The sequence below is a fragment of the Onychomys torridus genome, chromosome 4 (assembly GCF_903995425.1).
Source record: "Onychomys torridus chromosome 4, mOncTor1.1, whole genome shotgun sequence".
Lineage (NCBI taxonomy): Eukaryota > Metazoa > Chordata > Mammalia > Rodentia > Cricetidae > Onychomys > Onychomys torridus.
The window spans coordinates 125,232,355-125,335,726 of NC_050446.1; the positions used below are offsets into that span (position 1 = coordinate 125,232,355).

General features: G+C 43.3%; 2 protein-coding genes and 1 pseudogene across 6 annotated transcripts; 1 reads left to right on the top strand and 2 right to left on the bottom strand.

The window, feature by feature from the left end:
• Window positions 1-273: 273 nt before the first annotated feature.
• Window positions 274-45,432, top strand: Cse1l (chromosome segregation 1 like). 3 transcript variants are annotated; one of them, XM_036184639.1, is made up of 25 exons: window positions 274-417; window positions 7,477-7,571; window positions 13,885-14,027; window positions 17,655-17,756; window positions 17,841-17,986; window positions 18,260-18,350; window positions 20,615-20,722; window positions 23,526-23,618; window positions 26,000-26,167; window positions 26,268-26,397; window positions 27,317-27,382; window positions 28,551-28,753; window positions 29,438-29,522; window positions 30,801-30,862; window positions 33,076-33,212; window positions 34,235-34,338; window positions 35,746-35,843; window positions 38,225-38,375; window positions 38,494-38,702; window positions 39,223-39,320; window positions 39,417-39,502; window positions 40,229-40,310; window positions 41,882-42,028; window positions 43,402-43,633; window positions 44,835-45,432. In XM_036184639.1, the coding sequence occupies exons 2-25, from the start codon at window positions 7,487-7,489 to the stop codon at window positions 44,922-44,924; spliced, it is 2,916 nt and encodes a 971-aa protein (XP_036040532.1). In that variant the 5' UTR covers window positions 274-417; window positions 7,477-7,486; the 3' UTR covers window positions 44,925-45,432. The 3 variants fall into 3 exon arrangements, with proteins under 3 accessions (XP_036040532.1, XP_036040533.1, XP_036040531.1); XM_036184640.1 differs by lacking the exon at window positions 274-417 and adding an exon at window positions 472-699; XM_036184638.1 differs by lacking the exon at window positions 274-417 and adding an exon at window positions 785-921.
• On the bottom strand, window positions 29,990-30,301 carry LOC118582101 (annotated as a pseudogene).
• A 3,494-nt stretch (window positions 45,433-48,926) lies between the features above and the next one.
• Stau1 (staufen double-stranded RNA binding protein 1) lies at window positions 48,927-91,334 on the bottom strand. Of its 3 annotated transcripts, none has more exons than XM_036185096.1 (12): window positions 91,031-91,334; window positions 67,327-67,465; window positions 65,792-65,957; window positions 62,306-62,404; window positions 57,181-57,393; window positions 54,786-54,929; window positions 53,800-53,946; window positions 52,730-52,805; window positions 52,232-52,551; window positions 51,642-51,764; window positions 50,902-50,987; window positions 48,927-50,247 (listed from the first exon to the last, which is right to left on the bottom strand). In XM_036185096.1, exons 2-12 carry the CDS (start codon window positions 67,404-67,406, stop codon window positions 50,232-50,234), a joined length of 1,470 nt encoding a protein of 489 aa, XP_036040989.1. In that variant the 5' UTR covers window positions 67,407-67,465; window positions 91,031-91,334; the 3' UTR covers window positions 48,927-50,231. The 3 variants fall into 3 exon arrangements, with proteins under 3 accessions (XP_036040989.1, XP_036040990.1, XP_036040991.1); XM_036185097.1 differs by having other exon boundaries at window positions 57,181-57,411; window positions 91,031-91,233; XM_036185098.1 differs by having other exon boundaries at window positions 57,181-57,411; window positions 91,007-91,170.
• Between the last annotated feature and the right edge of the window lie 12,038 nt (window positions 91,335-103,372).

A 103,372-nucleotide genomic window follows, 5' to 3' on the forward strand; every position in this document is an offset into this window, starting at 1 on the left:
CTGCTTGAAATTCTTACTCATTCGGTTATTCTGCTTGTCCTAGAATGGACGGTCTCTCCCTTCTCTGGCGGGAACGAGCACAGTCCTTCCAACAGTTAAAAGCCACTTGCAACCACCTGCCACGGTCTGCGCAAAGAAATCCAAACCAGCAACCTGCGTCAAAGGGCATGGCCTCTTGTGACGTCACCGCCGCACAGAGCGGGGTTCCGATTGGCTCTCCAAGCCAGGGTGGGACCAAAAGCATCCCTGGCCCCGCCCCGTGTCTGGGCATCGCTTGCACATGCGCTGTGGCCGCCACCTTCGCCGCCGCGCCATTTTGCCGGGGTTTGAATGTGAGGCGGAGCAGCGGCAGGAGTGGGTACCGTCGGCTGCAGCTCTCGCCTAGGGTTCCCTTCTCGGTCTCGGTGTCCCCACGAGGTGAGGCATGGAGTGAGCGGAGTGACTGTGGGGACGCGACTGAGGGAGGGCCCGAGCGCCGGGAAGTGGGTCCGGGCCTCCCCGCACGCCGCCTCAGGGCTGGGCCTGACCGCTCCCGGGAAGCCAGGGCAGCCGGAGTCTCGGCCTCACGCGAGCTTCCCCAGCTCCCGCCCCTTCCCTTCCAGCGCCTCGCTGATTGGTCGCGCCGCCGCCCTTCGCCCCTTAGGCGGCCGCTGATTGGTCGCGCCCGCGTGTCCGTTCTCGGCGCGCCGGGGTCCGCAGGTGAGCCGTGTTCGGCGCCGAGGCCTGAGTTGGCCAAGCTGGTCTGGTCCCTGGTTTGGAAGGAGGCCAGAGATCACCACTTCGGTTTCGCGGGGCCTCGGCCTCTATCACCGTGGACCTGGGCCTCGGGGTCCCACCTGGCTGAGTCGTTCGTGCCCCTAGGACCTAACGAACGTACAGTCCAATGGGGTTACCCCTTCCTGGGGCGCAGTGGCGAGCTGGATAATCTGGTCTCTACTTAGCCTCGCCTAGACGTGTAGTTCAGAGCCAGTCGTTGCCTCGCTCCGGAAATGCTAATGTTTTAATAATGTGATGCTGGGGGTGGGTCCATGTTCTCGCACGTGTTGAGCAGTCTCTTCCGCTGAAATGGCATTTTTACCCTCACCTCAATCAAACTTAGGATTCTTCGCTTGCACACTTGGTTAAGTGCTTTAAGGCTCCACTGATTGTTGGCTGTGCTTCCCAGAGGTCTCACCTGAGCTGCCGTCCACCTCCCATCCTCTCTCAAAGGCACTGTAGCCATGCTGACCTGCTCTTCCTGAGTATTCCCAGTCTCGTCCTGCCGTGGAGTCCCCGCCTTTTGTGATCTTAGAAGCAGCTAGCCTTGGATCTTGGCGAGGCTACCCCCTTAGGCGTCAGTTTTCATTCCTCGGTTCACATCATCCAGTTTTATTTGTTCCATAGCATTGACCGTATAGGTAGTTCTTACTATTGTTTCTCATATGCTCTGATGTAAGCTCTTGGAGGGTAACCTTTCTTGTTTGTTGCTGTGTCTCATGTACGCGGGCCACAGGATGGATGCACCTGTGGTTATTCCGTGAAGACACAGAAGGCCTTATTTTATTTTTTCTCTTTCTAAGTTCTGCAAGTGTAGATTACCGCACTCAACTTTTTTTTTTTTTTTAATCTTCTTTCCATTTGCAGACAGGAATTTTTTTCTCCTCTCTGACTTGATTTCTAGTTGGGATTTGGGAAACCATTCTCTACCCGGGATTGGGTGGGTGAGAGCAGTGCTCTAATTGTGGAATTGATTTGTCGCTTTATTTAATAACTTCATTCTATTTAGTCCTTGGGAATATAGTGAAGGGGCAAAAATGGACAAGGTTTCTCTCTTTGGGGACCTTATAATCTAGTTGGGAGAACACGAATTAGATTATTTCAGATAGTGACAAGTGACAGAAAAGTGACAGGTGAAGACAGTTTCTCTGACTAGGTGGCATTTGAGTAGAGACCATCCAGGGAAACAAGAGTGTTGCACGAATCCTAAATGTTGAAAGATCAGAGAAACAAAGGAACAAGCCACAGCCACTTCTCACCTCACCAACTTCACAAATCCTCTGACTGAATGCCTGAGTCCTCAGCTGAAAGGCCTTTGTCCTTAGCCAAAAAGCTTCCTCGGCCAAAAGGGCTTCTAGTTCCTATATCCTCAAGCCTTATATACCTTTCTCCACTCAGCCTTATCACTTCCTTTCTAGTGCTGGGATTAAAGGCTTGTGTACTTCCCAAATACTGGTAGCAAAGGCATGAGATCTCAAGTGCTGGGATTAAAGGTGTGTGCCTCCACTGCCTGGCTCTGTTTCTCTCCTAGACTGAATCTCAGGTAGTCTAGGGTGGCTTTGAACTCACAGAGATCCAGGTGGATCTCTGCCTCTCCAGTGCTAGGATTAAAGGTGTGCCACCACTGCCTGGCCTCTATGTTTAATCTACTGGCTGGCTCTGTTCTCTTATTCTCAGGCAAGCTTTATTTAATACACAATATATCACCACAAGTGAAGGAACAGTATTTCAGGCAGAGGGAATAGAATGCAAAATTTCAAAGACAGAAACTAACTTGGAATGTTGGGATATTTTAGGAAAATCCAGTTAAGTTGTGTGAAGAAGAGAGATTGTATGGGGCTTTGTAGGTAGTGAAATGAGCTTGGATTTGATGCAGAGTGGTAGATTACTGTGATTAGAAGCAGAGAAAGGCAGTAGGTACTCAAATTACTGCCCAGTCTACTGTTCTCTTGAAGTGTACTTCATAACTGTTCTTTTAAAAAAGCTAAGGATAGGTAGGGTAGGCAAGATGGATCAATGGTAAGTAATCCTTACCTAGCCTGACAACCTGGGTTTGTTCCCTGGGACCCATGTGGTGGAAGGAGAAAACTGACTTCTGCACATTGTCTTCTAACTTCCACACGTATGCTGTGGCACACATGCACACAATAAATGCATGTGGTAAAATTTTGGGGGACGGAAGAGATGGCTAAGCAGTCAAAAACACGTACTGCCCTTGAGGAGGACCCAAGATAGGTTTCTAATACCCACAGGGGGCTCACTCACTATTGCCTCTACTTCTAGCTCTAGGGAATCTGATGGCCTCTGGCTTCCTTGGGCATCCTCAGGTCTATATACATTAAGGCAGAAACATACAGAGGGATACACACATACACATAAATCTGTACAAAAGTTTAAGGCAGGGGTGGGTGTTAAGGTATGCTTTTCATATGTATTATGGGCTTTCATTTGTTGGGTTTCTTTCCCTCTCCTCAGATGTAAGGAAGGTCTCAGAAATGCTTCTCTTAGTAGAGTAGACAATATCTAAGAAAAAGGCAAACATCTTGGGTCATTTTTTCATGGATGTTTGTGAGATTACCTTGGGAAACAGTGTTTATTCCCAAAATCTTCATTTTTTTGTAACTTCATTTTGTAACTGAGGGCCTGTAGGAAGAGGCAAGACTTTCAGCTACTCGTTCAAGATTTTTTAAAAAGATACATTTATTTTTTGTGTGTATGATTGTTTGTCTTTGTGCACCATGTGTGTGCCTGATGGCCGAGGAAACCAGAAGAGGGTGTGAGATTCCCTGGAGCTGGAGTTTCAAAGGATTGGGAACTGTAGTGTGGGCATGGGCACAAGCCAAGTCCTCCTTTTACAGCAGTTCTTTGACTAAGCAGAAGTCATCTGGGAATAGGGAGCCTTAGTTGATGAAATGTGTTCATCAGGTTTCCTGAGGCAAGTCTCTGGATTATTATAATTAATCTTTTTGATTAGTGATTAATATAGGATTTGTTTGTTTATTTGTTTTTGTTTTCGAGACAGCTCTGACAGTAAAACAGCTGTCCTGGAACTCACTCTGTAGACCAGGCTGGCCTCGAACTCACAGAGATCCTCCTGCCTCTGCCTCCGAGTGCTGGGATTACAGGCGTGCGTCACCACTGCTGCCTGGCAAGCTGTGGTTTTCTTTGTCAGCCATATTTATGTCAGCCTAATTTAGCTTTGTAAAGTGAGGGCTGGGAATGTAGTTCAGTGGGATATATGTGTGTTTTGTTTATTTCTAGCACAGGAAAAAATAATGAGAATTAAACATTTTTTTTCCCCTCAGTCTGGCTGTGGTGGCCTTTAATCCCATCACTCTGGAGGCAGACACAGGTGGATCTCTGAGTTTGAGGCCAGGCTGGTCTACAGAGTGAGTTCCAGGACAGCCAGGGCTACACAGAGATCCCGTCTCAAAAAAAATTTTTTTTTTCTCTGTGTGCACATCCACGCATGTGCCCCATGGCATTTGTGTGGAAATCAGGACAAAGTTGGGGGACTTGGTTCTCCTCTTGTACCATGTTGGTTCTGGTCATTAAAATTCAGGTTATCAGTCAGGCTTAGTAGAAAGTATCTTAACTCACGGAGCTATTTCACTGGTCCATAAATATTTTTTTGTGGGGGGTGTCACATGCTTTGACACATGTGGGTGTCAAAGGATAATTTTGTGGGGTTTTTTCCCCATTCACCCTTACGTGAGTTCCAGGGATCAAACCTAGATCCTCCAAACCCTCTTGCTGGCCTGTATATTTGTTTCTTGTAATTCATTTTATGTTTGATTAATAAAATGTGTCTGTGTATGTCAGAAGAAATCAGATCCATTGGACCTGGAATTAACAGGTGGTTGTGAGCTGCCTGATGTGGGTGATGAAACTGAACTCAGATCTTCTGCAGAAGTAGTGTATGAGCACTCTTAACCTGCTGAGCTATCTGTCTAGCCCCTATTTTTAATTTTTACAGCATATTGTTGACGGGTGTGTGTGTGTGTGTGTGTGTGTGTGTGTGTGTGTGTGTGTGTAGGGTCCTTTATTTGGTTATTATTGTTCCAGGCAAGATTAGTTTCGGTTTAAGCTTTAAGAAAAAGACATGGTGGCACAGGCCTTTTATTCCACCACTTGGGAGGCAGAAGCAGGTGGATCTCTGAGTTGAAGGACAGCCAGGTCTACAAAGAGAATTTCAGGACAGCTAGGGCTATACAGAGAAACCTTCTCTAGAGAAACCCCAAAAAGAAAGGGGTGGGGAGAGAGAATGGTTTTTCAGACCAGTTGCCCAGAATTACTTCCTTAAATGCCAATTTTGAGCATGTAGTTTATAGTGAATACTTACCACTGTGTGTTTTGCATTAAGGAATTCTACTTTAATCTCAAGAGTTTTTGTTGTTTTTCCTTGATGGGGTCTCGTGTAGCCTAGGCTGGCCCAGAAATCTTTATGTATCTAAGGATGACCCTGAATTCCTGATCTTGCCTCTTCCTCAGTGCTGGGATTACAGGTATCTACCTCTTGGTCAGGTTTTTGCTTTTTTTGTTTTTCCTTGAGACAGGGTTTCTCTGTGTAGCTTTGGAGCCTATCCTGGAACTTGCTCTGTAGGCCAGACTGGCCTTGAATTCAGAGATCCACTTGCCTCTGCCTCCTGAGTGCTGGGATTAAAGGCATATGCCCTGTTCTTGGTCAATTTTTAATATCAGAATCTTAATGGGATTTTATTTACTGCTAAATGTGACAGTGCATCAATTTGTCTGGTGTTTTGTTTGTTTAGCTTTTTATTTATTTTCTTTTTTGGTTTTTCGAGATAGAGTGTCTCTGTGTAGCTTTGTGCCTTTTTCCTTGGTAGCCCAGGCTGGCCTTGAACTCAGAGATCTGCCTGCCACTGCCTCCCGAGTGCTGGGATTAAAGGCGTGTGTCACTACCGACCAGCGTTTGCTTTGTTTTTTCTAAATGGGTTCTCTGTGTAACCCTGGCCATCCTGGAACTCATTTTGTAAAAAGACCAGCCTTGATCCGCCTGCTTCTGCCTCTTTAGTGCTGGACTTAAAGACCTGCACCACCACTGCCCAACTTTTTTATTTTGTTTTAATGTTTTTTAAAAAAATTTTAATTATATGAATGTATACGTTTGTAGGTATGTGTATGTACCCTTAGAGGCATTGTATCCTCCTTGAGCTGGACTTACAGGGGTCTTTGAGCTGCCTGACATGGATGCTAGGAACCAAACTCAGGTCTTCTGTAAAAGTAGTATTTTCTCTTAACCATTGAGCCATCTTTCCCATTCCCAGTGCTGGACTAATAAAATGTCTCAGGGTAATATTTTTCACCTTTTATTTGGCTTATAAAAATGTTTTTGTTTTTTGAGACAGGATTTCACTGTGTAACTAGCTGTCCTGGAACTTAACTGTGTAGATCATGCTAGTCTCACACTCAGAGATCCTCTTATATTAGGCTCTTTAAAAATAGCATTTAACAGTTTAAAATTTTCATTGTGTGTGTATGATGCAGGGGATGCATACGCCATACTACATGTGTGGAGACAGGACTCCTCCACCTTTGCAAGTGTAGGTTCTGGGAATCAAACTCTCAAGTCACTAGGCTTGTGCAGCAAGTGCCTTTACCTGCTGAGCTATCTCAGTAGCCTTGTGTTTTTGTTTTTACATTTTAGTTTAGTTTTTTTTTGTTTTTTTTTTTTTTTTTTTTTTTTTTGGTTTCTCTGTATAACAGCCCTAGCTGTCCTGGAACTCGATCTGTAGACCAGGCTGGCCTTGAACTCACAGAGATTCACCTGACTTTGCCTCCCAATTGCTGGGATTTGAGGTGTGTGCCACCACCTCCTGGCTTATGTTTTACTTCTATGTCTTCATGGTGGCATGGGTAGAAAGCATATGAGTGTCGTTTCATGTGGAAGTCAGACAACAACTTGCAGGAATCCTCTCCTTCCATTATATATGTCCTGCACACACATACATACAGGCAAAACACCCTATATACAAATAACAACTTTTTTCAAGACGATTTCTCTGTAGCAGTGTTGACTGTCCTGAAACTTTCTTTGTAGACCAGGCTGGCCCTAACTCACAGACATCCTCCTGCCTCTGCCTCCCAAGTGCTGGGATTAAAGACATGCACCACCATGCCTGGCTCCAAAATAATAATATTTTTAGAAAGGTTGGGGTCCTCATCAGCTAAATACCTAGTTCAGAGTTAGACTGAGCTATATGGAACCCTGTCTCAAAAAGATCCTGCCTTCACCATCTCAAAAAAAAACAACAAAAGCCGGGCCATGGTGGCATACACCTTTAATCTCAGCACTTGGGAGGCAGAGCCAGGTGGATCTCTGTGAGTTCGAGGCTAGCCTGGTCTACAGAGCGAGATCCAGGACAGGTACCAAAACTACACAGAGAAACCCTGTCTCTAAGGGGGTGGGGGGAACCACTTACATTGCAACTGTGTTTTAGAAAAAGGGTTGTAATACAAAAGTCTTCATAGCTGGATGTGCTGATGCATGCTTGTAATCTCAGTACTTTAGAGATGACAGAAGCAGGATTATGGCACAAGTTCAAGGCCACCCTGTCTAATGAGTTTTGGGCTGGCCAGCTGACAGTGAGACACCCTCCCCCCAAAAGCAAAATAGAAAAAAACAGTAACAAAAAGATTCATTTATGCTATTTACTTTCTCAAGTGATCACTTATTAAGACTCTGTTTTTTAATTTTAGATTCAGACCAATGGAGCTCAGCGATGCAAATTTGCAGACACTAACAGAGTATTTGAAGAAAACCCTGGATCCTGATCCTGCCATAAGACGTCCAGGTAAAGATGTCTTTGTTCTTTGGTTGATTCATTCATTGAGACATATGGCAGAAATCCTTTTGTGCAATTGCCTGGTTGTAAATTAAAAAGTGTGTGTGTGTGTGTGTGTGTGTGTGTGTGTGTGTGTGTGTGTGTTTGCGTTTGCTTATTTTCTTAGGCCAAGTTTATGTGATATGGTTGGTTGCTTACAGTAGCTAAAACACTGGTGGAATTTTTTTTTTCCCTTTTTGGTGGAATATTTGTTGTTGAGTAAAGTAGCTTTTATTTGATGTCTTCTGGGGTAAAAAATACTAGTATGTTTAGAAAGCTTTGTCTCATGAACTTTCTGAAAATCTCATTTAAATTTGTCAACTTTAGGAGCATAACAATCTAAGGCATCAAGATAGGAGGAATTCTCAAAAGGTGATTAAATGAATGAAATCAAGTAATAAGATTCTTTTCTTCCCCTGGTAGTTTGACTTAATTAATGTTGTCAAAGACCTAGAGTTGCCTATATAAACTTGGAATTTCAACCTTAGATGCTCATAAGAGTCAGAAACGAAAGTAAATGAAGGGATTCTAGCTAGGTAGGAACTAGTGGTATGTAAAGATGTGTCCTTGTTGAGGGCAGGTAATTGTTTGCAATATTTTTTTGTTTTTGTTTTTTGAGACAGACTTTCTGTATACATATACATACAGCCCTGGCTGTCCTGGAACTTGTTCTGTAAACTAGGCTGGCCTCAGGCTCAGAAGTCCACCTGCCTCTACCTCCCAAGTGCTGGGATTAAAGGCATGTACCACTACTGCCTGCCTTGTTTGGAGTATGTTAACACTAAGGATGATGCAAGCCAGTTTCATATGGTCAGATTTGCAAATTTGTTTGGAAAATAAGGATACCAATATAAAGTACCCTATTTTTGAATGATGATAAGCAACTTTAAAAGATTGGAAATATGGGATCAGAAAAGTCTTATGAGCAGACAGTTGGTTATCCTTAATACCACTGTCTGTGTGAACCAGAAATGCCCCTAACCTTTAGAACATAATAATGTCATACTCGTGGAGAAGATTTGTCTTCAGAGGATCTAAAGACACAAATGTTAGAGTCATGAGTGGAGGGAAAGATTATATAAAATGAATAGAATGGTTTGTGTCTGTGCCATGTTCCCCCACCCCCCCATCTCTCTGTTTGCTGGGTAAGAAGAAGGCCAGTGCCAAGAACTACCTCTGAGTTACATCCCTCGCCTCACCCTATTCTAGAGAAGTCTGCATGACTTCTTCTAGCTATTACACAGGATATCAAAGCCTTTTCAAGCCATACCCCCCCCAATATCTGACTACCCTCCTCTTTATCACCCCCATCCTCTGTGATATCTGTGTGTGTGTGTGTATGCGTGTATGCATATATGCATGCATGCACATACAGAAGCCAGAGGTAAATGTTGGCTATCTTCCTCTTTTTTTCTTTTTTGTTTTTGTTTTGTTTTGTTTTGTTTTGTTCAAAACAGAAAAGACTATAACAGAAGTCTTAACCCACCTATAGCAGGTAGGCTAAAGGCAGCTGAGCCATTCCCTTCCTTAACGAGCCTTACTGCAAATTGGAGTCCTTGTAAGATCGTATCCCAAAAGCAAATGGAACTTGAGTTTGTAAATTTATAACTTTAAAAGCCATTTGAAATGTATATAACTATTGATTTAAATTTGTCATGCCCAACAGAATGAAAGATTAACTATGGTAGCTACTTTTGCTGCCAGGGTCTCCACTGTGCCAGCTGTAGTAACCAATTATGAAATGGCAATCCCAGAAACAGTAGTAGCGGTGGTCACCGCTGTTATAGCAGCAACAATGGCAGCAGTGATGTCAAATTCTCTTCTGGAGCATGTGGGTATCCATTGGCATGGACACAACTCCAGGAACACGAACTGCCGAGGCCCATTATTCTTGATCCCAGCATGACTTAAGCTGGCAGCTCTGCAAAAGAACAACTAAGAACCATAAAGAAAAAACAGGCAGCTCACAAGGAGCAGAACTAATGGTCTCATATGGCTACATTCAGGCTCACAAATTTTAAGGTATCTTCAAAGGGGGCTAAATGAATTTCAGGAGGCCAAAAAATGTTTTACAGAGCCACTCCTGAGAAGCAGGTACTACTCCAGCTTGAATAGGATTGTGAGAATGAAAATGCTTAGCTGGCATGCTACTGTTAATAAATGGAGGTCAGTGATCTTCAGTGTTATCCTTAATCTCCTAGGTGTCTGGGTGACACATTCTCAAACGTACTTGAAAAAGCAGTTACCATACATTACCTTCTGGAGAATCCAACCTCATGACTGCAGTTCCTGCCTGCCAAAGCTGGCCATATTGGGGTCTCAATCCCCATTGGCATCGGAAGGGGAGAATTTTTCATGAAGGCCCAATAGGTCTCTGCCATGTTGGGCTTCAGCTGCAGCCATAGGGCGCACACAATGAGGAATCTCATTGTCCTGAGGAAAGACATAAGCAGAACCATGGGCCCACACCAACACTGGATCGGGTCCCCTCCAAGTGTCAGTAGAAAGATCCTTTTGTCGCACCAGAGGGTGATTTGCAACAGGAGCCCTCCAGTGCTTATCTGCAGTGGATACTCCAGCGGAATCCACTGATAAAGAATCTAAAATATATAAAACAAGGGAAAGAATAGAATGTGGAGAGGAATGATGAGCCCCTAGTTTCCCCTTTTTGCTTTAGCAAAATGTTTTAATAGTTCAAATTTTTCTCTTTTTTATTTTTTTTAAATTAATTTATTTTTCTATTATCAGCTTGATACAGTATAAATTCTGATCTTAATACTGTAATGTTTCATTGAGGGTTGCTCAGTAATTGAGTAAAACCAAATCTTATTATAAGCAACAGTCTTCCTAGGGTCCCCCATGCCATATATATAGCCTCCATGGTTCTGTGGGTTGCAGTCTGATTGTTCTTTGTTTTATATGTAGAATCCTCTTATGAGTGAGTACATACCATGTTTGTCCTTCTGGGTTTGGGTTACCTCACTCAGGATGATATTTTCTAGTTCCATCCATTTGCCTGCAAATTTCATGCTATCATTGTTTTTCTTTCTGAGTAGTACTCGATTGTGTATATGTACCACATTTTCTTAATCCATTCTTTAGTTGATGGGCATCTAGGTTGTTTCCAGGTTCTGGCTATTACAAACAATGCTGCTATGAACATAGTTGAGCATGTATGTTCATGGTATGATTGAGCATTCCTTGGGTATATGCCCAAGAGTGGTATAACTGGGTCTTGAGGTAGTTCGATTCCCAGTTTTCTGAGGAACCACCATACTGACTTCCACAGTGGTTGTACAAGTTTGCATTCCTACCAACAGAGTGTTCGCAAGTGCCCTTCTTAATTGCTCTGCCAGCTCTCTGACCCCTCTCCGTGATATTTTTTCAAACAGGGTCCATGAACTAGGTACTCACTGATTTGTTTAGACTGAATGGCCAGCAAGCCCCAGGGATCCACCTGTTCTTCCTTGAATAGCCCTGGGGTTACAGTTATGTTCTCTTTTACCTGGTTTTATTTATTTATTTATTTGATTTTTATGTATACAGTGTTCTGTCTGCATGTATGCCTGCAGGCCAGAAGAGGGCGCCAGATCCCCTTATAGATGGTTGTGAACCACCATGTGGTTGCTGGGAATTGAACTCAGGACCTCTGGAAGAGCAGTCGGGGCTCTTAACCTCTGAGCCATCTCTCCAGCCCCTTTACCTGGTTTTAATGTAGGTACTGAGGGTGGATCTCTGCTCCACATGCTTGAGCCACAAACACTTATCCTGGCCCAGTATTTTTCAGAGAGGTCACACTGCTGTCCTGTTGTGTTCCTGGATAAAGGAAAATTAATTGCTCTAATCTTCTTAGAGTTTCCCAGAAAGCCTATGCCAACACTTATTAACATTTTTTTCTGTAATATGTCCTTAAAATGCCGAGGGTGCTAAACCTTTATGACTCCCAGACAGAGTACCAAAATAAACTGCTGTTTCTGGGAAGCAAATTTTTCAAAGCTTGATGAAAGTCCTGTACACAGAATCAGTCTGTGTGTATCTGATTGGACCTACCACCACCCTGTGTCAGTGCTAAGGATGGAACCCAAGAACCCACATTTGCTAGACTGTCTACATCTTTATGATGTGATAGAGACAAATTTTGTGCTGGATCCCAGCTTTGATAGAGATACAGCAGTTGTATGGATGTGTATAGATAATTGGAAGACTGTGTGGACGTGAAGGCCAGAGGTTAGCATCATGTTTCTCCCGCCATCACTCCACCCTTTTTTGTTGTTTGTTTGTATTTTTAGACAGGGTTTTTCTGTGTAGCCTTGGCTGTCCTGGAACTTGCTCTGTAGACCAGGCTGACCTCAAACCCAGAGATCCACCTGCCTCTGCCTCCCTAGTGGGATTAAAGGCATGTGCCACCACCTATTTTTTGAGATGGATATCTTACCGAACCTAGCTCACCCATTGACTAGATTTGCTCTTCAGTGAGCCCCACAGATCCTGTGTCCCTGCCTTTCAAATCTAGGATTATAGGAGGAGCTCTTGTCCTCACCTTGCTTACTGCTATACTGACAGAACCATCTCCCCAGCCTGGAATTGGAAGACTTTTGAGGTTCCTCAATTATGAAGATACATGTCAGCATGGAAAATTTTAATTAATTAATTTAGAATGGGAGCAGATAAGATAATGTGTCACTGTGTATTTGTGGCAGAGGACAACTTTGTAGATAGAATTGGTTCTCTCTTCCTACCTTTGCCTGTTTCCCAGGGATAGCACTTGGGTTGTTAGGTTTGTACAGACATGTATGGTAAGTGCCTTTATAGGCTAAACTGTCTTATTGTCCATAGGAATATTGTATAGGCAAAAGTAAACACAAAAATATTAATATTAAACTTTTGAGAGGAATGCTTGAGGGCTGGAGATATAGGTAGAACCTGGAAATTCAGTCATTGGCACAGCATAATTTGAGCTTGGTAGCCCATGCCTGTAATTCCAGCTTTTGGAAGGGGAACACAGCATGATCAGATACTCAGTTTCATCCTTGGCTACATAGTGAATTTGAGGCTGCTAAGGCTGCATGAGACTATGAATGAATGTGGGCAGATGAAATGGCTTAGTGTAAGGTGCTTGCTGCCAAGGTGGAGGACTTGAGTTTGTTCTCTGGAACTAACATGGTGAAAGAGAATAGCATCACACATGTTGGACAGATAGCACACGGTTTAAAAATAAGTAAATAAATATAGAACAAATTTTAAGAAATCACCCAAGTACCCCAAACAACGAAACCAACATAATATCTTTTCCTGAAAATATTTTTCGATTTAGCAGTCTGAATTCTTTATGAAGGACACAGTAGATGCAAAACAAGGTTTGGAGAAGCCAGTATGGTAACTACATTCACATGTACATATATGCAGGCAAAATACTCATACATGTTAAATAAAAATAAATCTTTTTTATATCTAGTTTTCCCCCATTGTTTGTTTTTTTTATTTTGTTTGTTTGTTTGTTTGATACAGGATCTCAGTATGTAGATCAGGTTGGCCTTAAAGAGAATTACCTGCCTCTGCCTTATCTTAGTTTGTGAACTTAGATGAGATAATAGTGGCAGGCTTTATGTATGATAGTGATAGTTTAGCTCACAGATAATAGCTGTTGACATAAATTAGTTGGTACTCCTAATAATCTTTGTGGAAAGAGGCAGGGTGTGTAACTTACAGTAACATCTAGTACTTTCCTGGGTAGCTGCAGCTTTTGTTGGGAATCATCTCAGTAGGCCATCCACAGATGTGGGAGAATTGAGTGAGGTCATTTGAAAGCTGGAGCTTTTGTATACATTTTATGTAACATTAATGTGTAAACTATTTGATGGATAAGACAAATTTTTCCTGTAGGAAAAATGTTCTAATCTTTGCATTGGTTGTTAGGTTGGTTTCTATCTATGTATCTGGGTTGTTTGTTTGTAAGGCAGAATCTCACTGTGTAGCTACCGTTGACCTCAAGTTCAGTTCGTAGCTTGAGTTGGGCTAGACCCTCTCCCAGGTGCTCAGATTAAATCTTTTTTTTTTTTTTTTTTTTTTTGAGCTTATGCTCGAACCCAGGACCTTGTGCTTGCTAGGCAAGCGCTCTACCACTGAGCTAAATCCCCAACCCCAGATTAAATCTTGAACCATCACTTGTCATCTAATTTCCTTTTGTTCTATTTCTATTTTTTAAATATAGACATAGTTCATTATAAGTATGGAGTATAAATGTTTTTATTATAACAAGTCTGACATGAAAATTCTTTCACAGCTGAGAAATTTCTCGAATCCGTAGAAGGAAATCAGAATTACCCACTGTTGCTTTTAACGTTACTGGAAAAGTCACAGGATAATGTCATTAAAGTATGTGCTTCAGTAACCTTCAAGAACTACATTAAAAGGAACTGGAGAGTTGTAAGTATTTGGGGAATACATAATTAAATACTCGGTATATTTATACAGTTTATATAAACTCCTAGTGTATTCAGATGTGGTTTAATGATAAACAGGTTCTTTCTCCAAAACTCCTGTTATTTCATTTAAATTCCACATAACTTTCTTAAACTTTATAACTCAGGTTGTTAAGAGAGTTAAGAGACCTAGGATAGGAAGGCAGTCTAAATGGATAATTAAAGGAGTTTAAGATGGAGTTATGTGTTGTGTTTCTGTAATTCCAGCTTCTTAGGCTAAAACAGAAAGATACTGAGGTCTTGACAGCCAGCAGCACAGTGAAATCTCACCTCGAAAAAAAGTAAAATTTAAAGTAATTAAAATTTCCTTATTCATTCGTTTATTATTTCACAATAGGGTCTTACTATGTAGGTAGCCCTGGCTGGTCTGGAACTCACTATATCACTATATATCTCTATCTATATATCTATCTGTATATATATCTATATATAGATTGTATGTGTTTTAAAAGTCAAATACATATTTACATTCTTTTTTTGTTGATGACGTAAGAGTTTATAAAACAGGTCTGTAGAAATGGCCCAGCAGTTTAAGTATACTACTACTCTTATAGAGAATCCAGGTTTGGGTATCAGTACCTGCCTGGCTCACAGCTCCCTGAAATTCCAGTTTCAGGGTATCTGATGCCCTTTTCTGGCCTCAAGGAGCTCCTGCATGCAGATGGTGCACATATACTCATATAGGCAAAACACATAAGCATAAATAAATAAAACTTAAAGAAAAGGTTTATAAAACAGTAAGCATTATCTTAAAACATATATATAGGCAGATAAAAATTTTCTCTTGGCCTGCCAGCTCACAATTAACAACGTGGAGACTTACTAATTGTGAGAGCTTGGCCTATAGCTTAGGCTTGTTTCTAACTAGCTCTTAAATTAACATATCTGTATTAATCTGTGTTACCTCATCTCTCTGTACTGCCCATCTGCTTCCACTGTGTTTGGTTGGTGACTCCACTTTTCTTCTTCCCAGAGTTCTCTCTGTCCCAGGAAATCCCATCATAACTCTTCCTGCCTAGCTATATTGGCCATAATTTAACCAGTCAGAAGACACCTTGCTTGGCAAAGATACATCTTCACTTTGTACACAAATATTCTGAAACATTTGCCCCCTTTAGTCTAAATAAAAAGGAAAGGTTTTAACTCTAATACATTAAAATTACATACAATAAGAACAGTTATCAAGAAAGAAATACATTTACAATGTTTAGTCCATTAGTATTTGACAAATTTAAAGAAAATACTACATTATCTATTGGTGGAGTCCATTAGCTGTTATCTATTTAGTGGGTCCAAAGTTTTGTACCTAATTTATTTTCTATCAAAACTATAGAAAACTGTAACTATAAACATCTAATCTTCAACCCCATCAGAGACTAGAAAAGGGTATATATTATTACCTGATCAAACAGGAAGTACAAACAAAACAAACAACTTCTAATATAGAAATGGCAGAGACAGCAGGCCGCTGGACAGTCACCCAAGGTTTCTCTGCAGTGTTGGGACATCCATCTTTGGCTTCAGGCCTAGAATGTCTTACAGACTTTGCCATGAAGCAGGAATTTTGAAGGACTGTCCTTACTTGTCTTGGAAAAGTTCAGCAGTCGCCTTTTGTGTGCTGCTTGTCCAGTTTGGACAGCATATGTCAACAGTTGAGGCAAGGGCAGTTTCCTGTCTAGTGAGTGGCTAACTTTGACACAACCAAAGCAAACTTCATGTGGAAGTTCTTTAGTGCTCATTCTCCTATTTTTGAAGTAAATTGATGCTTCCAGGAGCAGACGTGTCTCACTGTCATGAAAAGCCTTAGGTTGCCATATTCTGTAGATCTCTGAAGTGTTTGAAGATTGTATGTATACCTATCTAAAATGTGTATCTGTTTAACCTTGAAAAGATACCTAACATAACTACAAGTGTTTGTGTGTTTATAACTTTTCTTTTTTTGAGCTTTCTCAGGTCCTATGTGGAAATACATGCCCCCACTTTGGATGCAATTGAAGTTTATTTTATTTATTAAATACTGTTCTGTGTGGTAAAGAAATAATTTAGAAAGTCCATCCTGTTTGCAGGCATGCCCTTTTCTGTAGGACAGGAGGGATGGAAGGGCTTTTTGAGGCAGTCCTCAAACTCATGAGCAATCCTCTTGCCTCAGCATCTTGAGTGTTTAGCTCTATCTTTATGATATATAAAACCAGGTGTGGGGGGCTGGAGAGATGGCTCAGTGGTTAAGAGTACCAGCTGCTCTTCCAGAGGTCCTGAGCAACCAGATTCCCAGCAACCATGTGGCTCACAACGATCTCTAGTAGAGTCTGATGCCCTCTTCTGGCATAAAGTCAGTACATGTAGACAGAGCACTCATATACATAAAATAAATAAATAAATCTTAAAAAAAAAACAGTCTATAGTCTCTTTCAGAGGTGTACCTCTCTCTGAGTGTACTCTTAACTAGTAATAGAAAAAAAGTTTTCATAGGACAGATCTTTAATGTGAGCATCAAGTTAAAGCTTTTAAAGATGACTGATTGGCGAAGCATGATGTCATGTGCCTTTTATTTTATCCCTGGAAGGCAGAGGCAAGTGAAACTCTTGAGTTCAAGGCCAGCCAGAGCTACATAGAGAGATTTTAACCACATGTTGATTAGTTTACATAGAGAACTGAAATCAACCTACCTTCCTTCTTTTCTCCTTTTTGTTTTTACTAGGGACCAAACCTAAGTTTATGCATCCTAGCCAAGTGTTTTCCAGAGAATACATGCACCCCAGACCTCAAATTCTTTTCTAGTTGTTTCTTTTGGTTTTGGTTTTGTTTGTTTGTTCGTTTGTTTTTTGAGACAGGGTTTCTCTGTGTAGTCCTGGCTGTCCTAGAACTCACCCTGTAGACCAGGCTGGCCTCAAATTCAGAGCCTTCTGCCTCTGTCTCCCAAGTGCTGGGATTAAAGGTGTGTACCACCTTACCATGGTTTATGCCTGGCAGGAACCAAATTCTTAATTGGCTCAGGGAATCGGAATCCCAGTGGTTTTTACATCAGATATTACGTTTAGAAAGGAATATACGTTTCTTTCCCCTTTTTTTGAAGCAGAGTTTTTTCTAATATATTTTAAGACAATTGGTAGCGGTGCATGCCATTAATTCCAGCACTCAGGAGGCAGAGGCAGGTGCATCTCTGAGTTCAAGGCCAGCTGGATCTACAGAGTGAGATCCAGGACACTCAGGGCTGTATGCAGAGAAACCCTGTTTCAAAAAACCAAAACCAAACAAAACAAAAAGATATGTTAATGTAGAATTTAAACATGAAGTTTAAGAGAAAGAGAGGTACTTGGAAAGAAAGAAAGATAGACCCCGAGCATCGACTTCTCTGGTGCCACCAAATATGCAGTTCTCTCAGGAAAGAGTTCATGCTTTTCCAGATTACTCCAGTCTGTTGTTATTCCTATAGGAGGAGACTGAGGAATGGCCACATCCCTCCATTTTCCTTGGTAACCTGCGATAGTAAAATTGGTTGTATTTTATCTGTGAACCCGGACGGATGTGAAAGTGGATCGATCCCACTTGCTCATTGATGTTTCTCTTTTAGGTTGAAGATGAACCAAACAAAATTTGTGAAGCTGATCGAGTGGCTATTAAAGCCAATATAGTGCATCTGATGCTGAGCAGTCTGGAGCAGATTCAGAAGCAGGTAATGTTCCTACTTGTGGGCTAGGCTAGGGAGGTGTGTGCTCCTTTATGAGGCTCTCTGCTAATCCAGCTTTCCCTTCTTTAGCTGAGTGATGCTATTAGCATCATAGGCAGAGAAGATTTCCCTCAGAAATGGCCTGACTTATTGACAGAAATGGTGAATCGCTTTCAGAGTGGAGATTTCCATGTTATTAATGGAGTCCTTCGTACAGCGCATTCACTTTTTAAAAGGTATTAATACACATGTTTATTCTTTTAGTATGCTTTTTCTGTTATGTTAGTGTAACTTTCTGCTATGTAACTTACTCCTTTGTCTATCCTTGAGTGACAGATCGTTATTGGGTTTGCTTAACGCTCATCTCACACTGCCCTATTTTCTGTGGGGTAATTAGAATATTTGTCTTTGAATTCAGAAGGCTATCTGAAGTGTCTAGGCAGCTGTCCTTGGTCATCTATCTTGAGTTAACAGGAAGTTGTACTCCTGTACTTCTCTCCATTTTCTAGATACCGTCATGAGTTTAAGTCAAACGAGCTATGGACCGAGATTAAACTTGTTTTGGATGCCTTTGCTTTGCCTTTGACTAATCTGTTTAAGGTATGGTATGTCTTGAAAATTATCTAGTATTTTAAATTGCTTCAATATGCGTATACATGAGAGTTTTTTTTAACTTGTTTGATAGTGCAGCCTTTCTTTTAGAAGAATTACAACCCTGTACAGAAATGGACGTGGTGAGGAGTGAGCTTTCATGTTGTACAAGTATTAAGTTACTGACACTTTGTTAGTCTGCTCCCCTAGTTTTGGAGGGATATTTCAAAACAAAACCCAAGCATCCTATCATTCACCCAAGTAAGTAAATGTGTATCTCTAAAGACAGATTCATACTTTTGACGTTAGGTGGAATTTAATTAATTACACCATTTTACAGAAAACAGGCTATTTTCTTTAGAATGTTCTTGGTATTTATAAGAATTCTATAAAATTGAAAAAAGATTAACTCATTTTTTTTCCAGAAAAAAAAAATCACACAAATACAGTTAGTAAAATGAGAGTTGGACTTAAGTCTGGCTTCCTTTGATGGCAGAAATGTTTTTTCTTTTTCTTTTTTTTTTTTTTTTTGAGCTGAGGACCAAACCCAGGGCCTTGCACTTGCTAGGCAAGCGCTCTACCACTGAGCTAAATCCCAAACCCAGCAGAAATGTTTTTCATTTCTTACCTTCACAGAGGATGGTTGCATAGTAGTCAGTATTCAGATACAGAGCTTATACAGAGGTTTTTAGCGTTAGGATAAATTTTTTCAAAAATTAAGACAAATGTAATCAATTTTTCAACTTTGGATTGGCAGAGATTTTTGTTTTCTAACAATGGAAAAAGTTTTAGTTAGGGTCTGGGCATAGTTCACATGTCTGTAATCTCAGCACATGGGAAGCAGAGGCAGGTATATTAGAAATTTGAGGCCATCTGGGCTATCTGAGCAAGTCAGTTTGGTTTCTGTGGTGAGACTGTTTAGAGAAAAGCTTTATCCAAATTATAGTGAGTGAAATTTTACATAGTAAATGTGTGCAAAGTACAGGAGTTTTTAGCCTATAAAAATCCTGTCGTTTGCTACCTACACTCTACACATTAGGCATTCTTTTAGTATTTTGAGACAAGGTGTCTCTTTTTTAGATTTATTTATTTTGTTTTATGTATATGAATGTTTTGCTTGCATGCATGTATATGCACCATGTGAAAGCCTGTTGGATTCCCTGGAACTGAAGGTTCTTATCCACTGTAGTACTTTTAACCACTGAGTCTTCTCTCTTTTTGACTTTTGATAGCTCTGGCTAGCCTGAAACTCACTCTGTATAGACCAAGCTGGCCTCAAACAAAAGAGATCCACCAGCCTTTGAGTCTAGGAATTAGAAGTTAGATGCCACTACATTTTTCCTCCCAGGATCTCACTATGTAGCCCTGGCAGGCCTAGAACCTAGCATGTAGACCAAATTGGCCTTGAGTTTAGTGACTCACCTGTACTCTTTGAGTGCTGACATTAAAGGTGTGAGGTGTACTACACTTGGCTCCTGTTTAAGATAGTCTCTTATCTTCAGGCTATCCTTGAACTTATTATGTAATGATGACCTTGAACTTCTGGCAATCCTGTCTTTACCCTCCAAGTAGCTAGGTTACATGCATGAACTACCCGCAACAAGGTTTTTATGTGGTGCTGACGATCAAGCCCTTGGCTTCGTGCATGTCTTTGTTCTACCTCCATCTTATGTGCGCCCCCCCCCCCCCCCAGTATTTTTGTGACTAGGTCTTATGTAGCTCATATGTCCCTTGAACCTTGGAATTCTTCTGCTTGTACTTGGATCACAGGCTTGCTTGACCATACCCAGCTGTAACTCACTACTAGAGTAATATTCCTTATGAGCAATGGAGTCTGGGTTCTATGCAGATATCTGGCCTTCCAACCCCATTACTGTGCTGCTGCTTTGTATTAATGTAGGATCACATACTCAAAAGTAGAGACATGCAGACTATTGTGTACAGAAACGCATTGCTGCAGTTAGGATAATGTTCAGTTGGAAATACCAAAGGGTAGAAGAATTTCTTAATGAGTGCATGTGTACATAGGAAATGGAAAGATGCTCAGAGTGTTCAAATTTGGATTCTTCAGTAGTGCTTGTTGTTATAGTCAAATTAAAAATACACACTTTAAACTTATTTTTCAGAATCTCTTTAAGTGAATAAATGCTACTATTTAAAGGCCTCATTTGGAGAAGAAATTTGAGTAGTCTCAGCATAGTACTATGTCACTAAAGCTCAGCATGCTGGCTTTTATGATACACTAAAACTATGTTCCTAAATTCCTTTCCAAGGCTACCATTGAATTGTGCAGTACCCATGCAAATGATGCCTCTGCCCTGAGGATTCTTTTTTCTTCTTTGATCTTGATCTCAAAATTGTTCTATAGTTTAAACTTTCAGGTAAGTTTCATTTGGTTTCTTGTTTTTGGTTCTCTCTCTCTTAACTTTAAATACACATTCCACCTGGCAAGACAGCTTTTCCGAAGCTTTTTTCATGTTTTGTTTTATAGGGTTTTTCCTCTCTATTCTCTAAACATCCACAGGGTTGTGTTAACTAGTGGGAGGTGGTGGTAATGGGGAAGGCCTTGTTTGGTGTATCCAGTGACCTGCTGTCAGAGCCTTTCCCTCTCATGGGTCTACAGTGAACAAACATACTGTGAGCAGACTAGGAAGATGATCCTAAGAGACTATTCATGTAAATAGGAAGACCTCCAAAAATCATGAGATAGGGGGCTGGAGAGAAGGTCCAGTGGTTAAGAGCACTGGCTGTTCAAGAGGGCCTGGGTTCAATTCCCAGCACCCACATGGCAGCTCAGAAATGTCCTCTTCCAGGGGATACCCCCCAAAAAAATTGCCGGGCAGTGGTGGCACATGGGAAGCAGAGCCAGGCGGATCTCTGTGATAATCATAATATCATTTTAAAATTGGGGGTTGGAGAGATAGCTTGACATCAGAACTAAAATTTTAGAGAATTATGAGTTGCTTTTTTTTTTTGGTTTTTCAAGACAGAATTTCTCTGTGTAGCTTTGCGCTGTTCCTGGATCTTGCTCTATAGGCCAGGCTGGCCTCTAACTCACAAAGATCCACCTGCCTGTCTCCCAATGCTGTTTGTTTGTTTTTGTGTTTGTTTTTTTTTTTAAGATTTATTATTTATTATGTATACATTATGCCAGAAGAGGGCATCAGATCTCATTACAGGTGATTGTAAGCCACCATGTGGTTGTTGGGAATTGAACTGAGGACCTAGAAGAGCAGTCAGTGCTCTTAACCACTGAGCCATCTCTCCAGCTCTTGAGTAGCTTTATAGGTACTGGGAACCAAAAAGCACTTAGCCATCTCTTCAGCGTCTCCCCCCACCCTTCCTGCCCCAACTTTTGTGAAATCATTACAGAATTAGATTTCCGAACACCAGTAAGATAGCTCAACATGTGAAGGTACTTTGAATTTGACCCTCCAGGATGGATACACATGGTGGAAGGAGAAGGCCAACTCCTGAACATCTTCTAACTTCTGTGTGTCTGCTGTGGCCTATGTATGAACATGTGTGCACACAGAGAAAAAAAATACATAAATGTGATTTTTAATTTTTTGGGGGAGGGGGGTTTTCGAGACAGGGTTTCTCTATAGCTTTGGAACTCCCTTTGGAGACCAGGCTGGCCTTGAACTCACAGAGGTCCACCTGCCTCTGCCTCCCGAGTGCTGGGTGCACCACCACCATCCGGCTGAGTTTTAATTTTTAAAAGATTTTTTTTTTTTATTTATGTGTATGTGTGAATGTATGACAAGTGTGTATGAGTGCCTGTGGAGGCCAATAGTTGAGAGTCACCATGTGATTGCTAGGGCATAGGTATTCTGAAAGAGCAGCAGGTGCTCTTAACCAGTGGGCCATCTCATTGTAGGCTTGTGAGATAGGGAAACTCTGACAGGGATAAAAACCAAAGGCATGTCAGAGAGGAAATGCTGGGGACCACTGCATTACAGCATTACAGATGAAGACACCATCTCTAGTTACTGTTTACACTCTTAGAAAAATATTATCTGTTTATTATTTTTATTGTGTGTCTGAGGATGTGCCACATGTGTGGATGCCTGTGCAGGTCAGAAAAGGGCTTTGTTTGGATCCCCTAGAACTGGAGTTTCAGGTATTTGGGACTCACCACGTGGATGTTGGGACCCAAACTCTGACCTTTCTAAGAACAGCACATGCTCTTAATCTCTGAGTTTATTCAAGTTTCTTTTTCTGTGTGTGCACACATATTCCGTGTGTCCTGTTCTTGATTCAAAGGTCTTTTGAATCAGCTTCAGGACAAGGAGAGGTATTAACTAATGCACGTACATGTGCCAGAATAGAGGAACCAACCGGGTTTGGTCTTTACTCTGCATTCTGTGCCTATTCTTTTTTTTTTTTTAAGATTTATTTATTTATTATGTATACAGAAGAGGGCGCCAGATCTCATTACAGATGGTTGTGAGCCACCATGTGGTTGCTGGGAATTGAACTCAGGACCTCTGGAAGAGCAGCCAGTGCTCTTAACCTCTGAGCCATCTCTCCAGCCCCTGTGGTTGCTGGGAATTGAACTCAGGACCTCTGGAAGAGCAGCCAGTGCTCTTAACCTCTGAGCCATCTCTCCAGCCCCTCTGTGTCTATTCTTACACTCCGAATATGACAGTATTTGCAGTTGAGGTGGGGCCTTCACCAAAGGAAATTGCATTTTTATTAGGTAAAGGTGACAAATGTCTCCAAATAATAAATAGACCCTTTGTATGTGTTCAACTTGATAGCAAAATCCTTAAGTGAGTACTACTGGGTTTTTGTTACCATTTTGTTTTGTTTGTTTTTATTTGAAAAATCTGGAAAAATCAGCTTGAGATGTCACCGCTGGGAAGCCCAGTGCTTCGGAAAACTGTATTGTACTAAGCTAGAAAAAATCAGCAACTGTACAGGAGGTCAGAGTCTGGACTGCTGGTCAGTTCACAAGAAGCACAGTAGCTGGAAGGGAATTGGGGGGAGGTGTTGATAATGAGTGATTTTTGAAGGCCTATCAATGTAGGGCAGACATCACACTATCAAACTGATTATACAGCTGCCACAGTCACAGAAGAAGCAGAATCACTTGAGCCTACAGACATGAGCAAACGTTTGTCTTAGTGGGAAATTGATTAATCTATTCATTTTAATCAAAAGTCCATGGTTGTCCCTCAGGATCTCCCTGAATTCTTTGAAGATAATATGGAAACTTGGATGAACAATTTTCATACCCTCTTGACATTGGATAATAAGCTCCTACAGACTGATGTAAGTATTTAAAATATTGTCAAAGTCTTTTTCCTTCATTAAGAATTATTTCGGTGTATAGATAAAATGCAATGTTGCAATGTTTGCTTAGCATGAGTGGGCCCTGGGTTCAAAACAGCACCAAAAATTAGTCTGAAGACTTACTTACTGTTAGAATGTTAATAGATAAAATTCCACAATTGTAAGAAATATTTGACTGTGTGATATGTAGGAAATTTTTTACTGTTACGGGCCTAACTTCCTATAATCCTAGCACTGTCAGAAGATTGGGAGTACTGTGTCAGAGTTCAGTGTCATTCTCAGGTTTGAGGCCACCCTGGATTATGAAACTCTGTCTCATGGAAAAAAGGGGGCGGGGGATGAGAGAGCTTGCAAGATAGCTCAGCAGATAATAGCACATGCTGCCATGCTTGATGCTTTTTCTCCTCCCTTTGAGGCAGAGTTTCTCTGTGTAGCCTGGTTATCCTGGAACTCAATTGTAGACCTGGCTAGCCTTGAAATCACAGAGATCCAACTGCCTCTGCCTCCCGAGTGCTGGGATTAAAGGCCTGTGCCACACTGGCTGGCGTTAATTTATTTTCTAACATGATTTTGTACACTTCATAAGGGCTGAGAAATGTCCAACTCATATACTGTGGAGGAAGTAGTTAATCAGAAATGTCCCCAGAGTCACCCAGGTTTGGACTCAAATCATGAGGGGCACAACAAGGAGAGACTGTACTAGTCAGTTTCAATGCAGTTAGTTGGTGAACTCAACTTAATGTTATATTAATCAAAATATTTTATGTGTGTTAGTGTTTGCCTTGCATTAAGTATATGCACCTCATTCATGTAGTGCTTGTAGAGGCCAGAAGAGGATGTTAGATCCCCTGGAACTGGAGTTGCCAGTGGTTATGAAGTTCTGTGTGAATACTGGGAACTGAACCCAGGGCTGCAAGAGAAGCAAGTGTCTCTAGCTTTTTATCCTGTTTCCCCTGCTGTTTTATATATATATATCCCCCGCCCCCTCCCATATCTGAGGACCGAACCCAGGGCCTTGTGCTTGCTAGGCAAGCGCTCTACCACTGAGCTAAATCCCGAATCCCTAATATTTTATAACAGTATTATTCACACAAATCTTAGTGTTAATTTGTTTGGAGATGGGGCATTACACATTTTAGTATACTATTAATAAAATGATAATCCTTTGTGAGGCAGCAGCATAATATTAAAATTGTGATTGCTTAATGGTTAAGAGCTCTTACAGAGAACCTATGTTTAGTTCCCAGTACCCACATGCTGGTTTACAACCATCTGTTACTCCACTACCAGGGGAATCCAATGCTCTCTTCTGGTCTCTGCTGGTACCAGGCACGAATGTGATACACAGGCATACATACAGGCAAAATACCTATGTACATAAAATTTGAAAATAATAAGATAGTTTTTAAAAGCGCTTATTACAGAAAGTATTACATATTATTATTGTTCAAGCTTCTATAGGATTATTTTTCTGTTTTAGGTTTTTAAATTTTGTTTTATGTGTGTGAATGTTTTGCTTACACATACAAATGTTTATCATATACATCCTGGAAGTGAGGTTATAGATGGTTGTGAATTGCCATGTGGCTGCTAGGAATTGATCTGGGTCCTCAGCAGGAATGGGAAGTGATTTGTTTGTTTTGGGGGGGACGTTTTTTTTGAGACAGGGTTTCTCAGCTTTGGAGCCTGTCTTGGAACTCACTCTGTAGACCAGGCTGGCCTTGAACTCACAGAGATCCGCCTGACTCTGCCTCCCGAGTGCTGGGATTAAAGGCGTGCACCACTAACACCTGGCGATATTTTTCAATCTTATATTTGAAATGCTTCGTTATCAGAAATAAGGAGAAAAGGCTTTACTCAACTCAAAAATTTGTGAAAATCTATCTAGGTGTTACCATGCTTGCCTATAATTCAAGTACTTGGGATGTTAAGGTCAAAGGATCATTAGTTTGAAGCTCGCCTAGGACATGTTGAAAGACTTTATTTTTAAAAGGGTATTTTTAAAAGAGGAGCAGGCGGTCTTGGCACATGCCTTTAGGAGTCAGGTGCAGGCAGATCTCTGAATTTGAGGACTTCCTGGTCTACAGAGCTAGTTCCAGGTCAGCCAGGGCTACATGGAGAAACTTTGTCTTGAAAAACTAAAAGTTGGAGAGTGTTGAGAGTTACTGTCAGTGATTAATAAATACAAATAATGTTTTTATCACTTGTTTATTTGAAAACCTTGTATAGATTGACGGCAGTACAAATGCAGTGCAATAATTGGTTTGAATTTAAATTTTAAGATGCCTATGCCTGAATTTTAGCTTTTCTCCTTCCTTTAAAAGCTATATGTTTGAGTTTTGTCTTTTCTTTCATGTGAGGATGAAGAGGAAGCAGGCTTATTGGAGCTTTTAAAATCTCAGATTTGTGATAATGCTGCTCTCTATGCACAAAAGTATGACGAAGAATTTCAGCGGTACCTGCCTCGTTTTGTCACGGCCATCTGGAATTTACTAGTTACAACAGGTCAAGAGGTTAAATATGATTTGGTAAGATGATTTGGAAGGATATGTTCCTTCCATGTTTATTTCATACAAAAAAAATTAGTTTTGCTTTTAAATGTATTCTTATTTTTGTGTTTTGTTTCAGTTGGTAAGTAATGCAATTCAATTTCTGGCTTCAGTTTGCGAAAGACCTCATTATAAGAATCTGTTTGAGGACCAGAACACGCTGACAAGTATCTGTGAAAAGGTTATTGTGCCTAACATGGAATTTAGAGGTAATTATGGCAAAATGGAAAGGGCTTTCAGGGGAGTAAAAGCTATTCTTCAAAGTGTACAAACTGGGGAGCTAGGCATGAGATACCCACCTTTCCTCCTGTTGTTTTAAGGGTGTTTGACATCAGTTTATTAAAATGTCTTCTTCTAATTGTAAGATTTAATTTTTTTAAACTGCTAGATATTTATTACCTGGTTTTTAAACCAAGGTAGAAAATGTAACAGCTGTGAAATGATTGTTGCTATGATTATGTGTGTGGTGGTGGTGGCGGTGTTTCTTTTATTTAAAAGAAAAAAAAACTAAGAAATAATCTCAAATTCATGAAATTGTTTAATTTTAGAATTGTGACTACTTTTAATGTTTCACTAAGGTAAATAAGGAGTTTTGAAAACAGTTGACTTGAAGATAGATGCCTGCCTTGTCTGTTTAAAGTTTAGCCTGTGTTTCTCCTTTCTGTTAGGAAGGTGGGGGTTTGTGTTATGTGTTACCCAGGCACCCAGTCCTGCTCAGGGGTCAGCTATAACAGCAGAGAAGCTAAGGAGGACTTTGTTTCATTTGGGAAATTTCCAGCCACATCTGAAGGACAGATATTTATTCTGATAATGTCTGCTCTACTTGTGTTTATCAATGAAATGTTTTATCAAATAATAGTGAATACCGTTATGTTTTGTTTTAATGTACTTACTGGCAAAATAGAAGGTATTCTTCGAATGATGCTTAAACTTTTGAACGTTGGAGGTGAAAGTGGAGCTTAGGAATCCTACTCTTTATTACAAACAAGATTTAACCAATACTGCAGTGTTTGTTGCCAAAATGCTAGTGAAAGAACACTTGTGAAACAGCAGATCTGATGCTCAGATGTAGAGTATGATGATGTGTGTTCTCTAGAGGCTATCTTAAATAATCAACTTTCTCTGTAGCTGCTGATGAAGAAGCGTTTGAAGATAATTCTGAGGAGTACATAAGAAGGGATTTGGAAGGCTCTGGTATGTATTTGGGTTTTTTAGTTACTAGTCACCTAGCAAGCCATTTTTAAGGCTTTTTTCTAATAGATGTGGGAAGTGGCTAATAATATAATTTTAGCTTTTTTTTTTTTTTAGCTGAGGATCGAACCCAGGGCCTTGAGCTTGCTAGGCAAGCACTCTACCACTGAGCTAAATCCCCAACCCGACCCAATTTTAGCTTTTATTAAGAATGTTTTTCTGGGCCTGGAGAGATGGCTCAGAGGTTAAGAGCACTGACTGCTCTTCCAGAGGTCCTGAGTTCAATTCCCAGCAACCACATGGCAGCTCACAACTGTCTGTAGTGAGATCTGGCACCCTCTTCTGGCCTGCAGGGACACATGCAGACAGAACATTGTATACATAATAAATAAATAAATCTTTAAAAAAAAGTTTTTCTTCTCTAACACCAACCCTTGTGTCTGTCTCCTTCCTCTCTCTCACTCCCTCTTCCTCTTTCATACTTGTATACACACAAATAATTTTTAAAACGTATAAAGTGATCAAGGAAGACACTCAATGTTGACTTCTAGCCTATACATACTAAAAATACTTGTGTGTGCACAGGAACTCATACATAAGCTCCAAAGCTACACAGAGAAACCCTGTCTCAACCCCCCCCCCAAAATAAGAAAAGAAAAGAAAAAGTTTGAGGTGATCCTCATCTACACAGCAAGTTTGAAGCCATCCTGTGCTATATGTAACCCTATATCAAAAAATAAATCCATATACCCCCCCCCCCCCAGCTGAGGACCGAACCCAGGGCCTTGCACTTGCTAGGCAAGCACTCTACCACTGAGCTAAATCCCCAAACCCTACATTTCTTAGTAGAGCCCTTACATTGGTGCATTGTTTACCTGGGTTCAGTCCTTATCAAAAAGCACAAAGAAGGTTGAGGATTTAGCTCAGTGGTAGAGCGCTTGCTAGGGCAAGGACCTGGGTTCAATCCTCAGCTCCGGGGGTAAAAAAGTTTTAAACCTTTTTTTTTTTTTTTTTAATGTTCTTTATAGGCTTTATGATATTATAACCACTTAGGTACATTCTCATTTAGTGGGTTCAGTGGATTCTTATTGTTGTGCTGCTGCTGACAGTTTCTTGGAAACTGGACTGGTTGCTTCTTTTTCCCAAGATACATTTTCTTTCAATTTTATAGATATTGATACTAGACGCAGGGCTGCTTGTGATCTTGTACGAGGATTATGCAAATTTTTTGAAGGTCCTGTGACAGGAATCTTCTCTGGTTATGTTAATTCTATGCTCCAGGAATATGCAAAAAATCCATCTGTCAACTGGAAACACAAAGATGCAGCAATTTACCTTGTCACATCTTTGGCATCAAAAGCCCAAACACAGAAGGTAAATCTTTTCTTGTTGGTTTCATTTCTGGAATATCTTGGCAACCACAGGACTTAGAAAGAAATGATGTATTTCTGCTAATGCAGACTGTTGCTTTTAATATACTCTTCCACAAAGCTTCATGTGGATGAACTGAATGCTAACTTCTTGATCCATGCTGCCTCATTACCTTAGCAGAGACTGTGTATGAAACATGATTAGCATTTACTGTCTTAAGACAGTTTTATCTATCTAAGAACTTGGGTATTGAAGGGTTCAATTCATTCTGGGCTGAAGAGATATCAACACTCCAGACTAGAGAATTGTGAGCTCAAGACCATCAGAGCTACATAGTGAGACCCTGGCTCAAAAACAAAAAAGAAAAACACAATGGAGAGATGGCTTTGTGGTGAAGTGCACTGGCTATTTTTCCAGAGGACCTGGGTTCAAATTCTAGTACCTGCACCTACATGGTTCATGGCCATTTGTACCTCCGGTTGCATGGGACCAAATACCCTCTTCAGGGCTCCTCAGGCACCTGACATGCATGTGGGGCACAGACATACATGAAGTCAACATTCATACTCAAAAACAGAGGATTTTTTTTTTTAAAGTGTTCATCTCCATGTTTGATGTTGCTTTCTAAAATTGCTTAAATTTCTGATCCTATATGCAGATATTTTGTGTTCTTTTACTTTCTTTCAGCATGGAATTACACAAGCCAATGAACTCGTAAACCTAACTGAATTTTTTGTGAATCACATACTTCCTGATTTAAAGTCCAATAATGGTGAGTTTTGTGAAATTGTTCCTTTTCTGTGACTTACAATGTTATACCTTCAGTTTTTGCTGCAGTATTATGGCAGAAGTCAAGGACTTTGTGTGTGTGTTACTTCAATTTTCAAAGAGGCAGTAATGATCCGGTTTCCTCATCTCCTGTCTATGAAAAACTAACCTGACAATACTTTTTTTTTTTTTTCTTTAGAAGAAGAAACTAGTAGTAAGGAGATAGACTGAAACTCAGCTTTGTTATCCTGGAATATTCTTATTTTTATGCTTTTTCATATAAGGCAAAAAAGAAAGTAAAATAAAAGTAAATTAAAGTAAAAGTTCTAAGGTCGGTGTGGTGGTGATCATCTTTAAACCCAGCACATATAAATGCAGGAAAAGCAAACAATAAATAAAAATTTTAGCCAGTCATGGTGGCACGTGCCTTTAATCTCAACACCCATGAGGCACCATGGGGTGTGGGAGTCATCAGTCCTTCTTGGCTGCTGCCTTCCTCATGCCCAACAGCACATTGGTCAGCCCTTCTTGCTTCCTCTTGGCAAAAATGTGCATGCCCACCCTCTTCTTGACACTTGATCACGAGCTTGGCCTTGGAAACCTTGAGCGACTTTGTGGTGCACCACTCGGTGCTAAGCCACATAACTCCCAGATCATGTCCTGCAGGAACTTGGTGTGCTTGGTGAGGTCCCTGAGACACTGGCTGTGTCTTGGCTTGCTGACATTCTTCATCACCCTGTAGTCTTTGCTGAGGCTCACGGCCATGGGGTAGTGCAGGGCCATCCATGGCTGCTGCTCTCCTATGGCAGCCGTGACAGGAAGAACAATGTGACACAGAAACCCTGGGATATCTCTGGCTCACGCCTTTAATTCTAGTACCCAGAGGCAGAGGAGGCAAATTTCTGTGAGTTTGTGGCCAGCCTAGTCTATATGTATATCAAGTTGCAGGCTAGGCAGAGCTACACAGTGTAAGTGTTTATACACACAGGGTCGGCAATAGTCTGATAAGCTAGCTTGTATTCGGCCATTGTCCTGCTGGTTTTATGATTATTGACAGCTGGCCGGTATTTTATCATCACCAATTTGTTTTTCTTTCACTAGAGGAATTGAAAGCAAATCCCAACTGATGTGAGTTCAGAACAGCTTAATTGTTGGGACACTGACATACATTGTGCAGCAACCAAACTCCAGTCACTTGACCAGTAGTAGCTCCATTATGTAAGCTCTGATGTCACTGATTTGTGAGTAATCTTATGTAATTGTGTTTTTGTTTTTTTAATAGTGAATGAGTTTCCTGTTCTTAAAGCTGATGGTATCAAATATATTATGATTTTTAGGAATCAAGTAAGTAGTGCTTTTTCCCCACCTGGCATTTAATAGTTTCATGCAGCAGCTTCTCCAGTCTACTGTGTAATCAGTATTTAACATCTGCATCTAACTGAAAAATCCTCTTTAGTAACCTGTTATTCCAGATGATGCTTAATTTCCCTTAAATGTCTTGTCTTTCTCCGCTTCTTACCCTGAGAATTGAACCCATGGACTCATGCTAAGCAAGTGTTTTCATGTGGTGATCTCTATAGCAGTAGTATCTTGTCCTGTGGTCTCTGTATTTCTGTTTTGAAGGAATAGGTTCGTCTGGGGTAGACGGGCGTGCGACAGCACAGAGGTCAGAGGTCAGAGGACGACTGGCCAGAGCAGCCCCTCCTGCTGCCGTGTGTGTGGACTATCAGGCCTGGCTGCAAGCTCCTCTGCCCAAAAGTTGATCTGTATTTTGACCTTGTTGATGCTAGGGGCTGGACTGAATGTAATATCCTAAAAGAGGAGAAATACATTCTAAGTAATATTTTGTTTCATTCCATCAGATACAATGAGAGCTGTCCACTTTTAGAAATAGCATTCATTTTTTAATAGCATTTTAGTCTTTTGAGATACATTTGGAATAATCTTTTACTCTTTCAAAACATATACCCTCATGATTTTTATTGTATTTTAACATCACCATTATTGCATCACTGGATAATATAATTATCAGCCTCTATAGAAAACATCACTTGGCAGGGTAGTGGTGGCGCATGCCTTTAATCCCCATACTCGGGAGGCAGAGCCAGGCAAATCTCTGTGAGTTCAAGGCCAGCCTAGTCTACAGAGCAAGATCCAGGAAAGGCACCAAAACTACATTGAGAAACCCTCTCTCCAAAACAAACCAATAAATAAATAAAAACAAACGAATGAATAGAACATTCTCTTGTAGGGTTACACATGCAGGCTTTAGGGTGTTTTAGCTGTCTATTTTTGGCCAACCAGCCTCTTCCATCTAGGTTTCCTTGTCTTCTTGACATAGACTCTCTAGCCTTTGAAAGTTTTTCTCAAATGACAAGATGTTTCAGGTTCATCTTGTACATTTCCTGGCTAGACCTGATTAGCCTCTCTCAAAGGTTGAAATTTTACTTAGAGACGCTGTCTGAAGCCAGGAATGATTGGCTGTATCTGTAATCTGAGGACTCAGGAGCCTGAGAGGCTAAAGCGGATGGGTCTCCATGAGTAAGGCCTATACCAGCCAAGGCCCATTAAGATATTCTTTCTCAAACAAACAGAAGCTTAAAAAGACTGCCAAGTGGTTCCAGGGATATTGCTAGTGAATTGACATGTGTCTAGGCTTTTTCATAGGGAGGATTGGAAAGGGAATAAATTCACCTTAAGATATATTTTTTTTCCCCTTGTTTTGGGTTTTTTTGTTGTGTTTTGTCTTCACAACAGTGTCCTGATATTTGCCCAGACTGGCCTGGGACTTAATGAGACCACACTGGCCTTACTTTCCGATACTCCTTCCAGAAATTATAAATATGCACCATTATACTCAGCTTTTTATGTAACTTCAATGGTATTCTATTTATACTTCTTTAATTTACCCTAAGATGTAAGTATATGACTTCAAAATAACTGCCAGTGTTCTGTAAAGTAAGACAACTGAATGCAGTTTATTAGTGGTCTTGAAGAAAATGTTAGATTTCTTTTACTATTTTATGTGTATGAGTGTTTTGCCTACAGTGTATTTGTAGACCACATATATGCCTGGTACCCTTGGTGGTCAGAAGTGGGGCATCACATTCTTTGGTATTGATATAACAGATGGTTGTGAGCCACCATGTGGGTGCTAGAAATTACCCAGGTCTTAACTGCTCTTAACTGCTGAGCCATATTTCTAGCCCTTATCTGTGGTGTTTATACCCATAGCAGATTATTAGATACTTCAAGCAGAAAGGCACCTCTGGCCAAGCCAGGCAACCTGAGTTCAATTCTGAAAACCCATATAAAAACTGTCTCCTGCAGGCTGTGCTGTCACCTCCACAGGCCATCCCAAGCACACACAAAAGTTTTTAAAGGCTTTTTAAAAATTAGTGGGAATTGAACCATTCAAGTCCCACTTTCCTAACAATATATCCTTTTACAGCACAACAGAGCAGGGGTGGTGGTGGGGTGCTATTTTAATGTCAGTACACCCCTTGCCTTTCATTAAGTAATGTTGGATTTAGAAGATGTGTTGATGTGTTTTTCAGGTACCTAAAGAGCATCTTTTAGTCTCTATTCCTCTCTTGATTAGTCATCTGCAGGCTGAGAGTATTGTTGTCCATACTTATGCTGCACATGCTCTCGAAAGGCTGTTTACTATGAGAGGACCAAACAACGCCACTCTGTAAGTATTTGGTTTCTGATTCATCCCTGTACTTTTTAGCTTAGGGCAGAGAGTATACCTTACTGGTTTGAGATGTCTCTGCATATTTTCATAATCTCATTAATATTTATAAAAACTTACATGTGTAATTTTTACTCTTTTACCTTCTCACATTCCAAAAGGATATAAGGCAGCTTATCAAATAGACTCATTGTGATAATGAATTAGAGCAAAGGAGAATAACAGTAGTAAGGTTATTCAAAACTGGTATATCAGGGCCTTGTATATTGAGGAGGCTACAGGTTTTATTTGGAGTCTTCTAGCAGCCAAAGGAGAGAGGGGAACATAGAGACTGAGTATTCAGTGTCTGTGAGATTGAGAATAAAGCAGAGGGCAGCTCAGTGTGTGTAACAGTCTGTCTCTGCAGTGTCTCCTGACCACTTCTTTCTTGATCCAGCTCATACATATGGTTCCATTGAGTGAGTCATTCTTTAGGTGCCAAGAAAGTAGCTCTTGTGGCCTGATGAGGATGAATGCATAGGAGGGGTCTGTGTGTTTCAGGCCATTTTTCAGTGTTATTTCTTGAAACCAAGCTCTAGTTAAGACATGGAACACAGTCTTAGGCTCTGTTCTTCACCCAGCCTTGAGCACAGATGCTCTCAGTGGTCACTCAGGATGAAAGTGTCCTATGGGCCATCTTCAGGCCCAGATGTGAATGTAGAGCACGTGCCGTACTTCCCGGAAAAGAAGGTGTCTGAAACCTTCCTGATTGTGGGTGCTGTTTTCCATGGTGGTAGATAGGAGCCAAGAAGACTACAGGTTCAGATGATACTGAGTTCACTTGGTGTTGGTATGCTTGACCTTGTGTGCCTAATTAGGAATTTAACATGAGCACATGTCAGCGGTTACCAGTGTGGCCACCAGTTCTCAGTGGTGAGAGAGGCTGGTTTTATGCCAAGAAGTATGCTACAGTAGGTGCCCAGGGCTCCCCAGTGAAAAGCTCCCCAGTTGGCAGTGACTGAAAGCTGTTTTTTCATCCGTAGTTTTACAGCTGCAGAAATCGCACCGTTTGTTGAGATTCTGCTAACAAACCTTTTCAAAGCTCTCACACTTCCTGGCTCTTCAGAAAATGAATATATTATGAAAGGTAGGCCGTTTCCTTGGTGTCCAGACCATAACTAAGTATCAACCCTTTATAAGGTAAACACTCTGTAGTTCTACATCAGCTGCCATACTTGAAGACCCAGAAACTGTTTGTCAAAAAAAAAAAAAAAAAGGTTTGGGGTTTTTTTTTGTTTTGTTTTGTTTTTGTACAATATATATTAATTACTTTGTTAACTAACAATTTTTCAAAAGTGTTTTACTTTAGGTTGTTGAAATGCCACTCCTTGTAGTAAAAATTTGTAGCAAAATTTAATTTTTCTTTTCCTAGAGTTACTTTCAGAGTGCAAGGATCAGCTCAGGTAATAGTCTCTGTAGGTGTGTTCTGCTGAGTGTAAAGCCTAGGTCCTGCTTCATGCCTCCTCCTAGGGACACTGGTACCAATAGTGGTCTGCCATGTGCTGCCATAGGAGAGTGCCTTTCTCACTGTCACATTTCAAAGGTCTCATTGTTCTCTGGATTAAGACTTGTGTTTACCAAAGGAACTCCCTGATCTTCTAGGTTCCATCAGGACTTTTGGGGGTGTATATGTGTGTCTTTACATCAAGCTGTGTATTTGTGGGTTTCAACACCATGAGGACAGCTAAGTGATCTATGGTCTTTGTTACTGTGTTCCTAGTACACGGTACATTACCTTCTCAATAAATATTGTCACATCCTCTGCCTTAACTCAGGCTGTGTTGAGATGAGTCTTTGTTCAGGTAGTGGAAACACCTTGCCCACATCTTGGAGTCAAGAGTCAAGAGGTTCTGTTGCTTGGAACTAGCATTTGGTAGCAGGCCTTTTTATTAAACACTGACTCTGGAAATGAATCTACATAATGGTGATAATCTTTTATTTAGCTTACCAATTCGTGCCTCTCCTGTGCCACATGCTTTTAGGCACCTGTTGACGTGCAAAGTTTTTACAGTATGGACTCTATACATTTAGCTTTTTAATGTCTTTGAGGAGATCCGTAGCTGACGTTTTCTCTTATTTCCTGTGAGCTGAGCTGAGACTGTGTTTATTCTAGATCTTGTCTAAAAGTTCTGCCAGTGTTTTCTAGTTGAAAACATGAGCTAGAGGTCTGTCTGTTCTCCGAATGCTCTGGTTCGCTGCCCTCGCCACCCCACTGCTCCTCCTTCCTCCCTTGTCTTCTCCTTTACTATGTTGTCCCTCCTTGAATTCTTTGAGCCTTGGTCTTATAAAGTGCGTTAGTATTCTTCCCCACCTGAATGTTGCCAGGCTTTTTAGCCTGATATAAAAGGAAGGGAAACATTGTTAAGTGGAGAAAGGTATATAGGGGATATTTAAGCCTCTGAGATTTTTATTTGATGAATTAGTGGCCTTTCCCTCTAATCACTTTTATTTTAATGATTAACTAAACTGTTTGTGCTGTTTTTATATTTTACAGCTATCATGAGAAGTTTCTCCCTCCTGCAAGAAGCCATAATCCCCTATATCCCTACTCTGATCACTCAGCTCACACAGAAGCTGTTAGCTGTTAGTAAGGTAACAGCCAGTTAAGAATGAGGTTGCATTTTTAAAAACTTCACTGTGTGTGTATGTGGGTGTACTCTCACTACGACGTGTGTGTGGAGGTGAGAGGACAACGTACATCATGTTGGTTCCAGGGATTGAACTCATATTGTCAGGCTTATCAGCAAGTCCCTTTGCCCTGCTGAGCCTTCTCACCAGCCCATGGGATTGCTTTTTAACTTCCTGTGAACTGTTGGAGGTCTGTGCAAGTCTTCTGGCCTCATGTTGGCATGCTTTTATGGAAGTATGGGGACATGCATTAGATTGGAAATGTACCACCACATTTTAAGTGTAGGCTCAGAAGCCAATATCTGTTTTTGTTCTCATAACAAAATTGACATACCCATTGTGAAATTAAGGAAGTGCATGATCCTGCTTTTATTTTAAGTGGAGTAAGAGAGGCTTTGCACTTAATGGACATGAAAGATTCTGGGATTAGAAAATGACAGGCTTATGTGTCTTTTCTTCCTTACTCTTATTTCCATTAAATAAAGTTCTTTGACCTTTCAAAAAGCTTATATTTATATATAAACATGGATTTTTTTTTTTTTTTTTATTTTTTGTGGGTTTTTTGCTTTTGTTTTTTGTTTTTTCCGAGACATGGTTTCTCTGTAGCTTTAGAGCCTGTCCCGGACTAGCTCTGTAGACCAGGCTGGCCTCGAACACACAGAGATCCTCCTGGCTCTGCCTCCCGAGTGCTAGGATTAAAGGCGTGTGCCACCACCGCCCAGCAGGATACTATATTTTTTAAAATAAAGAGTTTAAGGGTGACAGAATTTTTCTTTTCTTTTTTTGATGTAAGTTTTTGCTATATAGAGCATGCTTATCTCAAACTCAGAGATTACCAGCCTGCCGTCATGGTACTAGGACTAAAGGCATGTGTACCACACCTGGTAAGATTTCTTTATACATGCATGATCTTAATTATGCTCTGAAAATTATTTGAATTCATAAGTAGTGGAGTCGGTGGGGTATAATGAATGGCTCATGCCTTTAATGCCAGCACTCAAGAGACACAGGCAGGTTGGTCTCTTAAGTTTCAGGCCAGCCAGGATTACAGAGTGAGACCCATTCTCTTAAAAATTGAGCAAGTATTAGAGTTGGATGGCAGACTGATTATTTTCTACCTGCATTCTTGGTGCAGAACTGCTTTGGGAGTTAAGGAAAAGAGGGAGAACAAAGCAAGATTGTATGACATCTCTCTCTCTCTCTCTCTCTCTCTCTCTCTCTCTCACACACACGCACACACGCACACACGCACACATGCACACACGCACCCCACGCTCCTTCCCTCCCTTCTGCTCTAGCCAGCTCATGGTGGCTTTCCAAGAGCTTTTGAGAAAATAGGAAGATTGCTATTGTTGAGAGTCAGCAGCCTGTGCACACAGGTGTCAAGGTCTGGCAGAGCCAGAATGTGCTTTTCCCCCTGCCTACAGTGTGGCTCTCCTAGGACACATGGGCCTAAGACAACTCCAACTCCAACCTGGGGGGCTGCAGCTTGCATAATCCAGATGGAACTGTAAAGGACCTAGCTAGCTAAGTGGTAGAACACATCCCTAGAATCTGTGAAGCCCTGGGTTTTATTCCCAGTACTACCGCTCCCAAATAAATAAACAAAAATCAAATAAGCACTGGTTTAGTTCTATTTTTTTTTTTCTTTCTTAATGGTGATTTACCTGTTTTTATGTGTATGAGTGTTTGCATGTCTATGTGTCTGCACTGGTACCCATCAAAGTCAAAGGAGGAGGGTTTCAAATCTCCCAGAACTGAAGTTTCCACATGGATGTGAGCCACCACATGAGTGCTGGGAATACAGCTAGGTCCTCTATTTGAACAGCCAGTGTTCTTAACCACTGAGCCATAGCTCCAGCCTCCCCACTTTTTAATTTTATTTTATTAAGATAGGGTCTCGGCCGGGAGGTGGTGGCACACGCCTGTAATCCCAGCACTTGGGGCCAGAGGCAGGTGGATCTCTGTTAGTTCAAGGCAAGCCTGGTTTACAGAGTGAGTTCCAGTACAGGCTCCAAAGCTACAGAGAAACCCTGTCTCGAAAAGCCAAAAAAAAAAAAAAAAAAAAAAAATAGGGTCTCAATATATAGCCCTGGCTCACCTGGAACTAGCTGTGTAGACCAGGTTGGTCCAGAGCTCATAGAGTTCTGCCTCTCTCAGCCTCCCTAGTCCTAGTATTAGTATTAAAGGTGTATTCCATCATGCCTAACATTGATGCTATTTTAAAAGGAGCGAATATCTCTTTTACCTCTTTTTTACGAGGTTCTGGTGTGTTCTGCTCCAGTTGATATATATGTAGTCACTTGGATTATTGAGATGGTATTTTGTTGGATTTATTGTTTCAGAATCCCAGCAAACCTCATTTTAATCACTACATGTTTGAAGCAATATGCTTGTCTATAAGAATAACCTGCAAAGCTAACCCTGCTGCTGTTGTGAATTTTGAGGAGGCTCTATTCCTAGTGTTCACTGAAATCTTACAGAATGATGTGCAAGGTAAGCTGGCCGAAGTCTGTCCTAATGTGATGAGACTGTGGGTGGTTATAAAATGCTGCCCTACACGCCAAAGCCCTGAATGCTGCCAATAACAGCTCCGTTTTGATTTCATCTACAGAATTTATCCCCTATGTCTTTCAAGTGATGTCTTTGCTTCTGGAAACACACAAAAACGATATCCCGTCTTCATATATGGCCTTATTTCCGCACCTCCTTCAGCCAGTGCTCTGGGAAAGGACAGGAAACATCCCTGCTCTAGTGAGGCTGCTCCAGGCGTTCTTAGAGCGCGGCTCGAGTACAATAGCAAGTGCCGCAGCGGACAAAATCGTGAGTCAGGGTCATTTTTAAAGGGCTTGAATTCTGGAGGATCATTTTCAGAAACAAGGGGTGGCAGGTTTTTAACTTTTTTCCTTAAAATCATTAAATTCAATAAAAAGAGATGTGATGTATAGGAATGGTAATGTATTCTTTATTGATATCAGATATTATTTAGTTATTATGTCTGTAGTGAAAAAATAAAGAGCCAATAATTTGATTTCAAAGAATTTACTTCAATGGCTTATTATGGTAAGAGGTCTGTACCCCTTTTACAGTTCAAAAATAAGAGCTAGAAAAGACTGGGCATGGTTACACACAGATGTAATCCCAGCTTTGAGGAGATGGGGACAGGGGGGATTAAAATTTCAAAGTCATCCTTGGCTCCTTGTAGCCTATGCTACATGATTCTCAGTCCACCAGTAAGAACCAGAGAGTAAGGCTGGTTACGTGGTTCAGTAGTGGCCACTTTACTGGATAGCAGCAGCCTGTGGAAGCTGCACAGCTCATTGTTTGATCTGCTTTGTTGCAGCCTGGGTTACTTGGTGTCTTCCAGAAGCTAATTGCATCCAAAGCAAACGATCACCAAGGCTTCTATCTTCTTAACAGCATAATAGAGCACATGCCTCCGTGAGTCACATTAACCCTCTGTGCTTTGAAGCAAAGATTATGTTATATGCTCATAAAAGACTGAGTTGATATGTGTGCTTCTCTTTGGTTCTTTAGTGAGTCAGTTGACCAGTACAGAAAGCAGATCTTTATTCTACTGTTCCAGAGACTGCAGAACTCCAAGACCACCAAGTTTATTAAGAGTAAGCACATCATTTGGAAATGCTTTGAGACTAAGTATTTTGAGACTCTGATGGTGGGGCAATTCTTGGATCAGTCAAAAATGTTTGAAGTAAGATAGCTGAAAAAAATGTGTGTACCCCACACACTAACATAGTTTGAAATGTGTGTACCCCATACACTAACATAGTTTGAAATGTGTGTACCCCATACACTAGCATAGTTTGAAATGTGTGTACCCCACACACTAACATAGTTTGAAATGTGTGTACCCCACACATTGACAGTTTGAAATGTGTGTACCCCACACACTAACATAGTTTGAAATGTGTGTACCCCACACACTGACATAGTTTGAAATGTGTGTACCCCACACACTGACATAGTTTGAAATGTGTGTACCCCACACACTGACATAGTTTGAAATGTGTGTACCCCACACACTGACATAGTTTGAAATGTGTGTACCCCACACACTGACATAGTTTGAAATGTGTGTACCCCACACACTAACATAGTTTGAAATGCATTATGTTCCAAAGTTTAGTTTGTGTAAGTTTAGGGAGAGAAACACTTTTCAGTAGAAATATTAATGTGGAAATGAGTAAAACTGTGATACAGATAAGGAGACCACTCTGTCTGGGGTGTCTAGAGAGGCAAGTGATACATAGATTCCCCTGGCGGATTTTAAGAGAAATTCTTCGAATTTCAATCAAGTCCACTATTAATGCTCTGTGTTCTTTCTACAGGTTTCTTAGTGTTTATTAATTTATATTGCATTAAGTATGGGGCGTTAGCATTACAAGAGATATTTGATGGCATACAACCAAAGTAAGTTGTGGCTTTGTAATAAGAAAACTATGTGGCCTCTTTAGTATAAACCAGTGTGTGTGTGTGTGTGTGTGTGTGTGTGTGTGTGTGTGTGTGTGTGTCTGTCTGTCTGTCTGTCTGTCTTTTGGCATTCTGTCTGTCTGTCTTTTGGCATTCTGTCTGTCTGTCTGTCTTTTGGCATTCTCCATGAAGCTCAAGTGTCTACAAAAAGACTCTCAGAAAAAAAATAGCTCAGCTTTAATTCCAGAACTTGGGAGGAAGAAATAGGTGGACATCTATGAGTTCAAGGCCAGAAAGAGTTCCAGGATAGACTCCAAAGCTTGTCTTGAGAAACAAAAAAAAAAAAAAGAAAAAAACAAAGAGGAGCTGGTTGGCTGCACTGTGCAAGGGCGGCGGCAGCAGCCTGATGTAGTGACAGAAGCTTGGTTCTGACTTCCATAGTAATTGTGCAAAGAATGTGCGTAGTAGTGGGACCTTTTGGGCAAGGGGAGGTCAACAGAGAAGAGATAAGAGGACAGCTGGTAAGGGAAATCATGTGAGAAAATATCCCAGAACAGTACAGATTGACTTAAAAGTCGATTGTCTTGGAAAATGGTACAAGAAAAAACAATTTCTAGTAGTAGGGATTGTGGGGTTATCTGAAGCTTATGTGCTGATGCCCCTTATCACCCTCTTCAGTGAGGAAAACCTGTCTTCTTGGTGCAGGGCAGTAAAGTCCCACTTTTCATCTAATTTCTGTACTTAGTATTTGAGACATAAAGAATAAGGATTTTGTATCATTTAGAATGTGAGAAGTTTTTTTGTTGTTGTGCCTTTCCTGGAACTCACTCTGTAGCCCAGGCTGGCCTCAAACTCACAGAGATCCACCTGGCTCTGCCTCCCGAGTGCTGGGATTAAAGGTGTGTGCCACCACTGCCTGGCTAGAATGTGAGAAGTTTTACTTCCAGGGTGTTGTCAATAATTCATCTTTAAGGACTATCAGATGCACTGTTAGGATTTAAGTGCTTCAGATGTTCAGTCAAATAATCTAATACAGAAATAGCACACTGATCCTTGCCAGTGCTCAGTGCTCTGGTTTTTGTATCTTAAGTATGTTTTTAATTTTTCAAAAATTTATTGAGCAACTTTTTCAAAAAAATTTTTGACTTTTTTTTTTGTTGTTTGTTTTTTTGTTTTTCGAGACAGGGTTTCTCCGTGTAGCTTTGCGCCTTTCCTGGAACTCGCTTTGGAGACCAGGCTGGCCTCGAACTCACAGAGATCCGCCTTGGCTCTGCCTCCTGAGTGCTGGGATTAAAGGCATGCGCCACCACTGCCCAACAACAATTTTTGAGTAACATTTTAAGCATATAATTCTTCACACCTACCTTTCCCCATAAAAGCTGCAAAGGTTTTGCTTAAGAGAAGGCTGATAATAACATAGCAGTGTCTAATCAAGATATAGTCAGTTGAGACCATAGTACTTTATTTCATTCATACAGAATAACCGAGTAGAAATAATATCTAATTATTTCACTAAATATAATGCTCGTCTGATACTGAGTCGATTTGTTTTGTTTTGCTTTTATTAATAGGATGTTTGGAATGGTTTTGGAAAAAATCATTATTCCAGAGATTCAGAAGGTATCTGGAAATGTGGAGAAAAAAATCTGTGCAGTTGGTATAACCAAATTACTCACCGAATGTCCGCCAATGATGGACACTGAGTATACCAAGCTATGGTGAGTACTCCCTTCTGAGTGTGGGGAAGTGTTTCCTCCTCTGTGGCTGCAGAATTGACTAGCTTACTCTTGGAGGATTGGGCAGACAGGACAATTGTGCTCTGATATTGGATGTTCCACTAGCACTGGTCAGTTTTAGCATGACGTGTAGACCTTTCTGAGTTCATTGATCAGTTTCCATTAGGTTCTCATACTGCAGTCCAAGCAATGCTCCTACCTCCGACTACTTAGTGCTAGTGGTAGATCTGGTTTTGATTATTATTTTTTTTCATTAAGATGTATTTATTTTATGTACATGAGTGCTCTATCTGCATGTACAACTTTATGCCAGGAGAGGGTATCACATTTGGCTATAGGTGGTTGTGAGCCACCATGTGGTTGCTGGGAATTGAACTCAGGACCTCTGGTCAAGCACCCAGTGCTCTTAACCACTGAGCCATCTCTCCACTCTGGTTTTGATTCTTATTTTGTTTTATTTGTTTTTGGGACAGGGCTGCCTGACCTGGAACTCACTATATTTACCAGGCTGGCTTTGAAGGTACACCACCACCTCCTGGCTCCAGCCTTGATTCTTTTTCTGTGATTTATTTAATTATGTATATGAGTGCTGTATATGTGGCTGCATGGCAGAAGAGCACAGCATATCCATTACAGATGGTTGAGAGCCACTATGTGGGTGCTAGGAATTGAATTCAGGACCTCTGGAAGAGCAGCTGGTGCTCTTAACCTCTGAGCCATCTCTCCAACCCTAGCCAGCAGCCTTGATTTTTAATTTGAGGGAGAAGATTTTTATAGACCCAAGGAGAGTCTAATCTAGAGGATCTCCGAGTCTGTGATACAGATTTCTGATACTCCCTGCCTCTTCCTTCAGGGTGATCCAGTTGCGATTATAGGCTTGCACCGCTGTATGTAGTTTATGTTTCTTAGGAGTTTTCTGTTTGGTTTTGTCTTTGTGTATATGCATGTTCACGTGTGTATGAACATATACCTATCTGGGTTCTTTTGCACAACATCCAGAGTTACCCTCTGGGGTCTTCCTAAGTCACACTTTATTTCTTGAGGCTTGGTTTCTTGCTGAACCTGAGAAGCTTGCTGATACCATCAAGGCTGCCATGCCAACCTGTCTTTTGTAAGAATTCCAGCAATCGACTCCAGTTTTCAACCTTGTGTATCAAGCACTCTACAATAATGTATCTCCCTGGCCATTGCATTTTGGGACAGATTGTTACTATGTAGCATGGGCTGGTCTAGAAACCACAGCAGTCTTCATGCCTCAATTTCCTGAATTTCTGGTTTTCGGGAGTAGGCAACCAACCGAGCCCTGTTGGACTCTTAAAAATAAGTTCCTGTGTTTCTCTCCTTTTCCAATCCAGGACTCCTTTGTTGCAATCTCTCATTGGTCTTTTTGAGTTACCTGAAGATGACACCATTCCTGATGAAGAACATTTTATTGACATAGAAGATACACCAGGATACCAGACTGCCTTCTCACAGCTAGCATTTGCTGGTAAAAAAGAACATGACCCCGTAGGTCAGATGGTGAACAACCCCAAAATCCATCTGGCACAGTCACTTCACAAACTGTCTACTGCCTGTCCAGGAAGGGTGAGTGTCTGCTGTCACGCGCTCTGATTCATGGGAGACTGGAGATCAGCAGCTGTTACACCTGTTTTCATGAGATTCTAGGGAAAGCTAAAGAATGAACTTTAAACACTGGAACATGCTGTGTGGTAGCTCACATCCTTAGTTCCAGCACTCGGGAGGCAGAGGCAGGTGGATCTCTTGAGTTTGAAGCCAGCCTGGTCTACAGAGCTAGTTCCAGGACAGAAAACCTTGTCTTAAAAAGGAAGAAGAAAGCAAGCCCGTGATGTACTCAAAATTTAAGTAATCAGTCATGGATTCAATCCAATACTGGCCTTTTAATTGCATTTAGCTAGTCTTTCAGAGTTTTTGTACTAGATGGTAGTTTTTATTTTTCACACAGAAACAACATGACAAAACTTGGTTGTAGCCAGCTAAAATAATTACCAACATTTTATCAATTACTTGTTTTAATTTTTCATTCTAGTGATTTTTAGAGTAAGTACACATATGCCCTTAATTAGTCTTTGCTAACCAATAAAAATTTCTCTTGTCAAACATGGGTAGTAGGTGTATCTTTATGATCCCAGCTTACTTAGATGGGTGCAAAGCTGTGAATTTGAGGCTAACCTGGGATATTTAACAAGCTAGAAGAACATGAAAACCTTTTTCATGAGGCAATGTTGGTATTCCCTTTTAATCCCAGAACTTAGGGGACAGAGGCAAGAGGATCTCTCTGAGTTCAAGGCCAGCCTATTCTGCAAAGCAAGTTGCAGGACAACCAGAGCTGCTACAGAGAAACCCTGTTTAAACAAACAACAACAAAAACCTTTTAATCTACCATAGCACCCCTAACAGTAATTCTTTACAAATCTACCATGTGTGTCAGAGGGCATCCTTGGATTTTTCAGAGGCCATCTGCCTTACTTTTTGACACATTTATAAAGGTCACAGGACTACTTGTCAGTTTTTTCTTTCCACTGAGTGAGTACTAGGGATCAAACTTAGGTAGTTATGCTTGGTGGTAGGTACCTGTACCCACACAAGTACCTTTTCTCGCCTGCCCTAAACCTACCCATTTTGAAGGGAGGAAGTCAGTTGAGTTATTACAACCTTCTGGAGTCAGGGACAGACTGATTGCCCTTCACCCCATGGTGACAGCATCCATTCAGGCCCCAGTTTGTGTGTGCACACAGCCTCCAACTCCTGTGCTTTCCTTCTGTAGGTTCCCTCAATGGTGAGCACCAGCCTTAATGCAGAAGCATTGCAATACCTTCAAGGCTATCTGCAAGCAGCCAGCGTGACCCTACTGTGAATTGCTGCTTCCTGATCTCCGGGCCCAGGATGGTTTCTTAGGAACCATGTGGACTCCTGAGCACAGCTCTGCTGAAACATTACATGCAGATTTTCAACCTCAATTGAATTTGTCACAAACTCCATCTTCCAGAGGATAGTAAACACTGCTACTATAAGCAAATAAGGTCATTTGTGTTGATCATCAACTGGTAAATTGTCTGGTTTGTGGCTTCATGGGACAAGCATTCACAATACCATGTATGGCCATGGTCTATGTTGAGTATTTGCACGGTTTGGATTATTTCAAATTTTTGGCAGACCTTGACTGTGGAAACTGAATTCTGTTTCTAAGCCCTTGGTTTTGAAGCTCGTATTCCTTTCGTCCTTTGTACTGTTGTCTGTTTCTTTAAGCTTTTATTGGAAATGTGAACAAGTAAAGAATCACTTGTCAACTTGCCAAGCAGTGCACATTTTGTAGTTGAAGTCTGTAATCAGCAATAAAAACCCAAAATGTGTATCTAAGCATCTTCAGGCCAGGATTTTGGTGCTTGATTAAAAGGGAATTTCTTGCCAGGCGGTGGTGGCGCACGCCTGTAATCCCAACATTCAGGAGGCAGAGGCAGGTGGATCTCTGTGAGTTCAAGGACAGCCTGGTCTACAAAGTGAGTTCCAGGACAGCCTCCAAAGCTACAGAGAAACTCTGTCTCGAAAAACCAGAAAAAAAAAAAAAAAAGGAATTTCTTTAAACCTTTCTACTTTCCCCTCTGGACTCATACATAAAATTCCTATTTTTTTCATCATTTAAACTCAGATTGGTGGGGTTTGTTTTTTGTTGTTGTTTTTGACATAGGCAAAGCAGCTATTCATACAAATTTGGGGCTTGTCTACAAGAGCTCAATGATGATTGTCACTGTGAGAGAAAGGCTGTCTGGCATCATAGGCTGGGTTAGAGTGAGGCCTGTGGGGCAGTGTAGGATCAGAGTGGCCACACTGTGGTTCCAGCTAAAGGGAGTTCCATTTGTTGTACTTAACTTGGAATTTCCTGTGGACACAAGCTAAGCATCTCCCCCCCCCCCCCCCTTCAGCTGTAGATGGCTTTTAGAAGATGGTTTATTTTGCATTTGTTTCTTTTGTATGCCCACACTGGTTTTCTCCATGTGGCTTCTGTGGATTGAACTTTCAGGTTTGGGAAGTATTTGGTCATGCTGAACCATACCACTCCATGTATACCTTTTTTTCTTTTTTACCATCTTTTTGTGTGTGCACCCCTTGTGAATTAATGTACAGCACATGTGTGCAGGTGAATAATAAGGCCAGAAGAGGCTGTCAGGTCTCCAGGAGTTGGAATAGCAGCCTGTGAGTGTCGTGGTTTGGGTGCTGGGAACCAAACCCAGATCCTCTGAAAGGGCAGTCCCTGGTCCAACCACTGAGCCTTCTCATTAGCTCCCATCTTACATTTTTAGGTTCCATTGCTGCTGCTGTTGCTTTTTAAATAGCAATAGAAACATTAACTTTTCATATTTAGACATAAACATTTTGTCTTTTGAGATGTGGTCTCTATGTAGCCCTGGCTGTCCTGATCTCAGAGGTCCATCTGCCTCTCCCTCCTGAGTATTTTAGGCATCAACTTTTAAAAAGAATTGTAAAAAGACAGGAGGGTACAAAGATGATACTGTGTATGGACCTGAGTCCTGTAATATGTAGCTGGCTCGTGTTTGCATGCTATCCTTGGAGGTCAGAAGACAGCTTAGGACTGTGCCACCCACTTTTCTTGCCAGATCCAGCCACCAGACTCATGTCACAAGTTTGCACAGCAAGTGCTTCTACCCATGGTACACTGTCTACTTGGTATGCTTATTGCGTTTTATTTCTAGTATTTAGGCACGTGCACACCACAGCACTTGTGTATTCTCTCCTAATATTCAAGTCCTCAGATCAACTCATGTCCCGAGGCTTAGTTGTAGGTGCCTTAACCCATTGGGCCAGTGGTTCTCAACCCCTTTAGTGGTCGTATATCAGAGGTCTGCATTTGGTTCATAACAGGAGCAGCAAAGTAATTTTATGGTTAGGGTCCCCACAACATAAGGAGCTATTAGGACGGTTGAGAACCACTACATTAGGCCATCTCATTCACCCGTTTAAATTTGTTTTCTGTTTTTGATAGGATTCTGTTATGCCATTCTCCAATACAGTTTTTAAATCTGGTTTTTAGAGCTATGGTGAGGAAATGGCAGGTGGTAGGGCTCAGGGGTATAGCTCAGTGGCAGAGCACTTACCTAACCTGCACAAGGCCCTCCCTGGCTTCCATACCTACATGGCAGGGGGTGGGGAACACAGATAAATGGTAGGGGTGGTTTGAGTTAAGTCTGCACTGGTTCTCAACTGTGGCAGGTTACTTGCTTGGCCTCTTGATTGTTTGTGCTTTCCTGAGAAGCAAGTGTGATCTATTCACTGTCAGGCTAAAAGACTCTGGCAGCAGAGAACCTGTGGAACCAGCACTGAAAGCTGCTGGTCCTTGGTGTGTGTATTGGTGGCGGCCAAGGCCAGGCTATATGCAGTCCTAGTACTAGCTGTATAGACCAAGCTGGCCACGAACTCAAAAACCCCCTGCCTCTGCCTCCCAAGTACTGGGATTAAAGGGGTGCGCCACAACCGCCCAGCACAAGCAGACTTTTTAAAATAACTAATCTCAAAAAAAGTATTTTTCTTTGGAAGTGCTGAGGCATAGTTTCTCACCAAACCTGGAGTTGGCCATTTTCTCTCAAGACTGCCTGAGCCTGTAATCCTGGCTCCACCCCCATTGCTGGAGATGAGAATTCAGGGTTACCCTCAGAGACCTCTCCCTGACCTCGATAGTTTAGCACTTTGCTATATTTCTCCCCTCCACAGATGATAGTCTTAATAACATTTAATGCAGTGACGAGTGGCAGCAGATACTGTCACCTGCTAGGGCTATGTTGTCATCAGTCAGGGTAATGCCCATAGCACAGCAACAGCCAGCAGCGTTCCTGCCCCTGAAAACCATGCCACAGCCCGCGAATACCACGCTGGAGCATCATGAGGCTTATTTCATGCACATTCTTACACATGGTCCTGTTTATTTCCTGAGAGGGTGAAGTTACTCCAGTTTCCTGACTGTAACCCTAACCCTGCACTCATGGGGCATTCTTTCATTGGCTTTTGTTGGTTGGTTCTTGTCTTTTTCTCTGACGCTGCTAAACATCAAACCCAGAAACTCTCTCACCAGGCTAACACCCTGTCTGTGTTGCCACTTTTGTAAAGGAAAATGCATATTTATATGTTAGGGATAATCAGCTTGGCACGTGCGCAAATCATTCCATGTGTGAAGTTTTACCAAGTCCTCATCTCCACATTCTGCGAACATTTCACCTTTGCATCTCCCTCACCACTACACTCTTCCCCTTCCTTTTATTTACATCTGTGAGTAGGGGGAATGTGTGGTGGCATCTGTGTGGAGGTCAGAAGACAGCTTGTGGACTTGGTAGCAAGCACCTGTATCATCTTGTGAGCAGTCTGTTAACTTCTGCTATGAAAATAAGGATTTGGCTCACATGACTACATCTTCCAGTTTCATCTTGCCAGGCATGGCACTATGTACCTATCATCTCCGGACTCTAGAGGAGAGGTAAGAGAATCACCAGGTGGTCCAAGGCCAGCTAGATACATAGCAAGACCCTGCCTCAACAATAATGGGGTTTCTTTGTTGTTTTTTGGCTTTGTTTTCTTTTTCTTTTTTCCCCCAGAGCTGGAGACCAAGGCTAGGGCCTTGTGCTTGCTGGGCAAGCGCTCTACCATCCAATCATGTTGAATATTACCATTAAATTTTGCATACATTCCAGAGCCAAGCATACATGCAGTCTTTAAAAGTAAATTCCCTGTGAGCATGGTGGTGCACAACTTTAATCCTATCACTCAGGAGGCAGAAGCAGGCTCCCCAAGCTGCCGCATCCCGTCCCTCCTATAACCACTTCCTTCTTGAGTTACTGCTCAGCTGAAAAGATTTTCTTAGTAGCTGTTTATTGACCAATATTTTAATATAAAGAGATTTTTTTAGATCTTCGGATTTTTGCCCAGACAGAATCACAAGCATTACAAACATTGGGGGGGGGGGGGGGGGTCATGAACCAGAAAGGGATTGATCTAGAAGTAGTGGTGTTTGAAAATAAATTAACCAAAAAAGAAAAAAATATTTTAGTATTACCATTTATTGTTGACAAAGACTTAGTTTACTTACATCCCATGAGTGAACAAGTTCCAGCTGTACCAAATGGAAGAAGCAGTGCTGCGGTGCTTTCCACCAGGGCCAGCCAGCCTTCCTGTATCTGTGCACACCAGCACGGCAACAGGAAACCTGTCACCTTTCCCCTCCACGGAGGTTGGAACTGACTTCATTGGGCACTCCAGGGACACCAGCCTGCAGGCGCCTGGGCCCACAAGTAATGTCCTGTAGTGTGGTAAAAAGCTACCTCTTCCACAGACACACCTATTGACAATTTCTGTAATCTTTAAAGGTCCAGGCTTCGGTCTGCTGCTTAAAAATAAAATAAAAAGGACCAAATCTTTTGATCATCTAAAGTTTAAATTTCCTAAGCTGTCCAATTTATACAAAGGGAAGGGGTGTCAAGGATTCTGGTAAGTCTAGAACTGTCTAGCCAAGCCAGAGGCACAGACATATCACCAAACAGCTGTGATCTTTGCCGGTTATCAGTCATCATATGGCATCAGAAACTTGGACAAGTTTCTAAACTGTGCTAGATAAGTAGATGCAACTGAGAAACTGAAATGAAAATTATATAGTGTCATATCAACCAAAGGAAATAATGAAACTAACAGCATCACTGTTTAAGAGAAAGCAGTGGTTACGGTGGGTGGGTACTATGTGTGGCAGGCTGAGCACGCCAAGTCAGGTGTGGGGGGGGGAGTAGGAAGCACTGGCTTTTCTCTGGTGCTTATAGCTCCGGGGCCACTCTAAGGCTTCTCTGGCGTGGCTGTCCAGGGTTGTCCCAAAGTATCTGAGTGAGCCAGCAGGAGAATCCACCATGTTTCTCTGTTACCACAATATAAAAACTGGAGGTGATGGGGCTGGTCTCTTGATGGATGGCAGAGCACAGCATTGTCACTTAGCAGCCCAGCACAACCGAGGGCAACACCAGGAGTTTTCCTGTCGTCTTTGCTACAGCTTCCACATTCTTATCCACCATGTCTCAGCCCACTGGAGTTATCAGAAATTCCAAATTTTCAAAGCAGTTCTCAGTATTTTCAGTATATATGTTGGGATTTATAATGGTTTGTGACCAGGAAAGGTTCAGCACCTCCCACACCTTTAAGGAAGAAAAAAAAATGGCAATGGTAGGAATGTTGAAATGAAAGATAAAGCTTACTAAATTGAAAGCAGCTGGTAAACATGGGGCCCCAGGAAATGACAGCGGGGCTGGGGACACAGCTCAGTGGCAGACCACTCGCCTGACATGACCAAGGGCTCTGGGCGTGGCCCCAGCACTGCAATAAAGACAAATGTCTAAAGGAAAGGGTTATTTCCATAAGCACACAGGCTGGAGTTCCTTCAGTGGTCAAGAGTATGGCTGTTCTTCCAGACCTGGGTTCAGTTCCTAGCTCCCACATGGCAGCTCAACCATCTGTAACTCCAGCACCCTTTTCTGGCCTATGCAGGCAAAATACACATGAAAGTGAATAAATATTAAGACTAATAAGATGTGACTCTTGGAGAGGGGACTGATGAGGGCAAGTTGTATCACCATGCACCATTAAAATCATGTGAATGTTTTACTTATTCTCAATTCTAGATCAAGGGGGGTACTGCCTAGAAAACATGGGGCCTTTCCGGAGTTACAGCCAGATTGCAGTTCAGGCAAATGCTTCCCCACAGTAAGCCACTTTCTACACATGCTCACTCACTCACAACTGCCTTCCACGGACACCCATACTGACACTCCCTTCTGCATGTGCTCACTCACGCTGACACTGGTCCATTTCCTGTTCTTGGCATCTCTGTGCTCTGTTGGTCCAACTCAGACAGCAACTTTAAAATGTTCAGTGCAGCCTAGAAGGGTGGAAGGAAAAGTCAGACCACCAAGAACAGACTAGACCCACGTGCAAAGGGACATCCTCAAACGGGAAGCAACTTCTTAAAACTTTTTCCTCCCAATAAAATGTTTGAATCCCGAATCCCCTACCTCCATCCCCAACCACCAAGACAGGGTTTCTCTGTAGCTCTGGCTGTTCTGGAACTTGCTCTATAAACCAGTCTTGGCTTCCAACTCACAAAGATCTTTCTCCCAAGTGCTGGGATTAAAAGCATGTACTGCCACCACCCAGCTAAAAAGTTTTAAGTTTTTAAGATAAAGCACCAAAGTGCAGCTTTCCTCGGGTACCACATAATTCCTTTTGGCTTTTCACCTGATAGTGACCTACACTGCTTTCAACAAAAAACTTCCGTGTTTCCCTCTATATCAGAGGCATCGGCTCTATGCAGATTATGTTCCATTAAGTGACAAACTCATGTGAGCAGACTCCTCTTTAGGGTTTAACGTTATCTGAACAGAGTCCCCAGAGGGCTTTCTACAGCTGCCAGAATAGAGAAGTGAAGAGTTTAGACCTGTTCACAGGTTACAGGAGAACCATGTCCCTCATAAGAGCACTAAAAACCTGAACAAGGGAATGTGGCAGCTTCTCAGCAGCCCTGGGGCCCACGTACCATATCATGACAGGATTCCACATCCTTGCCAATGCCGTGGCTGACGAGGGGTGGCTGCGAGGAGCAGTTGATAAGAGACACACACTCGTTCTTGTTGTTCTTAGGGAAGTCTTTGTATTCAACCTAAGGAGGAAAAGCACAACTCATGCCATGAGGGCCCCAGCCCAGAATCCTCCAGGAGCCTGCTTAGGTTTTAAATGCTGCTTCCTAAGGAAATGTCTTCTCTCCTTATAGACCTGTCATACTTCTCTTACTCCATACCCCCATGGCGGCATACCATGTATGTGGAAGTAAAAGGACAACTTGCTGGAGTTGGTTCTCTCCACCAACAATCACACACAAGGTTGATGACAATGCACCTGTACATGATGAGCCACCTTGTCACACTCAGATCTGTCCCTGCCACTCTTGCTCCTGCATAGACCATACTGTACATCCAACCTCTTAGACATATGATCTCACTTGTTCTGGTTTCTGTAGTGCCGGGGATATAAACTACAAACGTGATTCTAAGCAGGAAACATCTGACTTGAAGATGCTGGAAAGGTCATTCTCTGAGACCCAGAGATTCCACACAAAGGCGGAGTTACCTGGAACCCCTGGGCTCTGGAAAGGTAGTACAGCTGCTCAGAGGGTCTTGTTCGAGGTCCATGGGGTACGTGGCCTGAAGAGATGTTACTCTTTAAAATGGTCTCGGCTGTGGGCGAGGTGCCCCCGTACAACAACTCGCGAGCTATCATGGCAGTTACCGTGGCCTTGGCAGGATTCGGAGCTGCCCTGGTGAAATCTTTGGTGTGGTGTCCTTGACTAACCCCAACAGCCTGGGCGACCTCTGGCACCATGGGGAGGATTCCAGCTGGCAGCTGCTGATGGCTAAGATAAGGCATCCTGAACTCGTCATCTTTATTACCTGTAAGGAACACACAGGTCACCACAGCCACCCCAACCACCCAGGAAGCTACAGAGCCACCCTCCCCACCATCCCAGCACTTACAAGCTGGAGAAAGGCAGTGCCTACTGGTGCTTTGAACTGTCACACAAGAACCATGCAAGCCCAAACCACATCGGGTCAAGAGGGTCACACTTACTAGGTCCATTTTCATCCCCAGGTCTAGGTTCAAAAAATGTTACTTTCCTTCCGTCTCCTGGTTTCTTTACTGGGGTCTTAAGAAAGAAAAATGGCAGTGAGCATGGACAAGCACGGGTCTGTGTGCAGTCTCCCATGACCCCACCATACAAGCTCTTCTGGCATTTACATAGATAGAGCAGATCATGAATGCAGAGCTGGCTCTGCCGAGGACCAGAAGATGCCGACTTGAAAGTGCTCAGCCCAGGGGTGAGTAGAGTCTGCACGGTGCTAAAAGGTATGCATGTGCGCCTTATATTACCTAGAACATCCAGAAACAGTACCTCCACAAAGGAGATGGAGGCATTAGTGAATAACCGTCAGATACGAGGTGAGGATGCTTACAAGTACTCTATAGGGTTTTTGAATGGGAAGTCTGAAATTGAAATCTAGGCTATGCAAACTCCACATGGAATCTCTGGGTGCCAGGTATTGACTTTGCAGGCACAGTGGGAGCTGTTTCTTAGTCAGGAAATGGCAGAGCTCAGAAGCAGCTCAGCCCTACTTTAGTCTGCTCCAACAGGACTGTGGCTGGGGTCAGCAATAGTGGCTGATGTTCTCCTGCAGTCTTGCTGACCACTCTGCAGAGTGAGTTCTCAACACAGAGTAATATTCAACTAAGAATTCACAGGAGCATTCTCAATCTGACTGAGAGAATTGGCCTATTATTAACTATGCTATCTTGTCCCAGAAAACCAAAGCCAGATCCATAGGAACAGAAAGACTAGGTCATACAGATCCCCTATGAAGCACAGATAACAGTCATACTTGTTCATTCCAATCCCAACTACCCATCAGGAAAGAACAGGACATCTTCCAGAAATGCACATCCAGCCCACAGTGACACTGAACAGACTTAACCAAACCACGCGTGGGACACGGTGAACTGGACAGGAAACTTCCCTCCTGCCAACACTATCAATGGACGAACCCCAGGGGGCAGGCTGCTTACTGCAGGGAAGATGGAGCCTTGCCCCAGGCTTGCCCATGCAGGGAGCTAGGCCACCTGGAAGTGAGAGTCCCAGCAGTCACCTTCTCTTCTGATTTGAGTGCTGGCTTGGCAGGCTGTGCCTGGGGGACTTTGAACCCCAGGATCTCCAGCATGTTCTCAGCAGCATTGCGCTTGGCCACCTTCTTATTGGTACCCGCTCCTTCTGCAGTATGATTCCCAACCTTTACCTGCAGAAAACATCAACAAAGACCTGTGACTGACTGAGTCTTCTAAGACAACGACAGGAACTGTTGGTGTGCAGCCAGAAGCCCCGAGGAGGGCTTTGCTAAACTAGAAGGTAGAAAGTGTTTTGTGTAGTCCGTATTGTGATGGTCACACTCAGGTAGAAATGTTTAACATCTATAGTAAAGAGCATTATATGGAAAATGTGGGCCACAATCCTTTCCACCAACATATTTATAAAGACAGGAGTGGCCGGGCGGTGGTGGTGCACGTCTTTAATCCCAGCACTCGGGAGGCCGAGCCAGCGGGATCTCTGTGAGTTCGAGGCCAGCCTGGTCTACAGAGTGAGATCCAGGACAGGCACCAAAACTATACAGAGAAACCCTGTCTCAATAAACAAAACAAAAGAAAATAGAAAATAGAGACAGGTGTGTGTCTAAACACAATGAAGCCTCCTCTCGTACTACTCTGAGGGCTGGCTACTGGATAAATTCCAATCTACTCCATTAAAGCTGTTCTGACCATCTGGCTGCTAAAATCAAAACCCGCCACAACACTGAAAAGGTTAACAGGACTCCTTCCCTGGCCTAGGCAGAGAGGTCTACACTAGCCACTTCAGGTGAACTGCCAGTCCAACTTCCCTTACAAAATGGCTCCTCACTTTCTTGTCTTAGTCTCATTTATGCAGACCAAGCTGGCCTCAAACTCAGAAATATACCTGCCTCTTGCCCCTGCCTCAAGAGCACAGATACTAAATGCATACACCACCAGGCCCAGTGAACAGCAACATTGCTTTAATGACAGTATTCAGTGGTAGAGGATGGATCAATAGACACCAACCCACCTGCATCACAAACTCCCTGCGACGCGGAAGGCCTCGCTCTGTAAGGAGCATGTACTCCGGCTCCTTTTCCTTTTTGGCCTGCTGGATCTGTGCCAGTCTGCTAATAGGATTCATTCCCTGGCCATAATCCGGGGCTGCCTGAAGCTGGAGAGCAGACAGTGCAGAGACAGTGGACTATGTTACTCATAGAAAGGAACCAGCCTATCATCCAGAGTCAGACGACAAAAGACAAGAAGCTCAGTGCTGGTGTACTGGCTCAGAATCAAACCTTTAAAAACTGAACATGTACCCCAGCACTCGGGAGGCAGAGCCAGGAGGATCTCTGTGAGTTCGGGGCCAGCCTGGTCTACAGAGCTAAATCCAGGACAGGCTCCAAAACTACACAGAGAAACCCTGTGTTGAAAAACCAAAACAAAAAACAAAACACAAAAAAAACTGAACATATGCCAGGCAGTGGTGGTGGTGGTGGTGGTGGTGGTGGTGGTGGTGGTGGTGGTGCTGCGCACATCTTTAATTCCAGCTCTCAGGAGGCAGAGGATCTCTGAGTTCGAGGCCAATCTGGGCTACGGAGTGAGTTCCAGGAAAGGTAAAAGGACACAGGACTGAACATGCTTTATGATCATGCTCAGATGATTTTTGTGTCTTAGAAAACAGCCCTCAGTATTTCATTGTGAGGGGAAAGCTCCAAAGTACTGTCTTCACAGTAAATGAAGAGGAAAAATAAATAAATTTTATATATTTTAATATAAAATATATAAATTATAAAACCAGGGAATTCTCCCAGGATCCCGCAGAGACAACAAAACCTGTACATGCCTCAATCCCTTACACAACATCCAGTGTTCACATGTGTGCTCTGCCACTCCTTGCACGTTGAAGGTGGCTTCTCATGACGGCAGACATTGCCATACTGGGATTGCGTGTAAAGGGCTATGGGACCACACTGTTTGGTCAAGAATGATGGCTCAGAGGTTAAGAGCTCTGGTTGCTCTTCCAGAGGTCCTGAGTTCAGTTTCTGGCAACCACATGGTGGCTCATTATCATCTATAATGAGATCTGGTGCCCTCTTCTGGGGGGCAGAGATACATGCAGACAGAACATTGTATATATAATAAATAAATGTTTAAAAAAAGAATTACAAGGGGTTGGGGATTTAGCTCAGCGGTAGAGCTCCTGCCTATCAAGCACAAGGCCCTGGGTTCAGTCCTCAGCTCTGGAAAAAAAGTGTAAATGGAGTCAGGGCAATCACCAATGGTAGGCTAAATCTACAAGGGTACCCACAGCCTAGCTTTCTTAATCTCCAAAACCCAGAAACCACTTAAAACGTTTGTAAGTCCTTAACCTAAAGATGCAGTTCAGTGGTAGAGGCCATGGCCAGCAAACCTGAGACCCTTGTCAATCCCCAGTACTGCAAAAATGAAACAGTATTATGAATTAAACCACTTCCAGCTGAAACCTGGGAAAGGAGGCTCCCCAGTCAGATGACTGCAGTGACTGACAGAGCAAAGAAAGAGAAGTGTCTGAAGCTTGTTCAATGTGAGAACACAAGTAGATGCCTAAGTGCTGCCCTTTCTGCTGCTGAAAAGGGGTCAACGTTTTTATTTATGTTTTTAATAAAGATTTATTTATTTTTATCTTTTGTATATGAGTGTTTTGTCTGCATGCATTACCACGTGTGCCTGGTGTCCATGGAGGTAAGAAGAATCCCCTAGAACTGGAGTTACAGGCAGTTGGGAGCCACCATGTGGTTGCCAGAACTCAAGCCAGGTCCTCTGCTAGAGCAGCCAGTGCTTTTAACTGCTGAGCATCTCTCCAGCCCCTCTCCAGTGGAGCATGTTTTTTGTTGTTTTTTTGTTTTTCAAGACAGGGTTTCTCTGTAACAGTACTTGCTGTCCTGGAACTCACAAAGATCCGCCTGCCTCTGCCTCCCAGGTGCTGGGATTAAACGCAAGCACCACCACAACCACCTAGCAGGTCAATGTTTTATTTTATAGATCCATTAAGTTTTAATCAAACATCCAAAAATCTTTCAGAGCGGTTTCTTGGGCTCTGCCACCTAAGAACCAGCCCTGGGTGTACCACTTGCACCATGAGCCCTGAGCTGGAGGTGGTTCAAGTCAGCAACGCACAGATGGCCACACGGCCCCACCCATTGCAGAGACCATGGCTGTGATCCCCACCTTCACAAGAACTGACGCTTGGACGTCTTTCTTCTCAACACTCAGTGACCTCATCTCTACTCACCCTGTGCTCATGTGTAGTACTTGTAAAGCATCCAACTGCCCCTGTGTGGTGCCCGACAGCAGCCAGGCTTCCACCCCAACCACTCCAACACTGCAACCCTATCATCCAGGCTCTCGCCTTGCCTGTGGGTTTTCAGAGAAGGCTCTCTCACCTTGCACGTGGGTTGGCTTTTCTTCTTGATTCTGGGCTTCACTCGCTCCACGGCAGGCAGAGGTGGCAGCCTCCTCAGCTGCTCCAGCACAGCCCTGGCTGCGTTCTTCTTAGAGATCTTCTTACTTTTCCCTTCTCCTTCCCCTATAAACTCCCCGACTGAAACCCTGGTCACAAAGTTCTTCATGTGGGGTGGTCCACTCTCCCGGGCCACCTGTGTCAGAGGGACAGACTGAGTGAAAGCGTGACAGACACTTGTTAAAAGTGGTAAGGCACACTGCTTGGCACACTTGCTTCAAAGAAATGCATGGCCGGGCGGTGGTGGCGCACGCCTTTAATCCCAGCACTCAGGAGGCAGAGCCAGGCGGATCTCTGTGAGTTCGAGGCCAGCCTGCTCTACAGCCTGGTCCAGGAAAAGCGCAAAGCTACATAGAGAAACCCTGTCTCGAAACCCCGCCCCCCAAAAAAGAAATGCATGTGGAGGGGATCTAGCCCATCTGTGAACACAGGTGCAGGATATCAAAGGGGAGAAAAGAGGTTCTACTTACTCTACTTACAGTGGAGCAGAGACTGGGGAACTCACACGATTGTTAGTGATACCCTCACCCCCCGCCCAAACAGATGACACTGATAATCCTCCTCACTAACTGCCAGACTGTGGAAATGAGAATCTCCCCAAAAGGTCCCACATCCCAAAGGAAGAGATTCCCTGCAAGGATCATATCCACTGTAGAGCCCTAAACCAATGCACAAAATGGAACCCCCATCCTCGACAGGGGTGTGGCACGATGCTGTGAAAAAGACCCTACTAAAAGATGCACATCCTAGCCGGGTGGTAGTGGCACATGCCTTTAATCCCAGCACTTGGGAGGCAGAGCCAGGCGGGTCTCTGTGCGTTCAAGGCCAGCCTGGTCTACAGAGTGAGTTCCAGGAAAGGTGCAAAGTTACACAAAGAAACCCTGTCTCAAAAAAACCAAAAAAATAAAAAAAGACACACATCCTGAATCTAGTCCCTCAGAATGAGAGCCACTCCCTCAACTAGCCTTCCAATACACCAAGCTCATGGAAAATGAAGGCTGAGAACTGTCACAGCTGAAGGCCCTGAGCTGTATGGCAGAACAGCAAGAAACATCCCCAAGAAAAGTGGGGAGAGTATAGGAAGACAGCGTATGTGAAAGGACAATCACAGCAGAGCTCAGCTTCCTCTAACAACAGGGCATGGGCTCGAATCCTTCAGCCACAGGCCTGCTCTAATCACAGAGTCCCATCTACCACACAGCCAAGCTGCTGGTCCCAGCAGAGGCTAGCACTGTGCCTCCCTTGTGCTCTGCCAGGGGAAAGCATGAGCTGTCGGCCACCAGGGAGAGGAGAGCACAGTCACCGGCCTGCTGCAAGCTTTCTGTCAAATCTGATGTTTTTGAAAACAGAAAGTTGAAAAAACTGTCCAGGAAACAACGTCTGTCAAAGAAATAGCTGTTTGAGGGAGAGGAGCCCAGAAGTGCCCACCTCCTCAGATCAAAAATGAATGATGCTGGCTCTCTCTAACCTCATAACCTCATAGCCCACCTGGGCCCTCTATACACAAACCTGACTGGAAATTAACTACTATGTTCATTTATTCAACAATACTTTCTGAGAATCCTGCATGGGCCAGGCAATCTGCCACATGCAATAGAAAAGGCAACAGAAAAGGCAGGACCCACTCACTCAATCTACCAATGAATGTGGCTATGACCCTTCTGACTTGACAGTTACTCAGCAGGAACATTCAACTGACACCATCTATAGATGAACCACAAAGGTTCCACATTACTACCTCACGTGCTGTTTTGAATGAAAATATCCACACTTGGTCCCCAGTTGGTGGCACTGAGGGTACTAAGGAAGTGTATCACTGTGGACAAGCATTTAGAGTAGAGCCTCATCCTGTTTCCAGTTCACTGTCTCACGTTTGCCACTGGAGAGTCAGCTCTCAGCATCCTGCTCTTTCAGCCCATCTACCCACTTGCTTCCTCTGGAAGCATGAGCCGAAACCAACTCTTTTTGCCTTGGTCACGGTGTTTTACCACAGCAAGAGAAAAGTAGTACACCTTACAAAACCAACATTTGGGGGCACACTGACAATTTCTCCTGGGTAGCTGCTTGACATGTCTCTGGAATGCTACCTATTCCTAAAGCAGGGGTGACCATGGAGAAGGAAGGGAAGTAATCTAATCCCCAGATACCACCACAATAAAAGGCTCCCAAAAGCTCTGAGAGCCGGGCAGGACAGTGACTAGTACGAATGGTTAACAAACAACAGGAATCCAGGAGCAGGGATTTGGGGAGCCAGACACCCTCTCTTAATCTTGGTCACCATCTCTCCTGCATCTAAAGCTGCATTCTCATGCTATACTGCCCTCCAGAAAGGGCATGTTTTCTTTTTCCTACAGGGAACACTCAAGGAGAGTTTGAGATACAGCTCCCAGCCAGCACCTAGCCCTGTCATTCTGTAGTGTCTCCTTCCCACCCCAGCCAGCCACATGGTGCCTCCCCACCAGAAGTCGGCATGCAAGACAGGAGGGAGGCTCTGATTTCTAAAGCAGAACAAGGACAGTCCTCACAGGCTGGTCTGGGAGGCAAGCACAGCTCTCCACCCTACCTTTGCCCCATGGTGGGAAGTGGGCACCACCAGGCCATAGGACAATCACCGCCACCCGACTATGGGATGAAGGGTAAATGTGAGATGTGAGGCAGGAGAAGGTATGCATTTTATGAAATAGAATGAGGGATCACTATAAACGCAGAATTAAAATAAGAGCTTCACAGAGGCAACAACAGATGCCAGAGACCGAGGAGGTGGCTCAGTGGGTAAAGGGCCTTCCTTCCTTGCAAGTAGAGATCCTGAGTCTGACCCAGTACTCACAGAAGAGAAGGGTATGTATGTACCACTGTAGTCACAGTAATGGGGAGATGAAGACAGGTTTGCAGGGCCAGCCAGCCTAGCTAAATTGGGGACCCAGAGATATCATTGAGACCTTGCTTGGGAAAAAGAAGATGAGCCAATGAGATTGCTTGGTGGATAGAGCACTTGCTGTGCCAAGGAGAACCTGTGTTTGATCACAGAACTCAAGGAGATGAAAACTGCTTCCACAAAGTTGTCCTCTGACTTCCACATGTGTGCCACAGAGCCAAGATCTGCCTGCCTCTGCCTCTGCTCCTAAATGATGAGACTAAAGGTGCATCATTACTGCCCAGCTAAGGGGAAGGTTTTTATTGTAAATAATGAGGAAGAGAACAGCCAGAAGCATCTGGAAGAGTCCAGAGGAGAGAAAGAAGTAGACTGGACATGGCCAGCAGACTAGAAAGGCAAGAGAGAGGAAAAGAGAGCAGGACCAAGAGAGGAAGCCATAAGATGGGGCCCAGCCGAAAGAGCAGGGATATAAGGAGAAATGAACAGCTGGGGACAGGAGCCCTGAGCTGCATTCTCATGCTATACCACCTCAGGAAAGGGCATGTTTTCTTTTTCCTACAGGGAACAGTTGGAAGCAGTTTTCACCTCCTTGAGTTCCATGTGAGTTTGAGACAAGCCTGGTCTACAGAGTAAGTTCCAGGACAGCCAGCCAGGGCTGTTACACAGAGACACCCTGTCCCCCCCCAAAAAAAAAAACAAAACAACAAAAAAACAAAACAAAACAAAACAAAGAAAACCACCAAAAAAAAAAAAAAAAAACAAACTTTCCCCTTAAGCACACCTTGGAGTAGTCATGTCCATTTATACACTACCATGCCTTACAATCTGAGTTCAATCCCTGAAACCTAGTGACAAGGAAGAACCAATTCCTACAAGTTGTCATGATCTTCAATGGCATGGACATGTGTATACAAATGCACTCAAAAAATAAATGTTAAAAAAAGAAAAACAAAGGAGACAGCTCCTATGATTGAATACAATACACATGCAAATACATGCACAAATACCTGTACACACACAAAGATGCACACACTCCTCTACATACACACAAACCCCAAATAAAGGACTAAAAACTACTTTTCCGAGCTGGGTGACACAGCACAACCAGTAGAGTGCTTGTGAGCACGAGGCCGCAGTCCGTCCTCAGCACTGCACAAGGAACGCATGGTGGTGGACTCTGAGATCCCGGTGTGAGGCAGAGTCAGGAGAAAAGGGAGTTCAGGGTATCCTTGGCTACACAGGAAATCGAAGGCCTAGGCCAGAGACTCTGTCTTTAAAAAAACAAAAACAAACAAACCCTGCCCCCCAAACAAAACAAAGTACTACCACTACCACAAGAAAATTGGAGATAGGTAGCTCTCCTAAGAGTTCCAGGACAATCAGGCTATATATAGTGAGACCCTATCTCAAACAACCAAAAAAGAATTTGCCATGTGAAAAACTGCAAGGGAAACTTTAAAAAAATTTCCTCCTTTGAGCCGTTACACTGAGAAACCTTGTCTCAAACAAAACAAAACAAAAAAATCTTCCTCGTCTTTCCTAGTATATTGGGACTAGTCTGGAACATAAATGTATTAAAATATACTTTATTTTCCATTTTGAGCAACAACCCATTCTTTTTTTTTTTTTTTAGAACATCAGATCTCATGGAGGGTGATGGTGCACACCTTTAATCCCAGCACTTGGGAGGTAGAGGCAGTTGGATGTCTGAGTTCAAGGCCAGCCTGGGTCTACACAGTGAGTTCCAGGACAGCCAGAACTACACAGAGAAACCCTGTCTGGAAAACAACAAACAAGCAAGCATCGTCCTCCAGGCTGTTCCTCTTGGTGGGTATCACCCAGCAAGTCTGACTGACCCCACACCTAAAGAGAGACAGAGGACCTGGCCAGTGAAGCTGCTTTCCAGAGCAATGGAAGGGGCAGGACCGTGTGCTCTGTGAAGACAAGCACGGCACAGTTCCCTTTGCCACATTCAAAGAGACCCACAGACTCCCCAGGGTCAGGACCTGAGGGGGACAACTAGCTGGTGCTCTCCTGAGCGCACAGTCTGGGCCATCAGTGTGAAGGGCCACCTTATATGAGGACTGCTCTAACGTTTAGGAGAAAGTTGATCCTATTAGGAATCCTGACAGGATTTGGTAAAAACAACGTTGTGCATGTGAAATAGGCTTACCTCAAAATTCACAGGCAAATTCCGCTTCAGTGCAATCTCAAACACTTGGCTTATTTCTGATTTATTGAGGTTTTCTTCTTCTGATTCTCTTCCATTCATCTACAGAAGAATAATTGTTATGAGTCAACTTTGAGGAGCCAGGTATGGTGGTGCACACCTTTAATCCCAGCACTCAGAAGGCAGAGGCAGGCGGATCCCTGAGTTCAAGGCCAGCCTGGTCTACAAAGGGAGTTCCAGGACAGCCAGAGCAACAGTCTCAAAAAAAAAGAGAAAAGAAACAAAAAAGTCAGCTTTCGGTCAAGCCATCTAACAATCACTGAACCTCAGTGCTCCAGAGTTAACAATGCCCAGAGACGGAGGCCACATGGAGCTGACTCCCAAGTCGCCTCTACTGTCTGCCTGTAGCTAGTAAAGGCACTGTAATAAGCCCCAGCAGCCCCTTGGGGTGCAACGGATCTGGTGGTGCTGTGGAAGGCACCAGGGCTGCTGGGGAGAGGAAACACAGCTAAGACCCTGAGCCAGAGTCAGTGGGAGGGAGATCCTCTGCAGTAGGTGAACAGACCTACTATAGAGGTCCTGGAAACCAGAATGCCCCATGGCACTGGCTCACACAGTGCAGCAGGCCAACAGCCAAGGCACAAGCCAATAAAGTCTCCTTAACCAGGGTAGAGTCCACCTTGGTATCAAGGTTCACAAGTCCTCCTGCCCCTTAGGAGGGATCAGAGGGGCCCAGGCCACCTCTCTTTGAGCTGATAACACAGGTTCTACAGAGCTCATCAAAGACTCAGGACGGGCTAGTCCAACCCAGCACCAGCAAACCTGGCTCTGGCCAGAGCTGCTAATTTCACACTGCTGCTTCCTTTTGCAAATTTGTCAACTTCTGGTTCCAGGATTAGCCCTAACAGGAACTCCTGGCTGAACTTGCTAACAGGTCATAGCAGGGCTAGCCAGGCTTTGCTGTGTGGGTCAGTTCATCAAGCAGACCTGCCCACAAGAGAGCACACGAGCAAGTCATAAAGGTCAAGTAAGATAGAGAAACAAAGCTCTCGGGCACTAACCCATAGACATCACCCAGGCACACTTCAGAACAGCACATCTCTTTATTCCAGATCCACACAGTGCTTTCTCCTGCTCAGCAATGTCCTTCCTTCCTTCCTTCCTTCCTTCCCTCCCTCCCTCCCTCCCTCCCTCCCTCCCTCCCTCCCTCCCTCCCTCCCTCCCTCCCAGCCAGGGGGTTCTTCCCATTACTAGCCTCATTAGCATATCATGTGCCCAGTGCTCTGGTGGTTCTTTACTCCTGAACAGGAAAGCCCTGGCCTTCTTTTCCCCATGGGCTTGCCATATTGTCCAAGCTGGACTCCAACTCTGGGACTCAAGGGACACTGCTGCCTCAGCTCCTAAATACTGGAGAACAGAGGGAACACCACTCCCTGGTTCTTGTGCCTGCTTCTTCAAGTCCGTCTTACTACAAAGTGCCTTAGAAAGCGGAAGATCTCAAAAGTTTGGTTTGAAATTTAATTGTGTGTGAGGGAGCCAGACCACCTCAGGCCCCACCCACCTTTCAGATAGTCTCTCACTGGCATGGAACTGGTCAAGCAGCTACCAACAGACAGCTTAAAAATTACTCTTCAGCTGGGCAGTGACAGCGAATGCCTTTAATCCCAGCAATCAGGAGGCAGAGGCAGGTATTTCTGAGTTTGAGGCCAGCCTGGTCTACTGAGTGGGGTCCAGGACAGACAAGGCTACATACAGAGACACCCTGTCTCGAAACACCAAAACAAACAAACAAACAAACAAAACAAAACAAAAGAAAAAAAGAAATTACTCTTCAGTCACAGAAAAAAAAAAATCATTAAGATTCCTTCTTACCACAGTAGTTTTAAATCACAGCACAGAGCTAACAGCATAGCCCAGCATGTAATTAGCATTAACTTTCAGCAACGAGAAAACAAGTCAGGGCTGGAGAGATGGCTCAGTGGTTAAGAGCACTGGCTGCTCTTCCAGAGAACCTGAGTTCAATTCCCAGCAACCACATGGTGGATCACAACCATCTATAGTAAGACCTGGTGTCCTCTTCTGGAGTGCAGGGACACATGCAGGCAAAACACTGTATACATAATAAATAAATAAATCTTTTTAAAAAATTCATAAACACTCCTCTCTTCCAAAAGCAGGCTTCTCCACACTGTGAATGCCCTAGAAGCCACTGGAATATACATGTACCAGAGTTAAGCTGGTGAGTCATCTCATGTGAACTTTAATAAAAACAACATAAAATGAGAGCTGCCTTTTCTCCCTCCTTTGGCTCTGGGCCTGCCTAGCCCATAAAACATAGCGGAAGCCAGGCTGTGATTCCGGAATGGCCTTAGGAATCCGTTTCCAGGCTGAAGAGACAACTCGGAGGTTAAAAGCACTGGCAGCTCTTCCAGAGGTCCTGAGTTGAATTCCCAGCAACCACATGGTGGCTCACAACCATCTATAATTCAATCTGCTGCCCTCTTCTGGCATGTAGGCAGAACACTGCATACATAATAAATAAATAAATAATCTTAAAAAAAAAAAAAAAAAAAAAAAAAAAAAAAAAAAAAGAACCAGTTTCCATTTCCTATCTTAGAGAATGCTCATTTTTTAAATTTATATTTATTTTATGTGCACTCATATTTTGCCTGTATATATGTCTGTGAGGGTGTTGGATGTCTTGGAACTGAAGTTACAGATAGATGTGCTGGGAACTGAGCCTGGGTCCTCTGGAAGAGCAGTCAGTGCTCTTACCCACTGAGCCATCTCTCCAGCCCAAGGACACTCATTCTTCAGGCGTAGTCACCAAACTGTGAGGAAGTGCAAACAGTCCCTGTAGAGGGCCACTAAACAGGAACTAAATTCCCTAGCAGAGAATGCCATTTTGCTACTAGGCCCTCCCAAGTCAACGTAAGCTTCCTCTGCCAGAACTATGCAGAGCAGACAAGTTGCCACACCTACCCACACCTTGCCCAAGCTACAGGGTGAGCATGCAACCATGTTCTGGGATAGTGTGCTATCAAAAGACAGAAAGCGTTTCTACAGAAATTCTGTAACTTAGCACTGCCAATCAGTGGGTTCTAGCTGGGTATGGTGGCTCACAGTTTTGATTTTAGCACTCAGGAGGCAGCAGCAGGCAGAGTTCTGTGAGTTCGAGGCCAGCCTGGCCTACACTGCCAGGTCTGGCCAGCCAGAGCTACTCATTGACAGTGAAGAAGAGAGAGAGAGAGAGAGAGCATCCATCTGCAGCTCCAACAGCATGGGTCTGAGCACTGAGAACAGTTCCCAGCCTTCCCAGCACACACTCACCACATGCAGGTCACTTACACTGTGCCAGATGAGAAAGGCTGCTCAGCTTTCCTGTTGAGACATTTAGGAAACACTCTCCAGGCCACAGAATCTTGATGACCAGTAACTACAGATATGTCAGCAGCAGCCTAGGGGTGTCCCAGGCCTGTGTCCACCTACCTCCAGTCTCTCTGGTGGAGGCTCATTCTGCAGAGTCCTCAGTGCTCTGGCCGTGGCATCATGTTTCACAGCTTGTCTCGTCTTTCCTTTCCCATTAAACTGTTGTCCTCCCACAGAAAGCTCTACTTGGTAGAGTAACGGCGGCACTGGAAATGGGTAAAAGTACCTACAAATACAGGATGGGGGGGGTTTCAGGCTCCCGTTGGTAAGTCACTCATGCCTTCTTCAGCAAATCCCATGTTTCCTGTACTGTAGTCTCATCACTGTTTGTAGCTAGAAACACCCTCTGTGTTGTTCGAATCTTATTTTTAATAAAAAACCCAGAGCCAGACAGTATCAGGGTGAAAGCAGAAAGATCAGAGAAGCTAGCCACTAGTTCTGACCTCTATGAAATCCTCAGTCTAAAGAGAATGAATTCCTGTTTCCTCATGCCTTATCTACCTTTCTCTGCCCTACCATATTACTTCCTGGGATTAAAGGCGCGTGTGCTTCCCAAGCAAAGGCATGAGATCTCAAGTGCTGGGATTAAAGGTGTGTGCTACCACTGCCTGACCTCTGTGTCTAATATAGTGGCTGCTATGTCCTCTGATCCTCAGGCAAGTTTATTAGGGTGCACAACCTAATACCACCACACTTCTGTTCGGCACAATGGAGGCTGCCTCAAAGCTTACAATGAACTGCAAGCTCAGAGCTGACAAATGGTATGCACGTGACTCTCCATGCTAGGCTGTACTGACAGGGTCCAGAATGGAATGGGTGTCGGCTCAGACAAACTCCACTCACTTTACTCTCTCAAGTCTTCAATTTGCACTTGCATGCCTCCCAAGGAACCTGGGAACTTTAGAAAGGACCCTCATTTCTGAAATCTAGCAGTCCAAGAGTCTGGTTCCTTCAACTTCAAAGTTCATATTCTTGAGGCTTTTCCCTTTCCCACCTCATCAGAGGAAGGGAGGAAAATAGAATATCTATTTTCATCATTAATCTATTCACTAACGTCTCACTCCTGAGAGCAAAGCTTTTGCAACACATGATAGCTCTCACGTAGCTCAGGCTAGCCTGGCTGCTGTGCAGCAGCTCTCTCTCTGCTTCCACCTCTTGAGCACTGGAATTACAGGCATTCTACAACTACACTAGGTTTTGGCACTTCTCAGTGTTAGTTAATCTTAGTATTTTACAAAGTACAAAAGTCAGCGGGGTTGGTAGAGCGCTTGCTTAGCAAGCACAAGGCCCTGAGTTCGGTCCTCAGCTGGGGGGGGGGGGGGGTCACAAAGCAGCGAGCAGAGGGCCTCACATGCTCAGAAGCACGTGCTTCAGGGTCCCATGAAGCAAAAGAAGCAATGTGGCCAGACGGTGAGTATAGCTGCTCCTGAGGAACCTGCTCAGGCCCTCTGTAAAAGCAGCTTAGAGGCTGCAAGACAGCACCAAAGGCACACCTTACCCAGTGATGGGGCTCAGTCAGACCAAATCATGACTCAGGTCACAATTTAGACATCACTCTAGGTAAAAGCCCAGCTATTTCCACCCCAAGCACATACCTGGGGGGGTAGGCACCTCCGCGCATGCCGTAGCTGTAGGTGGACTGCATCCGAGAGTGGGGGTCCACAGGCTTATACATTGGTTTTCCTTCCAGTTTCACGCAAAGTGCATTGAGCTCAGTGGCAGGAGCTTTGCTTTCTGCAACATAAAAATCATACAAAGAACAGTTTCAGGCCCTAGACACTGATGAAGCATGGCTGTAAATCAGACTCAGAGAATGTACTGCAAAGAGCCAAGTACTAGATCTACCCCCATGGATGTCCATCAGGAAACTCAAGAATGGGCATAGTGTACAGAACCACAGGAAAAACCTAGGAAGGGTAAGGCAAGTAGGTGTTTGGAGAAGGCAAGTAAGGACCAGAAAACATCCAGCTGTCTCTGACTTGGTATTACAATGGGGCTGAACTGTGGTCACAGATAATAGGAAACCCAGTTTCATTTTCATACGCGTCAAGAGGAAGCTTTTACCTCAAAATCATCAACATGAGAAGATAGAGACTAGAGCTAGAGATGGGGCTCAGCAGTAAGAGCACTTGCGGTCCAATCATAAGACCAGATCCTGCACCAACGTAAGAAGTTTGGCTCCCACGCTCGCCTGTAACCCCAGCTCTGACAGGAGGATGGTTTCCAACCTAGCTGAGGACATGAGTTTTAAGGATAGGTCCCATCTCTAAGGAAGTCAGAAAGTGACATGAGAAATCATCTGATGTTATCTCCTGAACTCCACACACAGCACACAGCACACACACATCTGTATGCATGCATGCATGTACTCTCACAGAAACAAACAAAACATACACTATTCATCTTTCAATTTGCTCTCCTAGGTCATCCAATTCATAAATCTTCACAAACCATTACAACAGCCTGAAAAGATTACTGTCACTACACAACTCCCATCTTTAACCAACCCTTTGAGAGTGGGAATGGGCTGGAAGGGTGGCTCAGCCATCAAAAGCACTAGCTGCCCGTCCAGAAAACCCAGGTTTCATCCTTTGTACCCACAAGGCGACTCACAACTTTAGCTCCAGTTCCAAAAGATCTAACACCCTCTGCTGGCCTCTAGAAGCACAAGGCATCAGTGGCATACAGGTAAAACACCCATACACATAAATCATTAATTAAAAATAAGAAAGCATCCTTTTTGGACCTTGGATATGACACAGTAAGTTAAGGCACATACTGTCACGCCTGAGAGCTAAATACAACCCTACAGACTCACATGGTAAATGAGAAACAATGTGGGGAAGTTATCCCCTACCTTCATACAGCACTGTCATATAAGTGCCCACACATATACACAATAAAGAAATAAACAAACAAATACTTTCACTAGGCCTAGTGATATGAGCCTATAATCTCAGCACTTGAGAGGCTAAGGCAGAAGGATTGTAAATTTGAGAAGAGCTGTCTATCTCAAAAACAAAAAACAACACTAGCAATAGCAAGCTTGATTAATGGCCATGAAAACCTACGTTTAGGGGGGCTGGAGAGAGACCACCTAGCCCAGCACTGCATGGTGGCTTACAACCACCTGTAACTCCGGGTCCAAGGGACCCACCACCCTCTTCTGGCCTCCACAAGCACCAAGTGCACAAGTAGTGCCCAGACATACATGCAGGCAAACAATACACATGAAAATATAATCTTGAGAAAAAAGAAGCTGGGTGGTGGCACACGCCTTTAATCCCAGCACTGGGGAGACAGGCAGGCAGATCTCTGTGAGTTCAAGGCCAGCCTGGTCTACAGAGTGAGTTCCAGGACAGCCAGAACTGTTACACAGAGAAACCCTGTCTTGAAGGGGGGGGAAAAAGGAAAGAAAAGAAAATTCACCTTTAAATGCCTCTAAGATATTACACAGAGAAAAATAAAAATGATTTTTATTTTATATTACAATTGGCTGAACTAAATTTAGATTATGAATCAAATTCATAAGAACATCAATGGTCTTGCACAATCAGGTCAAATGAATTACTGTTCTTCCTCATTCATAACAGAATTCCGTGTGTGTGTGTGTGTGTGTGTGTGTGTGTGTGTGTGTGTCTGTGAGAGAGACAGACAGACAGACAGACAGACAGAATTGCATTTTAAGAACCACCACAGGCCAGGCGGTAATGGCGCACGCCTATAATCCCAGCACTGGGGAGGCAGAGGCAGGTGGTTACCAAGGACTGGAAACTGTAAGTAGAGCCCCCCAGCCACAGCCTCCAGAAAGTGCCTCCCAAACACATCCCATGATTCCTAATTTGCTTTGAGTCCTTGTTTGAAGCACTATGACCTACTAGCTTGCATGTAGGCAGTATTTTCTCACCCTTGTTAATCATCAGGAGACAGACAATCAACACTGCTGATTGACAGATTATAAGCAATACTGCCATACTGACCTGACACAACCCTACTAAAAAACCTATGCTCTCGACGAGCTACACAGCCTTACCCAGGGAAAAGGTATTTTCATCATGTTTTTCCTCAACCTTAAAAACTGTATGGGGACAGCAGACTGGGATAGTGAGGAGGTATCTGCCACTCAGTACAGGACCTATGCTTAGGAAGTTATCATGCCATACTGGGCAGCCCCAAGACACACTTTGGAAAATAGACTATCCTGGCCCAGACAGACTGCCAGATTCCTCTTCATGTGCTTAGAGGAAATTCCTTTCTTCCCCCAGCTGTGGCAGCAGCTGTGTGCTACAGTTTGAAAAACTAGTTCCATCAGCTTCCCAGAGCTTATCTCCTAGTGTCAGCTGGACTGAAAACAAGCACAAATGTGCCTCCAGTGCTCAGACAAGCAGCCTGCTGCTGATTGCTGCCCCACTTGGACCCTAGGCACTTTTAATGGGTATGGTTTAAAAGGATTGCTCATCACCTTCGAAAGGTATTTCTTCACTTTTCCTTGTTTTGAGACAATCTCACTATATTGTCCAAGCACCAACACAAAGAGACACTTCAAATACAATTATGCTTGTTTGTAAAGACTGATTTTTATTTTATGTGTATGGGTGTTTTGCCTGCATGCATACCCCATGTGTGCCTGGTGCCCAAGGAGGTGTTTGTAACTGAGTGACAAACAGTTGAAAGCTAGGAACTGAACTCATGTCCTCTGGAAGAACAGTAGTCACTGCTCTTTCTTACCCACTGAGTCACGGCTCGAGCTCCTAGTTAGGCTTTTATCAGATACCAACGGGACAGTTCCAACAAGGGGCTGAGCTGGCTCAGATGCAGAGCACATGCTGCTTCAGTTCTCAGCTCTCCTCCCAGCAGGCAGCTCACAACTGCCTTAACTCCGTGTGTGCCCTCTGGCCTCCTCATGGTGCACAGAAACTCCTGCAAGTTCACACATACACACATAAAAATATTCCATCTATAACAATTGCTTCACAGAGTCTTTTATTTTTCAAGGCTGAAAATGATAACAAAGATTAACTGAGAAAGCCCAATCTTCCTTAAAGACAACGGTCCACCGTGCATCATCAGCCCCTCACCCAGACTACAGACAAGCAGCCTCACTGACTTCCCACATGCAAACAAGCAGGAAAAGAGCATGAGGAAGGAAGGTTGCAAGAAGTAAGAGGTCCCAAAGCCTGGAACACTCATGGGAAATCATAGCACTTGGGGATTGTCCACTCCAAATCCCACACAATCTCATGTGACTTGGAGTTTTAAAAGCCAAATATTCCAAGGAAAACATGTATTTTCTTGATCCATCCTGCAAGGGTAAAGGTAGAGGCAATTCTCAGTGAGCCAGACATGTACACATTTTGGGAGGCAGAGGCAGGCCATACTGATGAGTTCAAAACCAGCCTGGTCCAGGAAGGATAGCCATGGCTACACAGAGAAACCTTGCCTCAAAAAGCCAAAATATATAAAAATAAAGGTAATTATCTAAAACCTGTGAGTTTGTATCCCTTAGTCTCAGCAGTTTGAAAATTTGTGGATGCTTAGAGAAGACACAACCAGAATCATTGCTGAACCACCTGTAGCTGAGAAACCTAGGAAAGTGATTATTATTTTTTAAGTTATTTATTTATTATGTACATAGTGTCCTGTCTGCATGCCAGAAGAGGGCACCAAACCTCATTACAGATGGTTATGAGCCACCATGTGGTTGCTGGAAATTGAACTCAGGACCTCTGGAAGAGCTGCCTGTACTCTTAACCTCTGAGCCATCTCTCCAGCCCAAAAGTGATTATTATTATGTCTTCCAAAAGCAAGAACAAGGGCTAGAGATGTCATTTACTGAAGCAGCCCTTTTCCAGCACACGTTAAGTCCTGGCTTCCATCCCCAGCACTGTAAACTAAGAACAACAAAGACAGCACATAGCTGGCCAGGGCAAAACTGGAACCTGATGAAGCACTGCTGCTGGAGTCAGCCAAGAAGCCCACAAGCAGTCCGCTGGAGCAGGCCACCATGTCAAATCTCAGCTAAGGTACATCACTATCTCCCAGCCAGGACTGCCATTCTCCTCAAACCTGGCTTCTTATTCCTGGAACATTCCTAAAGACTGCTGTTCTCAATTGTGATCTACTTTGGACAATTATCTAAGTAAAATACCATGGTCCTGGTGGGAGTCTCACAAACTCAATACATGGAAATGGAAAGAGCACACATGCAGCTGACAATCTATGAAGTGCCCTCTAACCTCCACGTGCAGGGGATGGCATAGGTGTCTGCTCACACATAAGACACATAATAAATAACTGAAGTTGTAAAACTACCCTTAGCCAGGCATAGTGATGTATGCATTTAATCTCAGCACATGGGAGGCAAAGGCAGGCATAGCTTTCTAAGTGATACCAGCCTGGTCTGCACAGTGAGTTCCAGTATAGCCAGGATTGCATAAATGAGACCCTGTCTCAAAAAGAGAAAACAAAACACAACTGTAACACAAACTCCAGCATTCAGGAGGCTAAGTCAGGAGAACTACTTTGAGTTCAAGGACAACCTAAGTTACACAGAGTTGAAGCCAACCTGGGCTATGTGGTAAGACATCTCCAAGCAAGCAAGCGAAGGACACATTAAAATAAAAAGCATGGTGAAAAGGTATGGTGATGCACACCTTCAATCTCAGCATTTGGGAAACAGAGGCAGAGAGGATCTCGGTGAGTTTGAGACAAACCAGGTCCACATAGTTCCTGGCCAGCCAGAGCTACAGAGAGATCCTGTCTCAAAAATAAATACAGCAAAGAAAAAGCAGTAAAGCCCAGGGGAATGCAATGGTTTATGTTCTTCCCTTTAAACCAGTCACACACATCTGAGGAGTTAGGAATATCATCCTGTGAGACAACTTAAATGAATCTGGTGAAGCAGGTTAAGATGTGGGGCTGGGGATTTAGCTCAGTGGTAGAGCACTTGCCTAGCAAGCTCAAGGCCCTGGGTTCGATCCTCAGCTCAAAAAAAAAAAAAAAAAAAAAAAAAAGATGTGGAGCAGCTAAGCAAAAGAGAAGAGAACCAGTGTTTTAACAGATTTACCAGGCCATGGTGATGGACACCTTTAATCCCAGCACTGGGAGGCAGAGCCAGGAGGATCTCTGTGAGTTCGAGGCCAACCTGGTCTACAGAGTGAATTCTAGGACAGTTAGGACTACACAGAGAAACCCTGTCCTGAAAAAACCAAAACCAAAAATTAAATAAAGACCAATTTTACACAGCAGGCGAATATGCTCAGCGAGTAAAGACCTTTGCCAATAAGCCTGACGGCCTGAGTTATGTTGCCAAGTCTCACGTGGAGGAAGGAGAGAACAACTCCTTAAGTTGTCCTCTGACTCCACACTCTCACACACAGCTTATTTCAAAAGGAAAACAATGTTTTTTACAGGACAGATTTATAAACTAAAGAAAATGAGACAAGCAAGAAGGATGTCTGTCCATGGGGACTGCTGTCCAGGCAGGGCTGTCAAGCTTGTTACAGGTGCCTGGTGCGGAAGTACTTCAACTGACTCCCATGTGCACAACCTTAGCTGGTCACACCAGGGAAGAAGGAAGCAGCTTTAGGTTCTTCCTTCAAGTGTGTCAAGACTTTCTTCATTTCCTGGGGACCAGACCTGAGTACCTTTAAATGCATTCCTTTTCTAAAGAAATCTCTGCTGCTTTACTTGGTTTCTGACTAGCCCTCCTTACAGTCTCTGAACTACCTACAATATTCCAGACTTCAACTCACTTTAATCAAAATAACAATTAAGGGCCTGCAAGATGACTCAGTGGACAAAGGCTCTGGACGCCAAGCCTGAGACCCAAGAGAAAATGCCCCCATAAGATTGGGCTCTAGGCAGGCCTGGGGGGCATTTTCTTAATCAGTGGTTGATGGGGGAGGGCATGACCATTGTAGGTGACCATCCTTGAGCTAGTGGGCCAGGCTTCCATAAGAAAGCAGGCTGAAGCCAGGTGGTGGTGGTGGTGCACTCCTTTAATCCCAGCACTCAGGAGGCAGACAGGTGGATCTCTGTGAATTCAAGGCCAGCCTGGTCTACAGAGTGAGTTCCAGGACAACCAGGACTACACAGAGAAACCCTGTCTCAAATAAATAAAGAAGGGAGGGGAGAGGAGAGGAGGAAGGAAGGAAGGAAGGAAGGAAGGAAGGAAGGAAGGAAGGAAGGAAGGAAAGTAGGTAGGTGAATAGATAGATAAAAATGTGGAGGGATAGAGAAGGTAGAAGAAACTGCAAAGCCAATTTCTTCACAAGTCAAAAGGGGGGTTGGGGGGTGGGGACTGAAGAGAGGCTCAGCAGTTAAGAGTACTGGTTGCTCCTGCTGAAGACCTGGGTTCTACTCCCAGCACCCACATGGCAGCTCACAACCACTATAAATAACTCCAGCTCCAGGAAATCCAACATCCCTTTCTGGTCTCCATAGGCACCAGGCACACATGGGTTGCACAGACAACAATCTATATAGGCAAAATACAGTAAAATAATTAAAAAAAAATAAATAAAGTCAAGCATAGTGACTCACACTTTTAATGCCAGCACTCAGGAGGCAGAGGCAGGTGGTCTACAGAATGAGTTCTAGAATAACAAGACTATAGAGACTCTATCCCCAAAATGACAAAATAATAATAATAATAATAAAAAAGTATGGGAAGGTGGGGGTCCTGGAGAATTGGCTAAGTGATTGAGAGAACTTGCTGCCAGCACCCACATGGTGCTCACAACCATTTATAACTAACTCCATCTATGGGATCTAATGTCTACTTCTAACTGTCATAGGCACTACATACACATCATGCACAAACACACATGCAGGTAAGACTCATACACATAAAATAAAAATTTAGGAGTAGGAACAATTCTATACATACTTATGGCCATTTTTCAAAAAGCAGAGGAAGTTGTAAGGGAGCTAAAAGTACTTTAAATAAAAAAGCTTCAATGAAGGCTAGACATTTTATTTTCTAGTATTTTACAGAAACAGGCAACCAGCCAGGCCTCGAGCATATACCAGCTGACCAGCTGTTCCGTGGCAGACTAACCCACAATGACATTTACCGCCAGAGCAAGCGAACGGCAAACCTGAAGCAAACCCCAAGGAAGTTCCATAGCGACTAGCTCGAATGACTTCACTGGCCTAACCCAATGCTGTCGCTTTGCACCACCTTGGCTACTTTGGGAATGGACAAAAAACAGGCTACCCATCCAAGAGGCAGGACTGTTCGTAGTAGACTAACTTCCAGTGTGGACACACAAACCTGCAAGGGTTCAGCAATTAGCAGTGCCCTTGCTTGGTTTTTTCCTTTCAGCTGCCAAATGAGAAAGAGCTCCCTCTCTCTCAGCCTCACTCCTCCTAGTCTTCCTAAAGTCTGTCTTGTCTGCTTTACTCACTGAAAAAGCCAGTCAGTTTCCTCCTAACTTTAAATACCAGCCAGAGGTCACAGGCAGAAAAGGAACTCAAACAAAGCCTGTCCCAGCAGATCACTGCAGTCCTGCAGAAATGAAGACTGAATGAATGCCTAAAATTAGAAAGGGTGGGGCTCAAAGGAACCCTTTTTTGGCTCCTACTATATAAAGCAGGCCCACTGACAACATTTCCAGCTCCAATCATAAATATGTGAGGATTATAGAAGCTCAGAACAAGCAGGCTTTGGTTGAGACTTCCCCCAAAATGCTAGTCTCAAATACACTTTAAAGAGCTAATGACTGGGTGAAATCCGTAGCTAGAAACTGGAGGAAAGTAGCATAGGTGGTCGGTGAGCAGTGCTTGTCATGTAAACATGAGGACCTGAATTTGACCCCAGCACCCACAAAAGCATCAACAGCATGGCAGAACAGACTATCACCCCAGCTCTGGGGAGTAAAAAGGCAGGAGGAACCCTGGCAGAACAGCCTATCATCCTAGCACTGGGGAGGTAAAAACAGGAGGAACTCTGGGGTTTGCTAGCCAAATAGTCTAGTCCATCAGCAACCTCCAGGTTCAAAAAGAGAGCCTGCCTCAAAAGGAAGGAAAGAAGGAAGAAAGGGAGGGAGGAAGGGAGAGAGGGAGGAGATGAGGTATACTTCAAGAGGAAGACACCAAGTGTCAATCTGGCCTGGCCACCAGTACCCCTCATGATACATGAGAGTGGGGGTAGTTAAAACATATTACACAACTACTTGGTAGGCTTTAGATTTCCCCCACATAAGCAACACTAAACACCAGGCAAGAGGCTAGGGGTAGAGGCTAGTGAAGATGTACCTGCTCAGCATACACACAGAGGGCTCTAGATTTAGTCCTAGACCCAGACAAAAAATAAAAAGTTAAAGTAATAAAAGATACCAAGCAATACTCATTTGGTAGTCACTCTTTAATTACTTGCTAATGTAACCCTGGGTGTCATGTTTAAGCCTGAAGAGAGAATGAGGGGCAGTGGTTGTCAAGAGAGAACAGTTCTGTTTCTCCAGGGATATCTGGCAATGGCTGGGTATTTCTGGTTGTCACTTCTGATCAATGTAAAAGGCTCTTATAGAGCTGATCAATGTAAAAGGCTCTTATAGAGCTGATCAATGTAAAAGGATCTACTATAGAGCCGAGCGGTGGTGGTGCATGCCTTTAAACCCAGCACTCAGGAGGCAGAGGCAGAGGCAGGCGGATCTCTGTGAGTTTGAGGCCAGCCTGGTCTACAGAGTTCTAGGAAAGGTGCAAAACTACACAGATAAACCCTGTCAGAACAAAACAAAACAAAAACTGTCAGGCAGAGGGATTGGGGATTTAGCTCAGTAGTAGAGCACTTGCCTAGCAAGCGCAAGGCCCTGGGTTCTGTCCTCAGCTCCAGAAAACAAAAAACTGAGGACAACATGGACTACATGGTGAGGTCTTATCTAAAAACAAATAAATAAAATTACACACACACACACACACGCACGCACGCACGCACGCACGCACGCACGCACATGCATACACATAACATACAAACACAACACACACACAATGACAAAAACAAAAGTGGAGCCTCCTCACCTGTTTGACAAATATTACTTTACAAGTGCAAAGCACTTTTTCTGGATGTAGAGAAAGGAACATGAGCCTGTAAACCTCATAAAATCCCTGTTTGTTTGTTTGTTTGAATTGCACACATGTGCTACACAGTGGCTAGGTGTAAATGTGTTCCTCACTCAGCAGTAAATGCAGGACCACCTGATAATACTGAGCACACCGGAATGATTTAATACACAAGGAACATGTCAGAAAAGGAGGCCACAATTAGCTAAAATGGCCATCAGTCTTACTGACTTCCAAGTACAACTTCCAAGTATTACTAGTATACAGCAACTTGAGCACTTTTGTCTCAGTTTGGTGGGGTTTTTTTTGTTTTGTTTTGTTTTGGTTTTGGTTTTTCGAGACAGGGTTTTTCTCTGTAGCTTTTCGAGGCTGTCCTAGAACTCGCTTTGTAGACCAGGTTGGCCTCGAACTCACAGAGATCCACCTGCCTCTGCCTCCTGAGTGCTGGGATTACAGGGGTGTGCCACCACCGCCCGGCAGTGTTTTGCTTTTTGAAACGAGGATTCACTACATAGTCCAGGCTGGCCTCATGGCAATCATTCTCCTTTACCTCTTCAGTGTTGGGAATCTTGGGCATGTGGCACCAAGCTCAGATAAGCCCTTAAAAAAATTAGCAGGGTGTGATGTGGTGTGATGTGATGTGGTGTGTGTGTGTGAGTCAGGCACACATATACCACAGCATGTGTGCAGAGGTCAGAAGATTAACTTGTAGGAATGGGTTCTCTCTTTCCATCATGGGATTCAGAGATTGAAATCAGGTCATCATGCTTGCTGAGCAAGCACTTTTAACTGCTAAGTCATCCTGCTTACCCATGGAGAAGACTTCTAATTAACCAACTTTTCACTAATTAACACAGATTATGTAGTATCTATACTTTTGTATAATCAACACATCATTCCCCTTTGTAAAAGTGATCTCCAGAGGCAGGTGGATTTCTGTTGAGTTTGAGGTCAGTCTGGTCTACAGAGTAAGTTCCAGGACAGCAATAGAGAAACCGTGTGTGTGTGTGTGTGTGTGTGTGTGTGTGTGTGTGTGTGTGTGTGTGTGTGTGTGTGTGTGTGTTGTGGGAGACCTCTCAATTCTAAAGAAACCTTTATTTATTTCTTTGTTTGTTTATTTTGTTTTTTTGAGACAGGGTTTCTCTGTGTAGCCCTGACTGTCCTGGAACTCACTCTGTAGACCAGGCTGGCCTCAAACTCACAGACATCCACCTGCCTCTGCCTCCAAATGCTGGGATTAAAGGCGTGTACCACCATCTCCCAGCCCTTTTATTTATTTTTATAAGATTAATTTTATTTTTAAATTATGTGTGTGCACGCGTGCACGTTCGTGGATATGTGATGTACACTTGAATGCAGGTGATCATGAAAGCCAAAGAGGGCATCAGATCCCCTGGAGCTAGAACTGCAGGTGAAGGCTGGGAACTAAACTCAGAGAGCTAGCTCGCAACTACTAAGCTGTCACTCCAACCTAAGACCCTTACCTGAGACATTTTTCTAGTTGCAATTCAGTTGTTTTCTGGGAGTAGAACTCACCTCTCCTGTTGCTTCCCCTCCCTCCCAGCAAACAATCCACAGGCTCAGTATCATCCAAATGCCTGGAGCAAGAAAAGCCATAGCCCAGATGGATGTCAGTCACTAGCCGCCTATACAATAATTCCCAAAGTGATCACTTTAAGATCAATGTCAAGCCATGTTCAACCACAGTCCTGGATACATACATAACTGCAAGAAGAAAGAAATGTAACCAACAACTATAAAGCATCCCACTATGTACTTTGTACTCAAGAGAAACAAAGACAGGACAGGATAGTTAGCTTCCCACTCACTAGCTAGACAACAAAACTGTCTACAACTGACAGCCTGGAAATGCCTGGCTGCTCAGGACCTCTGCACACAGTTCAAGCCTTGAATGTGGTCCCATATCACGTTTGCCAGAGTCAAGTGGACATGGGAGGATTCTTCTGCACACAAATGTAACTGGTGGGTGGCCTGCTACAAAACAAAACACCCCCAAAAAAATCAAAAACAAACAAACAAAAAACCTTCCTAGAGACTACAGCAATGGTTCTCAACCTCTAGGAAGAATGAGACCCTTTAACATAGTTCCTCATGTTGTGGTGACCCCCAACCATAAAATTATTTTCATTGCTACCTCATAACTATAATTTTGCTACTATTATGAATTGTAGTGCTAATATCTGTGTTTTCCAATGGGCTTAGGTTGTTCGTGACCCCTGTGAAAAGGTTGTTCGTCCTCCCTCAAAAAGGTCACAACCCACAGGCTGAGAGCCAGAGAGGACCCAGGTTATTTTGAGCACCCCCATAGTGTCTGACAACCACTCATAGCTCCTTTCAGGAGATCTGACATTGTCTTCTGGGCTCCACAAGCACCAGGCAAGCAGTGGTGCATGCATATATATTCAGGTCAAACACTCATACATATAAAATAAATATATATAAGTAAAAATACACTTCCTAAATGAGAAGTCATCATTAATTGTTCCTCCCAGAAAAACTGTTACAGCAAACAAAAATTAAAAAAAAAAAAAAATTAATTCCAAGGCCAGTGGTACACACCTTTAATCCCAGCACTCAGGAGACAGAAGCAGGAGGATCTCTTTGAGTTCTAAGACTCCCAGGACTACATAGAGAGAACAAGTCTTTAAAAAAAAAAAAGTTTAATTCCAACAGCCTTCCCGTCCATAAACCTCATTTTCTTTTCTGTCCCTAGAACTTTACCAGGCTCTTATTTTCCCCTTTCCTACAACAGTTTGAAAATTAAATTCAACAGTCCTGGAAGGTGTTATGCAAGCTGTTAAGGGAAGGAAGAAACCAGTAGTTTCTCCAGCTGTGAAGTCTGAGAACTACAATGACCAGCATGGCAAGCTATCTTAAAGGTGTAACAGCAGCAGTCATACCCTGGAAGTAACTAAATTTAATTAGACTTAAGACCTTCCAACAAGGAGATCATGCCTGGTACTGGAAATTTAGCTAACTACCCAAGGCTAGTGGGGTCACGGATCCTGGAAGGGAACCTACCACTACCACTTTCTAACTATTCCAAACACTTTTCCTCATACACACACTAAGTGTAGCTCCAATGCTAACCACAGAAGCTTCTGAAAGACAGACCAAACCATAACAGAAAGTCCCAATTGGTGAAGATGCAGCAAACTGGTCAGGGTGTCCAGTCCAGCTGATGCATCTACCACACAACTCCTACACCTAAGGCTCAGGGAACATCACAGCAGAGAGGGTACAAAGATTTATTTTTAAGAGCACATTATATTTATTAAAACCAATTCACAACAGGCCTGGTGGTCACACCTTTAGTCTCACTCAGCATTTGGGAGGCAGAGGCAGGCTGAGAGTTCTAGGCCAGCCTGATCTAGACAGTGAGACCCTGCCTCACTGTGGGGTGGGAGGGAGATCAAGTACGAATGAGAAAACAGAAACCACAGCTGTCAGGAGGAAAGGGCAGCGTGAGCACAGCACGCACTGACAAGGCACAATGGGACACATACATACAAAAAATGGCACAGCCAAACCAGTGTTGTGTACACTGAAAAATTAGAAAGGAAGAAAAAAGAGGCAGTGAGCAACACTAGAATTCCTTGCCTCACAATTCTGTGCTTTCTACAGTTTGGGCTCATTTCAGTCTGTCTTTACCACAGCTTCACAGCCAACAGAAAACTGCTGTTTACTGCCTAAATTCCACAAGTCAAATTACAAGCGTTCTGCTGCTGCTGCCGCTTTCTATCTTTACAGCTCAAGTTCTATCTCTAAATGGTAAAATATGAACAATTCTAATCTGGAAATCTAAAATGTTCAAGAGGTTTCAGTCTAGGGGCTGTGGAGATAGATGGCTCAGTCAGTGAAGTGCTTGTCATGCACACAAGGACCTAGGTGGAAAAGCTAGAAAGGGAAAAGTCTTAGAAGAACAGCACTTGCCACCACCTGACAACCTGAGTTCAATCCCCAGGACTCACACAGTAGGAGAGAAATAACTACCACAAATTGTATTTGGTTTTCAAACATCTGCTATGGCAGGTATGCACATACAGGTACACACACACACAGACACACACAGACAGACACACACACCAGGCCTGCACACAAGTGTGTGCTTGCATATGCACAGTTTGTTGTTAGAGACAAGGTTTCTCTGTGTAACAAACAGCCCTGGCTGTCCTGGAACTCATTCTGTAGACCAGGCTGGCCTCAAACTCACAGAGATCTGCCTGTGATCTGGGTACACTGCCTCCCAGTGCTGGGATTAAAGGTGTGTACCACCTGGCCACACACATTTTTTAAAAAAGCTCAGCAAAGTAGGGAGACAGAGACAGGCAGGTGCCTGGGGCTTGCTGGCTCACCAGCCTAATCAGTGAGCTCCAGGACAGTGACTCTGTCACAAAAAGTATAGTAGGGACAGGTAGATCTCTCTGAGTTTGAGGCCAGCCTGGTCTACATAGAGACCTGTTCCAAAATAAATAATAAATAAATACATAGGGTGGGGCATGGGGCCAGAGAAATGGCTCAGCTCGTAGTGGGCACTAACCTCCAAGCCTGGGGACCTGAGTTCAAGCCTTGGGACCTACATGGTGGAAAGTAGAGTTGACTGCTGTAAGTTGTCCTTTGGCCTCTACATGCACATAGTACATGTGTATTCAGACACACACACACACACACACACACACACACACACACACACACACTTCAGCCACAAGCGGCGACTACTGTAATTCCAGCATTCAGGAGAGTAGGAAGAGGATCACTGATTAGCGGCCAGCCTGAGCACACCAAGTGCTGTGTCTGCAATATTTACTTATTTAGTCACTTCTTTTTAAGACTAAGTCTCACTGGGTAGACCAGGCTGGCCATGAACTCAGAGATTCATCTGCCTCTGCTTCCCAACACCAGATTCAAGGGATGCACCACCAAGCTCACCTCTTTGTGAAAAGGTGGAATCGTCCTATGTATCCCAAGCCGGCTTCAAACTCATACCTTAGGGCTGAGGTTAGAAGCACATGCCACCACATCCAGCCAGAGCAGTACTTAGTAATAGATCACTTATAATAAACATTACCTGGTTACTGAAAGAGACACGTGGCAACAGAAAAGCTCCCTTGGCTGTGAACTGCTGATCTGGGTAAGGGCTAAGGACAGGCAACAACACTAAACAGGGAGAGGACTATGTTATAACCTTTCTTGAGGAACACCAGCTATCTCTTCAACTGTAATATGTTACTAGGCTTTATTGAAAGTGATACCTTGGGCTGGGCGGTGGTGGCGCACACCTGTAATCCCAGCACTTGGGAAGTAGAGGCAGGTGGATCTTTGTGAGTTCAAGGCCAGCCTGGTCTCCAAAGTGAGTTCCAGGAAAGGCACCAAGCTACACAGAAAAACCCTGTCTTGAAAAAACAAAACAAAACAAAACAAAATAAAACAAAAATCATTTAAAAGTGATACCTTGACTATAGACTAAATTCTTGCTAAAAAAAAAAAAAAAAAAAAAAAAACTTACTTTCAGCTGGGCATGGTAGCACATACCTTTAATTTCTGGGAAGCAGAGGTAGGCAGATCTGTGAGTTCAAGGCCAATCTGGCTTACATAGTAAGTTCTAAGACAGCTATCCAGGGCTACACAGTGAGACCCTGCCTCAAAAAAGCAAACAAAAAAAGCAAAAACAAAACAAAACAAAAAAAATGAAATTTTTTTCTTTTGAATTATAATCGTCTGCTTTATTGTAAAAATATTAACTAAGATTCCAATTAACTTCTGAAGGTTTCTTTTGTATGTGTGGTGGTGGTACTAAGGAGTGAATTTCAATTAAATTTTCTGCAACTGTCTTTCCCACCTGTTCTAAGAGGCTGGCTAACTTAGCAGTTTAGTGTTCAGCAGGAAGCTGTCTGCTGGACCATTTCTCTCTCACTTCCTTTGAATTGTTCACCTCCTGACTACAAGCCTCTCTGGCTCCCCTTCTAATCAGTCAGTCCTCCTTATGGCTGCTCCTAAGAGGCTGATCAGTGACACCCACTGCCTTTGGTGGTGTGTGGTGGGTGACATTCTGAAGGCTAGTGTAAAATGAGATGGAATGACTGTGTCTCATCCAACAGAAGGGTCTGTTCTGGAATGAAGTGAATGGGTAATACTGCTCAGGTTACTAATTACTTCCCTCAGGAACAGGCCTTGTGATCGCCTCAGATCTTGCCTAATTTTTCCATTTCCTTTTTTTTCTTTTTCTCTTTTCTTTTTTTGAGGGGTGTGGGTAAGACAGGTCTCATGGAGCCTAGAACAATCTCATACTTGGTATGTAGCCAAAGCTGACCTTGAACTCCTGATGTTCCTGTCCCCATCTTCCAGGTGCTGGGATTACAGGCTTAGGATACTACACTTGGCCTGAAATCCATGCTTTCTAGTTTTAGTAAAACTAACTGCAATATACATTTTATGCATTTGCAGAAGTCACCCAACAGAAATGGGAGTGCTGCTTGCTGATGCTGTAGTGTACACAGTGCTGGCAGGCTAACACACCCAGCAAAGGTAGATTAGGCTTGGAGCCTACAGTTCTCTGTTGCCCGATTTACCAACTCTACCCAGTGAAGTGCCATGACCCTTTACCTGGATGACAGACAAGCAGTCAGGGAAATACAAGTTCTTTTAGTGAACCTCCACTGTCTGCAGTACTTAGCTCACCACTACCTCTAGACAGCTGCTTGTCTGCTGAGAATGAAGCATTAAACACAAAAAGAACAAAAGAATGCTGTTTCTGGGTGCATACCACCTTTTTTCCTTCTTTCTTTTCTTTTTCTTTTTCTTTTTTTTTTTTTAAGTTTTTTTAGACAGGGTTTTTCTCTGTAGTCCATGAACTCGATCTAGTTTGTTTTGTTTTGTTTTTGAGACAGGGTCTCTCTGTATAGCCCTAGCTATCCTGGAACTCACTCTGCAGATCATGCTGGCCTCAAACTCACAGAGATCCGCCTGCCTCTCTACACAGTCTTTCAAAGGTGGCTTTTTCTTAATGTACTTATATGACTTATTAGGAATGTTTTATGAATGCAAGGTGTGGGCAGGTTAACAGTTTAACAGTCAACACTAACTAGTGAAGCATGTTTGTTTACAACCATGTCACCCACATTAACAGCTAATCCGCCCAGGAATCACTTGACAACTGAGTAGCTAATCATATGAAAATGGCAGTGGGAATCCAATTTTATATGTGACAAGACTGACTCCTACACATGTGACGTGCTCTATGGACTCAGGGAAGCAGCAGTGTAGGACTACTGAGTAGTTCTACACTGTACTGGCCCAAAGGGCCCATAAACAAGACCATGTATTGCTTAAACACATTTTCTTTCAAACTGGCCTGAAGTTCTAATGAACAAAAGCCTTGCCAGAGAGAAAAAGCAATGTACCCTGAGAGAAAAAGCAATGTACCCTAAGTCCAGAGACGCGCACGACTCTGTGGAAAGAGTGTCTGGGCTGAAGAGATGGCATGCCATTAGGGGCTAAAACAAGAACCTTACTTTAGAATCAGGCCCGTCAGTGCTCCGGTGGTGGGGACCTTGCCAGGGACTTGAGTCCTAAGGGCTTGCCTAGCCTCAGCTCTGACCCTTACTCTGGAGCAAATAAGGGGACAGAAATCTAACATCAAGTCTACAGTCAGACCAGATCTCATCTGATCTCCAAAGTGGGGTCGGCCTGGTTCGTCCTAGAAGGGAGGAATCCACATAAAGAAAGGTCTACTTCGACCTTGGTCTACAAGAGTGACAGGCAGCTTCCATTTCTTAGATAAACTCCACCTCTTGGATTCTTTTCTCCATCAAATAACTCTACCCTGTAATTCTTCTTTATTTGTTTGGGGGCAGAAGGGTTGAGACAGAGTCTGTCCCTGTAGCCCTGGCTATATACCAGGCCTGCCTGGAACTCGGAGAGATCTGCCTGCCTCTGCCTCTCAAGTGCCGGGAGAAAAGTGTGTGCCACCACAACACCTGGCAGAAGACTAATTTAGTAAGAGGCGGATGCCTCCCATCTTTGCTTCCAGAGTGCACCTTATTAAGTAAAGGAACACGTGATAGTGAGGTTTTGTCTCCTCCACTTACAAGGTGACATCAGCTTTAAATCAACCTGTCAAAAATAAATAAATAAATCAACCTGTCACTACTGTGAGAATGAAAATATTAAAAAATAACTCAAGGTACTGGCAGCAATTTCTTTTAACTCCCTTGAAAACAGTTCATAGTGTGGTTTTTAGTTCAGAGTACTGAGCTGCCACCAAAGCAGATAGCCAAACCATCATCTGGACCCTTTGACAGATCCCCATGCTTCTAACCCTACCATTTCCTCTGCAGGGGAGAACAAAAGATTTGGTCAACATTATCCTGGTGTAAAAGTTCAATAAACAATTAGCTTTAAAAGCAGAGATTTTTTAGTCAAAGACTAATTGGAAGTAAAAATCAACAAAGCTCTTGACTTTTACAAAAGATCTAAGCTGGGCATGGTTGTACACGCCTTTAATCCCAGCACTCAGGAGGCAGAGGCAGGTGGTTCTCTGAGTTCGAGGCCAGCCTGGTCTACAGAGTGAGTTCCAGGGCAGCCAGGGCTACAAAGCAAGACCCAACTCAAAAAGAGAAAACTAAAATCAACCTTAACAGCTGGAGACAGAGCTTAGCAGTAGGGTATTTGGCTATTTTGAGCCAGGTCCTAGGCCCACCCTCAGCACCACAAAATGAGAAACAAACTCTAGTGAACATCATCAGGTGAACTGTGGAGTTGTGGCAGCAACTGTGAGGTGCATCCGAATCTAGAGTAACAACAGGAGGCAGGCAAGCATGTGAGTGCAAGTGGGGTAGAGTAGGTAGGACCTCGAGGGCCAGGACTCAAGCTTCAGAAACTTTGTAATAAAATGTTAGGAGAAAGTAACCATAGCAACTCACAGGTCTTCTCATGTTCAACCGTTTAGCCTGTAATTTCTATATTTTGGAGCAGCATAAACACAACAGCTTTGATTCTAGTAAGGAGTTTTTGCTTTTGTGTTTAAAAAAAGAAAAAAACAAAACAAAAAAACAGAAAATTCCACACACGTCATCCATTAACAGGTCTGCTGTGAAACAAGCCATGAAAACCCTGTCAATAGTTTTGAAGTCTTTAAAACTCCAGGCTAAGGGAATGCTTTTTAAGTAACTCTAAAACCTGTCAACTGAGGGGAGCAACATTGTCACTTAAGAGGGCCCAGCATAGTAGAGGTCATAACAGCCCATCTGAGAGGGCCAGTGAGGAGAGCAGTCAGACTGCAGTGTACGCAAACTGTCGAAGAAGGAAAGTAATAAAAGTTCTATGTTTTCAAAATCCTGCAGCCAACCCGGGCCGTGGTGCACACACCTGTAATCCCGGCACTCCGGAGGCAGAGGCAGGCGGATCTCTGTGAGTTCGAGGCCAGCCTGGTCTACCGAGCGAGATCCAGGAAAGGCGCAAAACTGCACAGAGAAACCCTGTCTGGAAAAAGAAAAAGAAAAAAAAAAAAAAAAAAAAAAAAAAAACAACCCTGCAGCCTGGAAAACTGAGCAGATCAACTCTGAAGACACCTTGTTTCCTCCGAGTCTGGGTACAGGGCCTACACACGAAAGGTGCCCACACTGGGTTCCTGCTGTCTAACCTGCCATGATTACAGCAGGAATCATGCTCCCGTTTAGACTAAGGAGTCTAAAGACTAAGGGGGATCCATGAGTCAAGTTCATGTCTAAACTTAAAGTAATGTGCATATAAATGAGCTTTATGGCTGAAACTTAAGAGAACACATATTTTAAGTACAGCAAAAATTCACTTTACAGCTGGGCACCAGTGGCACATGCCTTTAATCCCAGTACTCAGGAGGCAGAGCCAGGCGGATCTCTGTGAGTTTGAGGCCTGCCTGGTCTACAGAGTGAGTTCCAGGACAGGCACCAAAAACTACAGAGAAACTCTGTCTCAAAAAACCAAAAAAAGAAAAGAAAAAAAAAAATCTAAGTTCTCCAAAGTTTTACTTTAAGCCTAATGGGAAAGATCAAATGGGTTTGTTTTTGTTTGGTTGGTTGGCTGGTTGGTTGGTTTTTGAGACAGGTTTGTTCTCTGTAGACTTCACTGTCCTGGAACTCGCTCTGTAGACAGGCCAGGCTGGCCTCGAACTCAGAGAGCCACCTGCCTCTGCCTCCCAAGTGCTGGGATTAAAGTGTTTTTAATTTTTTTTTATTCCCTTCTTTTACATGGAATTCTGGGAATAAGAACAGGTTCCTAAGCAGCTCAGTGGTGGCTGGCTCATACCTTTAATCCCAGCACTCAGGAGGCAAAGCCAGGCAGATCTCTGTGAGTTCAAGTCCAGCCTGGTCTACAGAGTGAGATCCAGGACAGCTAAGGGTACACAGAGAAACCCTGTCTCAAAAAAATTTTAAGGGGTGGGTGTTGGGGGCTGGAGAGATGGCTCAGAGGTTAAGAGCACTGGCTGCTCTTTCAAAGGTCCTGGGTTCAATTCCCAGCAACCACACAGTAGATTACAATCATCTATAGTGGGATCTGAAGCTCTCTCTGGCATGCACGCAGACAGAACACACATACCTAAAAATATAAATAAATAAATAAATAAATAAATCTCCATGCCGTCTTCCCCTTTAAAAAAAAAACAGAGAAAAAGCAAAAACAGGCTCCCAAAGAGGCTGCCCCTCCTTACCCCCCAGGCTGCAACAACTGAACCAGCAGAGCACTGTACTTCAGGAGCTCTGATGTACACCTGCAGCACAGAAATAACAAAGTTACAGCGAAAACTGAGTAAGAGCAGCAAACACTGACACCATTCTGGTCCTCCCCATCTCTGAATACCAATCCCTCACTTAGGGTTCTATACTGTTCACAGAGCTAAGGATGATCTCAACACTCAGCCAATAGCTGTTTGTAAACACTGCAGGGGCCCTTCAGACAGCAATGCACACAAGTTTGGGAGCTTTGCAGGCTAGAGGTTAAACCTGGAGCCTCGCCTTGTGCATGCCAGGCAAGTGTCCCACCACTGAGCTGCAGGCCCAGGGCCCTTTTCTTTTTCCTTTCCAGCCAGGCTCTCTCTGCCTGCCTCAGTCTCCCAAGTTCTGGGATCAAGGACATTCACCACTGCTCCAGTTTTCAATTGGTCATTAACAGTCGGGAACAGCTGATTCAGTTAGTAAGGAGAAAGACTGTAATCTGGGCTCTACCTTGAGGAGGGATCCGCTAACTCCGAAGCTCTTTTTCTGCTGTGTGTTAATCAGATGTCAACAAAGCCAGACCCCCCCCCAAAAAAAAAAAAAAAAAAACAACAACAACAAACCTGTCAGTTCCAGTACACTGAGAAATGGTGTTTTATTAACAGTTTAATAGGCAATATCTGAGGTGATATGGTAAAGTCAAAATGACTAAGATTATGAAAGGTTTCGGGTTTGTTTCAAAACAAGCTAGCTCAAAGGATGGAGTTCAAAAAGAAATGGGACTGACCTTAGCAAGGAGTTAATAATTGCCAAAACTGGGCAGCCAACTCACAGTGCCTCTGTAGTGTTCAACTTTCATACTTAAAAATAACTTCAGCGGGCTGGAGAGATGCTCAGAGGTTAAGAGCACCGACTGCTCTTCCAGAGGTCCCGAGTTCAATTCCCAGCACCCACATGGTGGCTCACAACCATCTGTAATGAGATCTGGCGCCCTCTTCTGTGCACATAATAAATAAATAAATCTTTAAATAAAAAATAAATAAATAACTTCAGAAGCCAGGCATGACGGCTCACACCTGTAATCTGTGCACCTTGGTGGCTGAGACAGGACAGATAGGCATCAAGGTCAGCCTAAGCTAAAGATACTATCAAAAAAAAAAAACAAAAAAAAAAAAACAAAACAAAAAAACGGCTAAAAAATATCTTCAGGCTCTCCACCACAGCATTAATTATCACTTCCCTGGAACTACCATAACTTTTGATGTGGCAAAGGGTATGCTTGGCACTGCTTGCAGAATCGTTTGTTGAGGGGCTATTAAAAACCCATTACACTCGCCAGGCAGTGGTGGCTCATGCCTTTAATCCCAGCACTCGGGAGGAAGAGGCAGGTGGATTTCTGTGAGTTCGAGGCCAGCCTGGTCTACAGAGCTAGTTCCAGGACAGGCTCCAAAGCTACAGAGAAAAACCGTCTCAAAACAAAACAAAAAACAAAACAAAACAAAACAAAAAAAGCCATTACACTCAACAAGCTATGCTAGAAACTACTTCCTGACTCTTACAAATTTTAGAAAGATGTCAAAAACACAGAGGCTGCCTTGCATTATTGAGGTGGGTGTGATATAAACATTCTCCACTAAGGAAATTCACTGCCCAATGCAATCTGGTGACAGAGGGACTGAAGAAATGAGTAGGTCAGGGGAAGCATCACGCTTAGAGACTTCTCAGGAAAAAGGAAGAGCAAGACACCAGAGGTTGACCTCTGGCCTCCACAGGCACACAGGGACATGCACATACATGTGTACACGCCCACACAAACACAAAAGTAAAATAAACACAAAGGTAAATACACACAACACACGAAATAATCCTAAAGCAGCTGGGCGGTGGTGGTGCGCCTTTAGTCCCAGCACTCGGGAGGCAGAGGCAGTAGGATCTCTGAGTTTGATGATACCCTGGTCTACAGAGCAAGTTCCAGGACAGACTCCAAAGCTACACAGAAAAACCCTGTCTCAAAAACAAACAAAAATCCTAAGGCACAGAAAAGTCACTGAGCACAAAGACACTATACTACTCGAAAATCTGAGTTTACATGTCTTTAAGGGAGAGGATGCCTACATCACTAAGCACAGATTTCAAACAAACTTTGAGCCCGCTCAGCATGCAGCAAGGAGCCTGAATCCAAAAGTAGTCTTCTGACTTCAACAGCTGCTGCTGGTATAATACTCAGAAATAAAAACAAAAGAACTTAATCTTCCTAAAGAAAGAGAGAAAGGCTGAGTCAGAACAGAAAAGATGCTCTTCTAAAAGTTCACCAGAATGGCCGAGACTACTCCCTCCACACTCACCAACTGTATTTTTAGTTTTTACTTCAACAAGTAGCGATGTAAGTTCATTTGGTAAGCACAGATGCCTGAAAAGCCAAAATCCTAGTTTAAATCTCTTCTAACACCTTCTCAAGAATTACAGCTACAAGCAGATGAAAAGAGTGACCTTAAAATAGGACCCACACCACGACGGGCAAAACAGAACAAAATAAAGCTTCCACACTAGCAATATTGCCACAGGGAGGGAGGTGCAGCCAGGGTTTAAGGGAAACTGCTAACTGGGATCCCAGGGTGAAGTTCAACCAAACAAAGCAAAGAGCTGCAGATGTGGGGCAGGAAAGCAGCGTTTTCTCAGCTTCGCACACTCCACCTCCAGAGCCTGACACACAGGAGGGCTCCAGAAAGGTCTGCTGAACCCAAGGGGAGCTTGTGGATGGTGGCAGGGAGACATGGGACAGTGGAGCTTGGGGGAGCCGGTGAAATCCCTGCAGCTGGTTCTACAGAAAGGATGTCTATGTCTTTACATCCATATTTTGCCTGCTACAGTGTCCCCATTAAGCGCGCGCCCCTTTCTGATGCTAAGCAAGCACAATGCCCAGGCGCTGGCAGTGGGCACGCGGGTTCTTCTGCCTCGGAGGAAACCCAAGTGGGAAGGTAGGTCAACTTCTGTCCAGTCTGCACCCTAAACTAAACCTTCATATCACGCTAATAAATTATGCAAACCGTTTATTGGGACACGATGTGGGTCTGGCACGCTGATAAGCGCTTTACACGCCCCATTTCACTGCACCTTTACCAACTCAAGAGGCAGGGACAGGATCGGGACGGCGTTAGTTCTCTACCCCCGCCTTTTCCCCTCACAACAGAGACACAAAGAGTATGAAGTGACTTGCGAAGGGGGCAGAACCGAGAATTGGCACCACGTCCCACGGCTCGGCAGTGGCCGCACGCAGCACTTTGCACAGCGCCGAGAGCCGGGGGGCTCCCGACCGGCCCAGCCCCTGCCCGCGCCCCCGCCTAACTCGGGCACCCGGCCCACGAGCGGCGCGGAGGGCCCGCCTCCTCCGGGAAGGCCCCGCGGGCGGAGACGGGCCTGGGCCGCAGCACGCGCGCCCGCGAGGCCTAGCCCACCCGCCGCCCACCTCCCGCTGCCTCCGTGCCTCCGAGGGCCGTACCGAGGCCCGGCCCCGCCGCCTCACCAGGCTGCTTCCACGGAGCTCGTCCCCGGGCCGGCGGTCCTGAGCGGCGGCGAGGGGAAGGAGCAAGGGAAGAGGGCAAGGAAGAAGGGACCAAGGGAGGGAAGAGGCGGTGTGGCCGCGGAGGAGGCGGGTGCCGCCGGGCTGGGGATCAGAAGAAGGGGGAGACGACACAGACGCGACGACCGCCAGCGCAAACGCTGAAGAGCCGCTCCGGCGCCCGCAACCCGGCAGGAAGTGACGGGGGAGGGGCCGCGCCCGCCCCCGGCCCCCGCCTGCCTCCATGCCGGCCCCACCCCCACCGCGGCTGGGACCACAAGTCCCGGCGGGCGCCGCAGCCTGCCTGCGCCCTCTAGACACGCTAGGGCGTCAGGGGCCGAGCCTGGTTCTGTTGGGTGGAGGCATGCTGGGAGTTGTAGTTTCCTGGGAGCTCAAGCTGGGCTGGGAAGCAGGCCTATCTTCCTTTCTTGCTCGGCTTTATGTTTGCTTCTGCGCAGTCACTCTTCCCTACATTTGTTAACCTGCTGCTGTGTGCAAGGTCTGAAGCTGAGAAAAAAGCGAGATGCACAAGTCCTTGCCTTCATGAAGTTTACACTCTAGTGCGGAAGTCTGAGCCTAAAACAAACGTGCACAAGTGCTTTCTGGTTGCTTCACACGACTTTTAAGAGGTTGGTGTGGCTTTGTTTGATGTGGTCCTGGGGACTGAACCAAACATCTGTCACTGAGCTCTATCTCCCACTCATTATGTAGTTTTTGTTTGTTTTTTATTTGTCCTCCTGGGTTTTGTTGTTTTAATTTTTTAAGTGCATATGTGAGTGTGTGTTTAGCTCACTTGAAGCATGTGCTATATGAGAGAAGCAAGATTGAAAAGCACTTCTAAACCCATAATATAAACCATTTCCAAGTTTGCTGGGAAATTGTTACACTGGACTATTTCTAAATGTTAGAGAGTCAATAGCAAGAAGATCTAATGGAAGAAAGGCCTCTTTAGAAAGCTGGACATCGAGGCTCACACCTCAGATTCCACACTTGGGAGAATGAGGGAGGATTGCTAACAGTTCAAGGCCAGCCTATGGTACATACTGAACTACTCTCAAAAGGAGTCTACTGCCAGGCAGTGGTGGGGCACACCTTTAATACCAGCACTTGGGAGGCAGAGGCATGTGGATCTCTGTGAGTTCGAGCCCAGCTGGTCTACAGAGATTGTTCCAGGACAGCCAGGGCTACACAGAGAAACTCTGTCTCGGGGAAACAATAAACAACAACAACAACAACAAAAAAAAACAACTGAGCATGATGATAATGCACACACCTTTAATCCCAGCACTTGGTTTGGGATGCACAGGCAAGCAAAGCAGATCTTGGTGAGGCAAATAAATAATTAAATAAATAAATAAATAAATAAACAAACTCTTCTGCCCACAGCCCATGGGGCCCATCTATTTATCAAATTGGCTACACTTAGCTGCTGATTGTGTTTGTCCAAAGTCCTACTATGAAATCCCAGAACAAAATGGGCAAACTAAAAAAAGATTAAAAAGAGGTAACCTATAAACATGTTTTCGGTTGTTGTTGATGATGATGATGATAGTGCTGTAAAATGCTGTTTCTTTACTTTGTTGTGGTTGTTTGTTTAGGTTTTTGTTTTGTTATTTTGAGACTGTTGCCCAGAAACAAAAACTGTTCCTACTACCAGCAGGCAGAATAACTGTGTCACACCTGGGCAATAACTGTGTCACACTTAGGCAATAACTGTGTCACACCTGGGCAATAACTGTGTCACATCTGGGCAATAACTGTGTCACACCTGGGCAATAACTGTGTCACACCTGGGCAGTAACTGTCACACCTGGAAGAGCCTGAGATGCTGACTGTGTTCCAAGCAGCAGATTGTCAGATGGGGCCAACAATCAGAAACCCCGGTTGATTGTCAGAGCAGGGGAGGGACCACCACTGACATCTAGTGGATTGAGAATGCTGAAAACACCTCACAACAGGCAGGTTCCCACCAGCCCCAAACGGCAAAGGTGCTAAAATGGAGAGAAATATTTGTCATAATTATGTTTAGAATTTATGTGTATAAATGTTTTGCCGCCGGGTGGCGGTGGCACACTCCTGTAATTCCAAGAGGCAGAGGCAGGTGGATCTCTATGAGTTAGAGGCCAGCCTGGTCTACAGAGCTAGTCCAGGACAGGCTCCAAAGCTACAGAGAAACCCTGTCTCAAAAAAAAAAAAAAAAAAAAAAAAAAATTAAAAGAAAAGAAAAGAAAGAAATACAGCTGATATTGAATCTCACATTTATTATGATACTTGGATAAAAGAAGTGAGATCTAAAAATTTTAAAAAAAATGAAAAAGTTAGATGTTTTAATTGTGGTAAACCAGGTCATCTGAAAAGGATAATAGGCCAGATGGTCCTAGGAATATTGATTTTTCTACAGAGAATCCAAACAGAAGGCCCAAGCCTCTGGAATATGCAGAAGGCGGGGCAAAGGCCAACATTGGAATAATGAATGGAGATCAACATAGGACAGGCAAGGTAACCCTTTGCCATCAGGAAATGCCATAGGGGGTCTTTCACAGGCCCCCATGTCACATTTGGTTCACTCATTCCCTGTCAACACTGTGGAAACTCTTTCACAGAGAAAATAAAAAGCTTAATGCCTACTATAGTACTACCTTGATGAAAGAACAGCTTTAGAAGATAAAACAGAATTTTCAGGAGAAACAATAAAGCAAATATTTTGGCAAACTTCTATAAATGATCAAAGACCAAAGTTAAAATATAAATAAAAGGGCTGGGCAGTGGTGCATGCCTTTAATCCCAGCACTCGGTAGGCAGAGCCAGGCGGATCTCTGTGAGTTCAAGGCCAGCCTGGTCTACAGAGCAAGTTCCAGGAAAGGCGCAAAGCTACACAGAGAAACCCTGTCTCAGAAAAACCAAATATATATATGGTATTGTAATTGAGTTTGGTATTCACAGGGGAGATGTAACAATAATTGCACCAAAATTTTTGCATCCAAATTGGCCTCTTCAGGAGGTAAATGTTCAGCTTTTAGTGATTGGAACTTTAGCTCAAGTTAAAAAAGAAAAAAAGCACAAGATGGGTTGACTGGGTTCATAAGGACAGAGAGGAAAATTAAAGCCATGTGTGGCTAGCATAGTAATGAATTTATGGGGACATGATTTGTTACAGGAATAAAATACACAGATTAACATTCCTCCAATCTCAGAAATAAATCATAAACTAACGTATGTTTCTAAGAAAAATATTAAAAGGTATTATAAAGAACATGCACAAACCATTCAGAGTGTACATAAACAGAGTACAGCAGCTGCTGATCTTTCAAAGGTACCAACAGCCCTGCCTTTAAAATGGTTAACTGGAGCCGGGTGGTGGTGGTGCATGCCTTTAATTTACAGCACTTGGGAGGCAGAGCCAGGTGAATATGAGTTCAAGGCCAGCCTGGTCTACAGAGTAAGATCAAGGACAGGCACCAAAACTACCCAGAGAAACCGTGTCTCAAAAAAACAAATAAATTAAATAAATAAAATGGTTAACTGACAAACCTGTCTAGGTGGAAAAATGGCCTTTGACATCAGAAAAATTACAGGCCTTAGAACAGTTAGAATACAGGAGCAGCTATATACTCAACATATTAAAGAAATGACCAGCCCTTGGAATTCTCCTATATTTGTTATTAAAAAGAAATCTGGGCCCGGCGGTGGAGGCACACGCCTGTAATCCCAGCACTCGGAAACTCGGAAGGCAGAGGCAGGTGGATCTCTGTGAGTTCGAAGCCAGCCTGGTCTACAAAGCAAGTTCCAGGACAGCCTCCAAAGCTACAGAGAAACCCTGTCTCTGAAAACCAAAACAAAAAACAAAAAACAAAAAAAAAAATCTGGAAAATGGAGAATGATAATAGATCTAATAAGGTGTTTCATCCAATGGGCATTTTACAGCCTGGAATTCCCTCGCCTTCTTTATTTTTTTTTTTTTTTCAAGACAGGGTTTCTCTGTGTAGCTTTGTGCCTTTTCTGGATTTGCTCTGTAGACCAGGCTGGCCTTGAACTCATAGAGATCCACCTGGCTCTACCTCCGGAGTGCTGGGATTAAAGGCTTGCGCCACCACTGCCTGGCCCTTGCCTTCTCTATTATTACCTAAAGGATGGTCTATTATAGTGATTGATTTAAAAGATTGCTTTTTAACTATACCTTTGCAAGGACAGGATAGAGATAAATTTGCCTTCATGTTGCCTACTTATAATAATTCCTGGCCTGCTGGTGGTGGTGCATACCTTTAATCCAAGCACTTGTGAGGCAGAGGCAGGCAGATCTCTGTGAGTTCAAAGCCACATATGCCAATACAGCACTCATATACATAATTAAATAAATCACAGAAAAAGAATCAAGGCTGGAGCCAGGAGTTGGTGGTGTACCTTCAAAGCCAGCCTGGTATATATAGTGAGTTCCAGTCAGGTAGCCCTGTCCCAAAAACAAATAAAACAAAACAAAATAAGAATCAAAACCAGAGTGGAGAGATGGCTCAGTGGTTAAGAGCACTGCCTGCTTGCTCTCCCAGAGGTCATGAGTTTAACTCCCAGCAACCACATGATGGCTCACAACCATTAGTGGGATCTGATGTCCTCTTCTGGCATAAAGTTGTACATGCAGATAAAGCACTCATATACACAAATAAATAATAAAATATTTTTTAAAAAATTCAGGATTATCTGCTACTCATATGGCATTATTAGATTTCCCAGAACTTCTTAATATAGTTATTGATGTTCAATGTGCAGAAAGAGTTGTTTTACATATTAAAACTGCTGAGCTTATTCCAGATGATTCAGAATTAACTTTGTTATTCAATTATAAGTAATCAGAAACAGAAATCATCCTTTGTGTATAACACATATTAGATCCCAGGCCCTCTAGCACAAGGTAATGATGAAATTGATCGACTATTAGTAGGAAATGCATTAGAATCCTCAGAATTTCATAAGAAGCACCATGTTAATAGCAAGGGTTTGAAAAAAAGATTTTTCTATCTTTTTTTGGCAACAAGCCAAGAAAATTATAAGGAAATGTCTTACTTGATCTTTGTATAAACAAACTCCACTACTTGCAGGAAGTAACCCAAAGTGTACTCAAATTAAATTTGGCAAATGAACATGTTTCACTTTACAGAGTTTGGAAAATTAAAATATGTGCACCATAGCATAGATACATATTCAGGATTTTTTTTCCCTTGGTTTTACAAGGCAGGTTTTCTCTGTGTAGTTTTGATACCCTTTCTGGATCTCGCTCTGTAGACCAGGCTGGCCTCGAACTCATAGAGATCCACCTGGCTCTGCCTCTCCAGTGCTGGTATTAAAGGTGTGCACCACCACCACCCGGCTCATATTCAGGATTTCATTGGGCAACTGCTTTGAGTTCTGAAAAGTCTGATTCTGTAATTACACATTTATTAGCAATTATGGCCATCATGGGAATACCTGTACAAAATAAGACTGACAGTGCTACAGCATATGTCTCTAGTAAAATTAAACAATTTTTTGCATATTACAACATAAAACATATTACAGGTATAACACACAATCCTACAGGGCAAGCAGTTATAGAAAGATCTAATCACACTCTACATGATATGTGTAATAAACAGAAAGGAGTAATAAAGACCCCCAGAATTAGATTGCACAATGTTTTTATGAAATTTAAATTATCTAAATGCTAGTGAGAAAGGAACAACAGCTGCAGAGATACATTGGATAATAGAAGAAACTGCTGAATTAAATCAGCCTGTATACTTTAAAGATGTCTTGACTTCAGAATGGATATCAGAATATGTATTAGGTTGGGGAAGAGGTTTTGCTTTTTTTTTTCCACAGGAGAAGAAAAGCTATGGATACCATCAAAATTGATAAAGATTAGGTTTGAACAGGAGAGAGCTCTTAATTAGGGGAGGTGATAGTTCATGAAACAGTGTGACCATTCAATCTAAACTAACTTATAAGACTTACAAGTGCTTTTCATTTGATCAGCTATAATCTGTCAAAAAGGAAATTTCCTAAAGTTACGGTTGGGGCAGGGTTTTGTTTTTGTCTTTCCAGGAGAATGAAGGCGTCCAACTAAGGAATTTGAAGACCACTGGACAAATGAGACATCTGAAGAAAAACAACATTGAGAAAATGTCCCAAGAGAAAGAGTAAATTGTCCTAATGGTATAGCACATTTCCAACAGGGTAAAATTTCATAATTCTTCCCAAATGCTTGTTTCTGCTGTTCTCTACAGTCATACTTATAAGGGGAATGGTCTTTTTGTAGTCCCAGTTCAATAAAAAAATTAAAGCTTGCTTTGAAGTTGGAGTCTGGCTTTCTCCTTTTCTAAACCCAATCATGCTTGTTAAAGGAAACATCTAAAATCTCTTTCTTATATCAGAAGAGCCACCTGATATGGGACAGAAGAAAAACTAAAATTAAGAAACTATTCTATTGCCACTAATCTCATAATCGTTTGGTTTTATTTTGACTCTTACAAACTTTTCTTAAGGTATAAATTATAACACAAATTATAAAAGTCTTTTTTTTTTGCTGAGACAGGGTTTCTCTGTAGCATTGGAGCCCATCCTGGACTAGGTCTGTAGACCAGGCTGGCCTCAACCACCTGCCTCTGCCTCCCGAGTTCTGGGATTACAGGTGTGTGCCACCACTACCCAGGCAAACAGTCTTATTAATAAAAACCCAGAGCCAGATATTTGAATGAAAGTTTTTGGTCATTCAGTGGGTTATGGACATTTGTCATTGTTTAGGGGGCTTGGTTACAAGTTGTTATTCTAATTCTGAAAAGAAAAAAAGGGGGATATAGAAATTATAGGATAAACTAGATGGTGGTGGTGCACACTTTTTTGTTGTTGTTGTTGTTTACCAGAGCTGAGGATCCAACCCAGGGCCTTGTGCTTGTTAGGCAAGCGCTCTACCACTGAGCTAAATCCCCAACCCTGGTGCACACTTTTAATTCCAGCACAGGATCCCCCCCCCAAAGTACACAGTGCTGTGAGATGTCTTTCTGTATGTTTTGGAAATTGTTGCTCCCACTGGTTAATAAATAAACGTGCACTGGTCTATGGCTGGGCCGAATGGAGCCAGGCAGGAAATCCAAGAGCTGATAGAGAGAGAAGAAAGGCAAAGTCAGAGAGAATCCTCCAAGCTGCCGCCAGGAGAAGCAAGATGTGACAGAACAGGTAATGCTAGGAAACCACGTGGCAAAGCAGATTAACAGGAATGGGTTGAGTTAAGATGTAAAAGCTAGCTATCAAGAAGCCTGAGCCATAGACCAAACAGTTTGTACTTAACATAAGCCTCTGTGTGTTTATTTGGGACTGAGCCCAAATTTCCACTAACAACACAGAGGAACCCTGTCTTGAAAAACACAAAACAACACAACACAAAACAAAAAAAGAAAGAAATGATAGGATAAAAGGGTAGATTACTGAATCTACTTTTAAACCAAAAAAGCAATTACTTGTCTTAAATATTTTTACATTAATATGAATTTTTGTATATTGATACAAATTTCAGGTTATTTTTATTACAACATACTGTACATACCTTTCTACTCTTGTTTGATGTATTGTACCTATACAGCTCATTTAACAATGTAGTGTGAATTTCTAGTCCTTGAAGGTTATTTTACAAACTATTTAGGAGAATAGAGAAATGCAGGTTAGTAGTTAGTCACCTATTACAATCAAGTTTGTAGTCATGTTAGGTATGTTTTCTTTTCTTTTTTCTTTTTTTAAAGATTTATTTATTTATTGTGTATCCAGTGTTCTGCTTGCATATATGCCTGCAGGCCAGAAGAAGGCACCAGATCTCATTACAGATGGTTGTGAGCCACCATATGGTTGCTGGGAATTGAACTCAGGACCTCTGAAAGAGCAGCCAGTGCTCTTAACCTCTGAGCCATCTCTCCAGCCCAAGCTATGTTTTCTTTCTTTCTTTCTTTCTTTCTTTCTTTCTTTCTCTTTCTCTCTCTCTCTCTCTCTCTTTCTTTCTCCCATCCTTCCTTCCTTTCTTTCTTGAGACCAGGTTTCTCTGTGTAGCTTTGTGCCTTTCCTGGAACTTGCTTTGTAGACCAGGCTGGCCTCAAACTCACAGAGATCCACCTGCCTCTGCCTCCCGAGTGGTGGGATTAAAGGCGTGTGCCACCACCACCCGGCTTTTAATTAATTAATTTATTTATTTATTCCTAGGTATATTTTCAAGGTCAAACTGAGATAAATTTTTATTTTATTTTTATTTTTATTATTATTATTATTATTATTTTTGAGCTGAGGATTGAACCGAGGGCCTTGCGCTTGCTAGGCAAGCGCTCTACCACTGAGCTAAATCCCCAACCCCTGAGTTAAATTTTTAAATAGATAGGTAAACTTCAAATACTTCAGAGATCTACAGAATATGACATTTAAGATGTTTTAATAACATAAGGGTTTTTGTTGTTGTTGTTGATGTTGTTTTTGACAATCAGACATACCAGAAATATCAGAGATGGTGGGCACTGAAGAAACTCCATATGAAGTTTGCTTTCTTTGTGGCAAAAGTTAGCCACTGGAGAAAAAACTGCTCTTGCCTCAACTGCTGACAGAATGCTGTCCAAATTGGATAAGCAGGACACAAAAGAAAATAACTGCCAATTTTTTCTAAGACAAGGCAGGAGAGTCCTTCAAAATTCCTGCTTCACAGAAAAGTCTGCCAGGCATTCTAGGTCTGTAGGCCAAAGATGGATGTTCCAATGTTGCAGAGAAACCCTGGGTGACAGTCCAGGCAGCCAGCTGTTTCTGTCATGTCTTAGTTTTGGAAGTTGTTTGCCCTGCACTTCCTGTTTACTCAGGTAATAGAATATCCTTCTCAGGTCTCTGATGGAGTTGAAAACTAGATAGTTATAGTAACAGTTTTGAAAATTGTTATATTATTGTTATAGAATTGTTACCAAATTCATAAAAGAAACTCACCAAAGAGGTGTAATGCAAATAAGGTTGAGAGACATAAATAGATAGTTTTGGGTTGGTGATACAAGTTAGAATAGAAAGTAAATTATGATTAACACTTTGGACTCACCCAGATAGGATATAGAGAGTGGAGTATTTTCTCTGAATTTGCCAAAAGCAAATGGACTGGACATTGTTAATGTAATTCTTAACTGTATATATTTTATATAGTTAGCGTACTTATTGTATATAGTTTTACTATGTTAGAGTTTAAAACTTCCCTTTTGATTTAGACAAAAAGGGGTAAATGTGTGATATATTGATTGCATTGTTACAATAAAGTTTGTTTTGAATCAGAGGGTGGAGGTAGGCACTAGCTTACCAAAATTAACCATAGAGGTTTTGGAGGACTGAGGAAGTAGTTAGGCAGGACTTAGAGAGGATCTTGGCCCTTTTGAAGGAAGGAGCAGTAGAGATAGGAAGTCACTGGTGGCTGCTCCCCTGCTTCTCTGATCTTTCAGGTTCTCACCCTGATATTTGACTCCTGATTTTTTACTGATAAAGAATAATTAGGGGCTGGAGAGATGGCTCAGAGGTTAAGAGCACTGGCTGCTCTTCCAGAGGTCCTGAGTTCAATTCCCAGCAAATACATGGTGGCTCACAACCATTCATAATGAGATCTGGTGCCCTCTTCTGGTATGCAAGCACACACACAGAACATTGTATACATAATAAATAAATAAAAATCTTAAAAAAAAAAAAAAGAAGAAAAATTAGGTAAGTTCATTACATTTTATCTACTGAATTATCCCCCCAACCCAGGTTCTTTTGTTGTTTAGATATGGACTCATATAGCCCAGGCTGACTTGGAATTTTACAGCAGATAGCCTTGAACTTCCTATCCCCTTTGCCTTACCTCCTAAGTGTTGGGATTACAGGTGTGCACTAACACATGCCCAAGCAACCTAGCAACTTAGCCCAACCAGGCCTTTGATTTGTGTGTGTGTGTGTGTGTGTGTGTGTGTGTGTGTGTGTTTGTGGTGTACGTGGTGTGGAGGACAGAGGTCCATATCAGGTGTTTTTCTCTCTCTGTCTCTCCACCTTCTATTTTAAGTGTCTCTCACTGAACCAGGAACTTGTTACTGGCTACACTGGCTGGCTAGCAAGCCCTGTGGATCCTCCTGTCTCCGAGAGCTTGGATTAGAGGGTGCTAAATCCCCTGGTTCAGATTTAAAAAAAAAAAACTCTGTTATATTAAGAATGAACTAGGGGGCTGGACAGATGGCTCAGAGGTTAAGAGCACTGACTGTTCTTCCAGAGGTCCTGAGTTCAATTCCCAGCAACCACATGGTGGCTCACAACCATCTGTAATGAGATCTGGTGCTCTCTTCTGGCCTGCAAGCATGCGTGTAGGCAGAATACTGTAGACATAATAAATAAATAAAACTTTGAAGAAGAAGAAGAAGAAGAAGAAGAAGAAGAAGAAGAAGAAGAAGAAGAAGAAGAAGAATGAACTAGCCAGGCGGTGGTGGCGCACGCCTGTAATTCCAGCACTCAGGAGGCAGAGGCAGGCAGATCTCTGTGAGTTCAAGGCCAGCCTGGTCTACAAAGTGAGTTCCAGGACAGCCTCCAAAGCTACAGAGAAACCCTGTCTCGAAAAAAAAAAAAAAAAAAAAAAAAAAAAAGAAAAGAAAATAAGGCAGCAGGCTTGGTGGTACATGCTTTTAATCCTAGTACTCAGGAGGCAGTGGTGGATTTTTCTGTGAGTTCTTGGCTAGCCTGGCCTCAGAGAGCCCAGGTTAGAGATACCATGTTTCAAAACCAACAAAAATAAATGGGGCCGGGTGGCAGTGGTGCACACCTTTAATCCCAGCACTCAGGAAGCAGAGTCAAGTGGGTCTCTGTGAGTTCAGGGCCAGCCTGGTCTATATATCGAGATCCAGGACAGGTATCAAAACTGTACAGAGAGCCGGGCAATGGTGGCGCCCACCTTTAATCCCAGCACCCCGGAGGCAGAACCAGGCGGATCTCTGTGAGTTTGAGGCCAGCACCTGGTCTACAGAGTGAGATCCAGGACAGGCACAGGCACAGAAACTATACAGAGAAACCCTGTCTTGAAAAACCAACCAACCAATCAACCGAACAAACAAACAAAACAAAACAAAAAAATACTGCACAGAGAAACCCTCTCTCCAAGAAGAAAAAAAAAAACCAGAAAGAAAACACTCTCATAGGGTTACACATGCAGGCTTTAGGGTGTTTTAGCTGTCTATTTTTGGCCAACCAGCCTCTTCCATCTAGGTTTCCTTGTCTTCTTGACATAGACTCTCTAGCCTTTGAAAGTTTTTCTCAAATGACAAGATGTTTCAGGTTCATCTTGTACATTTCCTGGCTAGACCTGATTAGCCTCTCTCAAAGGTTGAAATTTTATTTAGAGACACTGTCTGAAGCCAGGAATGACTGGCTGTATCTGTAATCCGAGGACTCAGGAGCCTGAGAGGCTAAAGCGGATGGGTCTCCATGAGTAAGGCCTATACCAGCCAAGGTTCTTTAAGGATATTCTGTCTCAGCAAGGCAGTGGTGGCACACTCCTTTAATCCCAGCACTCAGTGAGCAGAGTCAGGTGGATCTTTGTGAGTTTGAGGCCAGCCTGGTCTACAGAGTGAGATCCAGGACAGGCACCAAAACTACACGGAGAAACACTGTCTTGAAAAACAAAACAAAACAAAACGATAAATAAATAAATAGGACCTGGCTAGACTTGGTGGTCTATAGGTGTTTAATCCAATTGGAAGCAGAGGCAGGAGGATCTCTGTTAGTTTCAGGGTAGCCTGGTCTGTGTAGCAAGCTACACACTACAGAGTGTGACCCTGTCTAAAAAGTAACAAAAAATCAGAAAGCATTTTGTTTTTTTCTCAGCAGTGGAAGTCAGAGGCAGATGGATCTCCATGAGTTTGAGGCCATCCTTGTCTACAGAAGAAACCTTGTCTCAAAAACAAAACAAAACAAACAGCAAAGAAGGTGATTGAAAACAAGAATCACACCCACCCACACACACACACACAAAAAACCCCAAAACAATGTGCTTATTGTAGTGAAAAAAAAATCTAAGAACTTAGGAAATGAAAATTACTCACAATTCGATCACTCCATGACAATTGTTACTGTATTTTCTGCCGAAATTATTTAAAACTTTTAAATTATAGCAGGCCAGTGGTGGTGCACATTTATTATTATTGTGCGTGAAAAGAGGGGCGTGTTCATTTGGACAGGGAGTGTAGATACGAGGACAACTCAGGACTGCTCTCTTCTTCCACTTTGTAGGTATCAGAGATCGAACTCAGGTTCTCAGGA

Coding starts and splice junctions, on each gene's coding strand:
- Stau1 (XM_036185097.1), bottom strand. CDS start 67,406: ATGTATAAGCCTGTGGACCCCCACTCTCGGATGCAGTCCACCTACAGC. Junction 53,947..54,785: donor GCAGGGAGTTTGTGATGCAG/GTGGGTTGGTGT, acceptor TGTTTTCTGCAG/GTAAAGGTTGGGAATCATAC. Junction 52,806..53,799: donor CACTCAAATCAGAAGAGAAG/GTGACTGCTGGG, acceptor TTCTTTCTTAAG/ACCCCAGTAAAGAAACCAGG.
- Cse1l (XM_036184638.1), top strand. CDS start 884: ATGGGGTTACCCCTTCCTGGGGCGCAGTGGCGAGCTGG. Junction 29,523..30,800: donor TGATTTAAAGTCCAATAATG/GTGAGTTTTGTG, acceptor TTTTTTTAATAG/TGAATGAGTTTCCTGTTCTT. Junction 40,311..41,881: donor TTTGATGGCATACAACCAAA/GTAAGTTGTGGC, acceptor TTTTATTAATAG/GATGTTTGGAATGGTTTTGG.